Source organism: Odocoileus virginianus, chromosome 9, assembly GCF_023699985.2.
Source record: "Odocoileus virginianus isolate 20LAN1187 ecotype Illinois chromosome 9, Ovbor_1.2, whole genome shotgun sequence".
NCBI classification, from domain to species: Eukaryota; Metazoa; Chordata; class Mammalia; order Artiodactyla; family Cervidae; genus Odocoileus; species Odocoileus virginianus.
In genome coordinates, this window is record NC_069682.1 from 39,156,151 (window position 1) to 39,276,608 (window position 120,458).

Sequence of the window (120,458 nt, forward strand, 5' to 3'; positions counted from 1 at the left end):
ACTGGTACTAGGAAAAGATTGAAGGCAAAAGGAGAAGAGGACGGCAGAGGATGAGATGGTTAGATAGCAGCACCGACTCAATGGACACGAATTTGAGCAAACTCTGGGAGATAGTGGAGAACAGGGGAGCCTAGTGTGCTGCAATCCAAGGAGTTGCAAAGAATCAGACATGACTTAGCAACTGAACACCTGACTGGTCATCTTCTGTCCTTCTGAGTCCACAAGATTCTCCTGGGACAAGACATTTTCCTGGATGTCATCTATCAAGCCAATTTATGTAATAACAGATTGGAGGGCTGGAACAAGATGAATGACACTGCCTTAAAATTGGGTATACCTGCTCTATTGCTCTATCCTTAGTATTACAATCAGCACATAACAAGGCTGAGCACATCACACGTTTGATCTAAAGGTGGTTTAAAAGGAACCTGCTGAGTTGCAGGCACCATGCAGGGCACTTTGGAAGCTCTGCCCGGGGTCTGGATGCTTTCAGTTCAAGACGTGCTGAGGAGTATCTCCTAACAGTAAACCTCCAGTCCGTGCATCCTTTCATCCTCCTGCCTGCTTCTGGGCACCAACAGCTTCCCCTGAAAGTCGTGCAGAGTCTGACTGCCGGCTGGCGCCTGAGCGACAGCTCACAGCACAGGAACTGGCCCCCCGACCTCTCTTAGCTCTGCGAGTTCTGTAATCTCTCCTAAGAGATAAGTCTTGTTGAGAAGGTTATTTGACACCCAGGAGATCTGGTGACTTCTGCTGTGTCCCGCTGCTCTGTACGTGACAGTCCTTCTTGTGTCTTCCTCTCAACACTCATCACAGCACTAACAGAGATAACGACATTCTGAGCAACACCTCAGGATCCAGGCTCAAGAGAAGCTACCCTGTAGGTGCAGCTGCCTATGATTCCAGACCAGCCAGGTGCACATCTGGCCCCTGGTGCCTTCCCCAAGTGGCCACACCTGCCCGGAGCAGGAGATACCCGTCTCACCATCTGAGATTCCTGGCCCTGGCAGGTCTTTCATGCAGTGAATGCTGACACCCAATGGAAATGCAGACAGTAAAAGATGTCTGTGCGTGTGTAGGGGTGGGGTCTAGAAAAGAATATACTTCTGGAATCCTTGAAGCTATGTGAGTGGCGTGGGAGAAGTGAACAACAATAATAACTCACCACATCATGAACTTTCCCCTTTTCCTTCAAATTACCCTCTTTCCTCAGAGACATCTAATTTTACCTACACCACCCCCATCTAGTGCAGTCAATAACTATTTGTTCAGGACCTGGGATGCGCTGGGACCAAGAGCCTTATGAGAATAAAACATAGGGACCTAAGGGGCCCACCGTATTCACCCCATAATAGAAGACCATCAGACTGTTTAAATGCCAAACTGAGTAAGGTGTGTTATGAAAACGAAGCCTTGGAAAATGCTAGGAAATGCACCACACTGACCCCACGTACCCACTCTCCACACGTCACCTGGAAGAGCTTGGGGACTGAGTTCCAAAGCACCGGCCTGGAATGTTCCAAAGTAACAAGGACACGACACACAGGCGGACCACAGAACTCCACACGGGAGGCCACTGAGAAGAGACTCCCTTCCTTGCTCTCTGCACCCCTCACTTCTGGAGGGAGCACCACGCAGGCAGTCAGCACAGCCAGGGGTCACGTGTTACACCACACTCGCGAGGTGCCTGCCTGCTCTATCCAGAAAAGTCTAGTAGAAAAGGCATGCCGTGCCCTAGAGGCACGGGCAGGTGCAGCTGCGCCCCCCAGGCTGGTGTTCTCTGGAGCAGAAAACAAAACAGGCCCCCAAAGACAAGGCAAAGCCTGGACAAGTAAAGTGCAATGAGAGGTGAGAACCCGGGTGAGCTGTACTTCGGTGGCTGCAAAACTCCCAGGCGATAAACAGGAGTCATGCTTGTCCACCTCCACTGAGTCTAACAGTATCTGCTCAGCCCAGCGGTTCAGATGACAGAATGTTCTAGTCAGGAAAAGATCCAGGGTCAGTGGCAAGTTCATTAGGGTAAGATGGCATCTTCCTCCCATCCGAGCAGTTCTTCTAGCCGGGAGGAGTGGACCGTGCCCTTTCCAGAGAGTTCCAGACCACACCCCTTGCAGGGACCTGGAGGAAGAAACCTGGCTACACTTTGCCACCCGGCAAAGATGGAGAGGGGGTGGCTTTCAGGTGGATAAAGACAGAGCACAGATGGAGCCGGGTCTGCTGACCCATGCCCCCACCCCCGTACCCACTAGGAGCCTTCTCTCTGGGCTGCCAGGGACCCAACAGGAGCCAGTCCGTCAAAGGGAACGCGGGGGAGAGACCTATGTTCTGGCCCAACCTCCCATCCCAGCCCTCCAGAAACTCCACCCTAGGCTCCTGGCAGAGGAAGAGATGCCTTCTTGGGGGCGAAGGGTTGGTGACCAGGCAGGGACAGACAGCGCACCGTGGCGGGTCTCCTGGACGAAACAGACCATGACCACCAGCGCGAGGCCAGTGCCTGCCCGCCTAGCACCTCTGTGCCTGGGGCAGAAGTGGGTTCACGGATTCTTTCCCTAAATCACTCATTCTGGTATTTCTTTCTTCTTTCTCTGTGAAATCCCAGCTGAAAACACCACTTCCCCCGCCTCCCCCAACCTTGGAAATGCAGACTATCTTGGGAGGTGCCCTCCCTAGCTCCCTCCCCACTACCCACTCTCCTCATCAGGATTATGCCCACCCACCCCCATCTTCTTCACCCGCCCTAGTTTCCCCTCAATCCCCAATGCCCAGGCAGACGCTGGGCCGGACCCGAGTCTCAGCCCCGCGCAGGGTTTCGCGGGGGTGGCTGGCAGATCAGGCCTGTAAAGGGGTCCTAACCTCAAAAAGAACGAACCAGAGCCTGGGGAGGCCTTTAGGACCGAGGGGAGCCATCGCTCCTCCCAGCCAGGAGGCAAATCCGCCCCACTAGTTTCCAGGGGCCTCCCCCTTCCCCCCCAGCCTCCGTCACCCACATTCCCAGACACCGGCCTGGGCCACCTGCCAGAAGCGATCCCCCGCGGGGCCGGCCGCCCGGGGCAAAGTTGGCGGAGCCTTCACTCGGAGCCGTTCCCTCCTTCCTCCTCCTCCTCCCTGCCGCCCCCCGCGCCCGTGGCTGCCGCCTCAGGCACGCGTGTCTCCAGGCTCTGCAGCTGAGCCAAGCGGCGCGCCCCGGACGCCCCTCGCCCACCCGCCCGCCGGGCGCGCGCCGCGGGAGTCTCCCCGCACCCTCTTCTCCCGAGGACCGAGGGCCGGGCTCCGCCCCGCCGCCGCCGCCGCCCGCTAGCTCAAGCCGCCCGGGCCGCCGCCGCTGCCCCGCGCCCCGGCGCTCCAGGACGCGCGGGGCAGCCGGGGGCGCGGGCGGCGAGCGCAGGGCAGAGAGGCGCGGAGGGGACGGAGGGGAGGGCCGGGCGGCGGGGGAGGGAGCGGGGAGCAGAGGCGGGCGCAGGATACCCGGCGCCCCGCGCACTCGCTCGCTGTCTCCGGAGACGCGCGGGCCGCCGCCGAGCGCACTAGCGGGTCACCTTGCCCAGGAGGTAAGTCCCGACAGCCCCGGCCGCGCGGGCAGCGGAGGGGTCGGCGGGAGTGGGGCGGGGGCCGCGGGCGGGGAGGCGGAGAGGCGGCCCCAGCGCGGGAGGGAGTCCTGGCTCCGCCTCGGAGCGCGCAGACCGGCGGCGGCTCGGCGCCGGGGTGAGTCCGGGCGGTCCGGGCGGCGGGACCGGGGAGGCGCGGGGTCGCCAGGCGCCCGGGAGAATCGGAGCAAGCGAGGAAGATGAGGAGGAAGGGGCCGGGCGCCGGCAGTCCGGGCTGCAGCCTGGCGCCTCGCCACCCCAGGCGCCCCGGCGGCGCCGAGGTGCCGCTGTGCAAAGTCGGAGGGAGCTGCTGAGATCGAGACCCGGGAGCGTGGTGGAGCAGGGCTTCCCGGGCGGAGGAGGCGCGCGGCAGGCATTGGCTCTGCGGGTCCGGGAGACCCCTTCGAGTGACTCATAGGAGACAGACTGGGGCTGGTGAGCGGGGCCGCGGCGGAGGTGGGGACCGAGGTTCATCTGGGAGCGGGAAGGGAAGCGGGCTTCGCTTCACCATGCGGAGGGAAAAAGGAAGGCAAGGGTGAGAGCGCGCTGGGGCCCGGGACGGAGACCGGGACTCCGGGAGACCCTCGCGGCCGCTACAGCCCGTAGCCCCGGGAGCCTCCAGCCTCTGCCTCGCGGAGAGGGCAGAGAGTGGATGCGTTTGGGGGTTCAAGTTGTGGTCACGATTTTCCTTGGTGCGATTTCTGTCTCTTCGTGCGCGCTCTTGGAGGTGAGGAGCGAGGGAATTGGGTTACAGGGAAAACTGGGCACTTTTCCTAGGAAAGGGGCTTTGATGGCGATGCGTTTGCAGCGGTTCCAGTGTAGTGGGCTCTTCGACTCCTGCTTTGGGAAGGCTGCCAGTGGGGTCGCTCGGCTTTTCTGAAGGACTAGAGGAAGGGGTCCTCTGGTCGCCTTCGTTTCCTGGGGTCGTCCCCGTGCACGCAGAGCCTTAGGCGCCTGTCACCCAGACTTCGGGTGCGCACAGCCCTTCTGCGGCGTCAGATGCGCTGGCGCCCGCCAGGCTCCTGGCCGGACTCCTGTCTGCGCCTTCTCGGCCGCGTCCTGGGTTCAGGTTCGGTGCGGCAGACACTGGCCGAGGGTTTGGCCGATTTAGGGGCCGGGAGTAGGTGGCTCCGTGCTTTAGTTAGAACCAGTCTCAGGCGGTGGGGTGAGCCCCCGGGTCTGTGGATCTTGTTGACCCCCCCTCCTGCTGGCCAGTGTGTTTGGTCAGAGCCCAAAGGGAGCGGCTGCTGCGCTGCGCAGACCTGCAGCCCGTGGGGTGAGCCGCGGGTAACAACACCGGGAGCCGGCCAACTTTTCCTTGCTGAGGAGAGATCGCTGGGCAGTCAGAGTTGGTGCTGGGATGTGGTCTTCTGGGGGGCTTTGGCTCGCTAAATGCTCCGGGCAACCAGAGTAAGCCTGCCCGGAGGTGGTCTGATGTCCATTCTGGCTAGGACATGAAGTGGCTGGAGCAGGTTTGGGATGAATTATTGCATGCTGTGTGCCTGGCGGTGGTGTGGAATGCCTTTCTGGAGATCAGACCACAGGTGCTGGCCTGTGAGCCGTTTGAGGGCGAGCCCTCGCGTCTCTCCTTCCCTCTCTCTCTCCAACACCCCGGGGTCCCTCTGCTCGAAGCAGAAGTTAGTTTGTCACTCATCCGCTGCCCTCTCCCACCCTGCCCCCACCTACTGCATGAAAATGGAATCGTGGTCATCAAGAAGGCTTTGTCAAATACAGAAAACACTGGGGAAACCTATGTCTGAAGTTTTTTATGATGGAGGACATCAGTGGTTCACAGAGGGGCAGTGCCCCTCCTCCAACCCTGTTGCCTTCCCTCCTGTTTACGACTCTCCTGCGAGTTGGAGGCCATGTCTGAGAAAGGGTTTGGAAATCCATTCGCAGCTCCCTTCACTGCTCAACGCGGCCCCAAGAATCTCCAGTCGATGACGTTTCATTTCATTTTCACTTAACCAGAGGCAGAAACAACTTCTTCGAATGATTCTATGAGAAATAGGTGATATTAAAATAGAAACAAAGATGTCCCCATGTCCATTTTGGGGTAGAAAAGAAACCTGCTAACCTCCTGGAGGCCCAAAGAGGGGAATTGAAGGAGGAAAGAGAAAAATTCAGACGCTGAGAAAAGAGACATGTAGAAAAATTGCATTTGGCTTGTGCCAGTGGCCATGCAAGGGGTAAACAGATCCCAGTTTAAAACGGGATAAGCAAAAGAATATGTTTTGGTTAAAAAAAACCAAACTTGAGTCATTAAGCAATTTCCCCCACATTAGAAGTGCTGCACTGACTTGGCCTGAGATCCTCATTAGCTCTAATGCATATTTTCTCAGCAGTTATTACTATTGTAATAGAATAAAAGGCTATTTCTTATGTAAGTTTTCTATGGGAGACACTAGTCGGTGCTATTCTGAGGTTCATGAGAGTGCTGACGTTTCATCTCTCAATTAGAGAGCATGTGCTGGTCACCTGGCCACATCTGGAAACTGCTCGCTCGGATGGGTTCCGAATGTGGGGTCTGTGAACTGGAGAGGGTCACCTGGGGCCAGCCTCCAGAGACCGCGGGAGGGAGCCCCCACACCTGCACACCCTTCACACTCCCTACGCCTCTGCTGGCTTTAGAGAAAAGCTGCTCCTAAAAATTGCCAATAATGTGCTTGGAGGACTGGGCAGGCTTTCGGATACCTTGATAAGGTGCGCTCTTGAACAGGATCCTCAGCCAACCTGCTGTGATGTGAATAACCAGCCCCTAGGCCAGCACCTTTATGTCCTCTGCCCCTAGCAGACAAAACCAGCATGACCCCCAGCACATCCCATTGGCCTTTTCAGGACCCACAGACAATGGGTATCCTCACAGCCACATGGGCTGATTGAAGCACTGCGACCTGTAGTCACAGCAACATCCTCGGACTGGGCAGGCAAAGGTGCAAAGATTGAAGGATGGGGTGTTGGTTTGTCAGCATCAGCACAGCCTTGAGCTAATGAGAAGCAGAAATGCCTGGTCCTTCAGTGGGAAGTCACATGAGGCTGTTTGGGGGGAAAAGGCACTAATCGGGATCGACATTGGGGCCACAGCTTTGACCCAACATCACTACGCTGGAGGCCTTGTGCCAACATGTCAAAAATAAAAATAAAACATGAAAGGTATTCAAATATTAAATATTCCAAACATTGACCCAGTTCCTGCTTACGTCACCAGGATTAGAATAAAGCAGGTAGCACCCAGTAGTTTAAACAAATGTGATTTTTCTACATTCTCTGTGCAAGATATTAGGACATTTCACATTTTTTTCAGAGAGCTTAATGTTTTAAACAGGAACAGCTGTAACTCTTTCAGGCATTGGACTACAGTTCAGGTCAGACAGCCTGAGGACTTGGGCTGGGAGGGAGGAGGAAGGGGAAGTGGGAGGGGAAGAGGAAGGAGGGAGGAGGAGGAAGGGGAAGGAGGAGAGGGAAAAAGTGGGGAGGAGGTGTGGGTCTGCCCCAGGACACCTTCTGGAATTTCTGTGCTGAAACAGGCTCTGCTGCTTGTCCATTGGATGAGCTGAGCTCCCTTAACTTTCCTGAGATTCTGTTTCTTTCCCTCCGTGTTCTTCCCTGGGTTTTGAAAACAAAATATTAATGGTTGCCACCATTTTTAAATGGGAATGACTCTGGTTTAGGAGTACTTCGGTTAGAGTGTTTGGTTGTTTCTCTGGGTGAAGTTTGCATCCCCATGGTTCTCAGGAGATAGTTTGAGCCCTGGCCTATCCTTGCTCCTGCATCCTCCAAATTCTTGTTGGCAGGAGTCAGGATAAGATTGGGGAGGGGGCCACCGATCCACAGAGACACGTCCTCACCACCGATCCACAGAGACACGTCCTCAAGTAGGAACTGCCTGAGCACTGTCAACATTTCCACTGTGTGGGTTCAGAGGACGCATATGGAAAAGGCTCATGAAGGATACCTCTAACACAAATGCATTTAGACTCACATCAACTTAGAAAAGTTACCTTAGAAAAGTGAAACTTGTTCTCTAGGATGAAACATTTTAAATCAGGTCATCAACCAACCATAAAGCATTGCTTATCATACACAACGATTTAGTTACAAATGTTTTGGTCAAAAGTCCAAGTCATCTTCAATGATGTTATGACAGATAACCTGTTAAATTGCATGAAATGAAGTAAAATCAAATACTAAAGGAAAACAAAAACAAATAAGCCTTGGGACCCAAGAGAACTGTTAGAACTAAGACTAACACAACCAGGAAACAATATGTGTGCACAGAAAATAATAAACAGAAAAGCTGCTTCTGAAAGAGCAGCCCAGGGGACAACTCTGCACATTGGCTTGCTTCAAAAGAACTTACCACCCAGTTCAATTTACATTATCCCAGAGAGGTGGGAGTTTTGCTCTTGGGGGTCAAGTCAGTGTTCAGTGTAAAACATTTTGAGTTTCTAGCTCCCAACGGCATCTTGTGTTCATCACAGTCATTTTTAACATGGGTCCTAACAATGCTACAGTGACATTTTGGGGCTGTGACTCTGAGGGAGAAAACGTGGGTGTTAACTGATTGCAATCTGAGTCTTTCATCAAGGGCCTGCTTAGCTTAAATTCACATTTTTGAAACATATTACTTCTCAAACATTTGACCTGACTGAGTTAATCACTTTTCAAACCTGCCTTCTATTCCATACTTAATTTTTTTTTGTTGGGAGACATCAGTGCACAAAACTAAGCCAAAAAGCAAACAAACATTTCAGACAATTAGAGCCACAAAGGTTTTATTCCATTGCCTCAGTTTTAAACCAAAGATACTCCTGAAAGAGAAAAATACCTTACCTCAAATATATTGAGGCTTCAGCTCTGCTCAGGAAAGCAGAGAAACATACACATGACATAAACTTAACCTTCCTGCCCTGGTACAACATGCGGTTTTTATGTGACCCTCATGATTCTGGCCTTCTCACCTTGGTGTCACGGGCTCTCAACTCTGCAGTGTTTGAAATAAAAGCATTTGCTTTTGAGGATTCCAGTGTGATTAAGTCCTAGGTCAGGGCTGGGAAGGGCTTCCCAGGTGACGCTAGTGTTAAAGACCCCACCTGCCAATGCAAAAAAAGTAAAAGATACAGGTTTGATCCCTGGATTGGGAAGATCCCCTGGAAGAGGCCATGGCAACCCACTCCAGTGTTCTTGCCTGGAGAATCCCATGGGCAGAGGAGCCTGGAGGGCTGCAGTCCAGGGTCTCAGAGTCAGATATGACTGAAGTGACTTAGCATACATGCATGCAGGGCTGGGAAACCCAGCGCTGAGGGCTGGGCTTAAGCTCCCTTTAGCATCAGAAGGGCCCCACAGATGTCCAAGTCATGCCACCAAAGATTGCTACCCGTTCTCTTGTTGGCAATGTCTCAGGTTGCCATTTTTCCCCCAATTATTTTTATTAGTTGGAGGCTAATTACTTTACAATCTTGTAGTAATTTTTGCCATACACTGACATGAATCAGCCATGGATTTACATGTGTTCCCCATCCTGAACCCCCCTCCCACTTTCCTCCCCATCCCATCCCTCTGGGTCATCCCAGTGCACCAGCCCCGAGCACTTGTCTCATGCATCCAATCAGGTTGCCTTTAAATAAAATATTCACAGGGACTTGCCTAGTGCTCCAGTGGTTAAGATTCTGTGCTCCCAGTGCCAGGAGCACAGGTTCAGTCCCTGGTTAGGAAACTAACATCCCACTTGGCAAGCTATATGGCCAAAATAAATGTTCTCCAAAAAAGAGTGGAGCAGAAATTTTTTAAAGATGTAATAGTAAAGGTAAAGTCTTTGCATTTCTGTAGCCAATCTTAGTATCTGAAATTTAGGCCCCAGCCCTTTCCCTTGGGTTTCCTTTAGAGGGAACATTTCAGTGCCAGTTGGGGTGAGGCTGCTGTGTCCTGCAGGTCAGCAGGAAAGGTGAACTGAGGCGGGTCAACAGTGTGCTTTGGGTCTGAGACACCATCTGAGCACAGGGGCTGGCCCGTGCCCACAGCTGAGCCATTGGTAGTCTCAAGAGCCAGGCATCTGCTCCAGACTGTGCCCAGTGTGCATGCAGACAGTGGAGAGGACACTGCATTGGGCAAGCCCTCCCCTCCCACCCCGGCCTGGAAAGGCCTTCCAAGACCCCTGGGCTGCAAACGATCCCGTCCCATCTTCTCTCTCCCACTCTCTTCCTCTCCCCTCATGTCCTCCCTGCAAGCAGCTGCAAAACACAGGCTCCAAGCGGATGAATTAGCATGCTCATTGCCCACAGCTTTTCTTTTCTACACTGAACCCAGAGACACAGCATGCTTGGCTCAGGTCTCAATGCAGGGCCATACCCCCAACGCCATCACTAAGGGATTCCTGTTAAACACCACTTTTAACTAAAGGGATGTCATCTCTTTTGTTCTAAGTCCATTCTCTGCCTTTCACCCTTGATATTCTGTCAGCTGTGGATGGAAGGTCCCACCCAACACGTGGGCACCCTCTTCCTTGCCCCCTTTGCTCAGAATGAGATCTCAGGGCTCTTGCTGGCATCAGCCCTAACACCCCCTGGACTCAGCACAACACACATGCCCAGCGGCTCAGAACATGAGGACCACCAATGTAACCGTGTCCCAGACCCTGTCGTCCCCCTTTGACCCCAGTGTTCTTGGCAGGATTGTTGATCTGAGTGTTCGGGGTATAGGGTCCTTAGCTGTGAACAGGGCCACTGAGTTTATTTGAGACCATCACAGTCTGTTCTGAAGCCATGGAGGAAAATGGGCTGTGGCCGAATAATGCACTTTCCTTCTCCCTTGCTGGACTCCAGCGGTGATTTTCCAAGTCCCTTTCTGGGAAGAACACGTACTTCAGATTCTTGGGTGGTAGACATGAGTTCCTGCCTGGATTTTCTTTGTCTCTGCTTGTTTGTAGGACAAACCCACCCCCCAGGGTGAGTGGCTCCAGTGCAGCTGTGACCACTTGGCTGTGCCCACTGCCCACGGGTGTTTGATCCTGGTCCAAAGTAGAGAGGTTTTCATGTGTTCACGTCCCCGGCCCCACGCTCCATCAACCAGGAGAGTGGATGCTTTGGACACACCACCGTCCCCCCTTCCTGTTCCCCTCTTTGGCCCTCGACTTAGAAGCTCCTTGGTGGGTGCAGCTCGGGGGCTCTGAACTCATCCTGCCTGGAGCTCTGTGGACAGACAGCAAGACAGTGGCAGCCAACCTCCCAGATGTGTGAGCAAAGGGCTTCCCAGTGACCTTGGTGAGGGTGGGCTCCGGAGCTATGGCCAGTCTAGGGCCACCCACACAGCGCTCCAGCTGCCCCAGGTTCCTGGGCTCCTGCCTGGATGTCCAGTCGCTTTCAGACCGTCATCGCCTAGTCTAGTTGAGAAGAGCAGCCCCATCACACTGTGGACTGGAGAACGCTGCCCACTGGGAGTGCCCCCCGTCCGTCTGCCATCAGCTCTTCTGTTCCATTCGGGCCTTGGAACACCATGGGGGGGGGGGGGGGGGGGCGGGGTTGCTGGGGGAGGAGGGAAAGGGGGCAAACCGCTGTCTCTTCACTGGAGCTGTGGTCATCCCCTCTCTGCTGTCGGGGAGGCACCACTGATCTGTCCCCAGGACCTTCCCAGGGCACATCTCCCTCCCCCAGGCTCAAGGGTCCCTGCTCCATCTGTAGAATGGGAGCAACATCTGTAGAGTGGTCTCCACTCTTATAGCCACCCCAGCCTCAGGATCCATGCTCCTGGCTTGTCCAGCTGGCCCCCAGGATAAAGTGTGTGACCTCTAGGGAACAAGAACCCAGCCAGATCTGTGGACGCCTCTCCATCTTCAGACTGAGGGCCTGGGAGCTTGTGGACACGTGTGGGGGCTGGAGGCAGTGTGGGCCTGACATAGGGCTACTCCAGGAGGGGCTGAGCTTGAGAGGAGAGCAGCGATCGGGGTGCCCCGGGGCCTTCTGAACTGTGAACCCTGATCCAAAGTGAGTCCCACAGCCCTGCCCTCCTGGCTGCAATGGATCCAAGACACAGGGGAGCTGGCAGCCCTTCAATGGAAATAAGGGCTACCGGGGCAGGGAGGAGGGAGGCAGGGCCCTGGGAGGTGAGGTGCCAGCCGGAAGGGCCCCTCCTCTACTTCCGGTGGCAAAGGCTGCGGTGGGAGGCGGGGGCGGGATCTGGAACCACCACCGCAGGGAGTCAGCCCTTGGCTTCCCCTCCCCGGTTGGCAACCCTGCTCTCTGTCTTTTCCTGGGTGGAGCTGCTGTGCCCACCTGAGCTATGGTAGACTGATTGCACCAAGGGAGCCCCATGGCCCAGTTGCCGAGTGAAGTAAATTGAGTTCACGCACTTGGAGGAGAAGCATCAGCATGCGTCTGAAGCGCCAGACGGAAGCTTTCACAGCACAGCAGCTTCTTCGGGGCTTCTTCAGGGAAACCCACCGACAGAAGCTTCTCCTGTTTGTCCCATGTTGCATCTCCCTCCCAGGCCAGGAAGAGAGGTTGACCATGGGAAGTGTGTGTATCATGCGGTTTTATCTAGATCCCCCATCTCGCACTTGGTGGGGTGAACCCCAGGGGGTTCCCGGCCCGCTCTGTGGCCCTCCGGTTGCCAGAGCAAGGGCCCAGTGCATGAACCCGTCAGGGGTCTGTTCCTTTGCTGTTTGTCTCAAGGTCACGTTTGCCCACCCCCACAACTCAGGTTTCTGGGTGCTGCGCTTAGTATAAAGCGCAGGACATTGCCCCTCCTGTGTCATCTTGGACTGACAGACACAGACAATTCCATTTTGTGATAAAAGCCAAGTGGGACAAACAGCACTGGGTCATCTGCCCTTCTGTGCTGGGTGGTGGTTTCCTGGGAGGAAAGTGTCCATGCAGGAGCAAACAGTGACCAGGGGTGAGGAGAAGGCCAGCTGTGGACCGGTCAGGGGGTGTGTGCCCACAGATGTCCAGGACAACGGATGTGTCCTGTACAATGCACAACAGTCAGAGGGGAAACTGCGTCCTCTATTGCTGCAGGCTCCAGATGGCGCGGAGAATGTCTAAAGACATGAAACAGGGCGGAGGTCACCTGGCGAGACCTGCTTTCTGCTCTGGCACAAGGCTTTTCCCAGAAGTTAGAAATGTCCTTAGATACCGCCCAGAAAGGCTGATCTTCCTAGAATTTGTATTCAGAGCTTCAGATGTTTCAACAATGCATTTCAGTGAGATGGGACTCTGCTTGTTGCTTCCCTTTCTCCTTAAGACCAAGTTGGTCCCTTTCTTGGAGAATGAGACCAAGATGAGCGCAGTTGTTTCTCGGGGGCACAGATCAGAGGGCCGTCGACTCTGCTGGACTTCAGCTCAGCCTTAGAGGACATCTTGGGAACACAGTCCTGGTCTACACCTCTCTTTCCTCTGAATTCTTCTTCCCCACCTTGACCTCCTTAGACTCCCCGACCAGGTCCTCTGGGCCGGGACAGGTGAGCCTGGCAGGAGCCCACTGTTTGTACCCTCCTCATACTCTGAGCAGCTGAACTGTCCTGGAAATATCACACATCTTAATTTCAAACTATACTACAAAGCTATAGTAATCAAAGCAGTATTTACTGACATAAAAACAGACACATAGATTGATGGGACAGAAGAGAGAGCCCAGAAATAAGCACATGTGTATATGATCAATCAATGTATGACAGAGGAGACAAGAAAATGCAATGGGGAAAAGACAGTCTTTTCAGTTAATGGTGTTGGGAAAACTAAATAGTCACATGCAAAAAATGAAACTGGACCACTATTTTACACCACACACAAAAAGTAACTCAGGATGGGTTGAAGATTTGAATGTAAAACCTGAAACCATAAAACTCCTAGAAGAAAATGTAGGTGCTAAGCTCCATGACATCACTCTTAGTGATGGTTTTTTGGATTTGACACTAAAAGCAAAGGCAACAAAAGCAAAAATAAGCAAGTTGGACTCCACCAAAGTTAAAAACTTCTGCACAGCAAAGCAAACCATTCATTGACAATGAAAAGGCGACTGACCTACTGATTGGGGAAAAATATTTGCAAATTATGTATTGATAATGGGTCCGTATCCAAAATAGATAAATACTCTACAATTCAATAGCAAATAATAATAATGGCCTTATTAAAAATGGGCAGAGAATCTGAGTAAAGATTTTTCCAAAGAAGACCTATAAATGGGCAAGTACCTGAAAAGGTGCTCTACTCACCAGTCATCAAAGAAATGCAAAAGCTAATAGAGATTTGCCAAGATAATGCACTGGTCATAGCAAACACCCTTTTCCAACAACACAAGAGAAAACTCTACACATGGACATCACCAGATGGTGAATACTGAGATCAGATTGATTATATTCTTTGCAGCCAAAGATGGAGAAGCACTATACAGTCAGCAAAAACAAGACTGGGAGCTGACTGTGGCTCAGATCATGAACTTTTTATTGCCAAATTCAGACTTAAATTGAAGAAAGTAGGGAAAACCACTAGATCATTCAGGTATGACCTAAACCCTTATGATTATACGGTGGAAGTGACAAATAGATTCAAGGGATTAGATCTGATAGACAGAGTGCCTGAAGAACTATGGACGGAGGTTCGTGACATTGTACAGGAGGCAGTGATCAATACTATCCCCAAGAAAAAGAAATGCAAAAAAGCAAAATGGTTGTCTGAGGAGGCCTTACAAACAGCTGTGAAAAGAAGAGAAGTGAAAAGCAAAAGAGAAAAGGAAAGATATACCCATTTGAGTGCAGAGTTCCAAAGAATATCAAGGAGAGATAAGAAAGCCTTCCTCAGTGATCAGTGCAAAGAAATAGAGGAAAACAATAGAATGGGAAAGACTAGAGGTCTCTTCAAGAAAATTAGAGATACCAAGGGACAGAAATGGTATGGACCTAACAGAAGCAGAAGACATTAAAAAGAGGTGGCAAGAATACATAGAACTATACAAAAAAGATCTTCACAACCCAGATAATCACAATGGTGTGATCACTCACCTAGAGCCAGATGTCCTGGAATGTGAAGTCAAGTGGGCCTTAGGAAGCGTCACTACAAACAAAGCTAGTGGAGGTGGTGGAATTCCATTTGAAGTATTTCAAATGCTAAAAGATGATGCTGTGAAAGTGCTGCACTCAATATGCCAGCAAATTTGGAAAACTCAGCAGTGGCCACAGGATTGGAAAAGGTCAGTTTTCATTTCAATCCCAAAGAAAGGCAATGCCAAAGGGTGCTCAAACTGCTGCACAATTGTACTCATCTCACATGCTAGTAAAGTAATGCTCAAAATTCTCCAAGCCAGGATTCAAGAGTACATGAACTGTTACCTTCCAGACGTTCAAGCTGGATTTAGAAAAGGCAGAGGAACCAGAGATCAAATTGCCAACATCCATTGGATCATTGAAAAAACAAGAAGTTTCCAGAAAAATTTTTTTGCTTTATTAACTATGCAAAAGCCTTTGACTGTGTGAAATACAACAAACTGTGGAAAATTCTTCAAGAGATGGGAATACCAGACCACCTGACCTGCTTCTCGAGGAATCTGTATGCAGGTCAGGAAGCAACAGCTAGAACTGGACATGGAACAACAGACTGGTTCCAAATAGGAAAAGGAGTATGTCAAGGCTGTATCTTTTCACCCTGCTTATTTATATGCAGAATACATCATGAGAAATGCTGGGCTGGAGGAAGCACAAGCTGGAATCAAGATTGCCAGGAGAAATATCAATAACCTCAGATGACACCACCCTCATGGCAGAAAGTGAAGAACTAAAGAGCCTCTTGATGAACGTGAAAGAGAAGAGTGAAAAAGTTGACTTAAAGCTCAACATTTAGAAAACTAAGTTCATGGCATCCAGTCCCATCACTTCATGACAAATAGATGGTAAAACAGTGGAAACAATGGCTGACTTTATTTTGGGGGGGCTCCAAAATCACAGCAGGTGGTGACTGAGGCCATGAAATTAAAAGATGCTTGCTCCTTGGAAGGAAAATTATGACCAACCTAGATAGCATATTAAAAGCAGAGACATTACTTTGCCAATAAAGGTCCATCTAGTCAATGCTATGGTTTTTCCAGTAGTCATGCATAGATGTGAGATTTGGACTATAAAGAAAGCTGAGTGCCGAAGAATTGATGCTTTTGAACTGTGGTGTTGGAGGAGACTCTTGAGGGTCCCTTGGACTGCAAGGAGATCCAACCAGTCCATCCTAAAGGAAATCAGTCCTTAATATTCATTAGAAGGACTGATGCTGAAGCTGAAATTCCAATACTTTGGCCACCTGATGCGAAGAACTGACTCATTTGAAGAGACCCTGATGCTGGGAAAGTTTGAAGACAGGAGGAGAAGGGGACGATAGAGGATGAGATGATTGAATGGCATCACCGACTCTATGGACATGAGTTTGAGTAAGCTCTGGGAGTTGGTGATGGAGAGAGAGGCCTGGCTTGCTGCAGTCCATGGGTTCGCAAAGAGTCGGACACGACTGAGTGACTGAACTGACTGACTGATGAAGCATCACCTCACACCTATCAGAATGGCTCTTATCAAAAAGACGGCAAATCAGTTGTTGAAGATGTGGAGAAAAGGGAACTGGTGCACTGATGGTGGAAATGTAAATTGGTACAGTTGCTATGGAAAACAGAATGGAAATTCCTAAAAACATAAAAATAGAACTACCATACAATCCAGCAATTTCACTTCTGGGTTTATCCAAAGAAAATGAACACAGTAGCTCAAAAAGATATATGCACCTCTGTATTCATTACAGCATTATCTACCATAGCCAAGATATGGAAGCAATTGACAGATGGATAAAGAAGATGTGATATATGTATAGCTATAGACACATATATAGCTATAAATATATACACACATATATACAATGAAATATTATTTAGCTATAATAAGAAGGAAATCCTGCAACAACTTGGATGGAACTTGAGGGCACTATACTAAGTGAAATAAGACAGAGAAAGATAAATACCATAGGATCTCACTTGTATGTGGAATCTGAAGAAAAACAAAAACAAAATGAACAAACTCCAAACTCATAGATACAGTATAGACTGGTGGTTGCCACAGGCAGGCAGTGGTGGAGGGGTGGAGAAAATGGGTGAAGGGGGTCAAAAGTTACAAATTCCAGTTATAAGAATAATGTTATGGGATGTAATGTACAGCATGGTGACTGTGGTTAACAGTACTGCATTGTATATTTGCAGCTTGCTAAGAGAGTAGATCTTAAAAGTTCTCATCACAAGAGAAACGTGGCAAGTATGCCTGTGATGGATGTCAGTTAGACCTATTGCGATCATTTCACAATATATACAAATGTTGATCATATGCTGCTCACTTGAAAGTGACATAATGTTATATGTCAATTATGCTTCAGTAAAACAAAGTGAAACAAAGTAAAACACAGTAAACAACTGTGGCAAGGGTTGCTTGGCTGCTTCTTGTGCTCAGGAGAACCCATCTCTGGGCACAAGTGGGGGTGGGTACCAGATGACCCAGAAGCCCAGGGGGTGCGGGTGAGGCCACCTGACTCTACCGCTGCCTTCACAGCTGTAAAATGAAGACGATGCTTCCCCACTTCCTTCTTGGAATTACTGTGAAAATGCAAATAAAGGATGAAGTGGAGAGAGAACTTAGGTAGCGAACTGGGGAGGTTTGGAACTGAGGAGGTTCGATCCTAAAAAAAAAAAAAAATTTTTTTTTGAGTAGTTCTAGAGATCTGTTTGACAACAATGAGAATACCCTTAGCACTACTGAACCGTACACTTGAAAGTAGTCCAGATGGTAAATTTTATGTTGTATATTTTTACCAAATAAAAAAAAGACCTATATTAATTGGAGCTCTAAGGTTCTAATTACTAGCAAATAATTGATGTGGACTCTTCTGATATAGCCTCAGGAGTAACTCCTGCCACATTCTCATCAAGTATGTGTGAGTCACAAGTCACATTGTTTCTCAAAAGTATCTTCTAGAATGTGATGCTATCTTAGGCCCATAGTCAGAAACTGGGGCAAAGATTAATAGCACCGATTTTGCACATTATGTGGGTGCATTCGTTATTATGTGATTGAATTCTTGGTCTTGGGAATTTTGTTCAGTTCCATCATTCTCCAGAGATAAAAAGGAACAGGTGAGAAAAACAGAAGTTTCATGTCCTTACAGGTCTAACAACTTCTCCAAATTTATGCAGAAATCAGTGGCGACACTGATTTGGATCCGACCTTTAGCCTTTACATGTCTTATTTTCTCCTTTTCCTTATTTGTGTGCAAAATAAAAATAGCTGTTTAAAGAATTGTGTGAGTTCATATGTTCGAAATGAAGCAGCAACAATAATAGAGAACCAGGGGCATGGAAGCTGAACTATAGGGGTTATTTTTCTGATGTGATATAAGCGAGGTGGGAGGTTGTGACTTGGCAACTTGGTGGAGTCAGGGCTATGTCTTTCCCACTTCTTGGTTCCCAGGTGGCTGCTTCAGCTCCAGACATCACATCTGAGATCAAGGCAAGAGGTGGGAGAGGTGGACACAGCCCCTCCAGAAGACGTTTGCCCACAGCTGTCTTGGGCCTGAAGCTGTGTGTGTGACCTCTCTCGGTTATAAGAAAGCCTGGGGTAAGGAGGAGGGTTTAACTTTTCCAGCCTCCAGGTGAAGGTGGGCAAAGGTGATATCCTGTGGTGGGTCCTCCACCCAGCCAGTGACTGTCATCCACCTGTCAACAAGAAGAGTGCCAAGGGGTATTATGGGATGCAGTGGGATGGGAACACCAGACCGTGTGTACAGTAAGTCCCCTACACGTGAACAAGCTCCATTCCAAGAGTGCATTTGTAAGTCCAACTTCTTCGTAAGTTCAACAAACATAGCTTAAGTACCCAACTAACACAATCAGCTGTGCAGTCCTGTACTGTAATAGTTTATGGTGCTTTTCACACAAATAATACATAAAAAAACATTGAATCATATTAAATCTTATAGTATGGTACCTTGAAAAGTACATCATGCTTTCATGCTTGCTTTCAGACATCCTGGACTTGAGATAAAGATATCGTATTACTGTGCTCTGTACAGTAATGTACAGTAAAACACACAAAAGTCCAACCACCTGTAGAGGATGCACGCACGTGACAATGTACACCAGACAACGTGAAGTAACGTATGTGATTGGACATGCAAATGCACATTTGCTTCTTTGAAAGGGAGCAATCTGAAGGTTCATATGTAGGAGACTTACTGTATGTGTGAACACAAGGGACCACGGTGGTTTGCTGGTGACAAATTTCATGTAGTGTGCAGGGGAGGGATGGCAGGCAGGTGGAGACAAGGGAGATGACAAACTTCGGGCTTGAGCCCAGCAGACAGGACCAAGGCTGAGCAGAGCTGGCTCAGCTCAGTGACCATACGCATCTCCTGGGGGCTGGTAAATGCAGGCTCTGGGGCAGCAGATTGGGGCATGGGACGCTGTGTCCCCACCAGGCACCGAGCTGATGCTGTTGCCTCCCTCTGAGTGGCCCAGGTCCAGGTGATTCTCAGAGTTGGTGGTACAGTGGATTCACCAGGGGATGCTGAAAACTGTTTTATTCACTAATAATGTACAGAATACAAATTGAGTTCTATAATGTTAAAGGAGCAGCTGAGTCGGCTTTTCTTACCGAAACACCTGTTAAAGCCACACTCGCCAAACTCTAATGCACACGAAACCCTCAGGGATTTGCAGACAGCCGAGCCGGGCTCAGCAAGTCTGGGTCAGAGCTGGAGATCTGTGTTTCTAGCAAGTGCCCTCTGATGCTGCTGCTGCTGCTGGTCCCAGGTCACAGTTTGGGCAGGCAGGTGATGAAGGGCTGAGGGGGTGGGAGAGGGTCGGGGCATAGAAGAGGCGGACCGTATCCCCTGTGCCTTGTGTGAGCTGAGGAATGGTCCCAGCTGCGTAGCAGGAGAGGCCAGCGTGCTGATGACCCTTACATGTGGGCTTATTCACCATATGTAAACTTACATGGGGCTTCCCCGGTGGCTCCATGGTAAAGAATCTGCCTGCCAAGGTAGGAGACGTGGGTTCAATCCTTGGGTCAAAGAAGGAAATGACAACCCACTCTAGTAGTCTTGCCTGGAAAACCCCATGGACAGAGGAGCCTGTCGGGCTACAGTCCATGGGGTCGCAAAAGAATCAGACAAAATTGAACAACTCAACAACAAACTTGCATAGCCTGGATTTAGGGTTGAGAAGTAACATATATTTAAAATTTATCTTATGTAATATTTTTTTAAAACCAAATGCTAAAGTTGGCAATTGCTGTGCCTCTGGGTTGACCAGGATGAGTATTGCAGGTCTCATGGCTATGGCTCAAGCCCAAGGGGGCTGTCCATACCATCCTACAGTCTCTAACGTCTGTGCTCCGCTCTCTCCATTTCCAAACCAGGGACCAGTGCTGTTAGTGCTAAGAACATGATAGAATATCTCACAAAGGCTCCAGAGCACTCCTTGGCCGGCAGTGGGGCTAAATAAACAGAGGACTGCAAATGTGTAGACACCCACAGTGTGTATGTGTTCACATGTGCGTATGTGCACATGAGTGAATCATGCATGTCTCCTTCGTTCCATAATATCTTGACCCGTTGGAGGTACAGTAGCTTGTTTGCAGACATGGGTTACAGTAGGGGTCCCCACCCCCAGTCCTCAGCCTGTTAGGAACTGGGCTGCCCAGCAGAAGGTGAGGGGCTGGCAAGCAAGCAAAGCTTCCCCTGTGCCTCCCCATCCCGCCCCCCCCCCAACGTTGCTCCCCATTGCCTGCTTTACTGCCTAAACCATTCCCCCTTCCTGGTTTATAGAAAAACTGTCTTCCACAAAACAGATCCCTGGAGCCAAAATGTTGGAGACCACTGGGCTACCAATCCCTCTCCTCTCCCCACACCCCTCCTTTGCACGGTGACACCTGTCCCTCCCATTGAGAGGAGGAGTCTCTTTCTCCACTTTAGGGTGGGGCCTGGCAGCCTGCCTGACTTTGACCCACACTGTCATGTGGGAGAATGATGTACTGGTTCTGAGAAGCCCTGGCTTCTTCTGCACTCACCCTTCTGGACCTTGCCTGACTGGTGAAGGAGCCCTGGCCAGCGCGAGGTCCAGCCCACAGCCACCAGGAGCCACCAGTTGCACCGGTGGGGCTGACCTGACCTTCCCGGTCCCAGTGGAGTCCCAGCGATCACAGCCTCTTGAGTGACCCCAGGAGAGACCACTCAAAAACCAAGGAGCCCGGCTTAGCCCACCTGGTCACCCAGAGGACTGTGAGCAAATAGAACAGCTGCAAATAGAATCGTTAGCATTTTAACCTGCTAACTTTTGGGGTGTTTGTTACACAGCGAATAATGACTGACACCTGTGGCTAGAAAAACATGGGCTGGAAATATATCTGCATAAAAATATGTGTTTGAACTGCATTCAATACTGCAGCCCTATTTATTGTTTTTTAAATTTTGGCCATGTTGCACAACTTGCAGGATCCTGGTTCCCTGACCAGGAATTGAACCCAGGCCACAGCAGTGAAAAGGCTGAGTCCTAACACTGGACTACCAGGAAATTCCCAATACTGCAGCCCTTGAGCGAATGTCAGATGGGAGTTTAGCATGCCACTCGCTACCCTGCAGAGAGGAAAGGTGGGAAGTGACACGGCCGGCACCCCTGCAGAGGACCTGCCCCAACGTGAGCTGCTGCCTCCTCAGGGCGCTGGACCTAGCATCCCGGGCAGACATCACTCCTTCTTCACCCACACAAAGTGCTCAAAACTGCCGTGTGGACTGACCTCCCTGTCAGTGACCTAATTGTGGCTCCACTGCCCCAGGGTGGCTTGAGAACAGGTAGACCAGATGGATGAGCACTAGAGCGAGGTGGCAATAATCATCCAGGGTCCAGATTGTCCCTGGGCTCCAGAACCAGCTGAGGAGGGAACAAGCGTCCTCTGTGCTGTAACCCGAGGACGTGGGTGCAGGGAACCCACCCTGTGGGCACACTGGCTCTGCCTAGAGAGCGGCATTCCCCCCGGGTCGGCCTTTGCTGAGGGCTCTGCATCCTGGGCCCACATGCCTTACCGATGAGCTGAGATGTTCTGCAGAACAACAGTTGAATATGGAGACACCCTCTCTGCCGGGATCCTCAGCTAGAAGCATGGCTCCGGGTTGGCCAGGACTGCGCCAGGGCTCTGCTGGCTCTGGGACAAAAGGGGGTGACATGTAAAAAATCTCCTGTGTTGACATTGTTTCTCCGGCGGTGACTCAGCCCTGTCCATGGTCTTGGCAAGAATGAGCTGCCTGTGGAGGCCGAGATTCCTGCTGGTGCCCTGACCTAGAACTGGATGTCCAGCTCCTCCTAGAAGACAGTAGGGTTGGCAGACAAAGGTCACATTCCTTCCCTGTCCCTTTATACACACACCGACTTGCATATGCACACACTGACCTATTCGTACACGTGTAGACACACACATAACGTACCAACATAAACATGGGTACATTCACTTGCAGAAACACACACTCACACCCTGAACAGTAAACTCCACCATGTAAACGTCACTGCTGGACAGAGCTGTTTGGGCAGGGGGTGAGCCAGAGGACAGTTCTGGTGACACAGAGATGCCTCACGGGGCTACTCAATTCCTCATCAGGCAATACTCTCTCCAGGGCACCAGAGCCCCTGGCTCGTCCAGCTGGCAGATCTGAACGTGGCCCCCAGGGGTGGATGCCTGCAAACAACAGCAGATGGGTGGTGGGAGAGAGGGGGCAGTGGGAGCCTGAGAGTACATGTCAGGCAAGGATATGGGCAGATCTGGGGCCCAGGTTTTTAGGTAAATGGATTCTCTCCGTTCTCCCCCCCATGATGAGCAGTGGCAGGCAGAGCCTGCAAGGGGGTCTCTTCTGTTGTGCTTGGACCTCCTGGTGGCTGGTCTGTGTTCACATGGGTTTGGGGTTGGGGTGGAGGGAAGAGTACAGTTCCCAGAGGAGTTTATGTAAGGCTTGTCTTTGCAGCTTCTTGATTTTTATAGAGAGTTATTGCACCTAAAATAGCAGTCATGCTTTGCCTGTGAGCTCTTGGGGATGGGGCTTGCTTGGGGTGTTTGGAAACTGGAGAGAGGCTGGGCTGGAGGAGTGGTGATGGGGAGGCGGGGGTGCACAGGGACGGTGCTGGGGGCTCTGCAGTCCATTTGCCGGGGCTGAGCCTGGCTTATCCCATGCCCTCTGCAAAGGCATTCAACCTCTCTGTGCCTCAGTCTTCCTATGCATGAAGAGGAGGCCCCAGTTGCCCCCACTAGGGTTGTTACTTGAGCTGAGATGAGGCAACTCTCAGCAATGTCAGCTGAAGTCAGGGCCAGTTCGAGGGGGCACGCACTGCCTCGTATGGGGCCTTGACCAAGGGTGGGCTTTGCATGGGGGGCCAGGCCATGCTGGGAACCTGGGCAGCCAGGGCCCAGGTGGACCCAGAGGAAGGCGGGGCAGATGCCAAGTCAGCAGCCACTCCAGACACTCTAAACTTGAACCGTCCATGTGGGGCCAAGCCAGGGAGGAGGCAAATCCCAAGGGATCCTGACCACCTCCCAGGCCTGGTAGAGGGTTCGCAGTCCCGATGGCCCTGGACTTCCTCAGAGCCTGATTGCCATGCAGGTGAGGGTGGCTGTTGAGAGCAAGTGCCAGGAGAGGGCTTCCCAGGTGGCACTAGTGGTAAAGAATCCAGCTGTCAATACAGGAGACAGACCTGGGTGTGATACCTGGGTCGGGAAGATACCCTGGAGAAGGGCACATCAACCCACTCCAGCATTCTTGCCTGGAGAATCCCATGGACAGAGGAGCCTGGCAGGCTATAATCCATAGGGTCACAAAAAGTCAGACAAGACTGAAGCAACTTAGCACACACACACGCCAGGAGGGGGCAGGTGGAGTCCTGTGTAACATGAGGCTATGGAAGCATAGTCCTCACTAAAATTAGGGAAACCCTGACTAGTTTGTAAATATCATTCTCTTTCTAGTTGCTGTGAAATCAGTTTTGTTGGAAGAATTAATTACACCAGCAAACCTGACCACACAATCTTCCTTGCTCAGAGTCTATACATTCATAATTATCAGTAAACCTTGTTAAAGGTTAAATGAACCCACTTCCTAGGTCAAGTTCCCCTTGGGGCAGGAAGCCCACATGTGCACACACTTCTTGAAGGTTGGTTCCTGATTTTAGTATATTTATTTTGGCTATATTTTCCTCCAACTCCAAACTAACCTTGAAGTGAAATGAAAGTCGCTCAATTGTGTCTGACTGTTTGCAACTCCATGGACTGTACAGTCCATGGAATTCTCCACGCCAGAATTCTGGAGTAGATAGCCGTTCTTTCTCCAGGGGATCTTCCTCCAGGGGATCTTCCCAACCCAGGGATCGAACCCAGATCTCCCGCATGGCAGGCTGATTCTTTACCAGCTGAGCCACATCTCCTGTATTAATATAAGTTCTGGAGGTGTTCAGATAGCCTTTCTCTAGAGTCTCCATGTGGAGCTATGGTTGATCTGACTTCCTCAGGCCGCTCTGCTGACCAAGGACCCAGAGCTGGTGCTATTTCCTGGTCGCTGCTGAGTCCAGGATTGTGGACAGGGTGAAGCCAGAGCCTGGTAGCAGAGGCGAATTGCCCACTCACAACCAGACCAGGTCAGAGCAGGTTGAGTGTGACCAGTGCCCACCTTCAGGCCCAGTAGTGACTGGGCTGGTGGTGAATCATGAACAAACAGATTCAAGCAAATTCTCGGGTATGAATGATCATGGACATGAAGCAGGCACCTGGGACAGTGTGGGCTGGAAGCTTCCAGAAAGACCCCTTCTCCATCCTGTGGACCACTGAGCATTTTTATGAGCCAGGCTCTGATGTGAGCGACCAGAGATTGAGGCTGGCGTCAGCTACTGGGACATGCATTCCTGGGTGGCGTGGGGATGGGTAGGCAGTGTAGACTATGGAGGAAGTCTGCAGGTTCACATGACAGGTAGACAGGCCACTGTTGTTCAGTCTCAAAGCCATGTCTGACCCTTTGTGACCCCATGTACTGCAGCACGCCAGGTTTCCCTGTCCTTCACTATCTCCCAGAGTTTGCTCAATCTCATGTCCATTGAGTCAGTAATGCCATTCAACCGTCTCGTCCTCTGTTTCCCTCTTCTCCTCCTGTCCTCAATCTTTGCCAGTATCAGGGTCTTTTCCAGTGAGTCAGCTCTTCACATCATGTAGCCAAAGTATTAGAGCTCAGCTTCAGGATCAGTCTTTCCAATGAGTATTCAAGGTTGATTCCCTTTAGGATAGACTGCTTTGATCTCCTTGCAGTCCAAGGGACTCTCAAGAGTCTTCTCCAGCACCGCAGACAGTCATTGGAATGGTATCTATGTGGTAGCCATGGATGGTATCTATAAGAAAATGACTTTGGACCTGAGACCCTAAGGACAAGAAGGATCTGGCCAAGACCAGATGTGTGTTGAGGGTGTGGGCACAGCAGCTGAGACCAAGCAGACCTCACAGAGCTAGCCTCACTGATGGAGAGGTGGGATCACGTGGCATCTCCAGGCGGAGAGGCCGGAGCCAGGCTGTGTTCTGAGTCCATCAAGACCCTCAGGGTTGGTTGGAGCAGAAGAGAGAGTCTCTGGTTCCTGAGTGGTCCAACTCTGACCATGAAGGGGAAGCAGGTGGGTGGGGCGGGGCCAAGGATGCCCGGTTGGGATTGGACTGCCGGTGTCACGGCAGGAAGAGGCAAGTGGAGGATGGCTCAGGTCTGGGTCCACGTGGCTATGAGACTTGGATGCCCTCGAGGCAAGGCTCCTATCCTGTTTGCTCACTGCCCAGTGTCCAGGGCCCAAAATTCATCTGAATCCCAGAGGGCATTCTGTGCTGTGCGGAGGTGGGGGAGGAATGTGGGGAGGGCGGACTGATCCCATGAAGTACCAGGGGGTGTACCTAGCTGGCTGCCAGCTCAGAGGGGACATGGTGCCTGCCAGTGTGGACACCCACCAGCACCACCAGGCTCAGTGGAGAGTACTGAGCCTGAGGACTGGCTGAGTCTACCCAGGGGAGAGGGAAGAAAGGAAAGATGAAGGAAGGAGCTAAAGTTCGCCTGGCTTGTAGAGTGAATCCTGGAGACCCAGGATCAGCTCAGGAAACAGAAATCAGGAGCCACAGACTCCTCAGGCTCAGCCCTTCGAGATCTAAGGCCACAGGGACCCAGGCTGGGGGCTCAATCACCCCCTTCATTTACCGAGTGTGGGGCCAGGGAGGCTGGAAGGGAACAGAGGCTTCTCCAAGAAGGTGAGGGAATTGTGCGAGTGAGTGTGGTTTGTGATGGTGCATCAGAGATCACGCTGTGGGGTTGGGGTATGAGGTGATCAGACGGTGAGAGACGTTGGGTCCCTAGGCTGGAGTTCAGCACTGGGGGCGATGGTGGAGGCTTGATGCTCTGAAGGAAGAATGCGGAGAGGGGAGGGAACCCCTTGAGAAGCCAGGGAGCTGCGTGAACCCTGAAACCACAGAACAGTGATGTAAGGGGTGGTTGGTGGAGGGTGTGATGTCGCCCACTTGTGAGTGGTTCCTGCAGGTGGGATGAGGGAGCAGGCAGGGGAGGGGCTGCCAGGACCGGCCACGAGGAGGACCTGGGGCTCCCATCTGGTCACCATTCCCTCTGCTGTGCAAAAGCCCGGAGTGACTGCGCAGCGGAGTGCCTGCATGCTGGGGAGGGGACCCTGAGGAGGCACCATGTGGTTCTGGCTCTCAGGATGCCCCTGGGGTGGGAGGCACTTGGGAGCCCTCCTCCCCCTCCAAGGGGGACCCCCAGATGCCCTCTCTCCCACGGGTGGGTGTGAGGTCCCTCCCAGCACTCAGAATGTCTGTGTAGGTGTCCCTGCTAGGAACGGTTTACACTGCTCAATTCAAGGTCCCAGAAATGCCAGTTCTCATTTGTTACATAGTATCAGTCAGTTAGAAAGAATTTCTATTTATTGGAACAGTCACTCTTGTACCTACTATGATTGTGGTCATTGACACTGTACTTATTACACTTACCCTGAATAAGGTAAGGCAAGGATCTTGCCTGGCAAAGAACACGTGTATCCGAGTTCCACTAAGATGGAATGAGCCGGCTCAACTCTTATGACCTGAGGCCAGGGAGAGCAGGTCTCTCTAAGCCGCTTCACGTGATAGGCCTGCCCTCCATGAGCAGGAAGCATCTTTCACACCCACCTGCCTGCTGCCCCACCTTGCTGGAGGTCAGCTACATGACCACCCTTTGGGGGGTACCCTCCCCACCTCTGCCTTTTGGGGAGATACAAGCACTCATCCTTTGTTGCCCTCACCCCACTAATGTCTTGAGCTTAATCCAGTTAATAAGCTGAGCCCACGTCATTCCATTCCCCTGGTTACCTGGTTTACAAAGGCTGATGGCAGGGAGGCTGGGTGTCACCTGGATTGGGACCAGAAGGCAGCTTGGGTGAGACTCACCTCATTGGCAATCCTAGCCTCTGACAGTGTTGGTTAAGTTGGAATAAACACAGTGAAGAACTTTCCTTTATAACAAACCAATGGGGTTTTACTCAGACCTAAGGTCAAATCCTAAAACTTGACCTTCACTTTCTTCAGACATAAAATGGGAGTGATTCCCATTTTAACCCCAAACTTTTGAGGGCATTGAACAAGATCACCTGGGGGAAGTATATGAACCCCTAGACTAACAGTAGCTGCCCGATAGGTGGGACTGTTACTGTTTTGTGTTCGGTAACCATCAGGTTGCCCTATGTTGCAGGAGCAGCAGGAGAGGATCCCTATGTCTTGCATTTCTGTGTGCATTTTCGGGTCAGTTTGTCACTTTCAGCCCTAAACCCAGCTTCATGCCGACAGGGTTGCCCAGAATCTGCTGGCTGACCTGCGGGCCCTTCCGACCATGCAGTTTGCAGTCCACGAACACAGAGTCTCTCTCTTTCCTTATTTCTGTAATTGCTTTAATGATGTCTCGATAGTTTTGTGTGTACACATTTCAGCTTCTTTTGTTAAATGTATTTAATGCTTGATTCTCAAAGCATGGCGTTGTGTGTGATGGTGTGAGGGTAGGCTTCCAACAAACCTGGGTGTAAGCTCTGCCTCTGTTCCTGACCAGCAGCTTGAGGCAGCTTCTCTCTCATCTGCTTCCTCCTCCATAAAGTGAGAGTCAGGTCCATTAATAGTGGGGTCAGCAAGGTGATCACCCAGGGTAATGGACGCAAGAGTGCTCAGCACCGAGCAAGTGAATTCTAGCTGTACCCTTCCTTTACTGAGTCTGCAGTAAAAATTATGGTTTTTTTCCTACATATGGCATCTTGCCATCATGCACTAGATTAAAAGCCCCAACAGAGTCGAAGAAAAAAATATCTGCTTTTGTACTTTAGATATTTTTAAATATTCTTTCACTTTTTTCTTTTGAGTGATATAATTTTTATCTTTTTCTAAGGTTCGCTTTCTCTTTATCTCCCACTCCTGAAAAATCCCTTTGAGGGTTTTGTTTTGTTTGTTTTTTTTTTTTTTTGCCCTTGATCCAGCTTTTATGGGCTGATTAAAGAGTTTTCTCTCTTCCAAGTAGCACGAATACAACTTCCTCTGTTTACTACCTCCTTGCTGGCTCGTGTGTTCTCAGAAGCGTGGAATTTTTACAGGACGTAAAATCCAGGGCAGCACTCGCGTCCAGGCCCCGCAGGGCGTTGTGTTTCCCACAGAGCTTCACCGTCTGGCTCCGTGAGGCGCTTGGTTAAGCACAGCTTTAAAGATGCTGACACAGATCAGCGTGTCTATCTAACATCAGCGCTGCCCCGGGAGGAGCACGGGACAGAGGATGTGGGATCTGTGCTTGGAAGCTGCTGCTGGGGGAGATCCATTTCCCACAAAGCAGAATAAGCCACACCCCAGCTCTGCCACACACTGTGGGGACCTGTGCTCAGGACCCCAGGGAGGCCCACGGGAGCGTTTTTTAATTAGTGGAGAAAATTAAAACGGAAGCAGATGGTTTACCAACTCTACCATACAAACACTAAAAAACACGGGGAAAAAATGAGATTTCCTCAAGCTAGCAAGCATCTGGAATAATTTGGAGTGGCTTTTAGGAAAAGAAATATATCTAGGTCTCCTGATCTAGGTACTGAGGGTATTTGCGTATTTCATGTATTTAAGTATGTTATTTATTTTATACTCTAAATAGTAGTATCTATGCTTTGGATATAGTTTTATAGGTAATATACTAAAACTCTTGAAAATTCCTACTTAATGGTGGTCCAGGCTGAGTGTTTGTATCCCTCCCAAAATTCATGTTCGAAGCCTCAACTTCAGATGTGATAGTATTTGTGGGTGGGGCCTTGGGGAGGTGATCAGGGAGGGATAAGGTCTTCCCCGGTGGGTCAGTGGGTAAAGAATCCACCTGCAGTGCAGGAGACGCAGGAGACACGGGTTTGATCCCTCACAATGGAATTGTGTGTGTGTGCTAAGTTGCTTCAGTCATGTCCAACTCTGCAACCCTATGGACTGTAGTCCGCCAGGCTCCTCTGTCCATGGGGTTCTCCAGGCAAGAATACTGGAGTGGGTTACCATTACCCTCGTCCAGAGGAATCTTCCAGACCCAGGGATCGAACCCAGGTCTCTTATGTCTCCTGCATTGGCAGGCAGGTTCTTTACCAGTAATGCCACCTGGGAGGCCCTCGTGATGGGATTAGTAGCCTTAAAAGAAGAGGAGGACATGGAATATTACTCAGCCATTAAAAAGAATTCATTTGAATCAGTTCTAATGAGACGGATGAAACTGGAGCCCATTATACAGAGCGAAGTAAGCCAGAAAGATAAAGACCATTACAGTATACTAACACATATATATGGAATTTAGAAAGATGGTAACGATAACCCTATATGCAAAACAGAAAAAGAGACTCAGATGTATAGAACAGACTTGTGGACTCTGTGGGAGAAGGCGAGGGTGGAATGTTTCAAGAGAACAGCATCGAAACATGTATATTATCTAGGGTGAAACAGATCACCAGCCCAGGTTGGATGCATGAGACAAGTGCTCGGGTCTGGTACACTGGGAAGACCCAGAGGGATCGGGTGGAGAGGGAGGTGGGAGGGGGGACCGGGATGGGGAATACATGTAAATCCATGGCTAATTCATTTCAATGTATGATAAAAACCACTGCAATGTTGTAAAGTAATTAGCCTCCAACTAATAAAAATAAATGGAAAAAAAAATAAAATAATGATAATAAAAAAAAAAAAAAGAAGAGGAGGAGGCAGGTCTCACACTCTGTCGTACAAGCACCCAGGAAAGGACATGGGGAGAAAGAAACCATGGCAGACAAGGAAGAGACCCTCACTGGAAACCCACCAGGCTGGCCCCTTGGTCTCGGCTTCCAGCCTCCAGAACTGTGAGAGGATGCGTGTCAATCATGTAGGCTGCCCTGCCTCTGGTGCTTTGATAGCAGTTCCACTGACTTTCTACCGCCCTTGGCACCAGCCCCAGTGACAGCTAAGATGTCATCCAGCCTTCATGTTTGTTCCAGAACCCAAACAAGTCTGTGCACAGCCAAGCTGGGTCCGTGTCTGTGTCCAACTGCCTTCCTGACATAGTAGCTGTATGGAGAAGAGGATGAAGACAGGCTCTGAGGCCACATGGGCCCATTTACAGGATGTCCAGGACAGATAGGCTGTGAGGAGCTTGCCCACTTCATCCCCCGGTTATCACCCACCACACTTCAGCTGTATCCATGGAGATAAAGAAGACGACCACTCGAAGTCTCGTCCTGGAGTCTCGTGTGCAGGTGCCTTTGAACCTTCCACTCTGGAAGTCCAGGTTCCTTAGAGCAAACACCTGACACTTCCTAGCTGTCCAGCAATAGAAGCCCTCAGCCTGCAGGTTCATAGGGCCAGGGAGCAAGGGCTGGAAGTGACCCTTGACCAGTGGTGGACGAGGGTCAGTGTGCAGAGGCCCCTCAGGTGGGATAACTCCACCTGCAGGTTTTATGCCATCCCTGGACTGCCTGGTGGCATGGGGTCCAGCCGCCAGCAGCGGGAACAGTTTAACAATGCACACCTTCTTGCCCTCTGCCTTGCTCCCCTCTACCTGCTCCACATTTCTGGAACATCCTGCCTGATAAACCCTCTACACACCAGTCTTTGCCTGCCTGGCAGACTTGGGCATCACTGTGGATGTGGAGTTATAGCCCTACTAAGATGGTGGTACTGCCAAGATTATGCTTCTCCGCTGCTCGGGAGGTGAGCTCTGTCCCGGGCCAGTGAGGGCAGGGCTGGTCTGTCACTGGGAGGCAGTGAGCCTTGGGAAGTGGCCTTGCTTGTGCACGATGCTGTTGCTCTGATTCACAGCCTCTCAGGATGAATCATCTCCCGGGCAGAGATGAGAGTGGATCTGGAGGAGACAGAACCTCTCCGGATCCCCACAAAGGAGCCTTCTCCTGCAGAGCCAACATGACTGTGAAACAACCATTCCCTGGCCTCTGCGGGCATTTTAGTGACTTTTAAGGGAAAGCATCAATCCATGGATGGCCCAGCCAGAATCCCTTAAGAACACGTAGCTTGCATTACCAGATCAAAACCACATCCCTACCTGCAGGAACATTTGTCCTCTGGTTAGGAAGGCATGAGGCCTGCCAGGCTGTCCTCAACCATCCAAGGTGACAAAAACCAAAGGTCATAGAAGAAAGAAGAGAGTGCCAGCAACCGTGTTACAAAGCGTCAGCAGACACCTACTTCCAGCATGTTTGGAAAGCACCTCTATTCCGCTTTCAATTCTGACTAGTTAAGGTCGTCTCTGGATATTAACTCTGACAGACCCACTCCACGCTCATTCAGAAGTCATGGCATTGAGCATGACACACTTGTGCTCCAAATTTGGAGGTTATCCTGGATGTGTGAACCATTCTTTGCCCCAGATTTGTAGCCGGGGTCTCAGAAGCTCTGTGGCCTTGAAGCAAACCTGGTCAGTGAATCACCCTCATCCCTCACCTGAGTTGCTCTTCCCTGTGGACCATGGATTGGGGCTGGCTTCCCTGCTGCTGATGGCCAGAATCCACCAGATGGGTCATGCATGTTATCAATCACCTGGGCATGACAAGGATGCTTGGCGGTTAACAAGACTGGTTAACCAACCATCCAGCTAATCCATAGGTGATACTAATGGGTAAAGAGAAAAGATTAGGGGAAAAAATGAGACAGAGCCAGGACAGAGGTCAACACCCCACATCCTATCATGGTGTCCAGAGTGACCGAGAGCTCACAGCCACAGTGCAAAGGAGGGAGACACTGTGAGCAGCATGACTCACGGTGTCCAAGTGGTAAAAATAGCCCGGGCTCATGCGAGGCTCATCTATTTCTGCTCCTGCGATGAGATGCAAAGTTGTCCTGGAAGCAACATCACGCTGCGATGCACAGCATCTCCCAAACACCCCCGGGTGCCTCCCCACCCTGTTCCCAGGCCCCCTGCCCTACTCCACCCTGCCCACGGCTCCCAGCCTCATCACTCAAGTCTGCCTCCCACCCTCAGGTAGAGCGTGGGCTTCATAAGGATGGGGCTTCCTCACTTGGGCCCCCATTCGGCCTTCAGCACCAAGGACAGCGTCTGCTCATGCATGGGTGCTCGCCGGTGTTACTAACTGGATTGAAGAACTCCCCTTCCATCAGGTCTGGCCTTGCAAAGAAAACCCCAGGCTCTATCCAGAGTGCTGTTCTCACAAACCCAAGAAGCCCTAAGCAGGACGGTCAACTAACTGTGGTTCCTCATAAGAGCCCTGGCCTAAAGGGCCTGCTTAGGCATAACTAGAGAGAAGAGTCTGGGTCTCCCGAAGGCACAATGTGGGCTTAAATACAAAGGCCAGAAACAAAGGAAAGAAAACCCCCTAAGAAGAGAAAGGGATAAAACACTACGGGGACCTCCCTGGTGGTCCAGTGGCTAAGACTCTGCACTCCCAATGCAGGGGGCCTGGGTTCAAGCCCTGGCCAGGAAACCAGATCCCATAAGCCACAACTAAAGAACTCAAGTGCCTCAACGAACATCGAAGATCCCAGATCCCACATACCACAGCTAAGACTTGGCACAGCCAAATAAATAAATATTTTTATAATAGATAAATAAAATCTACCTTTTGGGGAAATTAAAAAAAAAAAAAACAGACTAAGGAAGTGGGAAGGAGGTTAAGAGGTGACTCAATATTAACAGTGGGGAAATGGAAAGTTAGAACTAAGGATGATATATAACCATCAGATAACTTAAAGCTCCAAGAAGAAAAAAAAGTCGATGAGTTAAAAAAATATTGAAAATAGATGTGAAAACAAGCAAATATAAAACATAGAGGCCACAAAACTAAGAGGAAAATCAAAAGTTAAAGATTAAAATTTTAAATAAAAACAAAAAATAAATGAGCATACAAGTGCTAAAGCAGGGATAGAAAATGAAAGCTAAATAGATATAGTTCTTCAAAACAATAAAATTTTTTTTAAAAGGACATGATTTTTCCAGCTCCCAACCCTACCTCCCTGCACCCTGGAATGATTGTGAGAATTGAAGGGAAAAGAAAATAGAGGTAGAAATAAGGAACCTACAGATTAACTAAAGAGTACTGCTACCAGGCCAATAAGAAATAAAAACACAATTGCCAGGACCCCAGGTCCTACAACAGAATGCACTCATTGTGATTCAAGAAAGTAACACAGCGTAAAAAGACCATAAATAAAATATATGAAGGACAGCACAGCCTTGAGGAGTAAATCTCTCTCTGGAGTGAATATCAGTTTACTGTACAATGTCACTGGGTCCCTGTAATTTTTGCAGAAACCCCTGGCACAGACACCAGTCACTCAATTTATGACCCACTGGGCTGCAGGCATGTTGTACTCAGTCCCAGAGGGATTCAGGGATTTAGCAAGTGCACACGCGTGCACACACACAGACACACACAACTTCAACTCGTTGTCATTTTAAAGTAAATCTGGGTCTCTGGATTCTTGTGAACTGTTTATTCTTTTTTTTTTCCCTCTCAACTTATTTAGAAGGTATACTTTTTATTCACATTGCTAGATGTGATTCTTAAAATTTTATATGTACTCCTTAATTCGTTAGTGCTACCATCATCCTGCTCCTTAATGATGTAAAGATCTTAGAACTCTCCTCCCATCTTGCGTGATTGTTCAGGATTTCTGGTCCCTCTCACTCCTCTCGGAATCTGCCATTACTGCCGCATGGTTGTAGTCATCTTCTGGAGTCAATGCTTATTAATGATTGACCACATTTCTCCCTTCCTTACATCTACATTTCATTTCTTGATTGTGTGATCAGTTTTCTTTGGCTGGAAGACATGCTGCAGTAGCCCTTTCAGTGAGGGTCTGTTGTTGGTTCTCAGTGTTTGGCCAAATGCAGTATGTTTTCATTTGTGAAGACTAGTTTAGGTATTGAATTCTAGGTCCAGTGTGTTTTCTCACTTTCTCTGACATCTTGTTGATTTTTTTTTTTTTTATCATTTCTATGACTGTTGTTGAGACATCTCTAGGTTTGCCTTTTTCTTGGGGACAATCTGTATATTTTCTTCTGGTTAGGATCATCTTTCTGTGTAGTTTTTCTCTAAGATGTATAGGTGTGGAATCACCTGCATTATATGCTGCTTTCACTAGTTCTGTGAAAGTGAAAGTCACTCAGTTGTGTCCGACCCTTGTGACCCCATGGACTGTACCCCGCCAGGCTCCTCTTATCCATGGGATTCTCCAGGCAAGAACACTGGAGTGGGTTGCCATTTCCTTCTCCATCACTAGTTCTGAGAAAATCTCAAATCTCTTTAGACATTGCCTCTTCCTTTCTCAATGTTCCTTCATCCTGGAATCCCAATCTCTCCCTGCAGCATTTCTATCAGTTGATTAAAGGACATTCTCATTTCATTTTCCTGCCTTCTCCTTGTGCCTCCCGTTTCCCACCGTATGCTAACTGCAGGCAGTGTCAGTACCTCCATGTTCCTATTCTTTAATTCTCTCATCAGATACATTCAGTTTGCTCATTAACTCATCTGTCCTGTTTTAAATTCAGTGCATATTTTTACTTTAGGAAATTCCAATTTGCCTCATCTCTTTTGAAAGTGTGCTTCCCCCTTCATGCTTTATTAATGCTTCCTCCTTGCATGCCTTGAACATCTTGAAAGAGATTTACCGAATCACTTCTTACTGTCCCAAAGTTCTTGGGAGGCAGCTCTGTCCAGAGACACAGGCACATGGTGGGTGGTTTCTTGGTAAATTGTAAATGTTTGTACTGTGATCCTTCTCTGTGGAACTCTGAAAATTCTAGCTGAGGATTTCCTGATGGGAAAGTGTGTCTGGCAGGTGCCTCAGGGATCCCTGACCTGAGACCATCTTGTTGTTTTTTTTTAATGTGACTGACCACGTGCATATTAACATTTCAGACCTCAGTTCTACATGACATGGAATTTCCTGCAGAAAACATGCCCCAGTCTCAGGCCCAGAGGATCACCCCCATTGTCCTCCTCCCTGTGCCAATGAACAGTGATTCTAGACAGCACTTTCACCGGACAGGTCATCCTTTGAGAGTCCCATCTTTATGTGGGGCGTCCGTTCCTACTTCTCCTGGCGGGACCACTACAACCCAAGCCTTGTTGACCAAGACTGACCTCTCCACAGGGAGGCAGCAGCCCCAGCTCGGGTGTCTGGTTCTGTATTTCATGTCTGTCTTTAACATCTCTGCCCCGGAACGTCCCGCTTGCTCTCTCGTGTGCTCAGCTCTGCCTTTGGCAGCGTCTGCTGCTACGCAACGTGGTCAGAGGCTCTGTCACAGGAGGTCACACGTCACACGCATGGTCTGTCTCAAAGCAGATTTCTCCCAAGAAAAACAGTGATCTGGTGACACCAGGACTGAAATAGGCAGAAACGGGGTCGGGCAAGTGCCCTGAGTTCAGCCTCTGATTTATCACTCAGAATATGATCCTGGTCCCCGTGCTAGCGTCTGTGATCCAGCCTCTTGTGGTGCCTGTTTTTCTAACTTTGAGGCTCACTATGTCCAGGTCCACCAGCTAAGGCCAGAAGGAACACAGCCTGGGAGCAAATGAAATTGGCCATATTCAGCCACGGCCATGAGTCAAGGGGGGCTGCATAGACTGGTGGGGGCACCCTCAGAGGAGGAGGCTCCTGAGGACTGGGGTCGGCGCTCAGTTCTTCTCAGGAGCAACTGGGGAGGGGGCAGCGATGGATGTGACTTTTCAGAGAAGCCCAGACTGTAATCCGTGTCCAGGCAGCCGGGCTGGGTGGTAGGAGAGGGCATCACTCGGAAGCAAAGCTTGAGGCAGGTTTTGGGGGTTTTTTTAGATTACATTATTATATTTTTATTGAAGTATAATTGCTTTGCAATGTTTTGTTAGTTTCAGCTGTACAGTGAAGTGAATCAGCTGTGTGTATACATATATCACCTCCCTCTGAACCTCCCCCCCCAACTCCACCCTCCACCCCACCCCCCTAGGTCATCACAGAGCACAGAGCCAGGCTCCCTGTGCTATATAGCAGCTTCCCACAAGCTATCCGTCTTACACATGGTAGTGTATATATGTCAATGTTTTAAAAATTTATTTAATTGGAGGATAATTACAATATTGTGATGCTTTTTGCCATACATCAACGTGAGTCAGCCATAGGCATACTGTGTCCCCTCCTTTCTGAACTACCCCCCACACCTCCTTCCTCACCCCATCCCTCCAGGTTGTCAGAAGAGCACCAGCTCAGGGGTTCCCTGCATCATACGTCAAACTCCCACGGCTGTGCTTTACATATGATAACCTATAGGTTTCAATGTTGTGTCTGCAGTGGATTTCTCATGCAGAAACAAGAATTTTTGTAGGACTTCTCCCTGGCCTAGTGGAAACATTGTTACCACCAACAGGGCTGGTTTTTCCTTTTCTGGCTTCCTGGGACTTACCTAGCCTTTCAGGGAAGTGTTTTCCACAAAGAGAAACTCCTTGTTCTGAAGGAAAGCCCGGCTCTTCTGAAGTTCCCGGCCCTGCCTGTGTCCCTGCCTCTCGTTCTTGCTGCGTTCTGTGTGTGACCCACTGGGAGCTCTGCGTCTTCACTCTGTATAGTCCCAGCCACCAAACTTTGAAGAATTCCCCTGGGAAATGCCAGTTCTGGTCTGCTGAAAGCTAATGAGATTGACGACGCAGCAGGTGACCTGTGATGAGGATGTCCCCACCCCAGCCTCCTAAGATCTTCACCTTCTGCCATTGGTCCAGACCGGCCCAGCCAGTCCACAAACACAACTCTAGTTGTGTTTGCCAGGTCTGTGAAGATGCCAGACTGGCAGAGAGACTGAAAATACATGGCAGGGGAAAACCTGAGACATCGCCTGGGAAGGCTGGGCTGAAAGGTGGCTTGCTGTCTCTTAGGCAGCCTCTGGTAGGTGCACTTCAGCTACAGATGAGCTGGTCAGTGCTTCCCCCATGAAGGTCCGAGGCATGAATGTTTACTGTGTCCATTAACTAGAAGGTGGGCCAGGGACGCAGCGTGAGATGGTGCTTCCGTTTCTGAATCTTTGTAATAAAGTGTGTTTCTGAGTTGAAGAAGCCCTTCCTTATGAGGAAAATGTGAGGGAATATCACTTTTAGTTTTTATGCTCTTAGTATACTTTAGCAAATCTGAGGTTTAGGAAAACCTTGTACAGGAAAAAGCAAACCTCGTCTGTTTTCGTGGGTCCCTGAGATCGTGTGCTGTCCTATAGGTGTCTTTTAGTAGCTTCCTTTACGGTGTAAAGGAAGAGCTGGCCATGTTCTCCTTCTGGATTTATTTCTGAGAACTTGGGAAGGTAAGAAGCATGTCATTGTTGCAGCCTTCTTTTTACCCTTTTCCATGAAATGAATCCTAGCAACAGCCAATCCACAGCCCTCTCCAGTGTGTGTCTTTTCTGTGGATACGGATGGGCTGCCATGGTGCTGCTTTGATCCTTTGGTAATTTTATTCCTCATAAAACTCTGGTCTGCTGGGTGCACGGTCGAGTTCTCTCTCCCTCTGTCTCTCTCCCCCTGTCTCTCTCCCCCGCGTGCATGCTCTTACACACACACACACACACACACACACACACACACCCCTGCCACCCCTCTAAGCACAAGATGTAATTCCTCCAGGTGAAGCCCATTTATTAACCGGCCAATGTGGAAGGATTTTCTGGGAAGATGTTGCAGTCTGAGGTTCTCTTTAATATTTTATTTCTCCAGTTCTAGTATGCAGTCTTCACACTTTAATGTTTTTCTGAAATTCTGAAATACGGATGCATTTTGCAATCAATGGCTACTGAGACCTGCTGAGTTATGACAGGGATCTTCCCTGAGCATGTCTTTATATATGTGGGCAAATTTAAGTGAATATTGACCTCATGAATTAATTTAGGGTTTAAAATATATGTACTTCATATAATTATATATTTTTAAAATCATATTTTGTATGTATTTTATATACATTTTAAAATAAATGCAATAACAGTACTAAATTGGGAGGTCATAATCAGAATTAACATGTTCTAGAGTTCTTGTACTTTCCAGAAAATGATAAAAGAGATCATTTATTTTAAACTCAAATAACTTTAAATATACCATATCTTACTGGTTAGGACGCCAAAGTCGCTGCTTCCTGTTTTGAAGAGAGCAGTTTTTTAAAGTTTTTTTTTTAAATGTTCATTTATTTATTTGGGTGCATCGGATCTTCGTTGTAGCACACGGACTCTCTAGTTATGGCCCTCAGGCTCAGCAGTGGGAGGCAAGTGAGACCACGGGCTTCAGTAGTTGTGGCTCGTGGACTCTGCAGTACCCAGGCTCAGTAGTTGCAGGATAGGGGCTCTCCAGTTGTGGTGAACAGGCTTAGCTGCTCCACAGCTCATGGGATCTTAGTTCCCTGGCCGGGGATTGAACCCACGTGCCCCATACTGCAAGGGGTATTGGATGACCTAACCACTGGATGACCAGGGAAGTCCCAAAAGTCATTTTTTTTAATATGGTAAAATGCACATTACTTAAGATTTACCATTTTGACCATTTTTAGATATGCAGCTTTGTAATGTTAAGTATTTTCACATTGTTGTGCAATCATCACCTCATCCATCTCCAGAACTTTCTCATCATTCCAAATTGAACTTACATCTATTAAATAATCATTCCTCATCCTTCTCCCCTAGCCCTTGGTAACCACCATCCTACTTCCTGTCTCAATGAGTTTGACCAAGGTATCTCATAGAAGTGGAATCATATGGTATTTGTCCTTTGGTGTCTGGCTTATTTCACTAGGCATGATGTTCTGAGGTCTCCTCCATGTTGTTAGAATCGCCTTCTTTTGAAGGCTGAATAATATTCGGCTGTATGAACATAAAACATTTTGCTGATCCTTCATCTATTGATGGATGCGTGGGTTGCTTCCTCTTTGTGCCTGTTGTGAATAATGCTGTTATGAACACAGTGTACAAATACCTCCTAGAGACCCTGCTCTCAGTTCTTTTGGGTAAATCCCCCAAGTGGAACTGCTGGATCATCTGCTAGTTCTAGGTTTAATTTTTGAGGAACCACCAAACTGTTTTCCACAGTGGCTACACCATTGTACACTGCCAGCACCCATGGACAAGGGTTCCAATTCCTCCACGATAAGTGACTTGAAAATTATCTTTATGGTTGTTTTGACTCGGATAACAAAGGCACGGCAAGATATTAAGTAGTAGACAAAGATAGTGGTGAAAAATTCAGACCTCTCACCTTGAGTCCTAACGTATCAGCCATATCCCCAACCTGCTCTCCAGAGGCCCCCTGTCCCTCTCGACAGCCAGCACCACACCTGGACTGCTGGGTGCTTCCGGTTCTTTCTTACTCTGTTGGCTTTATATTCTGTCCAGTAAACCTCTTGTTTTGAAAGGTGAGAGTTTCACTTACTTAAGGCTAGAATGTAGATCACTAACATTACTGCCCATCTCCTTCCCCCAAGCTTTCTGGTGTGTAATTTTGAGTCCTTCCATCCATCACTATTATATCTATAAAGGGACTGAATTAAACCCCCATCTCCCATCTTCCTACCAAGCAAGAGGAGGCTGTGGGCAGCGCACTTGCCCACTCTTCCGCCCTCACACCATGTGCCTTCCCATGAGCTCAGCTGTGTCCTGACTTTACACCAGAATGAATGAGTCTCGCTTAATGGCTGTGAGTCAGACCCTGAAGTCAGGCTTCCTGGATGTGATTCTGGCTCTGCTCATAGGTGACGGCATGAAGCAAGGTACTCATCCTCTTGGTCCTTGTCAGTGGAATGAAGATAATGGTAATACCTACCTCAAAGGGGTTATTTTGAAAACTAAACAGGATAATTCTTATAAATACTTTAACACAGTGCCTGGTGTTTAGGAAATGCCCAGCATTTCTGGCCAAAATGATGATGGTGATAATGCTGATGACAACTTTGTCAGGACTGGTAACCTTTAAACTCTGTTTTTTAATTATGTAGATTCCAAATGTTGAATTATAAAAGTTATCATCATAATTCTTTAAACATCGTTGGCTGTAAACCCAAGTTGTCATGATAAAATACCATTTCCTTTACACTAGTTGCCAGTATCAGACCTTAGTACTAAGAGAAGAAATATTCTTAGTGTCCAGGTCAAACAAGATCTGCCTTTTGATATTCCATAGCTGCCCAAAATAATGGGAAGTTTGGGTGAGTGGATTTTTGTGTTTAGACTCACAGAACTCTTGCAGTTTTTCTGGTTGTGCATTTCTCCTGGAGTTTCTGAATGACCTTCTTTTAACATTGAGGGAAGAAACCTGTGCCTTCTTCCAGCATCGCTGATGCCTTCCAGGGTCGTGTTTGTTCTCTTTCCTGTTGTTCACGGAAACAACACAACGAGCACAACTTGCCTTTGTGAAGCCCACAGATGTTCGTTATAAATTGGACAGAACGCTGCAGGACAGCTGCTAGACAGGGATTTCTTTTTATCATTTCTGGATATTCACTGTTTCTTTTATCTCTGATTACCCACTTCTTTGGTTTTCCACTGTCTTTTTTTTTTTCTGGAGTAAATTTGTGAGCTACTTATTTAGAGAGGGTGTGAGTGAGATAAATTTTCTGAGTGCTGAAAATATTTACTGTTGTTGTTTGGCTTCCTTGTTATTTTTGCTCACACTTCAGTGATCGCTTGTGAGGTGCATAACTCAAAGTTTGTCTCCCAACTTTGAAGGCACAACCCCACTGTTCAGCGTGTTCTGTCTTAATGGAAAGTCAGATGACAGCTTGTGTGCCTGTCCCCCCGGCCGCCACTCACCTCCTCTCAGATTCCAGGCTGGGGCCACCTCATCCCTTCTAGTACTTTCCTTTCTCAGGAAAGAAAAGGACATTTTGCTGTAGCTTTTCATCCTTTCAGTATTTGCAACTATTTTCTCTTCTGGTAAGGCCTTTCTTTTTTAAATTAAATTTTTATTGGAGTATAGTTAGTTTACAATGTTATGTTAGTTTCTGCTGTGTAGCAAAATTAATCCATTGTACATACACATATATCCTTTTTTAGATTCTGTTCCCATGTAGGTCATTAGAGAGTATGGACTAGAGTTCCCTGTGCTATAACAGCAGGTCCATATTAGTTATCTATTCTATATGTGTGTGTGCATATGTAATCTCAATTTCCCAGTTTATCCCTGCCTAGATCTTTCTCATTCTTTCAGTAGTATTTTAATGAGGTTTTCAAGACACAGAAGACAATCAACGTGCCAAATCCTCCTCCCGGAGTCAGAAGCCCGGCTCCATCATAGCCTGTCATCCGGGCCACCAGAGGCTTCTTTTCCAAAGAACAGACTGGTTTTGCTGGCTCCCAGTGTCAAGTCTCCGCTTTCCATTTCACTTGTTTTTACTCTTATCTTTATTACTACCTGTCACATGTATCTTTTCTCTTCATTATTATTATTTTGGCTAATTTACCAATTTGGATGTTGGTTCATTTATGTTCTAACCTTTATGGTCCTCATATGTGCATATAAAGCTGTTTTGTCTGAGTACGTCTTCACCCACACCCCTAGGTTTTGGTATGTAGTTTGCTTTAATACGTAGTTTTTTCAACAGGATTCAGTTCTAAATAATTTCATTCTTTGGTCCAATGGTTATTAAGAAAGTGTTTGGTTTTTTCTTCACTTCTAACTGAGAGTGGCTTTTGCTAAATGTGTTGACTTTTTTTTTTTTTTTTTTTGGCTGCACTTCCTGGCTTGCAGGATCTTAGTTCCCTGACCCGGGCCCTGAGCAGTAAAAACACAGAGTCCTAACCACTGGACCACCGTGCATGCTTGTCCAATTCTTTGCAACCCCCATGGACTGTAGCCCACCAGGCTCCTCTGTCGATGGAATTTTCCAGGCAAGAATACTTGAGTGGGTTGCCATTTCCTCCTCCAGGGGAGTCTTCCCGACCCAGAGATCAAACCTGCATCTCCTGTGTCTCCTGCATTAGCAGGTGGATTCTTTACCACCAAGCCATCTGGGAAGTTTCCTAAACGTATTGACTTCTGTATCAACCATACTGTGGCTCTGAAACACAATCTGTAAGATACAAAATGATGTGAGATGTGTTGGTGCTTCATGGTTTAGTACTGGATCCACTTATGGAAGGGAGAGAGGACGCGAATGGATAGAGAGAATGAAGGAAAGATTAGGAGAAAGAGAAAAAGACAGCATACAATTGCCTGGAAGAATCTATTCTATAATTGCTGGATGCAGAATTTTATATGTGCTCATTGCTTAAAATTGCTACTGTTACTTTTTGAATATTCCACATCTTTCTTATTCTTGGTCTGTTTATTTCTTAACATGGTTTAGAGAGTGTTTTGAAGTTTCTTGTTCTGCTGGTGAATATATTCCATTATCCCTGTAATTCTACCAGTTTTGCTTTGAGACCACGTTATGAATTGATTGTGTGCCAGGAAGTCGAGCATTGAGCCCGTTGGATTAAACCCCTTACTATGTAGCATCTCTGTTACCAGGTGGTAGCTTTTTTACTCCTTGATGTCCACTTTGTTTTATTTATCTTTTTAAAGATTTTTTTGGACAGTGGACCATTTTTTAAGTCTTTATTGAATTTGCTACAATATTGCTTCTGTTTTATATTTTGGTTTTTTGGCCTTGAGGCATGTGAGATCTTGGCTCCCTGACTAGGGATAAACCTGTATCCTCTGCATTGGAGGCGAAATCTTAGCCACTGGACCACCAGGGAAGCCCCTTCTACTTTGTTTTAGATTCATTAAGCTGTGCCAGGTTTATTTTCTGCCTAGGATTTTTCTTGTATGCATATTTTCCATCCTTCTGTTTTCAGCGCTTCCACTTCCTTATGCTTTAGGTATGTCTCATAAATAACATATGTCAGGATACTGTTTTAAACCCAGAGTGAAAATTAATTTTAACTAGCAATTTCAACTAATTAATGTCTATTACGAGTGCTAATCTATTTTCACTTGTTACCTCAATTTTTATTTCTATTTTTGTCCTGCTCTATTTTTTTTTTTCAGTCTTACCCCCTTTTTCTCTCTCCTAATTTGAAATGTGTATAGTACCTTTATTCATTTTGTAGTTATCCTTGAAATTTACCCAGGCGTATTTAACCTAAGCCTAAAACTGAATAATTTAGCACATTTCTGGAACATTGAAAAGATGTTAGTATCACCCACCTCCTGATTTACATACTATTGTTTTCCAGTGTTTAACTTTTTTAAATGAACCTCACAGTTTAGGGGCAGGGGTCATATAGCCTCATTATTTGTTTGGATTCATGAACAAGGTGTTGGTTTCTCTGTTCACCAGTTCTTGCCCCCTAAGCTACCCACCAGCATTGTTTCTCTTCCTCCTTTAGAATTGGTTTTGGCTCAAGTCTCTTCATTTCTCAGTCTATCTTTCTCACTTTGTTCTTGAAAGACAACTTTCCTGTGTTCAGAGTTGGCAACTAGAGACATGGATGGACCTAGAGACCATCATCAGAGTGGAGTAAGTCAGAAGGAAAAGCAAATACTGTACATTGATGCATATATGTGGAATATGAAAAATAAACTGGTGTAGACAATCTTATTTACAAAGCAGAAACAGAGACACGGATGTAGAGAACACAGGTGTGGACACCAAGGGGGAGAGAGAGGTGGGGTGGACTGGGAGGCTGGGGGTGACGTGTATATATTATTGATACTGTGTGTAACATAACCAATGAGAACCTACTGTACAGAACTGGGGACTCTACTCAGCGCTCTGTGGTGATCTAAACAGGAAGAAAATCCAAAAAAGAGGGGATCTATGTCCACAGATAAACAATTCACTTTGCCATGCAGTAGAAACTAAGATAACACTGCAAAGCAACCCTTCTCCAATAAAATATTTATAAAGACCCACAAAAAAATAAAGTTGGCAGCTATTTTCTCTCGACACATTGTCATTCTGATGTTTGTTGCTGAGTAAATTATCTGCCTTTTTCCTCTGACTACTTATAAGGTCTCCTTGAAGTTTACGTTCATCAGCTTGACTACAGCATGTCCGTGAGGCACTCCTGTGTTTATCTCTCCTTTCTTTCTGGAACTCTTACTAGAAATGGGTTGAACCTTCTTATTCTGTACTCCACACTCTTAACCACCCTTTTATATTTTCTGTCTCTTTTTCTTTTAATAGTGCAGTCTGGATATTTTCCTCAAAAGTATCTTCTAGTTTGTTTTTTTTTTTTTCTTCAGCTGTGTCTATTTTGCTATTTTTAATTCTGTTGAGTTTTTCTAACAACTGAAATGTTTTCACTTTTTAAAATTCAAACTTTTTATTTTTTTCTGTTTATTTCTGATAGTCCCTTGTTACTTGCTCATCTTTAAATATTTCTATTTCTTTCATAAATATTTCACAAATTATTTCTATCATTTAACTCTGTTAACTTCTATAAATATTTCCATAAATATTTCCTTAACAATTGTTCTATATTCCTACTATCTAATATCTGAAGTCCTTGATTGTCCAAAGCTATTTTTTTCTATTGATTCTCACTCACAGGAGCATGAAGTCTTTGTGTGGGAGGAACCTTAATTGTCAGCTTATTTCATGATCTTATTTTTTTAATATTTATATTTTCTGGCCGGGTCAGGTCTTAGTTGTGGCATGCAGGATTTTTGCTGCATCATGCAGGTTCTTCTGGTGCCAGGTGAGGACTTAGTTGCCCCATGAAATGTGGAATCTTAATTCCCTGACCAGGAATCAAACCTGCGTCCCCTGCACTGCAAGGCGGATTCTTAACCCCTGGACCACCAGAGAAGTCCCCTGTTTGATACTTTGTTGTTGTTGTTTAGTCACTGAGTCGTGTCGGACTCTTTGCAACCCCATGGACTGCAGCAGGCCAGGCTTCCCTGTCCTTCACCATCTCCCTGAGTTTGCTCAAACTCATGTGCATTGAGTCAGTGATGCCATCCAACCATCTCATCCTCTATTGCCCCCTTATCCTCTTGCCCTCAGTCTTTCCCAGAATCAGGGTCTTTTCCAATCCTTTGGCTCTTCACATCAGGTGGTCAAAGTATTCGAGCTTGAGCTTCAGCACCAGTCCTTCCAATGAATATTCTGGGTTGATTTCCTTGAGAATTGCCTGGTTTAATCTCCTTGCAGTCCAAGGGACTCTCAAGAGTCTTCTCCAGCACCACAGTTTGAAAGCATCAATTCTTCAACACTCAACCTTCTTTATGGTCCAACTCCCTTATATGCTTAAATTAGGAGAGCTTTCCATCCCAGAGCTTTGATTCTATTTCTGCCTGGAGCCAGGGGTCATCACTTACTTGACACTATGTCATAATCTATTAAACAGTGAGTCTCAAAATGTGGTCCATGGATCTGCATATCCACATCCCACTGGATAAAAAACTGCTGGGGGCCTGGGAATCTGTGCTTGGTGATGCTAGTCCTTACACTGAGGCCACTTCCATCGAGTCTCAGCTGAGAATTAGGGGTCGGGTATCAACTTCACCGTCTTATGTTTCTACCAAAGCTGTGTAACTCACTGTCACTATTGTGGTTGGCATCCTACATCAGTGCAACTCTGCCCCTCCCAGTAGTTCTTCATGGAAAGGCAGTGGTCTTTTGTGATTTCCTTCCACAACCAGCATGTCTCCAGGTGTGTCCTAATCCTGGGTCTTGTTTTGCAGTAAGAGAAACTCTTGGAGCATGTTGTCAACTTTAAAGTCAGAAGGGATGGTCTATCTATCTGTTGAGATTTTAATTTCACAAATATTATTTTTTACTTTTAAAGTTCTAAGTCTTTCATTTTTAAACACAGTAAGCATGTTTATCCTGTACCTGTATCTGACATGTGTGGCCCCAGTTCTGCAGTGTTTGCTCATCTCTGCTAAAAGTGAAAGTGAAAGTCACTCGGTCATGTCTGACACTTTGCAACACCATGGACTATACAGTCCATGGAATTCTCCAGGCAAGAATACTGGAGTGGGTAGCCATTCCCTTCTCCAGGGGATCTTCCCAACTCAGGGATCAGACCCAGGTCTCCTGCACTGCAGGCAGATTCTTTACCAGCTGAGCCACCCACCCCTGATGACTAGGGCTTGTTTCCTCAAGTGCTTAATTCCAGACTTGAGTTCCACAGCATGATCTGTGAACATTTTCTGAGATCTGTCTTTAGAACATTCTTCCAGAGGGGATTTTCATTTGCTCCTGCAAAGAATCAGAGCAGAGGTGAGTGGGATTTCCCAGCCCTGAAATTTGGAGTTCCCTCCAAACTGAGTGTTCAAGGCATACGAAGGGTGAGGACTTGAGGTTCAAGTGCAGGCTTGTGGCTGCAGGTTCTCTGAGTTGAAGTTGCCCCAAGCTACAGGTCACTCGCAAGAGCTAAGGAACAAGAATATTTACTTGCAAGACTGCTGTCTCTATCACTCACTGGAGAGGAGGAAGATTCTTGCTTGAGTCTGTGTCCTCATTCACAGCCCTATCGAGGAATTCTTTGACTGCACAGGTGGCCTCCATACCTCTTAACCACAGAGTTGTGTAGGGGGTGGGCTGTCATTGCTATTGATGGTGACGGTAGTGTCCACATCATCTTGTGCTGTTGGTGGTAGTGATGCTAGTGGTAGGGGTGGTGGTGGTATGGGAGGGGTTATGGTCAGGAATCAGTCAGCTTTTCCTTTGAAGAGCAGATAAAAGCTATTTTAGGCTTTGCAGATCATATGGCTTCTTATTACAGGTGTTTAACTGCTCTTTTAGTGCAGAACTGTTAGAAGCATATGTGAATGAACGGATGTGGATGGGGTTCAATAAAACTGTATTTATGGTTACTAACAGGCTTCCCTGATGACTCAGGTGGTAAAGAATCTGCCTGCAGTGCAGGATATCTGGGTTCAATCCCTGGGTCGGGAAGATCCCCTGGAGAAGGAAATGGCTACCCACTCTAGAATTCTTGCCTGGAGAATCCCATGGACAGAGGAGTTTCTAGTTTCTCAGTTTTCATGTATCATGGAATATACTTCTGATCTTCAGTCATTTAAAGATGTAAAAAAATCTTTCTTGCTTGTGGGTTGAATGTGTCTGACGGGGTATAGTTTGCCAATTCCTGGTGATGGTAGTGGTGGTGGTAATGTGATGATGATGGTGAAAATGGTGATGATAGAGGTGATGGTGATGGTGGTGGTGGTGGTGGTGGTGGTAATGATGGTAATGATGGTGGAGATGGTGGTGATGGTGATGGTGGAGATGGTGGAGCTGGTGATGATAGTGGTGATGGTGATGGTGGAGCTGGTGATGATAGTGGTGATGGTGATGGTGGAGATGGTGGTGATGGTGAAGATGGAGGTGATGATGGAACTGGTGATGATTGTTGTGATGGCGATGGTGGAGGTGGTAGTGGTGATGGTGGAGATGGTAATGATGGTAGTAATGGTGATGGTGGAGATGATGGCGATTAAAAGCTAGAGGTGGTGAAGGTAGACATGGAGGTACTATTGGAAAGGAAGACTCTTCCCACAACATCTTCCTTAAGACTGAGATAGAGACCTACAGAGCTAAAGGAAGTTAGCACAACTTTCACAGACAGCAGAGTCCTTGATACACAGGTTTACACACTTCTGATATCACAGCCTTTCCTCTCCATAGTCATGAATCAGGCTCAGATTCCTGTGCTCTCCCCAGAGGTGCTGTGACAGAGCCTGGCTCCCCACAGGAGTCTGAATCAGCTGTGTGATCAGGAAGTCCCCAACCACCCGAAATGATGAGTTGGGTGATGCAGCATTTTGCAATTGTAATGTGCCATTTAAACGTTAAATAACAATAACCGATCTGGTTCTAATGCTTCATTAACTTTCTCCACTGCCAAATCACAGGCTTTTGTGTGTGTTTATGCTAAAGGCAGATTTTAATTGTTTTAATGAGGATTTGCAAGCAGATCTCTTCTCTTGACACTTGGGCACTGGTGAGAATGCATCTATTATTTGCTTAGCAGGAGGGAAGTATTACTGTTGACACAAGAGGCGTCTGACAGTGTTGGGGTTTAGGGAAGATCCCGTACCTGGTGCCCTCCTAACGCTTTGCTGATGGAGCCGTGTGAGGGCAGATTGTGTGAGGAGCAATCCAGGCCTGTCACAGGGCCCAAGCGTCGTGCGAAACGAATCTGCTGATTAGTTTTGTTTTCCCCATCTACTGCCTAGTCAGTTTGCTCTGTTCTCCTTTGATTCAAAGATGCTGCTCTAAAGGTAGTTCTACATGTTAACTGTGACTCTTGCTGCACACAATCTGGCACAGATAAGGGTGTTAATCAGCCGCATAGGCACAGACATCAAGTACTACTCTACGAAATTCCTTGCTCCCCCAATAGACACACATTAACAGTGCAGATGCTCCTGTCTTCCAGGGGATGCGGGAGTGAGTGAGAGGAGGTGGGGAGATAGATTTTTTTCAAAATCTAGAATTGTTTACAGGCTCAGAGAAAAAGACAACTTATAGGAAGAAGGTTTAGTTCTTCACTTGCGTTTACTTCATTGCTCATACCTCTGGAAATTATTACACCTACTACTCTGGTTCTCAAAACTTTCTTTAGATTTTTTTTTTTTCTGAGTTACTTCCTCAGAGCCACACATTTATGAAATATTGGAAACAAGGTTGAGAGAAACATAACCTGGAATATGTAATCCCAGTTTCTCCACGGAGAGGTTCATGTATAATTCTGCCATATTCATAATTAAGTGTCCCGGTGGTGCGCGTGTGTGGTGGGGCCAGATGCAGATAGAGCTCAGCATCGCTCAGACCCTGTTTCTGGTGAGGGAGATGGAGGCTTGGACCGCAGTCTGTGCCACCTTGTTTGAAGCCCCTGCTGCTCTGGGGTCGGAGCTTTCTGTTCAATGAAGAGGCAGGCTCAGCCCGCGGTGTGCCCTCCATCAGCAGGTCACATGGCCTGTCTGCTTACGGGCTTTCTTTGGTCCAGCTGAGGTGGGGGAGACCCTGCCTCCGCTCTCCACACTCCTAGGGCATCTGTCACTCCATGTTCCGGAGCCAGACATGAAATGCCTTTCCTGCACTCCAGAGGTGCAGACTGAGAGTTCATTTTGCTTTGTTCTGTTTTGAAGACATTTCCATTCTGACTTGGTTTCCCTTGTGGTTCAAACAGTAAAGAATCTGCATGCAGATGCATGCATGCAGCCCAGGTTTGATCCCTGGGTTAGGAAGATCCGCTGGAGGAGGAAATGGCAACCCACTCGTGTATTCCTGCCTGGAAAACCCCATGGACAGAGGAACCTGGCAGGCTACAGTCCGTGGGGTCACAAAGAGTCAGACATGACTGAGCGACTAGTGCAGTCATCACCATTCTGACTGCACATTTGCCAGAAAAAGAAAGCTCTATTGTACTAACAACTCAATAGGAGGGGTGCAGTCATAATTAATCCAGTATTACATAGGATCTCAAGGAGAACAACCGCCCCCTCCAACAAAATGTCATGCAGCCACACAACAGATGACCCCTCGGCCGTGGAAGGAACAAAGCACTGCCACGGACACATGGATGCACCCTGAACACATGATACTCAGTGAGAGAAGCCCGTCACAGACATCACATGCACGATTCTTTTTATGTGAAGCATCCAGAGTAATCAAACCCATACACGCAGCAGGCAGACTGGCATCTGCCAGCGGCTGGGGGAGAGGGCAGTGCTTGCTGTGTAACAAGTGATGGAAATATTCTGGAAATGGATGGGGGGAAGACTGCACACCTCTGTGAGTATGCTACAAGCCTGGGAATTGTGCACTTTAAAAGTCAGGTGGGGCCTTCCCTGGTGGTCCAGTGGTTAGGAATCCGCCTTGTGATGCAGCAGGTGCGGGTTCGATCTCTGGGGAGCTGAGATTCCACGAGCTGTGGAGCAACTAAGCCCACGTGCCACAACTACTGAGCCTGCGCTCCAGAGCCTGTGCGCCACAACTCAAGAGCCCGTGCACCGAGACGGAAGAGCCCACATGACACTGCCAAGATCCTTCGTGCTGCAGCTAAGACCTCATGCAGCCGAATAAATCAATTAATATTTTAAAACTAGTTTTAAAAATAAAAAAGTAAAAGTCAGGTGAACATTATGATGTTGGCACGTGTGCACTGGGTCATGTCCAACTCTCTGCAACCCCATGGGCTCCTCTGTCCATGGAATTTTCTGGGCAAAAATACTGGGGCAGGTTGCCATTTCCTCCTCCAGGGGATCTTCCTAACCCAGGGACCTTCCCAACCCGGGAATCGAACCTGTGTCTCTAGATTATATCCCAATAATGTTGTTATTTTTTTTTTTTTAATGAATGAAGTTACTAACTAAAATGAGAGAACAACAGAACTGGGATCTTCTTGAAACAGCACGCACCCCTCAGCTGTGAGGGCTGACGGTGGGGTCCACAGTCTGACAAGCTTCCCCAATTTTCTGGGTGATGCGTGGGTGTCATTCCAGCTGAGTGAGGAGATGGTATAACTTGGAGTCAGACATACCTAGTTCAAATCCCACCTGTTTCTCTTCCTGGCTGGAGCATCTTTTCTTTTTTTCTTTGCTTTTTAACACACTGTCTGGGTTTGTCATCACTTTCCTGCCAAGAAGCAATCATCTTCCAATTTCATGGCTGCAGTCACCATCCAACAGTGATTTTAGAGCCCAAGAAGAGGAAACCTGTCACTGCTTCCACCTTTTCCCCTCCTATTTGCCATGATGTGATGGGACCAGATGCCATGATCTTAGGTTTTTTTAATATTTAATTTTAGGTCAGTCTCTTCCTTCACCCTCATCAAGAGGTTCTTTAGTTCTCTTTGCTTTCTGCCATTAGAGTGGTATTATCCACATATCTGAAGTTGTTGATATTCCTCCCAGCAATTCACTAGAGAGCATTCCCTAAAAAGTGCAAAATCGCCCTTGTGTTGTTCATTCGGATCTAGTCAGTAGCTCCAGGTGGTCAAGACTCCGCCTTCCTGACTGAATCCCAGGGGCTGCTGATGCTGCAGGTTTTCAGCTGACTCTGGGTGGTGGAGAAGTAAGCTGTGCCTGCCTCCAAATGCCACAATTTCAACCGACTTCGGGATTGGTACAAGGCAAGGAGATCCCTAAGTAGGGTTAGTCCAATCCTGTAACCCTTGAGACTGTTACTTTTGACAAACATTCACTGAACACTGGCTGTATACCAGGGCAAGAACAGGGAGGGAACTGTGGTCCTTTTGTCTCGGGCTCTGGGCAGGGCAGGGCTGAGGAGGTGGTGATGTTGAGTAGCTGTCACATTGGCAGAGAAGGATACACCAGGAGCTGTAGGAGGAACCGGAGCCCAGCGGCCAGGAACACACCAGAAAAGGGAGGGTCACGCTGGCTATGCTGGAACAAGGGACTCCATCCAAGAAGAGGAATTTAAACAAATGCAACCACATATCATTTGTAAGATACTCACTGCAGATCTTGGCAGAAGGAGCTGAGTCTGAGAAGCTGATCTGAGCTTCAAGGTTTTTCTGGTCTTGGTGGCACATCCAGCCCTGCATGAGGGGCCCATCAGCTTCTCTGTGGAAGGATGAAGATCAGAGAGGCTGGATGTTTGGACCAGAAGCACCTGGAGGAGCTGGGAAGGTGACCAGGTGTGGAGGTGACGCTCACACACAGGACATGCTTCACAGGGGCTCAGAATTCCTGGTTTTAGCCCTTGGTTGTTACTGGGCCCCAGGACTGAGGGCTCAGAGGCCCAGCAGCAGAGCTGGCACTGTGTTCGGACCTCTCAAACGTGTCACGGTGTCAAGTGGTGACACGCACGCCTCTCAGTGCATACCCTGCCCTCAACCAGTCATCTGTCGACGTGATTAAACTGCTATTTTCCCATTAATCACAAGGGTGTCTTCTTTCTCTCCTCCTCTGCTCGGTGTGAAATTGTATATTCCTGTGCGTGTGTGCATGCTCAGTCGCTTCAGTTGTATCCAACTCCTTGTGACCCTGTGGACTGTAGCACCCCAGGCTCCTCTGTCCATGGGATTCTCCAGGCAAGAATACTGGAGTGGGTTGCCATTCCCTTCTCCAGGGGATCTTCCTGACCCAGGGACTGAACCCGAGTCTCTTATGTTTCCTGCATTGGCAGGTGGGTTCTTTACCACTAGTGCCACCTTAGATTCCTGTAGCTACCCCCAAACAAAGCAGTTATAATGTAAGACAGTTCTTAAATCTCCTAGAAAACCAGAACAGCAAAAGCCTCAAGATGGAATGCTACTACATAATAGTTATTAACTTGCAAAGAGGAAAAGCTGTCTCCCCAAAATCGTAACCTTTGGTGTCTTCTTCTTAACATTTGAAACTCTAGAAAGGAACCTGATCTAGGGGGAAATAGTTTAGAATAATTCTTAATTGTATCCCAGATGCACAGGTGTTTCTGTAAGCTGAGCACCATTGAGACAGGGAAATTTTCAGTCCACTTCCTGTGACCCTGCTGAAGGCCAGTGTGAGTGTCAGAATAATTCTAACATGTGTGTAGAACATACTAAAATGTGCATGTAAGATTTCCTCAGCTGGGGAACTTAGTCCATGTACAGCACTAACATGTAGGTCTTCTTATCACTTACCTTCTAAATCTGTGTGGGGCATTTTGGTTTTGTTTTTATCCTACAAAAGCATTTTATGGTAAGTTATATGCAAAAGCAACTTAGTTCTTAAGGAAAAATAAAAGATAAAATAGATCAATATTTAAGATATAAAGATAAAAATACATTACTCAAAAATCTTGAATTTATTAGAATATAAAGCTTTTAAATCCCTCTAGTCAAAATTTCATTCACAAGAGGTTGTAGGTTGGTTGCTTGTTGAAAATCTATTTGAAAAGATCAAAAGCTAAAATAATTCTTTATTCCTTTGTTCCATTAGTACTAAGTCACAAGATCTTTGTAAGTCAGACCTCTCTTCCTTGGTGCGAGTTTTTCTGCTGGGATGAGGAGCCTGGGAGAGTTGAATGAATGGCCCCACTCGCCCCGTGGTCAAGCCTGGTGTGGATGGGCTTGCCTGTGGGTTTCAGGAGTCAGCTGAAATCCTGGGGTTCTCTGGGGTGGCAATAGTCCTAATTCCTGCACAGCCTCCTTCACTGGGAAGCAGAGTCTGTCCAAAGATGTACAGGGTCTATCTCTGCCTCCCTCTGGCCACTGCCCCCACTGAGCCTGTCTAAACCATGAGGGTAAGTGGGTTCAGATCAGTGACCATTCACCCCAGCGACCAGGACACCCTGGGACAATCAGAGCCTGACTGATGAGCTTTTCAGGTGTGATTTCCTTGTCTCATCTCCGTTTCTTCCTCCTCCAGGAGAAATGGGCCCCGTGAGGCAAGCGTGACCCTCGAGTCCAGCCCGCCAGCCCAACGACCAGCCGGGAGGACAGCGCCATGGCTGGAGTCGTGGAGCAGAAGAGCGGGCTGGTGCACGGCAAGCTGGGCGAGGCTGGCAAGAGGAACGGCCTCATCAACACCAGGAGCCTGGTGGCCGAGAGCCGGGATGGCCTGGTGTCCGTGTACCCTGCTCCCCAGTACCAGAGCTGCCGGGTGGTGGGCAGCGTGGCGCCGGCTGGCCCAGACGGCACCAGGAACGAGCCGCTCCAACAGCTGCTGGACCCCAGCACGCTCCAGCAGTCAGTGGAGTCCCGCTACCGGCCCAACCTCATCCTCTACTCGGAGAGCGTGCTGCGCCCCTGGGGGGACGGTGTGGCGGCCGACTGCTGTGAGACCACCTTCATCGAGGATCGCTCGCCCACCAAGGAGAGCCTGGAGTACCCCGATGGCAAGTTCATTGACCTCTCGCCCGAAGACATCAAGATCCACACGCTGTCCTACGACGTGGAAGAGGAGGAGGAGTTCCAAGAGCTGGAGGTCAGAGCATGTGTTTGTCACGGGCCGTCGGGAGTGGGACGTGGGGCTCTGGGGGGACGAGAGCCAGGCCGGTGCAAGTCAGGACATGAAGCCAGTGAGTGAAAGTGCAAGGAAACCGCAGCCTCCTGGGCACCCTTCACTCAGAATCTGTGTGAAAGATACAGGGATGGAGAAGGAGGTGAGGACTGGGACCTAGGGCTTCAGCGGGGATTCTGCTTAGGGGACACAAGGTTGAGGCCATCAGGATGGCACTAAGATGTGTTTAAGGGTTGACCGTGCTGGCAGCTCAAGGGGCTGGGGGTCTCTGCTGACTGCCTGGACACAGGGGAGAGTGCTGTGCTGTGCTAAGTGGCTTCAGTTGTGTACGATTCTATGGATGGTAGCCCACCAGGCTCCTCTGTCCAAGGGATTCTCCTGGAAAGAATACTGGAGTGGGTTGCCATGCCCTCATCCAGGGACTCTTCCTGGCCCAGGGAACAGTGGCCACTGGCCAAAGCCCCTGGGGGAAGAAGGTTCCGCACGAGCCTAGAAGTGCACACTTTGGAACAATTTGGGATATTTTGGTTGCCACATGTGGTTTCCTTAATTTGACATTCTGGAGTATTTACTAAGGATTGTTGGAACAGCTGAAACCTAAAACTGGCTGGAAGAAATAGTTGAAATTGATAGCATCAGGGGCAGACAAGCTGAATTATTGTAGAGTCCCGTCTCCCGCAGGGCAGGCACGGGCGTCGGATCACACTCTTAGAAACATGCGTGTTGGCCATGCTGTGCCGCACAGCTGCCCCCATGGTGGGGTGAGAGCAACGCCACAGGGGTCTGAGCCCAGGAGACCAGCACCCAGTCTGGGGGGCAGTTGTTTCATGGCTGTGGGGATGGCTGGAAGAAGGCTGCTCCACTGGGCTTGCCGGGTTCCCCTACTGGCCTGAGCCTGAGAGTGCGGGCTGCCCACTAGCCCTGGAGACAGGCCCACACACCTGTCATCACACGGCAGCCACGTGAGTCCAGCAAGCCAGAGCTCTCCAAGCCTGTGCATGGAACACACCTTACATCTGACCGCCCCAAGCAAGTCATGTGACCAAGACCAAAGTCGGTGTGCAAGGGGCTGCTCAGGGTGACAGGACAGGAACATATCAGCCGGGGGCCAGGACGGCAGCAGCCCCCAGAGAACAAGGGTGCAGACCACTCAGCATCACTCTTTAATCGTCAGACTGAATGGAACGAAAACAGTCATGCTCCTATTGTGAATGAAACAAAAAACTCAGCCCACACTGACCTGAGGCTCTTCCCAGGAAGCGGCTCTACTTCAGACAAGAGAGAAAACATGGTTTTGCATCCTTGGGGAATGCCATAGCATCCCTGGGTCTACAGCAGAGCAATTCTGTTTCCAGGAAATTGCAGTTTGCAGAGAGCTTTGCCCAGGTAGGAGCAGGGTCTGTTGCAGGAGCTTCCCCTCTGCCCTCATCTCCTGTCTGATCGGGCTCGCCCTGCACTTGCAGCAAAGCGGTCCTAGTGCAGATAGGTCTGCTCCCCAGGCACGCATCTGCAGGAGCTCATGTGGTTGCGTCCTCTGGGGTCGGCGGTGTTAGCAAGCAGATCCGCAGCTCATTGAAAGTGTCTCACGGAGGGGCCTTGGCCACGGCATCTGCCCTGCACTGTCTCACAGCGGAGAGTAGTCCTGGGGGGCTCTGGAGGTGCACAAGGATGGAGGGTGGCCAAGCAGGCCACCTCGGGAGCCCTGGGCATCCTCCAGGTGTGTGATCACCAGGCTGGGGCCTCCTCCTGGTTCCCGGACACAACAGCTAAACCTCATCTCCAGGACCCCAACTGCTGGAAATCACATTTCCTTGTCACACAGACAAATTTAAACAGAGAGATGCAGGTACACCTAATAAAGCAGTTCTGCAAAATGTCAAATTCGGGTTTAAAGCTGTGAAAAGAAGTGGCTGCAGGTCAGGACTGGAGGGCCTTGCTGCGTGTTGAAAGGCTGATTGCCACCCCTTTGTGACAAAGCCAAGTCTGCATATCCATCAGAGAGCCCATGGAATGTCATCACTGGGAACCAGTGATGCAGGAGGAAAGGGGAAGGAGATGCACGCTTTTGGAGCATCTTCCCTCCCTCCTCTCACAATCCCGTCTGACCCCAGCAGCCTCGCCAGGTGGCAGGCTCTGTCCCTGATACTGCACATGGGAGGCAGAAGCTTGGAGGGCTTCCAGGTGCCTCTGCTGGCTCCAGACGCCTGTGTGGTCCCCAAACGGCTGTTTCAGATACAGCCGCCTCCTCACGTCTGAGCCCTCAGCTGGACCTCCCTCCCATGAAAAACCAGAAGTCCCGGAAACCTGTCGGGAGAGATAGGATTTCACACTACGGGTGACACCTGCAGAGGCTTCTTCACACACAGAAGAGCTGGGAGGACGCGCAAACCCTGGACAAGAACCCCAAAGCGAGAATGAGACAGAACAACAAAAATAGAAGAGGGGACCCAGAGGAAACAGAAATCACTCAGAAAAGAAGCAGGCAGTGTTTTGAACACAATCTCATGTCCTGTGAGGCTGGGAGAGGCTGATCTGGGGTGGGGCGAGGAAGCAGGATGCGGTTCAGTTGGTTTGCCTGGCTGTCCCGGGCTGGACCCTCACACGCAGTGATGACAGAGGTGGTGAGTGGGGGTCCTCCCTTCACTCCTGGTTCAGGGGCAGCGCTCAGACTCTCAAATGAGTGACCAAGCTCTTTAGGCTCTTTATCAGATGTAGAAAGTGGCCTTTGTCAAGATGTGGTTGAACAGTTTTTTAATATAAAAAACAGGTGTTTAACTTTGCCAAATGTCCATTTAGATCATCATATAGTGTTGGGGGGTTGTCTTTATCCTATTTATATGACCTATTACATTAATTGATTTTCACATGTTGAACTATCCTTTCATATACTAAGCTCTCCTTTATATTTGGGGATAAATTGGCCATGGTGTTTGCGTCTCTTTAAATATTGCTGGATTCAACGTGCTAACAGCTTGGTAAGGATTTTTATTTCCGTGTCCATGAGGACCCTTGGTCTTTGACAACTGCAACTTTCTTTTCTTGTGTCTTTCTCTGGTTTTGATGTCAGGGTGACACTGGCCACAAAGGATGAGTTGGGAAGTATTCCTTCTTCTTCTGTCTGAAAGATGCTGCCCTGCGCTGGGACTTTTTCTTCTCAGATAGTTATTCATATTCACAGTGAAGCCACCTCAGCCCAGGTTCTTCTTTGTGGGAAGATTTTTTTTTACTACTGATCAGACCTGATTTCCTTATGATTTGAAAGAAAATCTTTAGGTTTTCCTTTCGTCTTGACTCAGCTTTAGTAATTTGTGCCACTCCAGGGATTTTTTTCCCCTTTTATCTTAGTTACCTAACTTGTCAGCATAAGGTTGTCCGTAATAGTCCACTTAAATCTCCTTGCTTTCTGCGCAGTTGGTGATGTTTCCTCTTTTTCCTGCCTAATTTGGTGATTATCCATTTTTTCCTTGCTCAGCCTAGCCAAAGGTTTATAAATTCTGATGATCTTTTCAAATATCTGTCATCTGGTTCCATTGGTTTGTCCTTCATTTCAGTTTTCCATTTCAGTGATTTTCACTCAGATGTTTATGATATTTTCCTCTCTATTTCCTATAGTCTAATTTGCTCTTCTTTATCTAGTTTCTTTAGGCTGGAGCTTAGTTATCGCTTTGAGATTTTTCTTCCTATATGATATATGTCTTTAAAGCTGTAACTTTCAAACACTATTTCAACTGCCTCCTATAAACTGTGACATGCTGTGTTTTCATTTCCCGTTTAGCTCAAACTGGGATATGAGGAGAGCTTCCCAGGCACCACGGTCCTCTCCTTTCCAGGAGCTCCTTGTTAAATTCCTGGGTCATCCAGCTATCTGTCATTTGGCCCAAACAGACTACAGCCATAAGGTGGGAGAACTGAAAGCTTAGGAATGGAGCTTCCACCCTGTGCTCCCCAGTCAACTCAGCTCCATCTAGCAGCAGAGAATCTGGTCTCCAAGAGGAGCCCCTCCCTAGCAGAAATACTTCATGGCCAAGCTGGTGGTGGGTCTGGATGAGCTCAGGGCAAGAACAACCAGACTCACACTATTCTTTTTTTTTTTAATACTCCATGATTTTGTTTATAATATTCTTTTTCTAATTAATTTATTTATTTTAATTGGAGGCTAATTACTTTACAATATTGTAGTGGTTTTGCCATACATTGACATGAATCAGCCGTGGAGGTACATGTGTCCCCCATCCCGAACCCCCCTCCTACCTCCCTTCCCATCCCATCCCTCAGGGTTGTCCCAGTGCCGGCTTTGAGTGCCCTGTTTCGTGTATCGAACTTGGACTGGTCATCTATTTCACATATGATAATATACATGTTTCAATGCTATTCTCTCAAATCATCCCACCCTCGCCTTCTCCCACAGAGTCCATGTTCTTTATATCTGTGTCTCTTTTGCTATCTCACATACATATATAGACTCACACTACTCTGACTCAGGATTTAGCAGTGGTTGTAAGCAAACACCCCTCTATTTATCACCCGGGGTCATTGCTGAACCCTCCAAGAAAGCTGTTTTGAAAATTCTCTTCAGTCATTTCTCAGGGACAAGATTTGCCTGCCTCCTGGCTCTGTCATACCAGAAGTCTTACAGGATATTATCTGAAGTGCTACATGTGTTTTCCAGCAGGCACTAGATGTGGACAAAGAATATGTCCACAGATGGCTTTTGTTTAGGTTAAGAATCTTAATCAAACTGATTATCTTTAAATAATCTGACATATATCCACTTAAAGCACTAGGAAATTTAATTACTCATTTTCCTCCCTTGAGACAGTATGTTCCGTTCAGTTCAGCCGCTCAGTCGTGTACACCTCTTTGAGACCCCATGGACTGCAGCACGCCAGGCCTCCCTGTCCATCACCAACTCCTAGAGTTTATTCAAACTCATGTCCACTGAGTCGGTGATGCCATCCAGCCATCTCATGCTCTGTCGTCCCCTTCTCCTCCTGCCTTCAATCTTTCCATAAATAAAAAAATATATTTAGACATCCCAGTTTCTTATGGCTCTAAGTGCGGATCATTCACCCTTAGATGAAGGATCTGAAAATCACTCAAAATGATCAGAAGATCTGTCTTAACTCTCCTTATAGTCACATCTGATCTAGTACTGTCCAAACTGCAGCAAATTCCTCTTTCTGTAAACAGGCCTATGTGAATAACTTCCTATCTGGAAATTAAATTTACCTTTATGGAATAAATATTTTGAGGGCATCCTACATACTGACAATTTCCAAAGACAAATTCAAAAATATCATGTGCAATGTAAGCATGATCGGAATAGTAGTGTGCCATTTACCGTTTTCATTTTCTGTGTCAAGGGGAACTCTCATTTAAATGTGGGACTCACAGCATGTTTCTTAAAAAGTAAAAATCAATATCTTTATATTCTCATCTTACATTTGCCAGTAAAAGGCACTGGAGTGTGTAATTATAGCCGTTTGATGAGGGGAGAATCTCTGAGATAATAAATCCATCTGTCATAAGAACACAAGGGGATCGTTCATCATGTTCCTCTGAAATACTTTACGATAAGCAGAAGGATTGGGGCATCAGATTGAATTTGTATGCCAAGGAAATAAAACCTTTTTACTTTTTCAAGCTCACACTAATCAGATCTCCCATCCGTGGCTTCTGAGCCCCTGCTCAGAATCACAGTTGGGAGAAAACTGTTTATCTGTTTTGACAAAGGAAGAATCTTTCATCATTATAAGACTACAGTTACTCTGGGACTTTCCTGGTGGTCCAGTGACTAAGGCTTCACACTCACAATGCAGGGGGCCCGGGTTTCATCCCTGGTCAGGGAATTAGATCCTGCATGCTGCATCGAAGTTCAAAGATCCCACGTGCTGCAACTAAGACCTAGATCAGCCAAATGAATTTTTTTAAAAAAGACTACAGCTATTCTAAGATTGCCAGGGGTAATATCAACAACTTCAGATATGCAGACGATACCACTCTAATGGCAGAAAGTGAAAAACTAAAGAACCTCTTGATGAAGGTGAAAGAAAGGAGTGAAAAACTGGCTTAAAACTCAACATTCAAAAAACTAAGATAATAGCATCCAGTCCCATCACTTCCTGGCAAATAGAAGGGGAAAAAGTAGAAGCAGAGACAGATTTTATTTTCTTGGGCTCCAAAATCACTGTGGATGGTGACTGCAGCCATGAAATTAAAAGACACTAGCTCGTTGGAAGGAAAGCTATGACAAACTTAGCATGTTAAAAAGCAAAGACATCACTTTGCTGACAAAGGTCCATATAGTCAAAGCTACAGTTTTTCCAGTAGTCACTTATGAATATGAGAGTTGGGTGACAAAGAAGGCTGAGCACCAAAAAATTGATACTTTCTAGTTGTGGTGTTCGAGAAGACTCCTGAGGATCCCTTGGACAGCAAGAAGATCAAAGCAGTCAATCCTAAAGGAAATCAACCCTGAATATTCATCGGAAGGACTGATGCTGAAGGTGAAGCTCCAAAACTTTGGCTACCTATGCAAAGATCCAGTTTATTGGAAAAGACCCTGATGCTGGGAAAGATTGAAGGCAGGCGGAGAAGAGGATGACAGAGGATGAGATGGTTAGATGGCATCACCGATTCAATGAACATGCATTTGAGCAAACCCCGAGTGATGGTGAAGACAGGGAAGCCTGGTGTGCTGAAGTCCATGGGGTTGCAAAGAGTCAGACACGACTTAGAGACTGAAAAACAATCCTAATGAAATCAGCTTTCATAAGATTACAGATAGCTGTGAGTCAAACACTAACACAGTGAATGTGATTTGAATGACAGTGAAAGGAGAGTCCGTGACTTTGGTGAGTCTCTTTCACACTCAGTTTGAACAAACACCAGTAAAATTTGATTCTAAACCACCTCGGAGTTTAATAAAATTTCTCCAAGCTTAACCAAAGGTCCACCTATTTTAAGCAATCTTCATGTAACAAAACCCAGTACCAAGGGCATCCTTTGGGGTCCCTGAGAGACAGATTTGCTCAGTGCTTCATGAAACGTCTCTCCTCAATGCGTGCCCCTAACGCCCATGTTCAGTGACCACCATGCATGCAGAAAACACTCGTCACGGTCTGGAGCCCTGGGGAGGCCATTTAACCTTGGCCCATGTTGACAAAAACCTCATCTCCCACTTACTACAGTATAATGTTATCAGAAGAGGAAAGTGATCATAAGCATTCAAGTGTATTAGAAGAAGCACATCCTTTGAATTTAAAGTTTTGGTGATGACAGTGTGCCCCACCCTTTTTTGGCTGGATTGTGAGGCATGCAGAACTTCCCAGATAAGAGATCAAACCCATGCCTCCTGCAGTGGAAGCTGAGAGTCTTAACCCCCAGACCACCAGGGAAGTCTGACAATGCCCTTTTTAAGGGAATCTTGGGAAGCATCACCCCTATATCATGGTTTATTCAGCTTTTTGTCCATTGTGCTTCTGGGGAGCAATGGGAGGATAACCACAGAAATTAAGCATGAGCCCAGCTTCATGATTGCCAATATTTTCCTTTTTTTTCCATTGGCAAGCCATTTCACAGCATTTCCTAAAAAGATAAGGAAAAGCTCACAGGGCTGACATGCAGATGGTTGTTCACAGACATACTGTGAATTCTGAGATGCAAAAAGAAACCAACGCAGGGGAAATAGTGCAGGTGGCTGACCCTCGTGTGCTGGAGTTATGAGTTTCTGTAACAAGAGGCATTTGGCCAGTGCAAGGATCATCAGATCATTCTGACTATTAGCAGGTGAGAGAGACTCCATCCTTGTGGACAAAGAGCCCGCATGTTGTCCTTGTGGTCCTGGGCATTGGGTCTGTGGTGCTCATACTCACCAGGAGGAAACAGACACAGAGAAGGCAAGAGAGAAGCCTCACTGTGCAGAGTGCTGAGGGTTCCTGTCCTCTTGGTCTCCAGGGAGGGTGCTGTCCCCATTCGGAATTGGGATGGTCCCACCTTGGCTATCCTGGATATCAGCTGAGGGTCCCGGAAAGAATGATCTTTTCTCCTTGATGATGAAAACCACACCACATATCACGCCCTTGTCACCAGAGAAATGCGAAACTGAGTTAGGAAAACAGCCTCTGTTCAGTTAAAAAACAAATCCACACAGCAAGAGGTGCGCGCTGCTGACAGCAGTGTTTGTAGGAAAACACAGGAGAATGTCCCCTTGGCATGGTTCACCCAAGGTGCCCATAAATATTCACCTGATATCTGTCAGCAAAACATCCGCCAGCCTGCAGTGGTGCCGAGTGGACGGGTCATCAGAAACCTCAAGCCTGGAAAAGTGAGAACCACCAGGGGGTCTGGGGGATGGCCGTGTCCTCCTCAAACAGGTAGAACCTGAGAAGTCAGAGGACACTCCTCAGAGTGGAGAGAAGTATATTTAGAAACAGAACACGTTGCTTGGAACCGTAACCTTACATAAGGCGCTGCCCACAGAGGTCTCCACCGTGACATACGGATTCAAGAAGGATTTAGCAGAGAAAGCAGTGGTGTTTCTGGGAGGCTTGGTGGAGGAGGGTCCGGGTTGTGAAGGGGGTAGCTTGAGGTCAGATCCCGAGGACGGTGGTCTTACCAGCACACCATCTAGCGCTCTGCTGGCCCAGGCTGGGTAAAGTCTGCACATATTTCAGCATGGCACTGGGTGGATTTTCCTCTTGTGTTTCTACTAGGAAATAGGAGGAAGATCTAGCTTTTGATAGGTTAGCCAATTTCTGAGTCTCCTCTTCTAGTCTTTTTGCTTTTATCCCTTTTGAAATGTCAGTAAGCAGCAGATCACCCAAACAGAGTTAAATAAAGTGCAGACACTCGAGGGTCCTGTGAACAGTCCCCTCCCCCGTCACCTCACTTCTCATTCATTCCCCCCACCCCCAGACTCCTGATCCCCTCGACTTCGCAGCCCCCAATATGGCTTTGCAGCCTCTCCTGCACCCAGAATGTTCTCTCCTCCCCTTCGCTGAGCTAGTTTCTCGTCAGCATCCAGGTCACAGTGTTAGTGCCCCTGCTGACAAAGTCTCTGTGTTTGGCTTGTTTATTTCCTGTCACACTGGACACCACCGAGCCATCTTAGGTTGAGTTTCCCAGAAGCGGTCAGTGATGTAAGGACTGACGAGCACCTGATTTGCTGGGAAATGCCCCCTGGAGACCAGCTGGTCAGCAGGGGGAGCAAGATGGGAGGCATCCAGGAGGGACGGGCTTCAAAGCATGGAGGCGCCCGGCCTGACCGTGGGACCGGGGGTGTGGGCGGTGTCCCCATGGACACTGTGGATGGAGTGGGCCATGGGTGGGTCGAGTGTAGCCTCCGAGGTGAGGACCGGAGGCAGAGTTCCCGGATAGATCCCCAACTCAGCGCTGAGTGGGCGCCTGATGACCCATCACGCTGATCGGTCTATCAGTGAATAAAGGACTCTGTCCGAGGGCCCTCCAGGTCAGTGTCGTCCTTTTTTATAATCAAAATGCAGCCAGACTCTCCCTGTGTGAGCACCCAGGCTCCTGGAGCATTTATGCTTCTGGTGAGCATTTATGTGACCTGGACTTTGTTTAATGGGATGCTTTAAAAAGTCTCCAACATCAAGTCCACTGGGCAGACATGGGAACAGCGCTCCACATGGCCTCCAGTGGCCCCAGGGCCTCCTGGCAGCAATCGGCTTGGTGCTGAGACACAAGAGCAAACTGTGTTTCCAGCAAACCACAAAAACAGAGATGGGCTCCAAACAAGGAATAAGGAGAAAGCAGAACATGAAGACTGTTATTGGCATTTCATTAGAGAAGAGAGAAATCCCAAGGCCGTTCTAGCTAATAGACCTTCCCCGTGACTGCAGAGGAAAGAAGAGAGGGTAGGGGGGCCCCACCAACCCCACTCAGCCCCCTGCCCATCCTTAGAGTGTCCATGGGATTGAGTAAGATCGAAGCTCCCAGGGACAGCCATGTGATCCCTCTGGAGGGGACGGAGTCAGAGGTGCTTCATGTGGACAAGCTCAGCAGGGCCACTGGGCCGCTGTCCCCTGCAGAAGTTTGTCCATCTTGGAACAAGATGAAGAGCCTCGTGGAGGCTGAAGAACCCGGGAGAATTGAGGACAGAGAACAGAATGAGTGATGGTGGGCTTGTCATGGTTGTTGTTGCTGCATATTTGCTGAAGTAGACGTTGGTCCAGAGGTAGGTATCAGGGCAGACATTTGGGACATTCCTGACATGTGACGGTGGAGAGATGCCCCCAAGACAGAATCCCTGTGACTCCCCATCCAAACAGCTCTCTTGAGCCCAGTGGCCTCTGTGTAGGTAGGTCCCGGCTCTCCAGGGTGGGGACTGGGCATCTGCATTTCTGACAGCTTCCAGCGAGGCCGATGCTGCTGCCCCTGGACCACACTGTGAGCAGGGCAGTCAGAGAGCGTCACTGCTCAGTGGCCCAGGCAGCTTCTAAGCCACTTCATGGAGAAGCTACAAGAAGGTTTCTCTCGCTAAAGAGGGGCTGCCCCCAGTGCCCCCTTGGGATGCCTGAGGACCCCTCTCTCCTTCTTCTAAGGAGGGCCCTTAACCCATCGACAAAGCTCACCCCTTGAGCCCCCTGCCCCAGGACCCCGCTCTTCCCAGTAAGGCATCACTTGCCCTCCTCATCATCCTGGTCGATCTGGATCCTTCTTGAGATGAGGTGAGAAGTAGATCACCCAGAGGTGACCTGCGCAGTGTGGGGCAGACTGGAGCTCCTGCCCCTCCTTCTAGAACCTCCCTCCCCGAGGCCTGCCGGTACTGCCAGGCCTTTGGCGTCCGGGTGGCACTGGCCTCACTCACTGCCTCTGCCCAGGCACCTCCTCCCCAGACTCTTTCCATGAGTCCTTACTGCCTCACACTTAGCCTCAGTGAGTAGTGAGGATGGCTAAGGATCCACTCCATGTGTCTTCTAGAAACATAGCAACGAACTGGTGCAGCCTCACGGAGGAGGCAGGTGAGCTCCTTGCCGGGTGGATGCTGGTGGCTCGGGCAGGGTCCTGGCATCGGGCAGTCTCCACTGGAGGCCAGTGTGCTCCTAAGGGACTCGCGGCTCTGTCCTCTGTTCCAGCTGGAACTGGCCATCCCCCTCCCTGTAACTGCCCACCCCCTGTCTGCTGTCCTTAGCATGGCTTGGGGGTCAGGTGTGAGAATGTCAGACTTCTGGCAGACAGGAGAATGTCAGACAGGAGGCTGACCTCTGATCCACCAATTCTGAGTCCCTTCCCACAACACCCGGGGTCCACCTGGAGGGTAGGACGTCTGCATTTGGGAAGCTAAAGCTAAGGGAAGGATGCCAGGGACTTGGAGGAGAGTGTGGAAGGAGCCAGCTGCCACATCAAACAGAGAACAGATGCCTCCCCAAATAGGAGATACAAATGGCAAATAAGCACGCAGAGATGTCCACATCACCACCTCGGGAAAAGTGCAAACTAAAGCCAGCATAAGCGAGTGCCATGAGGATGCAGAAGCCAGATGGCCTCCCTGGAAGACAGTTGATCGTTTTCCTGTAAATTTAAACACCGTGCAACCCAGCAACCTCATTCCTGGTATTCTGTAGACACGAAGTCTATGTTCAAGCAGAAACCTGCACAAGTGCATCACAGGCTTTTTTAGTAAGAATCAAAAACTGAAAAAAAGCCTTTGGTGGACAAACAGATGAACGCACAGCAGCACTTCCTTACCCAGAAAATCACTTGGGAATAAAATGGAGTGAACTGCTGACACCCCCAGCAGCCTGGGTGACATTTGGGGCCTGGTGCTGAGGGGACTGGTCAGGGGTCTTGCCCTAGGCAGAGGCTGTGTCCTAGTTTAGGCTCTGGGCCACGCTTATGTAAGAGGTGCGGTCACGGGTGTGGGGCTGTGTTCTATCTTTGCAGTCCCTACAGGAACTCTGTTCTAGTTTCAACACTTTTATGTGAGTCTAAAATTGTTTCAAAGGGTGTGTGTGTGTATGTCTGTTTGTGTGTGAATGCACATATACATCTGTGTGACCTAGACTTAGTTGAAGTGTTTTTAGATGTGACCTCACACACAGACACAGTGAGTGAAATAATTTATTCATATGCATAACGTACACATATTGTACAAGGCCATCTTCAATGAATTTTAATACTCTATAACCTTCAAACTAAAATACAATTTAAATACATGCATTCCTTTCAATAAAATGGAATATTTCAGAACAGTAAAGAAACTTGGGAAATGAGTGATTTTTTTTTTTTTAATTGAAGGATAACGGCTTGTTGGTTTCTGCGAAACAGCAACACAAATCAGTCATTGTTGTTGTTCAGTTACTCAGTCGTGTCCAACTCTGCGACCCCATGGACTGCAGCCCACCAGGCTTCCCCATCCTTCACCATCTCCCAGAGTTTCCTCAAACTCACGTCCATTGATTCAGTGATGCCATCCAACCATCTCGTCCTCTGTCATTCCCTTCTCCTCCTGCCTTCTGTCTTTCCCAGCAAGAGAGTCTGGGGAAGCATACATATGTCCACTCCCTCTTGAACCTCCCTCTAGTAACTGATGACCCAGCCAGTGCCTTGATATACGGTCATAGGTTTACTGTGATGGGATCTTGCATAGAGGCATCCCTTAGTTTAGAAAATGCTCTCATTTTACAAACTAGGGAGCCCACCTGTGCCGCAGGCGCATGCAGACATGTGGGGCGGTGGCCACGCTCAGTGGCAAGGGGTTGAGGGACACCAGGTAGGCAGGCCCTGGGGTCCCTGTTCCTAGAGAGATGGCTTTCTTGTTGCTGCAGAGGTGGGGCACGGAGCTCTGAGGATCTTGACCTGCATAGGGGCTGGTGTCCTTGGCCAGTCCCTGATGCATCAGGAGGAGAAAGGAAGCATCGAATAGGCAGGAGGGCCACAGTCAGCCTGCTCCAGAGCACGACAACCATGGCCCCCACTCCAGTCAGAGAGGCTTCTGGAGCCTGGCCAGGTGGGGGGCCCAGGAGGAAGGGGGCAGCTGGGCTCTCAGAAGAGGGTCCTGTGGTTCTCACTGGCCCCTCCCAAGACACAAGTAACTCTTGCACTTCCTTGGGGGGCAGATCCTCTGTGGTGGGTGGGCAGATGGGTGAGGATGGCTGGATGGAGGCTGTGTCCCCATAGCTTATTCCCAGGAGGCGTGTGCCCCACCTCTCTCGGCAGACAGATGGGTGAGGATGGTTGGATGGATGCTGTGTCCCCATAGCTCATTCCCAGGAGGTGAACGCTCCACCAGGGCCCCCACTCCCCACCCACCCTCCTCACCTCTCAGCTGAGGACAACATCATCCTTGCAGGCCCAGGTGAGCTGTCCGCTGCCAGGTTCCCCTGTGAGCCCTTTGTCACTGGCCCCGGGGGTGGACATGCAGCCACCCATCGGCTCAGTGACCTGGCTTTGTTCCAGGACCTGCCTTAGGCTCCGCACATCTCCGAGCTCCTGAGAGAGCAGGTGTGTGACACCGACACTACTAAATGGCTTCTCTGCAGAAACACGAAAAGGACAAACTTGATGAAATGCCAAATCGCAGTGTAAAATGAATTATTCATGTGTCATAAAAAGAGTGAATTCGATATTTTTCCATTTCTCCCCCATAACTTTCACAGTGTTCCATTAAAGTGTAATGAAAAAAGAGGGAAAAGTGAATGCAATGCTTAATCCTCAAAAGAAAGAATTCAATTTAAAGTATAATTTTTTTTCCTTCTAAAATGGTACGTGTGAGGGAATTTTTGACTTTTTATTTCCGAAATAATTTCAGACATAAGAATTGCAATAGTGGTACGAAGAATCCCTATATGCTTGTCACCCGGTTTCCTTTGGTCTTAACCGTTTACCGTTGGGTGCATTACCGTTCTCTCAGTGTGCGTATGTTTTCCTGAGCTCTTTGCAAGAAAGTGTCAGACAAGATGTCCTTTTATCCCTAAATGGGCCAGGTGTGTTTTCTAAAAACAAGTGCAATTATAAAAGTCATGAAATTAAAATCATTCCAGTACTATCATCTCATCTATAGACCTTATGTACATTTTTCCAGTTCTTTCAATATTGTCCTTATAGCAAAAGGGAAAAAAATCAGACCCAGTTCAGGACCCAATTTTGCATTTTCTTGCTCTTCTCTCTTTATTGTTCAGTTGCTAAGTCGTGTCTGACTCTGCAGCACCATGGACTGGCTCCTCTGTCCATGGAATTCTCCAGGCAGGAATACTGGAGTGGGTTGCCATTCCCTTCTCCAGGGTATCTTCCCAACCCAGGGATCCAACCCACATCTCCTCCTTGGCAGGTGGGTTCTTTACCAATGAGCCACCAGGGAAGCCCTGAGACTGTTCTCTGATCATAGTCTTCTCTAATCTGGAACCTTTCTTCTGCCATCACCTTCATGTTCTTGACATGTTTTGAGAGTCCAGGTCGGTTGTTTCAGGGGAGCCCTCCTTCTGGGTCATCTGGTGATTCCTGCTGGTTGGATTCAGGTGATGGTGCTGTGGGAAGGGCCCCCACAAGGAGACACCTGCCTCCACATGTCCTGTCACCAGCGTGGCATGTCTGTGGGACACCTGACAAGCAGTGATTCTATCCCCTTTTGCAAGTGGCATCTGCCAGGTGCCTCCCAGCCAAGCAGCATTTCTCTGGAATTAATAAGCATCTTGCGGGGAAGTGCTATGTGAGAATGGAGCGTCCCCCTTAGCACTAGTTGTTCACTTACTGGTTTTAAAACTCTTTACAAGCTCCTAACCTCATGGCTCCTTCCATATTCATTAGCTGGGCATTCATCCATGGGGTAGAGTTTTCCCTTCCCCCATATTTATTTTTTTACACATTTATTGCTTCAAACGGGCTGGACCATTGATTGTTACTCTGTGGGTTCCTGTCCGTCCTTACAGTATTCACGTTGTGTTTATGCTCACTTTGTTACGGATTAGACAGGCGCCCCTTCTGGTTAACTCTGTGTCCCTTTGACACAATTCGTCATCTCTTACCAGTTTTATCATCATTTCCTGTGCAGCGAGCTGTCCCAGGTCTGTTTTGGATTTTGCAGCCCTGACCCTGAAATCGGTCGTTTCTTCAAAGCTCCCTGGTTCCACATATTGGAGAACCGTGTTTAGAAACCAATGTCTAGGCACTGGGTCTGCTCATCACCTGGGAGTGGGTGTGTTGTCCCAGCCCCTCTCTGCAGACTGAGCTGGAAGAAACATGTAGCACATACGTACATAAACACGTCTGTGTAACCGTGTGTGTACACAGTCCAAGTGTACATGGACATACTTATTTTTTTAATCTATTTATAGATAGATGGAAACCAACATCCTCAGTCTAATCCAGTCTGCTCACATCACTGCTCACATCAGTATCAGCGGCTTTTTTCAGCTACTCTTTATCCCATGGGGTGGACACTTCACCATTTATGTAACCACTGTCCTTTGAATGAGCGTTTAGGTCATTCCCAATATTTTGCAATTACATACAAGGCTGCAATGAATAACCTTGAGCATATGTATTTTTCTATTATCAGATGTGAATCTTCAGGATAACCTAGAAGTGAGATTATTGGGCTAAAATTCAGCACATATTTAATTGTACTGCACTTTGACAGATCTGCTTCCTAAGGTGGCACCAATTTGCATCTAACCAGCCTGTATCCCCACAGCCTAACAGACAGGATGGCTGGTTTAGGTAGAACACGGTATCTTCTTGCGATTTTGCTTCTCCTTTCTTTAAATGAGGATGGACATCATTCCATTTGGATGAGACGAGACCATCAGAGCACCCAAGCCAGGAATTTCAGATGCTGACCCTGTACTCATGTGACTCTGAGAGTCAAGTCCTAGTTCAAACCATTCCCAACCCATGGTGCCAAATCTACCTTGGACTTTCCACCTGCAAAGAGTAGGGAACCCAGTGGGTAATGTGTTATATTCCTCTGACAGGTATAACATAAAGGGGAAGAAGATCTAAAGGAATAACCATTGCTCTATACAATTACACGAAGCTCTTATGTGCAGAAAGTCAGACACAAAGAAAATCACACTGGAAGGGAAGCTATGACAAACCTAGAGAGCATATTGTTTTTTACTTACAAAAGTTATATTTACACATCTAGTAAGTAAAGCAAGTTACACCCATTTCAAAATATATATTTAAACACACATCTGAGTACCTTTCAAAAGGCAAGACGTTTTTAAGAGAACTTCAGTTTAATAAAGCTAAATGGGGAGAATTTAAGATTGCATTTGACATAGTATTTAAACAAAACCAAAGTGCTAAAACTCAGTATTTAGACAAAGAATGCAATTCACTAGTCACTAGGCAAAGAAAATGGCCCATAGTAGATGGCGCACAGAATGTCCTCCAAAGAGATAGCACTTTGCCGACAAAGGTCCGTCTAGTCAAAGCTATGGTTTTTCCAGTAGTTATGGATGGATGTGAAAGTTGAATCATAAAGAAGGCTGAGTGCCGAAGAATTTAAGCTTTTGAACTGTGGTGTTGGAGAAGAGTCTTGAGAGTCCCTTGGACTGCAAGGAGATCAAACCAGTCAATCCTAAAGGAAATTAGTCCTGAATACATATTGGAAGGACTGATGCTGAAGCTGAAACTCCAATCCTTTGGCCACCTGATGTGAAGAACTGACTCATTGGAAAAGACCCTGATGCTGGGAAAGATTGAAGGCAGGAGAAAGGGGACAACAGAGGATGAGATGTTTGGATGGCATCACCGACTCGATGGACATGAGTTTGAGCACACACCAGGAGATGGGGAAGGACAGAGAAATCTAGCATGCTGCAGTCCATGGGGTCGCAAAGAGTCAGACACGACTGAGTGACTGGATAACAACAATAGTAGACAGTGAGGCAGTGGTGCCATGATGGTCAGTGTAGACATGGGCACCGCAGGCGGTCTTAACCCTCCATGGCCTGGTGGGTCAGACCTGCATCTCAAGGAGCTCCAATGCTGTGCTGAGTTCTGATCTGTTCCACTGGCTGCTCCTTGGGCCCCCAATGCAGTGTCTCCAAGTGGACCGTATCCCACATGCTCCGTGTGAGGATGAAGGACGGGGGAGCCCCTGTTAGCACGTCTGCTCCTTTATAAGTTTCATCGCCAATAACCTTGCTTCTTGTAGGAAAAAACTAGAAATGCAAAAAGAAAGAAAACATCACTGATGTGCCCCCTCATCTGGAAGCAGCTTAATTTCTGACATTTTGGAGGAAATATGACTTGTTCCATGCTCTACCTCTTTCTTTCCCTCAGTTATTACAAGCATCTTTCCAGGGCAGTGAATAAGCATCTATGTCACCATTTTCCATGACTGTGTAGAAGTCCACATAGAGTCCTGTGTGATTTTGATTGTTTTGAAGCAGTGCTGTCGGGAGCACCATGCAGGCTTCACAGGAATTCCCCATTCCCAATGTCTCCTGGCCTCTGCCTCCCAACCCAGGCCATGCAGAGATGCTCCCCCCAGCAGAGATGCTGCCCCCGCAGCAGAGATGCTCCCCCCAGCAGAGATGCTCCCCCCAGCAGAGATGCTGCCCCCCAGCAGAGATGCTGCCCCCAGCAGAGATGCTGCCCCCCAGCAGAGATGCTGCCCCCAGCAGAGATGCTGCCCCCCAGCAGAGATGCTCCCCCCAGCAGAGATGCTCCCTCCAGCAGAGATGCTCCCTCCAGCAGAGATGCTGCCCCCCAGCAGAGATGCTCCCCCCAGCAGAGATGCTCCCTCCAGCAGAGATGCTGCCCCCCAGCAGAGATGCTGCCCCCCAGCAGAGATGCTGCCCCCAGCAGAGATGCTTCCCCCTAGCAGAGATGCTGCCCCCCAGCAGAGATGCTGCCCCCCCAGCAGAGATGCTCCCCCCAGCAGAGATGCTCCCCCCTAGCAGAGATGCTTCCCCCCAGCAGAGAAAGCCAGGGGGTGAAGGGGCAATGGGGGCCCAGGGAGCTAGTGTGGGGGTGAGGCCTTGAGAGAGATGAGTGACAAAGAGTGCATCCCCCTGCACCCTTGCACCCTCGTGGCCATGCTCACAGGGTTAATACGTGTCCCCCCAGCAGAGAAAGCCAGGGGGTGAAGGGGCAATGGGGGCCCAGGGAGCTAGTGTGGGGGTGAGGCCTTGAGAGAGATGAGTGACAAAGAGTGCATCCCCCTGCACCCTTGCACCCTCGTGGCCATGCTCACAGGGTTAATACGTGTCCAACCGGGCTCTGTGATCACCCTATGAAATCTTCCCAAGGAAGAAACCTCAGGGGCAGAGAACCAGCTCTCTGCATGGAGGTCACGGCTGAAGGCAGACTGCCTGGCCACGGGGAGGGGGTCCAGACCTGCTCTGCCCACTTAAAGCATCTGTTCCTCCAACCACATGGACGGTGAATGCCTTTGGATGCTTGCATCCTTGCCTTGCAGATATTCTAATCTAATGACCCATGAAGAGGATTTTCAGAAACAGTTGCTGTGTGTGGCTCGTGCCTTGGTGGTGGCAGTTGTGTCTTTTCTCTTCCTGTTTTGTTGGCGTCCCTAGCACCCCCCGAGACCCCCGCCCCCGTCTGATGGCACAATGTCCAGGACCAATTGTATATACAGCACTGCCGTTGATGGGAGGGAGAATGTACCGAGAGCTGGGCTGCTTTTCTCTGCCCTGTAATTCATCTGAATTTTTTAAAAAAATCAATCTTAATCAAAATTGACTTGTTGTTTTGATGCCATGTAGCCACAACTTTGTAGTTTACAGAAGTGGCCCCCTTATACTCTAAATAACACTCTGTGAAGATTTTGAGGGGTGACCCTTTACATGGTTGTGTCATCAGAAGCTGTTTCCAGAGAGGGGGGTCAAGGCCCAGGCATCTCTGTGGGGTCTGTGGTCACAGCTTGCACTGCAGTGCTCTTTGATTGGAGGACTTCCCACTGACCCCTCTGGCCGCCGACCTCCCCTTCGCCACTGTGAAACTGAGCAGTCAAGAAGTGGTCATCAGAATCCCAGGGCGGAAGGGTATGGAGAAGACACCCCAGCTTCAGACAAGAAGCCAGTGAGGCCAGTAGGGTTGGCAGATGACCAGACACTGGTGTTCAGACAGTGGGGAGCACAGAGGTCCAGGGTGAGCTGGCCAGCTGGCCAGTTCTGTGGTTTGGGGACATTGTAACCTCCCAGAGGCCAGGGTGTCCTCTGCCAAACAGAAATAACAGGAAAAATAGCCACAGCCGCTATTTCCAGAGCTGCTGTGAGAATCCAGCCAGCCCACGTATTAAATTCTTAGTAAACTAAAACAAAACCAAAACCTCCACTGAAGCCCAAAGCCTGAACAAATACCCACAATCAGAGCTGTCACACATGTGCCAGGATTCCCACCTGCCTAGACTGACCTGTCACGTGATGCGTATCCTCTCTGCATCTGGCCCCATCCTCTGTGTCTCTCCCAGGCCCTCAGGTCCTGCCCTGACTGTGGGGTCCCTTCCCCAGACCCCATGCAGAGGGCCATTGAGGGCAGCGAGGGCAGCCCAGTGCTGAGGTTCCTGGAGACCCTACCTGGCCTCCCCATTCCGGATCAAGGGTTCTGGCCTCCCTGCAGGGGACATGTGCACCTGCCCACAGCCCGCAGTCCCAGACCCCGCCATGCGAAATGCCTCCCTGGGGCTGCTGGTTCCACCTCTGCAGGAGTGAGGATGAGTGCCCCGCCTTCCCTTTATTCTTTGGGAGGCGATGCTACAGAGGAAAGACAGGAGCTCTGCAAACCTGGCCCAGTGGAGGGGAAAAGGAGGGGTGCTGGGGACCCGAGGAGGGTGTGTGTATGTGTGCATCTGGATGTGTGTTTGGGTGTGTTTGTGTATGTATGCATGTGTCTGTGTATATCTGTATGTGTCTGTGTGTGTTTGTGTGTCTGTAACCGTGCGTATGTGTTCATGTGTGTGTGTGTGCATGTATCTCTGTGTTTGCATGTGCATGTGTCTGTGTCTATATGTGTCTGTGTGTGTGTAACTGTGTGTGTGTCTCTGTGTGTTCAGATGTGGGTGTATGCATGTGTCTGTATGTATCTGTATGTGTCTGTGTGTATGTTCGTGTGTTTTTATGTGTAACTGTGTGTGTGCATGTGTCTATGTGTATCTGTGTCTGTGTCTACATGTGTGCGTGTGTAACTGTGTGTGTGTGTCTCTGTGTGTTTGGATGTGTGTTTGTGTGTGTGCATGTGCCTGTGTGTGTAACTGTGTGCATGTGTTTGTGTATGTTTGGATGTGTATTTGTGTGTGTGCATGTGTCTGTGTATATCTGTATGTGTCTGTGCTTGTGTCTGTGTGTGTCTGTGTGTGTAACTGTGTGTGTGTGTGTGCATGTGTCTGTGTGTGTTTGTGTGTCTGTGCATGTGTTTGTGTGTGTGCTTGTGTCTATGTATATCTATGTGTCTATGTGTGCGTTTGTGTGTCTGTGTGTGTGTTTGTGTGTGCCCATGTGTCTGTATGCGTGGAGGGCAGCTGGGTGCTGTGTGGACAGAGTGTCACCCGCTCCCACCCTGGGGGCCCAGGAGAAGGTCACTCCTTGCCATCGGGGTGAGCCCCTCCCTGTGTGCCTGTTTTCTCCCCCAGACAAGACACAAACAGGCCAGCAGGAAGCTTCCTACACAGGCGCAGCAGAGGCTCCAGTTTGCAGTTTTATGTGCGTTTGATTAACCAAAACAGGAGGGACACCAGGGCTCAAGACCAGGCCCACGACGTCCTTATTTAGGTCACAGTCCAAGGAAAGAAGGGATTCAAGGCAGAGTCCGGGCCCCAACACCAGCCCTGCCTCGACCTGAAACCAGGTTGACATCTTAGAACGAGGAGTGGACTCCACACGCCGCCTGTGTGCTGCCCCTAGCCCTGTTCTCCAGTGGACACCCCGCTGTCCACACCCATCCCAGAGGTCCACTGGGCTGTGGGTTTAGTCTCCCTGGAACAGCCCAGAGCCCATCCTTGGGGTCCTTCTCTTCCTACGGGGGACAGCACTTGCTGGGCAGGCTTGCAGGGCCTGACCCCCGTGTCAGTGATGGTGGGAGACCCTGCTGACCCTCGTCCTCCCATCCGTCTCTCCCGGCAGAGTGACTACTCCAGCGACACGGAGAGCGAGGACAACTTCCTCGTGATGCCCCCGCGGGACCACCTGGGCCTCAGCGTCTTCTCCATGCTCTGCTGCTTCTGGCCGCTGGGCATCGCCGCCTTCTACCTGTCCCACGAGGTAAGTCCTCCCGTCGGCCCACGCACGCGGCCAGTACGCCCAGACCGGCGAGGATGGGGTGGGGGTGCTGCGGGGGGAAACCTGGTCTCGGGGGCCCAGCCTTACCCCAGCAGACCCGGGCGCATCCTCAGAGGGCGGCCGTGGGGAAAGCGGCAGGTTGGGAGCCGGGCCTCTGAGCGGACACTCGTGGGGCGCCAGCAGGACAGACCGTGTGTTGGGAGAGTCCGTGGAGGGTGCTGGAACAGAGGCAAAGTGGGTTCTATTTTCTTTGTAAAAGGCTCCCACATAAAATAGGGTCCCATGACATGGCGCCTGTGCCCTCATCCCAAACAGCCTGTCTTGGCCAGTAACTGGGCCCTCTGTCCAGTGGCAAGGCTCTAAGAGAGTCAATTCCTGGCCCTTTTTCATGGCAAACCTCCTCCTTGTGCCTTCATGGAGCCCAGGTTTTAAATACTTCCTCTGTGTTCCTGTCACTCAGAAATTACCTATGTTCCCATTCTTATTAATCAAAGGAAGACGTGTACTTGTCAATTAGAGAGGGAGTTTCAGCCTCACCCGTTATCCCCACCAGATGGAAGGAAAGGCAGCCCCTTCTGTTGCTCCAGAGCCCACAGCATCCTTAGGGCCCCTGGGGCTCCCTCTCCAGTGTCCGGGACCCTGGGTTCATCCGGCCAGGACTTGTGCTGGAAACGTTCCTTCCTCTTGCTTTGAGAAGGACCCTGGCCTCTCACTGCTTCTTGCCATTGTCTGTCCCGATTCAGTGTGTTGGGTGAGAGTCCCCATGTGTGCTCCTGTGGCCCCTGCCCCCTTTTCCTGATCCTACAAGGAGTGAGGAGGGAGGGGAGAACCCACTAGTGGCCCTCGAGGCAGCCTCTCTTTGCAAGAAAACCAAGAGGCCCCAGAGGCCCTTCCAGGGGGGCGTGGCATGGCCGCTTCTCTGAGATCTTGGTCCCAGAGGATGGACGGGTGTGGGGAGGGGTGATGAAGCCGTCCTACTTGGCCAGAGTTGTGCCCAGTGGCACATCCAACTTTGGCCTGGAGGGTCTGTCTGAGCATCTCTTTGGTGAGTTGGTTCTACACACACCAGAGGCCCCGACTCTGGGGTGCACAAACCCAGACTGTAGAACTAGACTCTGGGCCACCAAGGCCTGGGGGTGGTGGGTGGAGCGAGGCTGGGAGCTCCTGGACCCAAGCAGTGGCCATGGGTGCTGCGTGCGCCCAGGATTGGGATACACAGTGGGACCTGGTCAAAGGGCACGTGGGTAGATGGGGCCTCCAGAAGACCTCAGGCTCAGAGCCCACCTGTCAGTGTCAATAGCACCCTAATCCTGTGTTCCTGCAATGCAAACAGGTAAGAGGGTTCCACCAGGTGAAGGAAGGTCCAGGAAGGTGGAGCCAAGGGAAGCTGGCTGTCCGGGAGCCCGGGTGTGACGTCAGCGCCCCCTGCATCCAGTCCTGACACATCCAGGGTTAAAGGCAGGCGGCCCACCCCCAGCCTCCAGTCCTGGCCTGCTGACTCACCCCATCCCCCGCAGAGGGTGCCCTCCACACTAGCGCTGTGTTTTAATTGCCAAATTGTAGAACGGGACCAATATTTTCACTCTGCAAATGGACATTGGTGTCACCTGCCAGCAGGGGCTGAGTGAGCCCCGGGTAAGCAGAGGCAGGGTCCAGGACAGGTCGCCTACAGACCAGGTTGTTCCTGATCTCAGCTTCTCCCTGACCCTGGGGGAGGCCCATCTCTGAGCTGGGCAAGGCAGGCATAGCATCTTTGTCTGAAAGATGGTAAATACAGCAAAAATCCAGCCACAATTGAGGAGACTGGCATTAGATCCTCCTTCTCGGAGAGTAATGTTATCCTTCACACCTTAAGAACCTCCTAGACTTGGGCCTGATCAGTCAGGATGTTTAATACCTTCGATGGAAAGGATTCTGACCATTTATTAACAGCAAATGAAATGCCATCTCCATGGAAGCTGCTGCCCACATTCTTGGAGTGAAGAGCAAGTGTTTAGAGGCCTGTGGGATAGCCTTCACTCTTGGAATAAGAGGAGGGGTTCTGAGGTCCCCCGCTTTCAGCCCCTCTTCTCTTTGTGCTGTGAGCGTAGATTGCCCCTTGAGGAACATGGGTCCATGGGAGCTTGTGGCTGAGACCCGGGCATTGCAGGCCTGGGAGGCAGGCAGCCCCAGGCACCCAGCGCTCCAGCCCAGCCCTGAGGCCCCTGGGCCTTCTGTCCCTGCCTCTAAAGCCAGACTGCAGACACTGGAAATGGGAATTGTCAGCACACACCTGGGTCCCCAGGTGAAGGGACAACTGGACAGAGACGTGGGGTCTTTTCTCCAACAGATTTTATGATTCACAAAAGGCCTTAAGTAGCAGTAATAGCAGTCAAAGTATCAATGAGGTGAGCAGCATCTATACCTGCCGGGTCCTGGTCCAGGTTAAACACCCTACACCTGCCTTCTCAGGCAGTCCTGGCCAACAACGTCAACAGCCTCAGTGGGGTTAGAAAGTCATGTTGTCTGGCCCCACCGACCTGCTCCATCAGAGCCACCGGGGTGGGGTGTGGAGCCTGCATTTGAACAAGCCCGCCCTTGCTCCTGATGCTGCTATAGTCTGAGCTGTTGCACATACATGTTCTCTTGGGAAGTCTGTGACGGGGCACTGCCCTCACATTGCTTGGTAGCTATGGTATCAGGGAGGGCGATGGTGTCCCAAGGCCAGACCTGACTGGCAGTGAGCCTAGCCCAGAGCCACCCCCGGAAGAGGCAGCGAATTGGAACTGACAGTATGGAGGACTCAGCGTGGAGGCCTAAGTGTAGTATTTGTCCACAACTTCATTTACTCCAGTGCTCATCATTTGATCCAGCCCCCAGTGCAGGCATGGTTTATACACCAAAGAGAGAGGAGAGTGCTATGTGTAGTTTTGGTGGGTCCACCAAGGAACCGATGCTCTGAGTGATGTTGAGGGTGGAGAGGAACCCAAATTTGCTGAGTAATGCTAGGACCTAGTTGATGTGCTCACTTTATCTTATTTCATCTTTGCAATGAGTCTGAAAGCTGGGAATTTATTATCCCCATTTTATAGATGAAAAAACTGAAGTTTCAAGGGATTAAATAATTTCTTGAAATCAGAGATGTAGCAAGTATGGTACATGATGCATATATCAATGATTCTAACCTTCAAAACCAAATTTCCTACAATATAACTTTTTTAAGACTTTTTTTATTTTATTTTTTGGCCATGAGGCATGCAGGTTACCCAGCCAGGGATGAAACCCACACCCCTGAAGTAGAAGCACAGAGTCTTAACCACTGGGCCACCAGGGAAGTCCCTTCCTTCCCCTCCTGTGGTATAACTTTGACTTTTATCTGCAAACAAAAAATAGAAGCACAGTTCTCATGTATAAATCCACTCTCCCCACTTGCTTGGAGTGTGTTACAGTGAGAAAAAGAACCCTGCTAGAAGGGACTGGGCATTTACCTAGGCACCTTCACTTGCAGGGCAGGTTCGAGCTTGAGACTGGAGCTGGAAGACCCTTCCCTCCCCACACCGCCCAGAGGCCCTGAGTCTGGAGCCACGGGAAGCCTGAGGGCTCCATGCACTGTGTCTGCCTCAGGCATCGTCTACATTTGAGCATCTATCATGTCCTGATTTCATTTCATTTCACAAAATGTTTCTTTCCTTTATTAACTGCACTATTATAACAATAATTAAATGAGAAAAGGGAATTAAGAGCCAGATTATGAATTTTATGAATAGCATCAGTGCTTAAAAGTATTGTTTAATATTTCATAAAGAATCTGTAGCTGTCTTCTGCAGAAGACTTGTTGCGTCAGCAGAAACAGAAATCTGTATTTCTCTTTTCCCTTAATTACGTATACAGAGAATGTGTTCCTCTTACAACAGGAATGTTTTTAATTAGCAAACTGAAGGCTTGACTGAGGAACTTAGATTATCTGTCACTTGAGTTCCCATTCCTTCCGGCACCAACTGGAACTCACCCTGGCTCTTTGGGTGAGTGGTCAAGTGCACTGGGACATACAGAACAAAGCCCATCAGAGCCTCATTCAGACTCAGAGAAGTGGCACCGCCGTGTGAATAATGGGTGGAAAGCCCCAGGCCCAGCCCTTCGAGGGGCTCGCTGAATCCTAGCAGCATGTGTGTCTGATGCAAACATCTGCACACCCATTTTCTGTTTGGTCGTTTCCTAAAGATGAACCACGTGGCTTATAAACGTGGCGTCTCCTGAGGGTGTCCAGACACAACCAGGGGGAGTTGCCACGACGAAGATCAAGTCAAGCCACCAAATACTCTGGGCACGTGCCCTACTCAGGGCTGTGGGAGCCAACACGAACCCCCACCTCAGGCCCCCTGGAGGCAGTGCCACCCTCCGAGCTGCCCACCAAGGAAGGGCTTCCATCTGTCATAGACTGAGGGTTCCCCACTGGAGGAAGCCACAGAGACAGAGGTGATTTGAGGGCCCCGGGAGGGCAGGACAGGGCCCAAGAGTCCTGAACGCACACTGCAGTCGGTCTGTTAACTGAGGGTTTTAAACCAGAGGATAAGGATGGGAAATAAAACAGGTGTCAGAGGGCACCACCCAGAAGCAAATGCTCTGAAACTCAGAGCAGAAAATCTTTTCACAAGAAAGCGAGCAGATGCATGCATCAGGCACTGCGGGGCCTCCGTGGGTTTCTGCTTTGCTCCCTGGGGGTCGCTGGAGACAGATGGAGGGAAACGGGGCCCTTCACCTCCCTCCGCCCCCGCGTCAGCCAGGAGCTTGGTTCCAGCAGAGTCTTGACTGGCAGATGCCGCAGGCGTTTTGAGGAGCTGTCACCTGTCCATCTCTAGCCATTCATCTCACTGGAAGGACCGGCATTTCCATTCTCTCCCAGCTAAACCCTGTCACAAACAAGGACAGGTTTCTGAAATGCTCCTCTTTGAACAAAGCTGTGTGCTTGGAACAGGTGCATCACGTAAAACTGGACCCTGTGTCCTCCCTGCACTGAATGCTGTGGTTTATAATCATCCACAGGTCTGGAGATTATGTTTTATGTATGTCACCAAGTCCCTTTTTTTGTCCTCAAGTTTGTTATTCCCAAATGCCTTCTGATTTCTAGGAAGTTGAGTACTGCCGGTGACTGCATTGGTAAGTTCTAGCAGACTCAGAATTAGCACAAGACCCGGTTTCATATATGAGAATCCCAGGTCCTCTAACAGAGCTACCATCTGGTTCAGCAAGGCAACAAAGTATTGGTAACTAAATACTAAAGCCATGAACCCTCTGGAGTCACAGAGAAGGACCTGGCAGGACCCCCTTCCAGTCTCAGCAGGTGTGGAGAAGCAGGAGTGACCAGACCACCTGGAAAGGAAAGGGGCAGAAGGGGTGGGAAGGATTTGGACAGACCAACCTCTCTCCCCCCACCAAGGTTATGGTAAAGAAACTACTGGGGCTGCAAGAGTCCCACCAGGCCCAGGAATGGTGTTGACTTTGCAGAAGTGGAGTGAAAATGTGACGAGAAAGATAGCCTAATGTATCAGACGGATATATTTTAACCTGTATCTCCCCCTCCCTCCCCCTCCCCTTCCTCCCCTCCCCCTCCTCCTCCACCCCTCCACCTCTTTCTCTCCCTTCCTCTCTCCCTTCCTCTCTTCCTCCCTCCTACCCGAGCTCCTCTCCTCCTCCGTCTCTGTCTCTGTATGTATATTTAATATGCTGATTGTAGCTTCCGAGAGCTGTTTTGCAACTTCTGGATCTAAACAATTCTTTATAAATATTAATGATCCGGTGCAGCCAAGACAAACCAGATTTCTGATCTATTTTTCTTCCTTCGGGATACATGCTGGAGTTGAGTCACTGATCTCAGCTTGTTTTGGTGGATAAATGAACAAACGCATCATGTCTGTTCTGTTCCCTGGAGTAGGTTAGATGAATTTTTTTTTTCAGTTATAGGATATGTATTGTCTCAGTAATTAGTGTCCTGATTTTGTGCTTATTTGTTCGGAGCAGAGAACCCCGTGTGTTGATTGTCCAAGGGCAGAGCCCATGCAGTGCCCGGCAATCTGGAGTGAAAATCACAGCAGGTGTTACATTCTTCCCTCTGGCCTCATGCTCACCTCCGATTACACTGGCAAATGTGTGATCTTTTTGCTCTGGGACCATGTGTCGAAAGCTCTGAGGACATAGCCTCTAAAAGCAGGGCTGGTCTTTTCTTTCGCCTCTCTTCTGTGGTTGAGGCTCTGCAAGGGTCCTGTGACAACTTGATAATAAACAAACCAAACAACTGTGGTCTCAGGAGCTCTAGCCTCTGTGCAGTGGCCTGTGACCTCCGTGGCCTGGCTTGTGAAGGCTGAGTCCAGCCTGGCCACATTCAGCCAAGAAGGCCCTGATCTGTGACAGACACCAGTCTCAGCACAGGCGTCTCTGGGCCCGGCCACAGGGGCGGCCAGGCCACTGAGCCGTCTCACTGTCCATAGCACAAACAGGCTGGACAGTACTTCCTGTGTCTGGACTCATGATACAGTGACGTCAGCAGGACATAGAAATCTGGGGGCCGTTGTGATGACTCACTGCTCAGTGAAGTCCGCCGAGTGGACTCTAGTGGGAATCAGGGCCATTGTTGGTACATCTCTGACGATGTGATGTTGGCATTAGTGGAATTTAGCCTTTTGCACTGAGAGACCCCTCACTGGGCTGCCTCACCCAGGAGGCCAGCTATATGTGGACATTAAATGTCCTGATGACGTTACATGGGTACCTCAGGCCTAGGAATTGGTGCAGCAAGAGGATGGGACCTCGGCCCCAGACTCAGGGTGGGGGTGGGGATGCTGCTCTCAGCAGGTCTCCTCTTTTCTTGCTTCCTTGATGAGCTTTGGCATTTCCTGGTGCTTGAGAGTTGCATGAATCCCAGACAGAGAGCTTTAGAGGATGCTGAATTTAGAGCTGGAAAATTACCTTGAGCACAGCATGTACTGTGACCTGCAGAGCATGTGTGGAGCACTCCTCGCTCTTATTCTCTCCTTTTAGATGGGGGATTCTTTATCCTTAACCTTTAATTTTATTTAAATTACAAATGAATAGCAAGGAGTCCTTGAAACACAGCTGCAGCTTGTGTTTACATCGATCTAAGCTTTTTGCCTTGCAGTCATATCCATTAACATACAAGGGCGGGGTCGAAGGAGCCCTATGTGCCCAGCCCAAGCTGGTCGGGGAGAGCCGTGGGGCCAGCTGCCTTAAGAGTAAAGCAAAGGTAAAGAAGCAGTGAGTTCTTAGGTGCCATGCTGCAGATGGCTTAGGGGATGCAAGATGCAGCTAGACGCATAAGTGGAGAGTGTCCTTTAGAACTGGCCCTGCTCTGGGGGCAGAGAAATGCAGGTGGTGAATGTGGCCCTGGGCCCCTCCTATCCCCACTCTGGCGCAGCTGGGGTTCTCCAGGAAGCTTCACAGTCTGGGGCCACTTTGACCCACCTCAGTCCCAGGTGTATAGTATCAAAGCCCCAGCAACTGCCCTCTCCGTCCAAACTGAGTGAGGTGTTCAAAGCCAGCCTGAACCCTAAAGCTTCCCCACTACCCACATTCTGCCCTCACCCCACCCCCTCTTGCCACTCTCTCCAAGACCTCCGCCCTATCCCAGTCCTGCACTGCCCACCACCACCAGACCGGGTCTCTGGTGGTCCCCTTTTGGTCACTAAGAGCCTCAGAACCTTCCAGGCTGTCCAGGATGGGTTTACAGGCACACAGAGCCGTAAGAACAGGGACTTCTCTGGTGGTCCAGTGGCTAAGACTCTACGCTCCCAATGCAGGCGACCTGGGTTCCATCCCTGGTTCGATCCCACGAGACACAGCTAAGACCCAGTGTAGTGAAACAAATAAAAATAAATAGCTAAATATTTTAAAAGGGAAGGAAGTACTGAGAACAGACTGGCAGTACTTTGTGATCATCCCAGGAATCTAAGCACAGTGAAGCCATGTTAAGTCCATCCTGAGACCCTGCCCCTGGAGCTCAGTTCTAAAATGAGCCTCTGCCTTCCTGAGATGACTGCATCATCTTGCCTGGTCCTTAGAGGTGTATAAATTGCCTTGCATTCCTCTGGAAATGATAGGCAGCCTTTCAAAATCACAGTGGAGCTTGTAAGCGACAAATGTTCGTCCAGCGCCCTCTGTATCCACGTAAGGCTTCCTGGGCCTTGACCGTCTGGGGTGCTAGGAGCACATTTGTGCCCATCATGTTGCACAGGAGGTGCATGCTGATCCAACTCAGAGAATACACCTGATTGCTCTGGCCCTTAAGCTGGTTTTCAGATAACTGGCAGGTATCTCACAAGGACCGCTCACTGTGAAAGTCAGTTTATTATGCATGAATTTCGGATCAGGAGAGGGGGTGCCAGAGTTCAGCTGACCCGCTGGAGTCTGAAGGAGCCTGGAGCCCCGAGGGCATGTGACTTCTCTTCCCAAAGCTGTCCTGGGGCTTCCCCAGGGAAGCGGGTGCCCCAGGTGCAAGGAAACACCATCCACAGCCTGGCCTCCCAGAGGCGTGTGTGTCCATCTGCGGTGGCAGGTGCAGGAACTAGTGGCTTCGTCCCATGGTCCGAGGCTGTCTCTGCCCCGAGTCGGCTCCCATCACCAGTCCAGGAGGAGAGTCTGGAATCTGCTCCCGGGCCTGGACCTGGAGGTGCTCAGGGAGCTCTGGATGCAGCGGAGAGTGTTTTCTTTCCTCTGTGGACAGATGCAACATTGGCCCACGGTCAAGGCTGCAAACAGCACACAGATGCCCGGGCCTCCCCGCCCACCTCCCGCCCACTGCATTCACTGGGCTCTGACTCCTCACACCCTCCGGGTACCAGCCTCATCCTCACCACTCCCCACTTAGCCCCTTCGCCTGACTCCTGATCTCATGGCCCCTTTTCTGAGGCCTTCGCTGTCCCAGCTCAGGACCCTGTTTCCAGCACCTCTCCTCCCAGGGCCCCGTGTGCAGATGGGCCCAGGCTGGTCCCCAGCTCACAGGCCTCAGTGACTCCACAGCCTGCAGAATAGCCAGTGCCCCTCACCTGGAGCCCAGAGCCCCTTGGGCCCAGACTCAGGTGTCTGCTCCCCAGGACCCCACAACCCACCCCCACAGCATCACCAACCACCAGCACCTCCCAGGAGGTCTCTCTTGGCCCGGAGGACCCTTCAGTGTTCAGAGCTCTGCACAGGCACGCTGTGACCCCAATACACAAGGGGAACCATCAGGGAAACATGCTGGGCATTTCTGGCTGTTTTGCTCTGTGGCTCCCACCTCGTTGGTGTGGGGACCAGCTCTGAATGCAGGATTCACAGGGAGTCAGGCCAGCCCTGCACTTTGTCAGCATCTACAGTCCAGGAAGAGATGACTGTGACTCAGGAGTTCTGGGCTATTACCAGATGTACCCATGGATCCCCCTTCTTTGTCCGAGTCTGTTGCATCTGTGCTGACAGCTGCATGATCGCTTGATATCAGTAACAAGGAAATACTCACCGTGGATATTACATCTGTTTATCTTCAAGCTGATAAGCACCTGATTGGTTAAATGCAGACAAATTCCACTTGCCTCCATTCTTGGCATAAGAGCCTTCCATGAGAAAGGCCAGTTCTTTCTGAAATTTCCCTGTTATATCATCCCCTTGAGACCAGGGAGACCCAGAGTGACTGGATTCATTTCCCTAGAAATGAACAGCAGACAGAAGCTGTCTGGCTCCAGCCAAGAGACTGGGGAGGACTACCTTTACTCAGGAGAAAGGACTTAGCCCTTTGGTGCCAGGACAGGATCGGGTGTGCCCTAAACACCCCACCCATCTAATCAGGAAGACTTCGACCCCCACCGGAGCCCACCTGCTGCCCTTGTCTCTCCCCAGCAGAGAAATGGGACATCCCAGGCACAAGGCGGGTGCTCACAAGCCATAAAACTAAAGAATTGCCTGGGTGGCAGGACGTAAAAGTGCTCTCGGCACAACCTTTATGAATCTGCAAGATGAGTAACTTTATTTCCCAGGAACTTAACAGAGTTCAAAAGCCAGGGGAAGGCTTCAAGCAGAATCGGGCTCAGCTATATTTCTAAATTTATCTGAACTCAGAACTCTTCCACCTTAGCTCCCAGCATAGAATTATAATGATAGTCTGTCATCAGAAATCGTGGCTGAAGGGTTTCAGCTCACGGTGGGTTGTGGATGGATGGGGGGTTGCCTCACTGTCCAGTCAGTTGCATCTGCAAGATGTGGTATTTGTGGTCTGTGGCCCGAACAGGAGTCTAGTAAACACACTCCAGTTGTCTGCCTGGTTGGTGTGAAGACAGAAACAAGGGAGCAAGTCCAGGAACAAGGGGCCTGAATGAGAGACCTCTTCCCCAAGTCACCCACTCTCCGTGGCTGAAATGAGTTCCTGAGCTGAGAGGATGCCCTGATGGGGACAGTGAGTTCACTGGGAAACAGCTGGGAAACAGGATGAGAAGGGGGCCCCTGGCCTTCAGAAAACAGTCAGGCTTCCTCAGTCCTTCTTGGAGGCGGTCTGTGAGCAGATAAGACAGACACATAGTTTAAGTCCTCGCTGACAAGCTGTTGTCAAAGAGGAGTCCTGCTTCACCCATTTAAATGCTCGCAATAAAGTTATTTATTACAGGCAGATGAGTGTAGCCCAACAGGCATGTCAGGGAAGGAAATGAACAGAAGGTAACAATACCTTAGGAGAAAAATCCTAGAAAGCATGTATGCTCAGACATTTCCACTGCAGCAGTACTGCCCTCAACGACTTCTCTGAAGTCATAGAAGTCAGTGGCTTATTTTTTTAAAAGAGTTCTTTCAATGACCTCTTTATCGAATTCTTAATGACATTAGTACCTTAAGTAGGTGATGCAGTGTCCTTGTGATATTTTAACATCTGTTTAATCAGCCCCCAAGTCTCTGTCCCTCATGCTTCCCCACAGTCATGCGAAGCTCCTTTAAACACCGACACCTGACATAGCCCGGGGGGACACTCCCGAGAGGCCGAGCACCGGGAACCCCCTGAGCCTGCTTGTCCTGTTCACAGACCCGCGGATCGAGGTCCTCCCCTTCAGGGCCTCCCCTCACAGGCGGCTTTGCTGGGGACACAGCACGCTGTCACTCCCACACACCACCCCTGAGGTAGCACCCACTTTCACCCCCACCTCCTCCTTTCCTCAGAGTCCTGGAGGTCCTCTTTCAGCTCAGGCAGTGTGGACAGCTGGGTGGTCTTCCCCTCCCCACCCTCCTCCTCTAGCAGAGGGATGCGCGTGTGTGTGTGTGTGTGTGTGTGTACACGCTATGTCGCTTCAGTCGTGTCTGACCCTTTGTGACCCCATGGACTGTAGCCCTCCAGGCTCCTCTGTCCATGGGGTTTTTCAAGCAGGAATACTCGAGTGGGTTGCCGTGCCCTCCTCCAGGGGATCTTCCTGACCCAGGAATCAAACCCATGTCCCTGTCGTCTCCTGCATTGAATGGCAGGTTCTTTACCAGCAGTGTCACCTGGAGGGGTCAGGGTTGGGGGCTGGCGGGTCCTAGATTCCACCAGGGCAGGCAGGCAGGCCAGCGGGGGCATCCATGGGCTTGGGTGTGAAATGAATTCATTGTGATGTTCACCAACTTCCAACTGAAAGTTAACATTTCTCCCCATTGTGAAAATGGCCCCCAGCCCCAGGGAAGCCAGAGGGATGGTCCTGGTGGAGCCCTGAAAGGGCTCCCAGAGGGGCCAGAAAAGTGGTCCTGCAGCATGGCTGCGGGTCACAACCGGGACGACAGTACCGAGAGCTCAGCCTGAATGTCCTTTTCTTGCCAGGGTCACTTCTGGCCCACATAGTATGCTCCTTCCAGCCTGTTATTCTGCCAGCCCACAAAGCCCCGAGGAGAGAAAGACATCATCCCATTATCTTCATATTTCGCTCTCATCTTTGAAGCTGGCAAAAGAAGCTCTGTATGAAAATGTCCCTTCCCGCCGTGCGTAATGCTAATGTCTTCCACATAATAAAGCTAATGGAATATGTTACATGCTGGAAATAGCTCCAGTGACCTTTCTTCTTTGAGGAAGATGCTCTTACTTCTTTCCCTCTCACTCCTTCCCCTCCTAATTTGCTTTCCCCGCCCCCTACCCCCACCACCCCGCCTTTGCATGTCAGCTTTCAGGAGCCTCTTCCAGAAACAACAGCAAAGAGAGTCATCAAATGACATGGAGGAAACACTCCTTTCCTCCAGTTACTTACGGCCTCTGCAAAGTCCCAGATTCTTCCAGGAGGAGGAACAGACCTTGGGGTGTAGTTGGGGGTGCAGGTCACACCTGAGCCCTGGGGCCCTTGTTTGAAGCCCCTGTAATTTAGAACTGCCAGAGGGTCTACAGGGAGGCTGTGGTCTTGTGTTTATCACTTTTTCCAGCTTTATTGAGGTATAACTGACAAAACTACATATTTAAGGTGTATAATATATCACTTACACTGCAAAAGTGAATAAGTGTGTGTTTACAGCAGGCATCTGACTTGTTGGAACCCCCAGCTTCCTGGTGGCTGGGAAGGACCTGGACTGGTCGGGCCCCTCTGAGCCGGCACCCTGGGCCCCCCAGTTTCCATGGTCCCTCGTCAGGGTTCAGGCTGTCCGCTTGGTGCAGCTGTCCTTAAGTGAACGGAAGATGGCAGGTCCCTGCATGCACACCATTCATCGGTGTCCTTTCCTCCTCGGCTTCTAGGAGGTGATGAGAGGAGAAAGACAGAGGTCAGCCAGATTGTACCTGACCCAAAGGTGGGACCCAGCAAAAGAAATTGTCTGGAAGGGGTGGGCAACAGGGAAGAACAAAATTCAGACTAGTCTGCTGTTTCTGATTCCCCAGCCAGAAAGTCACTTTCCTCCAAAAGATTTTGCTTGTTTCTTACAATGGAGAAGAGGATGACAAGACTATTGAAAAAGACTGCTTCCAAAGGGGCAGACACACCAACGAAAGGAAAAGCAGAGGGACTTCCCTGGTGGTCCAGTGGTTAAGACTTTGCCTTCCAGTGCAAGGGCTGCAGGTCTGATCCCTGGTTGGGGAGCTAAGATCCCACATGTCTTGGGGCCAAAAAACCAAAACAAAAACCAGAAGCAATATTGAAACAAATTCAATAAAGACTTAAAAAGAAATAAAGTGGAAAAAGTTAAAAAAAAAAAAAAAAGGAGGAACCGAGAGAAAGTCTGTGGGCCCAAGACAGCTCTCCCCTCCCTCCTCCAAATCTGCCTTTCCTTTGCTCGTGTCCACTGACAGTCTCACAGGAACTGGCCTTAACATGGCATAAATGGGGCCATACATGCGCATACACACGCATGAAGTTAAGGACCTTACCCACGTATTGTGCTTGCAAGGTTTGTAAAGTCAGAGAGATATCACATTGTCACTGTGTGATAGTCTAACCCCTGTTGTCGTTGTGTTGTTATTTAGCCGTGTCCGGCTCTTGTGCAACCCCATGGACTGTAACCCGTGTCTCCTGCATTGGCAGGGGGATTCTTTACCACCGACCCACCAGGGAAGCCCCAGTCTAGCCCTTACTGGCTAACTTTTCTTATTTTCATGAGCTTATCAGACTACAAACCTCCAGAGGTAAAAAGACCATCTCCAGGGCAGTGACCAGAACACGCCTGACCCCGAAACCTGCGATGTGACCCAGCCGCACTTTCTTGTCTAAACTCACAGAGGGTGGAGTTTCCAGTGCTGGGGCAGAGGAGACATGACCCTGAGCCTTCAGGGATTCAGACCCTGCAGGGGACCCAGAACACTAGAAAGTTCTGCCCATGAGGAAGCTGAGCCCCCATGTCTAAGTGGACTCATTGGACATGCACCAGGAAATACGAGGTACAAACCCAGGCCTCTCCAGAGAAATGCCCTGAGACTTCTAAAGAAGGGGAGAGTCCTGCTGCCTCAGGGAAGCTGGTGTGGTTTCCTCAAACCATAACAGCCTCTGTGCCTCCTGCCTGGTTCTGCGGTGAAAGTGTTTGACACACCATACCTACCTCTGGTTTTCTGAGAAGCCTCTGCCTTTTATTTTGGGTGCCGATACAGTCATTTCTGCAAAGCCAACCACCCTGCGCCTTGTGGCATAAGACGACCTTTACACCGTGCTTATGGCTGGGATCCAGGATGCACTGTGGGGAAGACCTGTCTCTGCTCATCGTGTCTGGGGTCACTCAAGGCCGGGACCTCTGTGGCTTCGTCACACCCACGCCTGGGCACTGATGCTAGCTGTTGGCTGGGACTTCACATCTGTCCACAGGAGCAGCCAGTACATGACCTTTCCATATATTCCTCCATGTGGACTGATTTGACCTTCCTCACGGCGTGGCAGCTGGGCTCCCAAAACGAGTGTCCCACAATACCAGGACAGAGCACGACACCTTGGTAAGACCCAGCCTCCGAAGCCATGCCGCATTACTGCCACCAGACGCTGCCCGCCGAGGCCTTGGTAATGGTCCACCCAGACTCGCAGGAGGGAACATAAGAGTCAAAACTCCAGAAGACTGTCAGGAAGGGAAAACATTGCAGCTACCATCCTGGGGAAAGTACAGCCTGTCATAGCTGCCTTGACGGGGATGAAAGAAAATTATATACATAACATTGTGATACTCAGGAAAGAAACAGCTTTCTTTCCTGAATACTATATTCAGAAAGGATACATCAAATTAGCAAATCCTCTGAAACCTAAAATGCCTTCTAGTTTATGGGGTCATGGCATTATTACAGTAAAAAGTAAAGGGTATTTTTACTCCAAAGCAATTAAACTTATCAAATGCAACTTGGCACGCGTGACACTGATGATAAACACATTGCCTAAAAAAAAAAAAAAACACACACACATTGCCTAGTGAAGACAGAAGGGCTGAGAATCTTGTGAATTTTCAATTAGCAAGCAGCACTATGGTGGTAAGACTAAGTGACAGTATTAAATATGCTAAGTGATTTCTTCTGGCTGTACTGGATCTTCACTGCTGCTCGCAGCGAGCAGGGGCTACTCTCGAGTTGTGGGGCATGGGCTTCTCAGAGTGGTGGCTTCTCTTGTGTGAAGCACAGGCTCTAGAAGGTGCAGGCTCAGTAGTTGTGATACAGGAGCTTAATTGCTCGGTGGCACATGAAATCTTCCCAGCCCAGGTGTTGAACTCACGTCCCCTGCATTGCCAGGTGGATTTTTAACCACTGGACCACCAGGGAAGTCCCTACATGATTTTTAAAATAAGTTAACATATTTCTTCAGGTATCTACAGCCTTCCAGTATATGTGTGTAGGGAAAGAAATAGAAACTGTCTCAACAAAAGACACTCATCTTAAAGCGTTTATTTATCTTCAACATGCATCTCATTTGTGATTCTAAAAGCAGAGTACTGGGAAAGCTTGTCACATTTACTTTTGCACTTAAGTAAAGAATTTATTGCATCATAAGTGCCTTGTGCTTCAAAGGTTTGAGCTTGGCTGAGCACACCGGTAACACTGATTTGGTTCCCTTGTGCTGTTAAGTGGCCGTTTACAAGATGTATCCTCTCAGATTTACTCAAATACTGCATTTCTAAGTCAGCATCCTGCTTATTCATATTTTGAAATAACTCTTTTGTGATTTGGCTTCATGTCCCTTTGTTGGTGGGTCTGCTGGAATCTCATTACTTCCCTTGTAGTCATAGCTGGTGCCAGGTGGTCTCTGGCAGGCTTTTGATGTGGGAAGCAATCCTACTCTAGAGGAGGGACAGAAAGATCATGGAATTCATCCCACGTTGTGGAGTACACCCCTGACCAGCTGCATGCTCCAGTTCCAAGACTTAGTGGATCAGAAAGCTCTCCCTCCCCACACCTTTCCATTTTGTGGATATAAGCTTCCAGCATGATAACCGTGGATGTGAGCAGGGGACATGAGACATATACTCTGTTTGAGGAGCAGGACATAGGGAAGTCCCAAAGCCAAGAGGAAAGACAAAAATAAGGACATTAGGGTTTCCCTGGTTGTCCAGTAGCTAAGACACTGAGCTGCTAATGCAGGGGGCCTGGGTTTCATCCCTGTTTGGGAAACTAGACCTCCCATGCCACAACTAAGACTTGATATGGTCAAACAAGTTAATCAGAAAATAAATTAAAAAATTTAATAAGGACATTAGAAGACTGTGAAGTTTTTGGTACAACAAAATTTTGAGCTACAACAAACATCAAACATGCTCCACGTCTGGCCAGATTAACATAAACACTCACACGAAAGACCTGTTTGCTTTAATATCTGCTTCCCTATAAAGATGTCTTTCAACAAAATATCACAAGGCATACTGGGTGTCCAGAAAAGTCTGAAGAGACAAAGCAATCATTAGAATCAAACTTGATTATGGCTCAGATTTTTGAAATTATCAAACAGCATTTGCAATAACTGTGTCCAATATGTTAAAGGGTTTAAAAGAAAAGGTAGACAACATGCATGAATATCTGGGTAATGTCAGCAGAGAGATAAAAACTAAAAGAAGTGCTAGAAGTAAAAACCAATAACAGAAATGAAGATATTTTGTTGGTAGACTTGATGCAGTTGAGAAAAGAATCAGTGAATTTGAAGATGGGCCAAAAGAAATTACCCAAACTGAAACATGAAGTGAAAAAAGAACACAACATCCAAGAACTGTGGGCTGTGAGACCACAGGAGATGGTGTAACATGTGTAATTGGAATACCAAAAGAAGAGGAAATAATACCAAGAGTTTTCCAATGTTAGTGACAGATAGCAAATCACCGTTCCAAGAAGCAGAGAGAGAGCATCAAGCAGAATTAAACAAACAAACAAAAAACAGCAACAAAACCTACATGTATTATCTTTAAAGTGTAAGAAATTGAAAACAAAGGGAAATTTTTTAAGATACCCAAAAAGGAGAATAAAACACCTTACTTACCTACTAAGAAACAAGGATTAAAAATTGTGGCCAAAGGTCTTCCCTAGTGGTTAAGACTCCACAGTCCCAGTGCAGGGGGCCCAAGTTCAATCCTTGCTCAGGGAACTAGATCCCATAGCCTGCAACTAAGAGTTATCATGCTGCAACTAAAAATCCCGCATGCTGCAATGAAAATTGAAGATCCTGCCTGGCACAGCTAAGACCTGGCACAGCCATATAAATAAATAAGTATAAATTGAAAAAAATAAAATCTCTCCTTTAAAAAAAATAAATTGTGGCTGACTTCTCTTCAGAATTTGAATAACTAAGAATATGAACTCAATCTTGAAAGTGTTCAGAGAGTAAAACAAATAAACAAAAACCTGCCAACCTGGGTGTATATCCAGGGAGAATAGCCTTCAGAAGTCAAGGATAAATAAAATTGATTTTGAATAAACAACAGGGGGAATTCACTGCCAGCAGACCTCGGGGTCTAGAAAAATATTCAAGTTGTTCAGGCATCAGGAAAATAATATGGGTCAGAAAACCAGATCTACATTGATTTAAAAAAGAACAGCAGAAAGTGAATAAACAAAAGTGAGATATAATTTTTCTTTTTCTTTTTCTTAATTTATCTAGAAGTTTGCTGCCTGTTTAAAGCAAGAATAGGGGGGAAAATGCAGTAATAGTGACCATGCTCTGGCAATTAGGAAATATGTAAAAGTTGAAAAGTGACAAAGGTTTTGAAGGAGTGACTGGAATGATTTTGGGAATATTCCATCATAAGGTACTGGCACTGTACTTGAGACAACATGGTGCTGTTTTTCAAATAATAGGCTTAGCATCTGAGATATAAATTTTAAAAGGATGTATAAATGATAAGGCAATAGAGGAAGTAAAATGGAATCACAAAATGCTCAGTTAAAACCAGACAGGACTGAAAAGAATGAGAAAAGAAATAAAGCAATGCAAGAATATACAAAGATGGTAAATATTAATTCAATTATATCGTGTGTGTGTGTATGCTACGTCACTTCAGTCATATCCAACTCTTTACAACCCTATGGACTGTAGCCCACCAGACTCTTCTGTCCATGGGATTCTCCAGGCAAGAATACTGGAGTGGCAGCCATGCCCTCCTCCAGGGGACCTTCCCAACCCAGGGACCAAACCCGCGTCACCTGCGGCTCTTGCATTGAGGCAGATTCTTTACCGCTGAGCCACTGGAGAAGTCCTCAATTATATTAATATCATTTATATGTTAAATGATTTGTCTGGTCTAAACACACCAGTTAAAACACAGAGATTGTCAGACTGGTTTTTAAAAAATGAGGTCCAACGATATGCTGTCTACTTGTAAACTATATGCGGTCTACATTTTAAAAACTTGTATATAAAGCCCAGACAGATTGAAAGTAAATATTAAAAGCAATGGTATGGGAAAAGGTATATACAATGCTAAAACAAATCAAGATAAATCTGGAGTATCTTATGTTAATGTTATACAAAGTTGACCTTAGAACAAGGCAGATTTTCAAGGATAAACAAGTTATGTTGCATAATGATAAAGAGATTGATTCTCCAAGAAGAAATAACAGTTGTAAACTAAAGTGAATGCACTAACCACAGAGTTGAGATATGAGGCAAAACTACAGAACTGAGAGAAGAAACAGATACAATTATAGTTGGAGACTTCAGTCCCCTCTGTCAGTACTTGATAGATCAAGTAGACAGAAAATCAGTAAAGATATAGACAACCTGAACAGTTCTGTCAGTCAGCCAACACCACCAAATCCATATGCTTCTGAAGAGCATATGGGGTGTTCACCAAGATAAGCTGTGTTCTGGACCAAGAAACAGTCCTTAAAAATTGTTAAATATATGTTAACACATACATGTGAAGTCTAGAAAAATAATATAGATGATCTTATTTGCAAAGCAGAAGTAGAGACACAGATGTAGAGAACAAATGTGTGGGTTCCAAGGGGGAAAGGAGGGGAGGAGTGGGAGGAATTGGGAGATTGGAATTGACACATATATTCTACTATGCATAAAACATAAAACTAATGAGAACCTCCGTATAGCACAGGGGACTCTTCTCAGTGTCCTGTGGTGACCTAAATGGGGAGGAAATCCAGAAAAGAGAGGTTATATGTATACATATATTTGATTCACTTTTCTGTACAGTAGAAACTAAAAAATTGTAAAGCAACTATACTCTGACAAAAATTGATTTCTTAAAAAACTTTAAAGAAAAAAATATAAAGTTCATTCTAGACCACACAGGAATTAAAATAGAAGTCAATAACAGAAAGATAGCTGGGATTTCCTAAATATTTGGCACTTTAAAAATATGCTTCTCAATAACTCATGGGTCAAAGATGTCTCATGACAAATTTAAAGATATTCTGAACTAAGTGAAAATAAAACATTAAAATTTGTGGGATGTAGTTAAAACAGTACGTAGAGGGAAATTTGTAGCATTAAATGCATATATTAAAAAAAGAGAAAGATCTAAAATCTGTAACCTAAGGGGCCACCTTAAGAAGTTACAGAAACAAGAGTAAATTAAAACAAACAGAATGAAGGAAATAGCTACAATTAGAGGAGAAATCAATTAACACTGAAAATGGGAAAACAGAGAAAATCAACAAAATCAAAAGCCAGTTCTTTGAAAGAAATCAAAAAGGAAAAAAAATCAATGCAATTTGAAAAGGTCAGTAAAATTCATAAACTGCTACCCAGGCTAACCGATAGAGAAAGAACAAAATTACCTGTACCAGGAAAGAAAGGGTCATCACTACTGATGCCCTGGACTTTAAAAGAAGAATAAGAGATTTCAACAGATTGAAGAGTTCTGTGCCCATGAATTCAATAACCCAGATGAAATGGACCAATTCCTTGAAAGCAAGGACACTTGACTCCCCTTGAATTGCCATCTCTCTGTGCAAACAATGGTTCTCTCCTTGGCTGCATATTGGAATCACCTGGAACCCTTGACTAGCTCTCAGCGTCTGGGCCCCGTCTTAGGCATTTTTATGTAATTGGGATGGGGTCTACATGCGGTCAGGACACTCAGGTGTCTCCATATCCTGAAGTCCTTTGAGGAAGATGGTATTTCCCTGCTCTTACAAAGTCTTTCTCTTGGTTGGTCTTCCAACAGCTAAAAAGTGTGACATCTCCCCAATCCCAGTGCCTGGAGCTGACACTGATTTTCATCTTCATCCTTAGAAATGGGAAAACTTTCAATTCTCAACAGCAAGATACTTTGCTCCCAAAGTGGAAGGGACCTTTGTGAGCTTGTGTTTGATATCCAGGTGAAGGAATCTTAAGGAATGGGCCCTCAGGACTCCAGATCTTCCCCAGGAGCGGGACCCCCAGTCGACAGCGTACATGCTTGCGGAGGGTAAAGTGCTCACATCACTGGGCACGGAGTTCCTCCAGGCTGAGAGCAGAGGTGGAAAAAAAAAAAATGGAAGAACGGCGCTCTCCGCTGTGGTGTATCTTTAGATCTTTTATTCATGTCCTGGGTGTACAATGTGGATATTAAACCATTTTCGATCATTTGTACTTAACGTGCTCGGGTGAGAGAGGAGAGGTCCCCACTGGGAACCAGGGAACTGAGGGAAGGCGGTGGATGTGGGCAAATTATGGACACAGCTTCCCTGTTCCAGCTCCCAAGCCATCCTTAGCTGCTCAGCCCCCTTCTGATGGAATAATCCCTTGGGGAAAAAGGAGAGGAATTCGCCCCAGCTGCCAGGGCTCGTGGGAAGCTTTTGGGGGTGGCCAGGGCTCTTCTGAAGCAAACGCAGGCTTTGAACCTAGAGTCCAGGTGGGTTGGAGCATCTTCCTTGTGGAGCCCTACATGGCCCTTCTTCCCGGCCCGTGTGTAGATAGGGGCCATGAGGGGGGGTCATGCCCCTTGTTCTGAGGCTTCAGGACCAGTTTGGAGCACCACCTACTCCTAGAACCACTCCTAGCGCCACTTGCTTCTAGACCACCCGAGCTGTGGCATCTCCTGACCGGAACGCAGGTGGTTCTGAAGCAATCAACTGCAGTGATTTTACTACTAGACACCCTGGATTCAAGGGAAAAGCCATAAAGAGCAACAAAGAATAAGACTCCACAGAGAGAGAGGACAGCAAGATGGAGCAGTGATCAAGGTCTGGAAGAGTAATGACTGAGGCTCCTGATGAGTGGGGAGAAGGTTTACTGGGGAATGTCACAGTCACCCCCATGTCATCCACGGGGTGAGGCTGAGAATTAAAGGCTGGCCTGGGAGCCTCTGTCTGTGAAGTCAAGGAAGGCTGGAAACCCAGGAAGAGATGTAGTGTGCAATGGACTCAGTCTTTCTGTCATGTCCGACTCTGCAACCCCGTGGACTGTGTAGCCTTCCAGGCTCCTCTGTCCATGTGATTCTCCAGGCAAGAATACTGGAATGGGTTGCCATTTCCTCCTCCAGGGGATCTTCCCAACCCAGGGATTGAACTCAAGTCTCCTGCTTTGGCAGGTAGATTCCTTACCACTAAACCACCTGGGAAGCCCTTGAGATGTAGTGTGGGTAGCTTCAAACTGACATTTGGAGTGACCGGGGAAGAGCAGCAGGATGTTGCCCTTTCCCTCGGATAGTTCACGAGTGTTTGGAGGAAAGAAGGCAGCAAACAGCAGTGCCTCCAGGAGGAAGCAGGTCTCCTGCAGCTGAATGAGGACGAGCGTGTGGGAGAGATGCCCGGGCTTCCAGAGACAGGGGCTCTCGACCATCTCCCTCCTTCTGAAATGAATCCATGAGAAGCCATGGCATTTTGAAAGTCCCTGGAGTGTACACCAGGGCTCTTGTGAAGTTTCTTATTTTCTTCTTGGTTGGTAAAGTGGCCATCGGCATCCACAGCTCAGAACAATCTTTCCCATCGTTTCTGGTGATTCTTCGTATTTCTGCTCTGGTCCTCTTCCCCCCAGGAAATCAGGAGCGAGGGATGGGCTGAGGTTAATGTGAACATGGTGTGCTCAGGGGCCTGCAGCAAGCTCCTTGCCATTGTAAATATTCACTGAGGAGGCAGGCCTGGAAATGGTCCACCTGGCAAGTTCACCTCCAAACAGACCCAGCACACCTTTCCTTCGGTCTGGACAGATGTCACAGCCCTGCATACAAACATGGGGCCTTGGCCTTCCACTCTGTGTGGCTCCACCAGTGGCTGCCGACCCTGGGCTCTGCCACCTAACTTGCAGCTCCCACCCACTGCCACCCTAGTGTTCCTTTGTCTGCAACCCCAAAACACCCTGGCCAGGAGTCAGGCAATTGTATTCATTATAAGGGGAAAATCCATGGGATTCTCCAGGCAAAAATCCTGGGGTATATTGCCATTTCCTTCCCAACCCAGGGATCGAACCCAGGTCCCCTGCATTGCAGGCAGATTCTTTACCATCTGAGCCACCAGGGAAGCCCAGTTAAATATAAGGCAACATAAAATCCCTTCTACCCAGAGCAGTATTTTCCTGGAGTCCCCCACGTTCCCTTCCTTTCACTCTAACAATCTCTCCCCTGAGACAAGCAATGACGCTGGCGAGATGGGAAAGGTGGGCCTGCCAGTTCAAAGAGGTCTGTCCTCGAGATCCCATCTGGCCCTTGGATCCTCTTCATGAACCCTCTTACTGACCTGGAAAACTCGAGCATGATATGGGCTCCGGCCACAGGGTGAGTCTTCTCCAATGCTTACCTCCTAGATGTGGTACCAAACAAGTCACTAAGTTTCAAATCAAGGGAACGAGAAGCAGGTGTTCCAGAAACAAAACAAACCAGCAAAAATCAGAGCACATGTGCCCCCAGCAGGCACTGTCCAGAGATCCAGCAAACCAGCAGGGCAGGTCTCGCCAGCTGAGCACCTCCAGGACAGGCCAAGAGGAACAGGTCGTGACACAGAGGCTAGGATGCCGTGGGACAAGCCAGCCATTTCACAGGAGGGGAAGGGGCTGCGAGCCCTGGCTCCAGGCAGACGGGGAAGGCTGCGGACTGGGCGGAGAGGTGGCCACAGGTCACTATGAAAAGACTTGGCCAAAGGGCTGTGGAACCAGACTCCCAGTGCGGCCACTCACAGAGAAGAGGGGGCTTCAGGGGACTCGGCTTCCTGAGTGAAAAGACAGAACCTGCCCTCGCTTCCCCTCCTGTGAGCGGGGGATAGAAGACATTGCCAGGGTTCATGAAAGGGCTGAGAAACAGACCCTCCTGACCGGCCTTGGGAAGATGGGCTGTAAAAGGGAACAGCAATCCCAGCAGGGTTGCAGAACTGCCCCGCCACCCATGGCTGAGGACTCAGGAGTCTGCTGGTAGCCCTCACCTCCAGCTGTGGATGCAAAAGTGGATTGTTTAAAGGAAGGACAATCACTGATAAACATGCAACTATGTTTAAAGCAGCAATATGGTGGCAGGTAAAAACAGAAGTGTATGTTTCTCTAATTCACCACTGGATGAATATCTGCAAAAGTGATGGATGCTGAAAACAAACAAATGGACAGACTAGCCAAGGAAGCTGGGGGGCCAAGGGGCAGCTGTCAAGATAAATGGTGGATTACGTGTGAATCCAGAACTCCTGGCTCTGATGTTTTTGTTCTGAAGAATTTTTCTTGTCCCCAAGGGGTATTTTAAGAGAAAGGTCTGATTTTCCCCTCTTGGGTTTTAAAGATTTTTAATCTCCTCTGACCTGCCTACCTCTGGGAGGTGATGCTCCCAGGGTCTGGCACTGGACTGAATTTCCCACAAGCTTTTGCCAAAGGAGGGGCTTTCTATGGCATCTGAGGGCCCCTGTCAGCAAGGTCATTTTGTAGGGAACACGACAAAAACATCAGCAGGAGCAACAGCCCCTGTGCCATCTTGTGTGGACGCCTGAGTGGCTTTGTCTCCATCCTCCATCCTTCAGCTGAGCTTTTACCTTTTCTGTGTGTTTGAACATCTTCATAATTCATTGTTGTATTAAAGGTATATTCATGGAAACCAGTATTAACAACAGTCATTCTCTGTGGTGTCAGGAAGGAGGAAGTAAGGCCAGGCAAGTAAATTGCCTGTGTGGCTCTTAACGCAGAGCAGTAAGTCAGGGTATCCTGTGCTGACATCATCACGTACCCACTAGACAGGTGTTATAACTCTGCTTTAGGGAAGGAAGTAGAACCAGACACTCAGAGAAATAGTAACTAGTTCGGGGCTGAGCAAGGTCCCACCAGGGCTGGATTTGAGCAGGTATGTTCGTCCCAAGCTCCCTCTGTCTCCCCCAGGCTCTCAGGGTTGGAGCCCGGGCAACGTGCACCTGTTGGGCCTCTCACCTGCCCCATCTATACCCTGCCTTTTAAATAAATGGCTTATCTTAGGCCAGTTTAGCTCAGCAGGAAATAGACAGAGGTGGTGAAGAACTGACGGCTTCCTCATCAGCATCTCACGTGGGGTTCATCTGTCCCAGGTGATGACCGGTGTTACCACAGCATCGAACTCTAAGACCCTGTCCAGATCACCTTAGCAGCTGCCCAGGGCCCTCTTTCTGCCCCAAGGTCCCATCAAGGATCCACCCAGCACTGGGTGGTCAGACCTCCTTGGGTTCCTCTGGGCTGTGACCGTGTCTTAGGTGTCCCTTGTTCCTGATGACTGACAGCTGCCAGGAGCCCTGGTTGGGTACAGCATGGAATGCTGTTGGATGCTCTCCTCCTGCTCAGACTGGGGTTACGAGTTTGGGGAGGAGGAGCACAGAGGTGAAGGTCAGGGCTGTACCCCATCAACATGACCTGTCGCTGAGGGTGCTGACCTTGGTCGCCTGGCCGGGGTCGTGACTGTCGGATTTCTCCACCCCAGAGTCACTCTTCCTCTCTGTTTCATCCTCAGCCCTAGGATGTCACTGTGCCACCCACTGTCCACAGGTGGGACTTGTGCTTCACTTCCCTGACGGTGGAGGAACTACCTAGATGATTTGGAATTCGTCTGTATGGGAGATTTGTCTCCTCTCTCCAGGGAACTGATCCATCTGATCATTTATTTATCAGTATGGATCAAATGTCCATACCAAACATCAGTATGGATCTTTATTTTACACTTTGACTTATAATCCAATACTACATTATTGGGTTGGCCAAAAAGTTCATTTGGATTTTCCATGCTGTCTTACAGAAAAACCCAAGCAAACTTTTCAGCCAACCCAATGTTTTGTCATTTGACCATTGGGAGCATTTCCTATGTCCCCCTGACATGCCCCTCTCCTTTTGATCTTGGAGTATTTTTCCTTTCCTGTACTCTAAAATGCCACCCCAGGCTCGTCTTGTATATTTCCTGCCCGAGTTGTAAAATCAGCTGCTTCCCCATGGAGGTCTAGTCCCTCCTCTTGGAAAAATGGTTTTAGAAACTGCAGTCTAGATTCTGGGTATGCTTGTTGCTACTGGGGTGTCATTGGTTCTGGATTTTCTTGGTAACAGAGCCAGGAAATAGGAAATACACATGTGTATACTCACATGTTATTAGTTCTATATGTAGAAATACCCCTGGAGAAGGAAATGGCGACCCACTCCATTATTCTTGCCTGGGAAATCCCATGGACAGAGGAGCCTGGCAGGCTGCAGTCTGTGGGGTCACAAAAGAGCTGGACACAACTTATTGACTAAACAATGACAACATCTTTGTATATAGAAGTGGTCTATTTGTAAAATTATTTTTGTTTGTATCCATCTGTGCCTATATTAAGCTAAGCATGAGTTCATAGTTATTAGTCCCCAGCGGTAACCAAGGCAGGCTTCTGTGCGGCAGGGCCTGTGACCAGCACGGGGAGACGCCTGCAGGGAGAGAGGAGGAGCATGGGGAAGGGGGTGCCTCTCAGGAGCCATGAGGTCGGGGACTCCTCTAAGCTCAGCTGAAGGATGGAGGATGGAGACAAGGCCACTCAGGCGTCCACACAAGATGGCACCAGGGCCGTTGCCCCTGCTGATGTTTTTGTCGTGTTCCCTAGAAAACAACCCTGCTGACAGGGGCCCACAAGCACTGCTATAGGAAGCCCCTCCTTTGGCAAAAGCTTGTGGGAAATTCAGTCTAGTGCCAGACCTTGGGAGCATCATCTCCCGGGGGTAGGGGGTCAGGGGAGGTATCTCCCAGCAGGGATGGAGCTCTGGGCTTTGCCACATGTCACTGAGACCTGGAGCCCAGCATCAGCCCCTGAGAGTTTCCATCTGTGAGCAAGGCCAGTGGACCCCGGCCAGGATGCCCACTCCACGCCCTGGTCTTAAGGCCTGGGTTCCATCTGTGACCCAAGCCAAGGCCAGGTTGGGGGGGGGTGGCCTTTCGGGGGGGCGGGGGGGAGGGGCTGTGTTCCCATCAGGTTTCATTCATGCATGGGGAATACATTTGTTTCATAGCTGATATGTCTGCCATTGAGACTTAACTAACAACATTTATTTTTCTTAATAAGTTAAAATAGAAAAGTTGCTTTATATGGATATATGGAGAAAGTAACATGGAAACAGACATCACCCTATGTAAAATAGATAGCCCATAGGAATCTGCTGTATGACTCAGGGAATTCAAACAAGAGCTCTGTGGCAATCTAGGAGGGTGGGATGGGGAGGGAGGTGGGAGGGAGGTTCAAGAGGCAGGGGACATATGTCTACCTATGGCTGATTCAGGTTGATGAATAGCAGGCACCAACACAATACTGTAAAGCAATTATCCTTCAATTGAAAATAAATAAAATTTTAAAAATAAATAAATAAAAGGGGGAGAGAGGGGTCATAGCAATGCACGTGGAACTGAACACACATAAGAAATGCATGTGTGGGGCTGAGTGAGACGTGGCCGCAGAGGGTCTCCCTCCCCGAAGGAGCCTGTTAAACTGCCACCCGGTCGCCTCCTCCTCCCATGCAGCACACAGCGAGCAGGAGACAATAATAAATAAGGGAAATCAGCTTTGCGATAATGCAAAGAAATGTAATTCAGCCCGACAGATATTGGTGCTAGAGGAAAAATGAGCCATAAAGCACCCAGCGTGCTCTAGATTTCCAGAGAGATGGTTGTGGAGGCAGAGAGTGCATCCCTCACGCTCCTTGGAGATGGGAGTCTGGCACCAGCCTTGTGTCCTGCCCAGTCCATCCCAGCTGTACCTGGACCCGGCCCCTCAACCCAAGCAGAGAGCCACGTGGATGTGGACTCATCCAACCTTAGCGGTTCCTGCCCCTAAAATAAGAGACTGTAGAAATAACATTAATAATAAAAATACAAAATACCCTTAAGAAAAACAAAGCAATGGGAACTTTTGGTGGTCCAGAGCTTAGGACTCCATGCTTTCGTTGCTAGGGCCCAGGTTTGATCCCTGGTCGGGGAGCTAAGATCCCCCAACCCATGTGGTCTAAAATAAAAAAAGAAAGAAAGAAAATCAAAGCATGGATATATTGCAGAGAAAGTCATGTTTTTCCTGAACCTCAAACAACAGTAGGTATTTTGTAGCCAAAGGAAATGAGGACTTTGGCAAAAGCTTGTGGGAAAGTCAGTCCAGTGCCAGACCCTGGGAGCATCATTTATCTCCCAGGGGTTGGGGGTCAGGGAAGGTACCCCAGCAGGGATGGAGCTCTGGGCTTTGCCACGTGTCACTGAGACTTGGAGCCCAGAATCAGCCCCTGAGAGGTTCCATCTGGGAGCAAGGCCAGTGGACCCCGGCCAGGACGCCCACTCCACACCCCAGTCCTAAGGATCCCATCATCTGTGGATTTCATGGGCCTTCCCCCCTCACAGGGTCACCCCAGCCTCCTTTATCTTGCTGCTGTTTCATTATCTCTGCCTGACACTGAGCCACCAAAACAAATGCACAGGTAAATGCAGAGGCAGACGTGTATGTGAAACTTTCTGGTTGCAGGGACACCACCCCCCTCCACCATCAGCTCCCCAGCACTGATGCCTGAACCAACCCTCCAGGGTTTCCACGTCCTTTGGGTTCATCCCTCCCTCTTCCTTTGGGCTTCCTCTCCTCCCTGCTCCCTGTGGGATCCTCTGCTCATTTCTTCTGGGTGTCTGCTACCCAACATGGTGGCCTCCAACATTTGGTTATTTACATTTAAATTAATTTAAATCAGATGATATTAAAAGCTCACAGTCACACTCACTACAACCCCACTGCTCTGTAGCCGCAGGTGGCTCATGGCCACCAGGCTGGGCAGAACAGACTTAAGCGCCTCCGTTACAACAGAGCTGCCCTGCCTTGGCAGGCAGATTTTCTTACCACTGCGCCACCTGGGAAGCCCACTGCCTCAGGTACCATTGCTGTCTATTCTTCTGCTCTGGTTGGATGTTGGGATGACTTCCAGGTCAGGGCTACGATGGTCGGTATGGCTATCCCTGGGGGGCCTCCACCCTCATCTGCCATCACTCAGGGGGCTGGCCCTCCATGATGTCACAGTTGAACCATATACGGTCCCCACAGCCCAGGGCCCCGCTGGTCGCAGGGACAAGGAGGACGGGGCTGGCGGTGGGGAGGTGGGCACCACCACAAAGCGCCAAATCCAACACAACACCCAAAGCCTCCACGATCCCCTCCAACTCATGACCCCACGGAATGTGAATCTAGTGAAACCAACACGTTGTTGTGCAACTGGGTGACCAGAAATAGAGGCGTTGGTCTCAACCAGAGTCGTTTCCCTGGTGGGTGAATTTACCACCCCCTCCATGGCGGGAAGGGAGCATGGAGCACCCAGATCCCCAGCCACTGGCTGAAGAGTCTCAGTGTCCTCAGCAGACTGGACGATCTTAGATGGCAGGCTCCTCTCCAGGTGTAAGAACTACAGTTTCCTTCCCCGTGGGCCCCTATGCTGTAAGGACTAGAGGAGGTGAGTGTGAACACGCTGTAGAACTATCATTCGAGTGTCTACCAGGCAGAAGAAGGCACCAAGTTATGACATCCCCACCCTCCATCCTGGTGCCTGAGACCCAGGACTCCAGGGGCTGGTGCTCAGCTGACCACTGCTGGCCTGGACATCCCTGGGGCTTCGCTTTCTTTCTTTTAAGCTTTGCCTGCCTTGCAGGGCAGGGGCGGGGGGGAGGGGGGAACAGTGGTGAGTGACAGCCCCTCTGCCTCCCCTCCCATAGTCTGGGAGCATGGATGGCCTCCCATCGGCCAGTCCTCTCTCTGTTCCCCTCACTCATCTTGGCTCCCTTTCTCTTCTCCCTCCTCCCTCTGCAGACGAACAAAGCCGTGGCCAAGGGGGACTTCCACCAGGCCAGCACCAGCTCCCGGCGGGCCCTCTTCCTGGCAGTGCTCTCCATCACCATAGGGACCGGCATCTACGTGGGTGTGGCCGTGGCCCTCATCGCCTACCTCTCCAAGAGCAACCACCTATGAGCTTCCCCGGGCACACGAGGAGCCTGGGCCAGTCATGTGCAGATGCAGAGGAGCAGGGCTGGCCAGGGTAGACACACAGGTGCAGATACACCTGTGTGAGGCTGTCACAGTGTAAGTCATCGCCAGTGACGCCACGAAGCCCTGGGATTTATGGATTCCCTTTGTTTTCACCCTTTCATATCATTTTCACAGCACTGTGTAGAGCTTGGGAAAGATGGGGCACTGCTGACCCATTCCCAGTGGATGCTCTGAAGATCCTGACCCTCAAGCCCATCTCTGCAAGGATCCTGGTGGATTAATGGCCAGTGCCCAGGATGCCAGAGCATTAGCAACAGACAAACAGGAACACGTGTTCATTTATGTATTTATTTATTTTGGAATATGGTGCAACAGGAAGAGGGCAGGGGACACATGCTATCCTGCCGGTGGCCCTGCCTGACAGCACCGCCCCTCCATCCATGCACCATCCCTGCAGGAAGGAAATAGGCCAGGCAGGGGGAGAGACAGCAGCTGCTGGAAGGACCCCCAGCTGTCACGGGTCTTCAGATGAGTCCAGCCCTGAGAATGCAAAACCAGAATCGCCCCCAGGCCCAGAACGTCGCTCCCTCCACGCTGTCCCCTGCCGAGGAATGTCAGGCCTCCTCTGGAACACGCCCACTTCCGCAGCCACCACGCAGCAATATGCAGTCCTGGGGTCCTCGTTGATATGGGGCCAGGGGCAGGCCGGCCCCTCCCCGGACTCTTCCCTGGAGGACCCAGGTTTGCTCCAGGAACTTCAGGCCCAGGAGCCGCGGACACCCCGGGGTATGCTTCTCCCTATCTGCTGACACCTTGGTGACGACAGTGACACTAGTGATCTTACTGAGGACACGACTAAATGAATAGCTATTTTCTTGTCATTTTTTTAAGTGCAACTATTGCTTCCTGCTGCTTCAGTTATCAGATGAATGCTGAGAAATAAGTAATCACAGACATTTTAATACCATTTCATGGCTGTTTCTTGAGTGTTCGTTATTTAACAAAAATTATCTTCTAGATTTTTTGTTTTTTCTTTTAGCTTAGACCTTTCCTTTCTGATTAATATCTATCCTGGGGTTTCACCGAAGCTTTTTCCTTGTTGTTTAAGCGGCTGCAGAGCCAACAGGAGCAGTAGCGGGGCGTCCTGGGGTTGGCTGGGGTCACAGCGTCCCCAGGCGCTGACGTTCCCACGTGAACATGTCCGTAAATATTTCATCCTGATACCTCAGCGCATGCGGAGACCATCACTCCAGAACAGTGGTTCCGCCCATGGCACTTAGGACGGCCCTGCTGCCTGGGTCCCAGCCCCAGAAATCTTAAGTGATTGATCAGGGATGCAGCCTGGTGATTTCAGGGTGCAGTGGAAATTAAGAACCACAGTCCTGGGATAAGGACTCAGGTTTGATCCCCTCACCTGATGTTCTTCTCGCCAACCTTAAACACTTCCTGGTGACTCAATGGTAAAGAATCTGCCTGCAATGCAGGAGACACAGGTTCGATCCCTGGGTCAGGAAGATCCCCTGGAGAAGGAAATGGCAACCCATTCTAGTTATTCTTGCCTGGGAAATCCCATGGACAAATCCATGCAGGCTATAGTCCATAGCGTCACAAGAGTCGGACATGACTGAAGCGACTTAGCACGCACCCATTCTGAAAATTATTAGCACTGCCTTCCTTGGTCAAAACTGAGATCCATCAGGTATTTGCATCTATGGATGCTCCAAATCTATGGATGCCCTAGGAACTTCCCTGGTGGTCCACCAACAAGCGTGAACCAACGCATGGGGCACAAGTTCAATCCCCAGTCAAGAGAACTAAGATCCCACAAGCCACACGGCATGACCAAAAAAAATAAAAACCAACAACAAACCAACCACACTCAAAACAGGATATATGGAAGAAGCCCAGAGATTTCTGGAAGAGTTGGAGTAATCTGATGAGAGAGACTGTATTTGGGACCGAACCAACCCAGGTTTTAGCTGTGATCCTGGGCAGGTGGGCACACTTCTTGGTCCTCATCTCTCAGGGAAGGTGATGAGAGAGGATGCTGGTGAACGCAGGCTGAAGACCAGGTTCAGCCACCGGGTGCAGAGATGGGTGGTCACAGGCCCCCAGGACCCATCCCCCGGCTTGGTGCCACCCTCCCATCCTTTCAACTTAGCCTCTCCAGTTCATTCATCATGAGCCATTGTATGAAGTGCTCTTTGTATTTGTCCCAAAATGCCTATTTTTCACTCAAGCGGTGCCCAGAGTTGCCTATCTTTGGCTTTGATTATGTCCTTCCCACCCACCCTGCCACCATCGGGGGCTCTATTCCCCTCAGGGCTGCTGCCACACCTCCATCCTCCGTCCCCTCAGCCTCCGTCTGAAACACTCAGGCCTCCCCATGCCCTCAGCCCCTCCAGGACTTCCCAGGGCCAGCACCATGACCACACACGGTGCCTTGTAGCCTTGAGGGTGTGGGGGTCAGGGCCAAACCATCAGAGGATGACTGATGATCGGCTGCATGTGGCCCTGAAGCTCACTTAAGGGTGGCCCCTGTGGCCCCCTCGGCCTTGCCGGGGAGGGGACTGTGTCAGTTGCTGCTGCCCACAAGCCGTCTTCTAGGAGTATGAGGCTGCCGGGCTCCCTAGACCCAAGCTGACCGGCAGTCACAGGCAGGCCTTGCCCCAGCCCTTGGGCCCTTTCCCCACAGAGTCCTGAGAGCGCCAGGGGTTTGGGAGTCAGAGCTGAGGGTCAGAGATGGTGACGCACCCGGCACCACCAACGCAGCAGCTGTAGAGTGGGGACAGGCCCACCCCGGTGGCCCCTGCAGGCCACAAAGTGCCCTGTGGAAGCCGCCTCCTCGGTCTCCCTGAGGGCGTAGCCTCCCGTTGGCCAGCTCACTGCATTCTTGTCAAAACCCTTTCTGCAATGGAGACCAGAGCCTGTAACCTCCCCAGTGTCACCCTCCCCAGAAACAGCAAAGTCAGGCTGCCCCTGAACAGCCAGATCCTAATCCATCACCCCTCTTCTGGTACATGGCCTCAGCCGTGGTTTTCAAAGGGTGAAATCACATCTGGGCCCAGATGTTAGTGGGTCAAGACTCTCAGGGGTCCGAAAAGACTTTGGTGTATGTTCTCAGCATGTCTCTGGCAGTGGTGGTGGGGTGAGTGGGGCAGGGTGGGCAAGAGCCTAGGTGACCTCCATGGAAAAGTCGTCTTCGCACAAGTGAGGCCCTCCCACATCCTTGCAGATGCCTGTGGCCTGCTGGTCTCCTGCTGCCCCAGACCTCTCTCTCCCCTGCTTCCCTGGGCATCCTGATTCACCAGGTGTCCCCACCTCACCAGGTGTCCCCACCTCACCAGGCGTCCCCTCACTCAGTGTCCCAAACTTACCAGGTGTCCCCACCTCACCAGGTGTCCCCACCTCACCAGGTGTTCCCGCACCAGGTGTCCCCACCTCACCAGGCACCCCTCCACTAGGTACCCCTACCTCACCAGGCTTCCCCGCTTGACCAGTTATTCCAACTCTCTCCAGGGAATGAATCTGGGTCCCAAGGAGAGCCTTGTGGGGGAAGCCATGCCCCTCAGTCACTGCACTGTCAACACTCGCCAGAGACGCCACAGTGGGGCCACACAGCTGCCTGGGAACAGGGCCCACTGACACCAAGAGCTGGGCAGGTCATCCCTCAGCCCTGCCAGTCATCCTGCACCTCTCCAGATGCTAGAGGCCACCTCACATTTGGGGCAGACTCTGGGTTTAAAATCATCCGTGGGCCGCCTTCTCATCGACCAACAGCCGCTGTCCCTTCCAGACATGAATGCCCAGTGGCCACCGCACTAAGCTGCCTTTCCAGGGCCCCTGAGACTTTGAGGAGCCCTCAGGGGCCCAGCAGACTGGCTTCAGCACCAGCCCTGAGGACAGTTTTGTTTCATCCCCTCAAAGCCCACCTGCCTTTGTTGCCACGGATGTTGACATCTGTTGACCCACTTTGTCAATAAACCATTAAGTGTGGAATCAACCCTGAGCTAAGGCTGATCCCTCCGAAAGGCAGCTGTCCCATCTTTGATCAACTAGAGATCACGCTCACGTTGGCGCTCTGCTGTCGATGACCTTGGCGCCAGAAGAGGCGTGAGGCCTGGGCTGTGATGACTCCCCCTGGCCTCTTGAGAGCCCCTCCCTGGTCTTCAGGATCAGCTGAGCTTCCCCTCAATGATCAAGGGTCTCACCCCCCGGGATTCTTACCCCCTGAAGATTCTGCTCCTGGTAGCAAAGCAAAGGCAGATGCCAAACCCACAGACATCTGGGCCTGTGGACAGCCGGCTCCCTACTAGACAAGGGTTCAACTCAAGTAAAGAATTTGTCATCTCGCTGACCCACAGGAAGGGGCCGGAGTTCCAGGTGGGTGAGGATGCACAGAGCATTTGAGGAACGACAGGTGTGGTCTGCCTGCCGCAGCCTCAACACAGGTTCCAAGGTGGATGATAAGGGCAAGTACAGCTGCCCCACTCAGCAAGGTGTGGTGACCCCTGGGATTAGGGCTCCCTGCGGGTGTCCTGAGTGAGTCACAGGGCAGGGAAATCCCTCAGGCTCTGAAGATCTGACCGAATCTGCTGGATGGAGAAGACAGCATGGGGATCAGGATATGCGGTTGGGGTGACGGGAGCAGAATGTGGGGACCTTCAAGGAGAAGCCCCAGGTGGACACCCTCAGAGGTGGGGATGGGGGGCAGCCTGGGCTCTCCAGGGGGCGGTTATACTGGTCTGAAATGGCTCTGGCTTCCCGCCCCCACCCAGCCCAGCAGCAAGCAGCCTCCAGATTGCTCCAGCCTTGGGCCGCAGTTCCTCTTTGCCTCTGCACCAGCCCCTGACCACCGAGATGACTGTCCCTTTAGCTGAGCACAGCCCAGCATCCTGGTCACCCAGGGGTGCACTTCCCACCAGCAGCCAGCAAGGGGGGCTGCGCATCCCTGCCAGAGAGAGAGAGGTTCATGTGTCTGAATTCAGCCTCCGCCAGGCACTCTACTGACCAGCAGAGACTGATTGAATTCAAGGTGCTTGGTGGGGGCCATGTAAACTCCAGGGAGGGTAGTCACTGCCCCATGGCCTCTAGGGGACCTGAGTTTTCACTGGAATCAGGTCACTTGGGGCCAGCTTAATGATAGGTAGATAGACGATAGATAGAATACCTGCAAGTCTTTGGTGGGGGGGTCCCACAAAATCCTAGCATGACATGCGGCTCTCCATGCCCTCAGGCCTTCAGCTGTGACTCCTCAGGTCACCAAAGTCCCGCTCATGACTCAGCGAACAGCGTACAGTGACCTGGGCTGCTGTCTGTCTGCCTCCACCAGAGAATCCGTACTTGGGCTCCAGCTCCTCACAGGTGGAACAAGTTGGGGAAGACTGAGCACCCTCTCAGTCACCTAGTGCGATGTTTTTGTTCCCCGGATATGGCCTCAGCACATTCTATAAGGTGTGTGTTTTCTGGCCTTGGGAGCAGAGCTTCCTAGTGGATGGAGCTCTTGCTCCAGGAATGAGGTGAGTGAAGGGCTATAAAACCAGCTCAGCCACATTTTCTCACTCAAGAGGTCCAGTGAAAGAGGAGCCGGAAGTGACCAGTGTCCAACAACAGCATCAGATTTAGAAACATTCAGGCCACTTCAGCCTCTCTAGCCCTCACATTGGCCCATATGGGCGAAACGTAGGACCCCATGACGGAGCTCCTCAGGCCCAAAGAGAAGCCCAGCTGGTCCCATTCCCAAACCAGCCCTCCATCTGGCATTCTAGGGGCTCTCAGATCCCAGGTCTTTTAAAAATCACACGAGCCTTATATTTGAAGAGGGCGTGGCAAGTAGACTCAGCTTTGTACCCACAGCAGTCCTGTGCCAGGCGCATCGGATCCACAGTTTCAGATGGAAATGGAGATCATGGAGGCTGTTGCCTCAATGTCACCTGCGAGGAGGGGACAGACCTGACCTCGGGCTCAGGCAGGTGGCCTGGGGCCACACGCCTCCACCCGCAGCTCATAGCTGGGATGTCAGATCCCATGACCAGAGCTGGCCCAGGTGGGGTGTCATCCCTTCCCCCTCTCCAGGAAGAGTGGGGAGGGGGTTTGAAAACCAAGTTGGATGCGGGTCAGCAGGTCAGCACAGGACATATCTATTCTGGGTCCTTCCACGTCGCTTCGGCATCGAACCCAAGGTGCAGCATCTCAGGGCTGCCGGACAGGAGTTTGTTGAGTGCCTACCATGTACAAGGACAGCAAGGGGTCCTCGGGGGACCGAGGCAGAAGGAGATCAGATCTGGGGATGTGCTCAGTCTAGCTTGACCAGGCCCACTGCAGTTTTTGTCCATCTGTATCTGGTGGACATGCATCCTGGAAAGGTCTTGGACGGGAAAAGGCCAAGGACCTGGACACGACCCAGGCCAATCAGAGAACCAGACAAGCCCACCTAGAAATGCCCTGATCCTGCGACGTGGAGCTCACTGGGGGGCCTGGGCATGGGCAATTCAGCCCTCACTCCGGGCGGAGGCCTCCTCTGAGGGTGAGAGGTGGTGGGGGGCAGCTGTGTGCTCAGGGACTGATTCCGGCCTCAGCCCCAGGAGGCCCGTCCTCGCCCCTGCCCTTGGTGATACCCCAGCATCCTGCACCCCGTCTGGTCGGGGCCCCCAGCTTCCACACACTCCGGCCCCACCCACACAGGCATCCAGCTGAGACAGGCGCGCCCTCCAGGGTCCAGGCGGTACAGCTGTCGCCAAGCTTGGCCTTCAGGCTCCCGCGGGCTCCCAACTCTCTCCTCCTCGGCTGGGCACACAGGGTCTTTGCCCCCACACCCCTTGCCTGCACTCAGCATAGTTGACTGCACCCGCCACCATCAGTCCTGCCCCAGAGGGAACGTTAACTAACTGAGTCTCAAGATGGTGGAGAGCAGAAACACACATCCCAGAAGATGCCTGTCAATGTCCATTCAGACCTGGTTCAAAGGAGGAAAAGCTAAACAGTAGTAATGCTTCCTTAGGTGATAAAGAAGATGGGAAGCAAGTGGAGGCGTGGGGGCCAGGGCTGTGGTTCTCAAACTGTTATACCGGTCACTGTGCGTCTAGTTTGTTTCATGGTTAAAAAAAGCTCAGAGGTTGAGCTTGTGCCAGGTACTCTGCTGAGCTTGAGGCACCAGGAGGTTCAGAAGACATAGCCCCTGAGCCCAGGGGTCACTGTCTCCACTCCCAACAGGATGGGCTGGGTTCTCCCCTTTGTGGGCGTGTGATGGACCCTCATCACTTTGGGGCAGGGTGGGCACAGGCCAGCAAGGGCACAGCCTGCTATGGAGATGGCAGTCCCGGGGCCGTGGTCGCCTCACGATCACTAATTCAGCCCTGCATCCTGCTCGCTGACATAAGTGTGCCTTCCTCTGCGTTTTCCATTTCTTCTGAGAACAACATCTCATTTTATGCACACGTGTATTCTCTCAGCACCAGTCATTTGGGAAGCAGTTTAAGTGTTGTATTAATACACAGCTTGTTGAATCTGATTAAATTTGATCCTCTTGAGAAAGCCCTGTGATGCAGTTGCAGGGGCGATTAGTTCTCTGTTTCACAAACAGGGGAACTGAGGCTCAGAGGCTGAACGGAGCTCATCTCAGCAGACAAGGCACTTCCTCTTCCTACAAGGGACACAGGACAGCCACTGAACCAAGATGTGGGTTTTCTCTGCATCTGAGAACCCACCCACCCACTTAAAAAGAAACATTCAAGGTGTTCTGTAAGGGAAGCCCTAGTCACTCCCCCACCCCTCACTCCCATGTGCTCTGGCCCGCCAGCATCCTGAGAGCTCAGAGCTGCAACGTGGGGGAAAAGTTGCCTTTAAAATTAGAGAAACCTCAGTAGAGGCGTTCGGGTTTGTGGCGCTGAGCTGAGAGGGTCCGCCTGGAATCTTCAAGAAGTAGAAAGTATGCCCCTGGCGCTGCTTCAGGAAGGAGTGGCGGTCTCCACAGAGCCGGTCCTCAGGGCACCAAGGACACGGGGGCAGCCAGACGGGGTGTTCAGCTGTGCGTCTGACAGGTTCTGTGTCAAGAGCCCTGACCACAGGGTGGTCACCTCTGGGGACGGCAGGCCAGGCAAGTGGCGGCGTCTGCTCTCTCTCCGCAGATCCTGATAACGCCAAACAAAATAATTAGCAGCTTTCGCCTCCAGACAGGGGCATCACATCTCCCAGCTCCTGTCTCCCCAAGGCGGGCACGTTCTCACCACTCTGCCCTGGGACCCTCATAGATCCTTTGGGAGCCAGGGGGGGAGTGAACCCACGGTACTGTCTTCATGTGGGGCGCGAATGACTCTCCTTGGACCTGGGGCAGAACCGGGGCCAAGCATAGGGACTAGGACGGCTGGACCTGCAGGACTTGTTACATCTGCAGGCGCCCAGGTCCCACCTTGGGGCTGTGAAGCAGCACAGTGGAACCTGGGGCCAGGCATCCATGTCTCCAGAGAACGTGGTGATTCTGACGCACAACCAGCTTGGAAATGGCCAGACATCTGGGGAGATGGCCAAGTTCTGGGACGAGCTCCTAGAGGGTCACAAAGAAGGAGGATATGCAAGGAAGGTGCTGAGGACAGGCCTGTCCCGGGCCCCAGGAGCCCCTTTCTTCACTCACACCTGCGCCCGTGGCCCCCCCAAGGCTGTGTCCCCTCTTCCTCCCAGCTCCCAGAGCACCGCCAGCCACCTCCCTGCAGGCAGCAGTGACGGCTGCGTCCTCACCCCAGGGACGTGGGCCAGCGAGGCCAGCCAGCACCTGGTCCAGGATTTGGGAAGTGGCTCTGCCTTCCCCATGCTCCTCACCACCTGCAACTGGATCCAGGGACAGGTCACGAGGCCTGGGGCGAAGGACACAGAGAACATACCCCCGGGAGGAGCCTCCCGATGGAGGCAGCCGCCTGCCAACCTGCTCAGTGAATGAGCACCAACGTCCGTGCTTCAGAGTCTGGACATTTGTCTTTCTGCTGCAGCAGCCCGCAGCCCCCCATGGAGACAGACCTGGGTTACCTGCAGAATGTCTCACAAGGAGAAGGTTGTTGCGAGACCCACCCATGTGAACAAAGCCAGCCGTTCAAAAGAGGAGAGAGGACCGTACACCTATTACCAGGTTACGTCCAGGAAGGCACATGCCTAGGGTGGGAGAAGCAGCCCGCCAGGGTCCTGGAGCCTCCTTAAGTCTTGCTGGTTAGGAGCCTCCAGAACACGGACAAAGGGGAGAGGTGACAGTTCCACACTCTAAAGACCCAACTTCCCAGAATAAACATCTGACCACGTGTGACCCGTGATCATCTACCATGATGAGGACTAACAGCCCTGCCTCTGCTCAGCTGGCTGAAAAACAGTCTGGAAAAGCTGCAGGGGATACAGATGACCACGTCTCGCTCTAATTAGGAGACAGGGAACAGCAGGGCAGGCAACATTCATGACATTCATGACGAGGACAGGGACCCAGCTGTCAGCGCCCCTCTGGAGGGCATCAGGCGCTTGCTGCCCCACCCCCTGCATGCCCTTGACATGTCCACAGCTGGCATGGGACACATCACATCATGTGCGTTAGCAGGAGCCAGAAAGACTCAGCCCCGTTTGAAGGAGACTGTGGGAGCTGCTGGGCTGAGGCTGGGGACAGTCTCCATAGGGCGCTGAACTGTGAAACCCGCCCTGGGTTGCGGGTGCCCATGTATGGAGCACCCTGTCACCCCCACTTTCCTTGCCTCATGCCAAGGGGCCATGACCCTCAGGGCCACCACAGGGCCAGTGGAGGGGGCAGAAGGGATAGCTTCCATGCTCCAGGAAGGCCCAGAAGCTGCAGCAAACCCTGGGCCCTGCTCTGCTCCCGAGAGCGGGCACTGACAGCCCCGGAAGCCCACCTTGCCCTCTCACTTGCTCCGTGACCTGGGGCAAGTTACTCAGCCTCTCTGAGCCACTCACCTCACCTACAAAGCAGGGATGGCTACCTGCACTTACTTCACAGGCTGCTGGTATTCGGGCCACGAGCCCACACCTGATGCCATGAAACTGCCATCACGTCCTCACCCGGCACAGGGCGTGGACAGTCATCACTGGGCTTGGGTACATCACTGGTCCTCTGTGAACCTCTGTTTCCTCTTCCACCGCCCCCGGTGGTACTACTGGGAGGGCCCAGAGGACACACCACGTGGTAGCCTGTAGTGATGGGTTCCTACCAGGAGCACCCAGGAGCCCTCGGGTGTCACAGGAGAAGCTGCCAGGAGCTCCTGGAGGTGCCCGAGGCTCGGAGCAGAGCTGCCCGAGCTCCACATGGGTGAGGTGACTGATGTGAAAGTGCAGAGAGCCCTTCACTCTCCAGAGCCCTGTGGCCATGGCAACCCTCATCAGGAGCTCCATCCAAGGATGATTAAGGAACAGTCACACTAATTAAGAGCCCAAACATCCCCGAGCCATGTACAGGGAGGGCTGTGGCTCACACAGGCTCCTTTCCAGCCTCTTGGGCTCAGCTCGAGGCTCTGGTGCTGGGTGGAGGCTGACCCTGGGTGGAGTTCTGACTCTGCTCCCAGCCTCCTGAGCGCTGGGGGTGTGGGGTGCACCCAGAAACCCTCTTGTATTAACATGCCTCCATCTTCCTCCCTCCTCCCACCAGCATCCTTGCCCCTACCTCAGCTTCCAAACTGCCGCCTCAAGGTCATGCTGGTTCCCCTATCTCTCCATCACGAACAAGAGTCATGTTCTGTTTGAACAAAAACTGTGCCAAGATAAAGTCCCTTTCAGTCACCTGAGGACGCGTGACAAGTGGAAAAAGAAGCCAAGTCCCAGAAATTCCCCTCAAACAACGGCAGTGAGCCTGGGTACGTGGGCCTCCAGGAGGAGACCAGGAACACAGGGGATATGGGTGAGGGTTCCAGGGGGTCCCTGCGTCTATAGTGGGGTCACCTGGACCCCAGACTCCACCTGGGAAGCCAAAACCACACCCATGGTCCCGGCAGGGCAGCTTTTTGTGGAGACAGTGAGTGCGAGGGCAAGAGCCAGGCAGGATGGCAGCCCTGTAAGTCGCAGCGGCTAGTCCAGGAATGGGGCTCCCCCGGGAGGGAACAGCCCAGCCCTTCCTCCGAACCCAGGCTGCAGTCTCTCCCGACCAGGGTCCGCCCTGCTCAGGGTACAAGTTACGTAAGTCTCCTTCCCACATGCTGGGGTAACAGCCGCCAAGCCTGCAGCCCCGTTGTCCCGGGGTAGACGCGGGTGAGCGTGTTCCTGCCCACAGGACCAGAGCCAGGGGCCAAGGGCTCAGACAGGTTCCCAACACATGCCGTTATCCCTTCCCTTGGGGTATGCAGGACACAACACCCTTCACACCCAGCACCCTGCCCCCTGCATGGTAACCACGGTCTTGCACCCTCTGCCCAGCAAGGCCTGCAAGCGGGTCTGGGCTCTGCTGTGCCCCAGACAGCACCTAGTGCCTGGAGGACTTGACCACATGCTCACCTTGAAACAGTGGGCGCTCAGGTCAGAGGCCAGAACTGTGTTTGCAGGAAGTCACGGAGGGCTTCCTGAAGGAATGGGAAAGTGGGGGGAAGAATCCTGGGACGTTTTTTAGCCCGGCTTCAGGGCAAACCACTGAACCCTGGCTTTGGGAGCCACATCTGTGCAGGGAAGATTGTAGTCTCGGGAGCCCTGCCTCCACCCAAGTTTCATCTGAGAGATGACCATCTCCTTGGACATGGGACAAGGCGAGCCTCAGCCTTCCCCACCCAGCAGGGCTGCTAGAGGCTCCAGCCTGTCCTCCCAGCAGAAAGGCCTCTGGATCGCTGTTAGATGGCTCTTGGTGTGGGGAGGCTCCCTGGGCTAAGAGATGAGGTTGATGGAAACCCTGCCTCTTGCCTGCGTCCCGCTACAGAGCTTGGCTCTAATCTTGATGGTGTGGTTCCCTCCCTACCCACTCCCTTTCTTCATCCTCTGCCACTAGCTGGCCTCCTGGTCAGAAGGAATTGATGATCCACAAGCAACAGGGGGCCCTTCATCGCCAAGATCCACTTCCTCCCCTGCCTGGAGCCTCCAGTCATCCCCCTCCACCTGGGGTATCACCAGGGCCTGGGTGGGTCGAGGACCCTCCAAGACACCCTGGGTCCTCCCTGGGACAGTCCCACATTCCAGCCGGTTCTGTCCCAGCCCAGCAACATGGTCCCCGAGTGTCCAGTTTGCACAGCTGCTGGGGTCACCTCTGTGAAACGGCAGCCTGGACGATGAATTTCTAAAGGCAGCTGTGAAATGCGTCCGACCTGGGTGCCCCTCACAGGAGGTGATGCTGACGTCCGAGGCTAAGCCGCTTCTCTCTCCTGGGGCGCAGCCTCCACGTGGGGGCTGGCCCCCTCCACCTCGGAGCTGGAGACCACGTGGAGAGCACTGTGCTTGTCCACATTCCTCACCCACATGCTCAAGGTCAACAAACACTGTTGTTTAAAGCTGCTGAGGCCTGGGCTGGTTTGTTGTGAAGCCATAGCAACTGAAACAAAGGGTGTGTCTCCAAGGATGACTTTGCTTAGGCTGAAGCCTGTGGGGACACACTGGGTGAGGAAAACATTGCAGGCCGGGGGCAGCAGCTCATCCTTCAGCCTCTGTTGGCCCCCCTTACATCACATCTCTTGGTCCAAACATCGCGGGGGCTTTTCTCAGGTGGCTTTAGAGTCCCTGATGGCCGACAACAGCCAAACAGCCAATGTGCCAAATGGAACAAAAGGGCAGAGCACCCCTTTCAGGGCTGGTAATGGGGTACAGAGCGCTCTTTGCAACCCTATGGTCTGCAGCCTGCCAGGCTCCTCTGTCCATGGAGTTTCCCAGGCAGGAATACTGCAGTGGGGTGCCATTTCCCTTCTCCAGGAGATCTTCCTGACCCAGCGATTGAACCTTCATCTCCCGTGTGTCCTCCATCGCAGGCAGATCCTTTTCCAATGAGCTACTGGGGAACCTTATATAATATATGAATATGTTGCATGTTAATGTTATAATAAATATATATGGGAATGTGGGATTTGGAGAAGATATTAAAAGGTTTGTAGAAAGCAAAACTTTTCTGTTTTGGTCACTTTCCTAACCCTGGGCTCTCGGGATGATCAGGACTGTTACTGCCCAGCTCTTGGAGTTCATCCTGCCTGAGGCGGGTCAGGCTGCAAGATGGGGCGCTCAGACCCGGATGTCCGGCCAGGGCAGGGACACTGGACCCTACGCCCTACATCACCACCAGAGAGTGGGGAGGCAGCACAGGGGGACGAGAGGGGACCAGGACCAGGTTCAATTTCTGTCCCTGTAAAGCAGAGCCTGGGACAACAGCCTCACTCTGACACGTTCCCCGGAAATGCGCCTGTGGGACACAGCAGTGAGGCAAGGGGGCCCAAAGCTGGGCAGGGGGCACAGGCCTCCTGGGACATCTTTGGGACCCTCTCCCGCTGATCCAAGCTCACCCAGGACACGCCCAGGTGGCACCATCTGGATCCCAGATGCACCCGGACGTGGGAGCCCTGCCGCCAGGTGGCGCTGGAGCTCCGGGAAAAAATGCACCAGGGATCTAACCCAGGCCAGCGGCCACCAGGGCCCTGGGCTCCATTCCAGACACCCATCCCGGACCTGGGCGGGAGTTTAGCCTCAGCTCCCTTCATCCCATCTGCCCAGCAGCTGTGGTCAGGAGGGGTGGGCCAGCCCCACGACACCCCCCAACCCCCACCCACCCCTACGCCCCTGTGAACATCCGACCAGGGTTCCCGGGCTCCACCAGGCTCGGTTTAGGGAGCTGGTGGTTAAGCTGGTGGTGGCTTGGAGTCTGAGCTGGTCAGAGTGTCCACACGGCAGACATTAGGGGACACTGCACGGCGGCGGGGTTATGGGTTGTTGCCATCTCGCCTTGCCAGTTCACAGCACACTCCTGCCTTACTGCTCAGATTTAATTAGGAAGGATGGTCCCAGAACTGCCTGTCGAGACTGCAGGCCCCATCTCAGGTCCACTCCAGCCCCTGGGGCAAAGTCTGCACCAGGGGCAGGACCTGGCCTCTGGGTTCTGACCAGAAATGAGACTTCCAGGGGCCACTGGCCTAGCCTTTCCATTGCATGACCAGCATCTCAGAGACGTGGAACCCTCGCCACTGACGCCCCTCGCAGGCCATCACCTTCCTGGCCGACACAGTGCCTCTACGTTGGCAGTGAACAAAGACCCCTCTTACTGATCTTTTCTGAGGACGGCCACATACCTAGAAACGTGTGCTCCTGGTTGGGAACATGAAGGCTGATTGTTCAGAGAGTGTGCAGCAGGGTGTGGGGGGGCAGGGTGTTGTGAGACCTTCAGCGGATGAATCACTTCTTCGCAAAGGTCTCCAGGGAGATGGACATCTCAAAATCAATCTGCATACAGATGGTCATGACCTACTCACTGCCCAGAGGGTGGCAACCCCGGGGCTCACAAACCAGAACCCAGGCCTCTGAGACGTGAACCTCCTCATGGAGTGCCTAGACATCATGTGGAGAGCTAGGTTTCTGGGACAGGTCCCCAGGTTTGGGGTTTAAATGAACAAGCTCCCAGAGCATGTCAGCACTGTGGTGTGGGGACCACACTTGAGTCGTGTGGATCTTGGCTATGCTGTCACCCAGAGTCCTTGTGAAGCAGTCAGAGTTCTGACCGCCTTACAATGACAAGATCATCACTCTGCATTTATTTCCTGCACCTGCTCCCTTTCCTCCAGGTGCATCTCACCTCCGACCCTAGCCCTTGTCTAAGCTTCACAAGATGCTTCAAAACTTAGCAGCTTGAGCAACAGTAAAAATTTGAACCTGGGCTCAGCTGGGCAGTTCTTCAATCAAATTAACGCACACTTGGGCCACAGAGCTTCAACCAGACCAGCTGACCCAGCCAAGAGCTGATGGCACAGAGCTCTTTCCATGTGACCTTCCACTGGCCAGCTTGGGCTTCCTGACAGCAGGTGGTCTCAGGCCACCTGAGACCATGGCAGCTGGCTTCCACAAAGCCATGTCCCAGGAACACAGACCCCAACACACAGGTGCTTAGCAAGTTCACTGTTGTTAATACCTCACCCTGAACAACCACATGGCCAACCTCCAGGTCAGCAGGGAGTGAGATCACCGTGGGGGCCACAGAGACAGGAGCATGCCATGGTCTCTGACTTTTTCACCCATGTTCATTAGTCTCCAGATCAATTCCCTTGGAGAGTATCTCACCAAACAGCTCCTTTAGGGGAGTCTTGTTGTTTTTCATTGTTCAGTCGCCAAGTCGTGTCCGACTCTTTGCAAACCCATGGACTAGGGCACAACAGACTTCCCTGTCCCTCACCATCTCCTAGAATTTGCCCAAGTTCATGTCCATTGAATTGGCAATGCCATCCAACTGGGGAGTCTTGGATCTTAGCAATTATTACCAGAGAACCAAATTCAGCTCAAACACTTTAAACAGTTCATTAGAAGTTCAGAAACCCTCATTGTTATGCAAGATCTGCTTGCTTAAGTCATTACCTTGAAAATGAATTAATTCTTTTTGTCATACTTTTAATGGAGGATGGATTTAATTCTGTGTATAATATGACAAATTTCTGCTAAAGACTGACAGCTGTGGGCATTCATCACCGTTCTCATTTCAGAAACCGTTCTGCCAACCCAATTTTATCATTTTGCCGTGAAGGGATGGGTTAGAACTGCTACTGGCCAAGAGACCTTTGGCCACAAGCCCAGAGTATTACCACTGCCAACAGAGTACTTGGCCAGCGGGACACATGGGGTCATTACAGGAGACCAACATCTACACTCCAGTCAGGACACTCTGCACCCTCAGCTGACGTCCCAAGCTCCCCTGCGGCTTGTATCTGAGGGTGTTTATCAGAAAAAGGTATGGAGAGATCTCTTTGGCATTTTTCCATGGAACTTTCCTCCCCCCCCTTTTTTTTTGCATTAGGAAATGACAAAAAGTGGTAAAAATCAGCCAGCCAGATCAAAAGGATGTGCAGTGGAAATCAATTTCTTCCCACCTGCACACCCGAGCGCCCCAACTCAATATGC

General features: G+C 49.9%; 1 protein-coding gene, 1 long non-coding RNA gene and 1 other non-coding gene across 8 annotated transcripts; 2 read left to right on the forward strand and 1 right to left on the reverse strand.

Moving 5' to 3' along the window:
- The first annotated feature begins 2,978 nt into the window (after nt 1-2,978).
- SYNDIG1 (synapse differentiation inducing 1) lies at nt 2,979-105,393 on the forward strand. Of its 6 annotated transcripts, none has more exons than XM_020878141.2 (5): nt 2,988-3,548; nt 18,058-18,204; nt 53,406-53,963; nt 75,053-75,190; nt 104,250-105,393. In XM_020878141.2, exons 3-5 carry the CDS (start codon nt 53,484-53,486, stop codon nt 104,406-104,408), a joined length of 777 nt encoding a protein of 258 aa, XP_020733800.2. In that variant the 5' UTR covers nt 2,988-3,548; nt 18,058-18,204; nt 53,406-53,483; the 3' UTR covers nt 104,409-105,393. The 6 variants fall into 6 exon arrangements, with proteins under 6 accessions (XP_070328346.1, XP_020733800.2, XP_020733813.2 ...); XM_070472243.1 differs by lacking the exon at nt 2,988-3,548 and adding an exon at nt 3,709-4,019; XM_070472245.1 differs by lacking the exons at nt 18,058-18,204; nt 104,250-105,393 and adding an exon at nt 78,696-80,939 and having other exon boundaries at nt 2,979-3,548.
- Nucleotides 32,528-32,600, forward strand: TRNAG-CCC (transfer RNA glycine (anticodon CCC)). Its single transcript has one exon. It is a non-coding gene; the product is annotated as a tRNA-Gly (tRNA).
- A 5,969-nt stretch (nt 105,394-111,362) lies between the features above and the next one.
- Nucleotides 111,363-117,699, reverse strand: LOC139036649 (uncharacterized). Its single transcript, XR_011489472.1, has 2 exons — nt 112,284-117,699; nt 111,363-112,068 (listed from the first exon to the last, which is right to left on the reverse strand). It is a non-coding gene; the product is annotated as an uncharacterized lncRNA (long non-coding RNA).
- Between the last annotated feature and the right edge of the window lie 2,759 nt (nt 117,700-120,458).

Coding starts and splice junctions, on each gene's coding strand:
- SYNDIG1 (XM_020878141.2), top strand. CDS start 53,484: ATGGCTGGAGTCGTGGAGCAGAAGAGCGGGCTGGTGCACGGCAAGCTG. Junction 53,964..75,052: donor AGGAGTTCCAAGAGCTGGAG/GTCAGAGCATGT, acceptor CTCTCCCGGCAG/AGTGACTACTCCAGCGACAC. Junction 75,191..104,249: donor CCTTCTACCTGTCCCACGAG/GTAAGTCCTCCC, acceptor CTCCCTCTGCAG/ACGAACAAAGCCGTGGCCAA.